At 50.3% G+C, this 121,884-nt stretch overlaps 7 protein-coding genes across 9 annotated transcripts; 4 read left to right on the top strand and 3 right to left on the bottom strand.

The window, feature by feature from the left end:
* Positions 1 to 6,569: 6,569 nt before the first annotated feature.
* On the bottom strand, positions 6,570 to 27,400 carry TRA2B (transformer 2 beta homolog). Of its 2 annotated transcripts, XM_082487147.1 has the most exons (9): positions 27,288 to 27,395; positions 20,224 to 20,357; positions 16,004 to 16,166; positions 15,249 to 15,437; positions 13,752 to 13,867; positions 12,590 to 12,673; positions 8,718 to 8,780; positions 7,863 to 7,936; positions 6,570 to 6,992 (listed from the first exon to the last, which is right to left on the bottom strand). In XM_082487147.1, the coding sequence occupies exons 1-9, from the start codon at positions 27,321 to 27,323 to the stop codon at positions 6,982 to 6,984; spliced, it is 870 nt and encodes a 289-aa protein (XP_082343273.1). In that variant the 5' UTR covers positions 27,324 to 27,395; the 3' UTR covers positions 6,570 to 6,981. The 2 variants fall into 2 exon arrangements, with proteins under 2 accessions (XP_082343273.1, XP_082343274.1); XM_082487148.1 differs by lacking the exon at positions 20,224 to 20,357 and having other exon boundaries at positions 27,288 to 27,400.
* Positions 27,401 to 36,768: 9,368 nt separating this feature from the next.
* Positions 36,769 to 43,007, top strand: CFAP410 (cilia and flagella associated protein 410). The gene is made up of 7 exons (XM_082487188.1): positions 36,769 to 36,858; positions 37,013 to 37,031; positions 37,734 to 37,780; positions 38,586 to 38,815; positions 39,442 to 39,613; positions 40,284 to 40,377; positions 41,984 to 43,007. Exons 1-7 carry the CDS (start codon positions 36,782 to 36,784, stop codon positions 42,107 to 42,109), a joined length of 765 nt encoding a protein of 254 aa, XP_082343314.1. The 5' UTR covers positions 36,769 to 36,781; the 3' UTR covers positions 42,110 to 43,007.
* Positions 43,008 to 45,896: 2,889 nt separating this feature from the next.
* PFKL (phosphofructokinase, liver type) lies at positions 45,897 to 52,474 on the bottom strand (the record flags this gene model as incomplete). Its single annotated transcript, XM_082486867.1, has 22 exons — positions 45,897 to 46,752; positions 46,841 to 46,946; positions 47,060 to 47,159; positions 47,240 to 47,351; positions 47,722 to 47,783; positions 47,968 to 48,132; positions 48,285 to 48,437; positions 48,575 to 48,662; positions 48,777 to 48,847; positions 48,962 to 49,108; positions 49,196 to 49,259; positions 49,407 to 49,471; positions 49,590 to 49,715; positions 49,997 to 50,089; positions 50,165 to 50,260; positions 50,600 to 50,708; positions 50,806 to 50,850; positions 50,933 to 51,098; positions 51,313 to 51,502; positions 51,608 to 51,685; positions 51,786 to 51,859; positions 52,384 to 52,474. 22 exons carry the CDS (start codon positions 52,472 to 52,474, stop codon positions 46,605 to 46,607), a joined length of 2,349 nt encoding a protein of 782 aa, XP_082342993.1. The 3' UTR covers positions 45,897 to 46,604.
* A 907-nt stretch (positions 52,475 to 53,381) lies between these two features.
* Positions 53,382 to 55,833, top strand: PROCR (protein C receptor). Its single transcript, XM_082487071.1, has 4 exons — positions 53,382 to 53,503; positions 53,624 to 53,860; positions 54,573 to 54,839; positions 54,933 to 55,833. Exons 1-4 carry the CDS (start codon positions 53,449 to 53,451, stop codon positions 55,043 to 55,045), a joined length of 672 nt encoding a protein of 223 aa, XP_082343197.1. The 5' UTR covers positions 53,382 to 53,448; the 3' UTR covers positions 55,046 to 55,833.
* A 6,322-nt stretch (positions 55,834 to 62,155) lies between these two features.
* Positions 62,156 to 76,263, bottom strand: DNAJB11 (DnaJ heat shock protein family (Hsp40) member B11). Its single transcript, XM_082487348.1, has 10 exons — positions 76,086 to 76,263; positions 75,791 to 75,947; positions 71,909 to 72,006; positions 70,714 to 70,846; positions 69,582 to 69,724; positions 68,959 to 69,041; positions 68,056 to 68,113; positions 67,382 to 67,493; positions 66,830 to 66,989; positions 62,156 to 62,564 (listed from the first exon to the last, which is right to left on the bottom strand). Exons 1-10 carry the CDS (start codon positions 76,151 to 76,153, stop codon positions 62,500 to 62,502), a joined length of 1,077 nt encoding a protein of 358 aa, XP_082343474.1. The 5' UTR covers positions 76,154 to 76,263; the 3' UTR covers positions 62,156 to 62,499.
* A 423-nt stretch (positions 76,264 to 76,686) lies between these two features.
* Positions 76,687 to 86,381, top strand: LOC309674793 (TBCC domain-containing protein 1-like; the record flags this gene model as incomplete). The annotated part of the gene is made up of 7 exons (XM_082486942.1): positions 76,687 to 77,034; positions 77,115 to 77,264; positions 79,706 to 80,072; positions 81,077 to 81,263; positions 81,404 to 81,901; positions 85,018 to 85,182; positions 85,774 to 86,381. 6 exons carry the CDS (start codon positions 76,687 to 76,689, stop codon positions 85,145 to 85,147), a joined length of 1,680 nt encoding a protein of 559 aa, XP_082343068.1. The 3' UTR covers positions 85,148 to 85,182; positions 85,774 to 86,381.
* Positions 86,095 to 95,501, top strand: CRYGS (crystallin gamma S). Of its 2 annotated transcripts, XM_082486941.1 has the most exons (3): positions 86,095 to 86,127; positions 92,963 to 93,205; positions 95,226 to 95,501. In XM_082486941.1, the coding sequence occupies exons 1-3, from the start codon at positions 86,125 to 86,127 to the stop codon at positions 95,496 to 95,498; spliced, it is 519 nt and encodes a 172-aa protein (XP_082343067.1). In that variant the 5' UTR covers positions 86,095 to 86,124; the 3' UTR covers positions 95,499 to 95,501. The 2 variants fall into 2 exon arrangements, with proteins under 2 accessions (XP_082343067.1, XP_082343066.1); XM_082486940.1 differs by lacking the exon at positions 86,095 to 86,127 and having other exon boundaries at positions 92,479 to 93,205.
* The last annotated feature ends 26,383 nt before the right edge of the window (positions 95,502 to 121,884 follow it).

Below are 121,884 nucleotides of genomic sequence, written 5' to 3'. Positions count from 1 at the left end.
CCCCCACACACCACCCCACCCGACCCCCCCCCGCCGGGGACGGGGGTGGCATGTCCTCACCTCGAGGGGGTGACACACAGTCTTCCCTCCCCGCTGGGAGAAGCCGAGACTGCCCCTCGGGGGCTCACAGCTCCTTCGGGGGTGGTTTGGGGGGGGTGTGTGTCCCCCCCTGTCTGTGCACCCCCCCAACACCCTCCTGCCCTTCAGCCCAGTACCCACCCACCCCCACCCGAGGGTTGTCCCCTTTCAGTGGGACACACTGGGCCCATCCCACTCCCTCCTCCACCAAAACTCTGGGAGAGAGAGTGCCACTTCCATAGGGTTGGGGAAACATCTGAAGAAGGTTGTTGAGCTCCTTCTGCAGAGCCAAAAATCAGGAGCGGGAGGGAGAAACCACCTCAGCAAACAAGATTTTTTAAAAAAATATTAATAATCGCTAAATAAATAAAAACCTGTATTAAATGTGTTTTTTTGGGGGGGGAAAAGCGCGGTCACGCAAACCTGCCCCAACCGAGGTCCGATTTTGCCATCGTCACACGCAAGCACATCATCTGAAAGGCTTCGAGAAACAGGGAACGGGTGCTGTGACATCCCGGCACCGAGTTTTGCACGTTCTCAGCCTGGCGGTAGACCACGGTGGTGGTGGCTTTTGGGGCATGCGGCCCTCGGGGGGTGGTGGCAGCTCTGCTGAAGGATGTCCTCAAGCCACCAAGAGTTTAGAGTCACCACCACCCGGGGCTGGATGCTGCAGGTGAACTGAGGTGGGTTTTTTCCTTCTTTTTTTCTGGAGAATACAACCCCAAATCTTTATGGAAGCGCGTGGGGGCCGTCACCAGCGACTAAAATAAGGTGCAGAAGTAATACAGGCTGACGGGAGGGGACAAGTGTCCTTGGAGCAGAGCGTTGTGCCCTAGGGCCAGTCATCCTTTCCTGGGGAAGATGGGGGGGGGGAGGATGCAGGGCGGTGATCGAATTCCCCAAATTTTAAGCTGCGCTGGCAGTAGGGGGGACACAACGAAAAGCCCCGCTCCCTTCTGCCGCCCTCCGTCCTGCTGCCACTCTTCCCACCCCTCCCTGCTCCGGCCGACAGAGGTGCTGGATGGAGTAGGAATAGCGGTGACAGGCGCTTGATGCCACGCGCGGAGCAAAAAATAGACGCGGCTGGACTGCGATGATGCAAAGGGCGAAGAATCTTTTCTCCTCCGATTTCTTCACCCTTTGCTTTGGGCGCAGCTCCTGCCGAGGCTGCCGTCAGGCAGCGGGGCTGGGTGCTCTTCCCTCACCAGCACCTTTTTTTTGGTTTTGGGTGCTTTTTAGGCTGAAATGTGTGGATAATGGCTTTTTCTGAAAAAAGCTTACCCTCCTTCAAGGTGTTAATTCCTCCTCAGCGAGGAGCTATCGCCTGTAACGGGGCAGGGAGGTGCCAGTCCATCCCATGAGGTCGCTGCCACTGGGATGTGGCAAGAGAAGCTCAAGGTTTCTGGAGTAATTAGCGCCCACAGGTTGCAATGTTCATTTATGAGTCATCGCTTGGTCTTCAGCAGGAGCTGGAGGTACCGTAGGAAGTCTCCTGCCTGATCTCATCCCTCCCGCTCCTGATTTTTGGCTCTGCAGAAGGAGCTCAACAACCTTCTTCAGATGTTTCCCCAACCCTATGGAAGTGGCACGCTCTTTCCCAGAGTTTTGGTGGACCGCTCTCAGTCCAGATGAGATGGTCGTGGGAAGTACGTGCTTCGAGAAGGAAGATTTAAGAGCGCTGGTACAAAATAGCTGGCGAGGCTGCAACCATCCAGGGAAAGCTCAGGGAAAACAATCCCAAAGGTGGATCCAGAAGGAAAGTCAGGTCCTCTTCTGCGGGCAGCCCTGCAGGTGGGATGTGCAGCGAGGTCATTCCTCTCTGGATAGAGATGTTGATACGGAATGAGTCCGGGAGGCGGCGAGACTGATAAAAAGAGCAAAAGGACGTGAGAGCGAGGGAAGTTTGAGGGAGGGTTTGTTTAGTCTGGAGGAGGAGAAGATAAGGGCTCTGTATGTATGAAGGGCTGCTTGGAAAAAACAGGAGAAATTAGGAAAGAAACACCTCAGTGCCTGGTGGATCAGAACACAGGAGGTGGTGCCATTCCTTGGCCAGAGGTTGGACAGACAACTGGGACCACCACATCCACCCTGAGGCATTCCTGAGTTCCTTCCAAGCTTGGGATGAACCGTTGGGTAGGCCCACAACTCCCTTTTCTCCCCAGCCTTCGGTGAGCCTGGCCCCCAGCAGGCAGGTTCACATCCATTGGGTTTCAAAACCTTCTTCTCATGGACTGGTCTTACTGGGACCTGCACTCAGGGTTGGGGTCCCGTTAACAGAATCCCTCCTTGGATCATCCATCTCCAGAAGGTGTTGGGAACAGGGAGGTGGGTCCTGCCTCGAGCCAGTGGGAAGGAGACAGTGAAGCCATCGCATTTCCATCAGTAGAGGGGCTCCAGGACAGACTGGTGGAGGGGCTCTTGCCGTGGGCCAGGGACGAGATGCCACGAGACTGGAGATCTGGAATTTAAGTCTAATAAAATGTTGATGAACTTTCCGGAAAGCGGCTTTCAGCTTTCTGGAGAGGAGGGAAGAGCATTGCAGAACCGGCTGCAGTCGGCAGCACCGAGGGAGCTCACCTCGGGAGGGCGAGATTACCCACCACGAACAGCACAGCTGCGAAAAAGAAGTCAGGATTTGGTGGAAAAAAAACACCAAATTCAGGATTTGGTGGTTCTTCTGTACTTTGCAAGCCACAGGGGAACAGTTTTGGTCACCGTTTGCTTGGAGACAAGTGGAAATCTAAATACGAACAGAATTTCAGAAGCTTACAGGTCATCAGCCCTTAAAACCTGGGAAGGTAACTAGCATGGTCGGGTAGCTGAATTAATAACTGTCTCTCCGTTAATTACACCTGTACAGGGGCTGAGCATGACTGAAAAAATAACTCGTAAAGTTTTTAACAATGGGAACGATGGACGGAGACCATCAGTAGCGATCTGTCAACATCTCCTTCCCAACAGGCTCAACGTTTTGCTTGCTCAGGTAGGGACGTGCTGAAGGTAGGGACATCTCGGAGGACCAAGGTGATCAAGCACAGGCCAGGTGCCAGAGATGGACATCCAAGTGAGCCCTATGGAGCCATATCCATCAGGAAAAATGAAAAATAAATTAAAAAAATCAGCTCCTCTTGGCTCTGAAAGTGGCTCTGTTGGGGCAGGAGCACCTGCCTTTCATGTGATTGATTTGCCAGCACTGGAATGGGAACCACAAAATAAATTGCTCAACCCCAAACTCAGGAGCTGCTCAGAAAAAACTCAATTTTTTAGGAACTCGGGAGGCTCAGCAGAGAGGTTGGGAAGCAGCTGCACCACTTGTGCTGGGGTGCCAGGACAGTCTCAGCCCTGCGCTCTGTTCCCTTCAGTGCCGCACTGGTCCCAGATGCTCTTAAATCCCAGTTTCAAGTTAATTTGTACTTGTAAGCCATCATTAATTAAGTTTTTTTCTGAATATACCAAAACCAGGACTACCCCTGATGATATCAACCCTCCCTCCAGCTATGTCACCCCCCTTGGGGACCCCCTCGGGGGAGGTGCTGGGGGGCCGTGCAGGGACTGGAGCATCTCTCACGCCGGGAGAGGCACAAACCCACCGGGAGGAAACTCCACCTGCACACGGTGGGGAAGACCAGCAGCACAACAGCACAAACATCTACCAGGTTCCTTTTCCCCCCCCGCCACATGCTTTTAAAGCATTTGTTTTGTTTTGTTTTTTTTTAATATTTGTCTTTCTCCTGACAGGAAAGCGGGTCAGCAAAGGGCAGGGCCTTCCACATCCACCCCAGCAGATGTTGCTTTCGCAGCCGCGGCAGCAGAGGATGCTCCCCTGCTGCATAGGGGGGTGGATCTCACGGTACCGAACCCTTCCCCTGCGATGGATTTCTGCGTTAACACGCTGGCAGAGCATCCAGCAGTGATTCAGATCATCGCATACCACAGCAATCCGTCACTCCTGCGGTAACAGGGCAACATGACACATGCCGGGGTGGCGGTGGTGGGGGGGGAGCATCCGACCAGGGGCTCTTGCTGGAGCACAGAGCGGTTGGGAGTGATTCAGCAGCAGGAAACACCCAGACAAAAAGACTCTCCCCCACTGTAAGGCAGCGCCGACGCTTACCTAAACCCTGGAGACAGCTTTAAGGTGGATTTTAGGGTGCAGCTGGGCACGCTGCCTCCTACCAACACAACACCCCTGTCTCCTTTTGTACCCTTTGCAGAGGAAAAGCGTGCTCTCACCCACGGGTCTCAGCCTTACCACAAGTACCGGGTGTACCAGCGTGCAGGGAAGGGGGTGGGAGGATGCTCTTCTGGCAGCAAGAGCGCCGTCAGATGAACTCAGCTGCCAGCAACCGCACCAGGAGTTGCGAAATCCCGATTTTGCTAAAACATAAAGACACTTACGGAAGGAACATGCATTCTCAACTCTGTGTTTGTCAACCCCTGCCAAGTGATTCAAAGGAAGACCAAGACCATGACTAAGAAAATGCGGTCAAATGAATGATGAGACCACCCGCTCTGTGAAGGAGAAAGGTCAGCTCTGCCATCCCCGGGAACGGCAGCCCTGGAACGCTCACACCGGGCACAGGGCTTGGGGATGCTCAGTCTTTCCTCAGTCTCTCGCTTCGTGCAATCGCATGTTAATTTGCCAAACCTGCTCCCACGAGCAAAAAGGGAATGCATTTTCTTCCGTACATCAGTAGAGAACATAGTTTTTTTGAGTCCAGAAATGAGTGTACCAGTATTTCTACATTAAAAAAAAATATATATATTCTCACTGTAAACCAATGTGGAAAAGCTCAATGCATCTCTCCTCCAACCTAATTTAAAAAATAATTAGATCGCAGATCTAACTGCATACATTTGCTAGGCGGTATGACACACACTATGCAGCGTTTACCCCAGAACTTTTAAATCAGATAAACAACTTGATAGCTGAAAACCAAAACAAATGATTCTGTGCCGATTTTAAAAGTGAGGAATAGACTTCAGCAGCACTTAATGAAGAGCGTTAAGCACAGTTCAATCTTCATGGGACAGCAAATAACTGGTTGTTCCTGAAAGAAATGGGATGTAGCTCAAGAGTTTGCCAGCACTTGCCCTGAGATTACCTCTGTTTTCTTGTTAGGCTGACAGGACTATTTCTGTAGTTCCCACTAAATAAAAATTTGGGGTAAAACAGGCTTACCACTTAAATCCCAAGCTACAGTGGCTCTGGTGGCACATCTCTTTATAGCCAAGTGCCAGCACAGCAGCTCATAAAGTCTCTAACGAAAGGGATGGCTCCTGATCATTCATCCTCTGCTGCAAGCTCTTGGAAGTGGCTGTAGGAAAACCTTCAGCTCAGTAGGACCTCAGAGAACCAAACAGGACAAGTGTGAGACGATGCTCAGAAAGAAAAACCTGCATTATGGTACCACATAAACCCACAGCTCCCCAACCTGTGAAACACCGTGTCATCCTGCTTCTTCCTTCCACCCCCCCTCCAAAAGAACATAACAGCAGAATCAGAAATTATTCAAGTTAAGAGTAAAGATTACTGAGAACCTCCGTACAAACACATAACTAGATCTTAAAAACCACAGTAAGATGAGAGATGATGGAGTAGAAGTGGCACAGAAATGCACGGAGAGCACCTGTCTGTCCTGTTCCCACCCAGGAACAGGGGGGAAAAAAAAAAAAATCATCACATAAAGGTCAACAAGGTCTTGTAACTGCTCTTAGTCCATGAAAAAGACATGGAAATTGCTGTACAGGGAAAAAAAAAAATAGAGGAAGTTGTGTTCAAAAGCTGAGAGAACAGCAGCTGGTGCCTAGCATCTCACCGCTCTTGTTTTCTAGGGCCTCCATGCTCGGTCGCCATTGGAGCTGGAGCACAAGGCAAGGGAGGTTCTAGGCTGACAAAAGCATTGTCGAATCGGGCAGAGAATTTTCCTCTAAGTGTATGAAGTTCACAAATCCAAGCAGGCAAAATGGTACTGTACTGGCAGGAAAGCAGCGTTTGAGAGTTATATTGTGTTTTAGCTGCGTATGCAGATAAAGATGTACTCTTTAAAAGAAAGGACAATCATCAGCGAAGAAATAAGAAAAATCAAGGCAATCTAAAAGTTATTTCACCGACTTCTCTAAGCGTACGGTTACCTACGTCCACACAAGCCCTCTCCTTATTTAAAGGTCGACACATTACAGGCGATAATCTGCCAACAGCTCACCCACCTCAAAGCTCATCAGCATTACCGAGAGTTTACTGCCCATCTCGCTCCACACGTAAGGTGCTGCTCAATGAGGTTTCTTCCTCCTGCCACTGTACTATTTGCACACCGACTTCTCTACGCACGAGGTTTACACACCTGAAGTTGTTACATTTAGAGAACAACTACCCAGCAACACAGAATTAGGATTAATTTTACTCCTGGGCTTTAAACATTACGCCAGAATACATCGCACGAGTGTTGTAGACTCTTTTCAACCCGTAACTTATACTCTGCAAAAGTAAGTAGGAAGAGAAAAAACAAACTTGTTTTTATTTATTTTTTTTTTTTTTACTTTTTGAAAGCATTTTACACAGGTTTTGATCTTCAGAATACCTCAGAATCAGTAGAAAAAACTAACTGAACAGTTTGTCTTTACAATAGAAACCTTTCAGGAGTCAAAATTGGAGACTAAAAAAATACATGCAAAACATACTCCTTTCCAAACACAACTTGAAACAAAGCACCAAACTACACAAATATGCAGAATGAAACAGCATTTAACATCACAGAAGTAGTCTTCGTAAAAGGTGTAAAAGTCACCTATTCACTAGGCACTGTTCACTTGTTTAAACAGAAGAGACAATAAAAATATTGTCCACAAACTTGCAATTTCAACTCAAAGGCTGTAGCTAGGAATTCCTCTACGTGTCATGCTTTAATAGCGACCTGAAAGAAAAAAAAAAGAAAACACAATACACATGCTATTAGACTTCCAAGGACTGCCAGATTTGGACGAGTTCTGTCCAAATTCACTGCCACCCCTCAATTCTATCAAATTCAAGAGCCTCATGCCTCGTCTCTGACAAAGTTTAGCAGTCAGTACAACTCTGCCAGTGTGCTCCTTTGTGTAGAAAACCCCCAATTCCCATCACGTGCCCGGCACTGCTGTTTCGGCCCATAAGGAGAATTCGCAGTGTGACTGTTCCCTGCCTCTCAGTAAAAGCGGTTACACTTGTTTTCGTTTGGACACAAAGGGTAAACAGGAGAGCACAACCTATTCATTCACTCCCTTACAAAGGGAATACGCCAGGAATGCTATTGTGGTTTACTAACTGGCTGCCATCAAACTGCAGCTTTATCTTCCATGCAAGTAAGTACGGGGAAAAAAAGCGCACTATTTGGACCTCAGATGAAATTAACTTCCTCTTTAGCAAGTTATGTTGGGAAATACAATTTCAGCGTTAGAAGGTGTTAGGCTTGGGAATTCGGCCTCACTGTCCTAGAGGTACACAAACTGTCAGCATACTACAAACTCCTGTTATCAAAGAGTTTCAGAGAAAGAAATGGTACCTCTGATTTTTTTTTTTTTTTTTAAACAAGTGGTATTACCTAGTTTACTTTTTTTGCAAATTAAGTATTTACTCTGTCCTCAAGGTTACCAGTTGCTCAATGAAACATTAAAGGGAACAGTGGTTAAAAACCAAAAAAAATAACCACAGTGAAGTCGAATAGTATGTATGGATGCAAAACCTCAAAGGAAGATGTTCAGGCAAAGCGGAAATTTGCTTTTGATATAAAAGCTCTATGGCTACTTACGAGGTGAATAGGATCGAGATCTGGATCGAGATCTGTAACCCCCTCGGCTGTAATATGGGGATGGCGATCTCCTCCTGTGAAAGAGGGCAACAGAACAATCCCTTTGTTAAAGCCTGTGGCAGATGAGTGGCAGCAGCTTTACGTGGATACCTCTAACCCGATCAAGCAGCACACAGAGGAGCGTACTCGGGACAGCTAACGAGCACATAAATAGCTGATCACCATTTCTACCAGCTAACAAAGCAAAGATTTGAATTGTCTTAATACTCTTTTTATTACAGGGTCAGAGTAGTATTATTTTGGACTAATAAAAGAAGTATAAGCTCTCTTGCATTCACAATTTGACTACCTGCAGCTTCGGTGTTTCAAGCCAAGAGCATCCCAAACAAGCAGTGTAAGCCAAATCACACACCTTCACTTTGAATCCAAATTATTTGTTCCGAGGTGAAGCGTTGCTTTGAGTAGCAGTCACTGCTACAACCATCCCCACCCCCCAACCCCCTCCAATCCAAGCACTCACAAGTTTTACATTTCCTTGCCTAATTCCACTAATCTCCCACTAAGAAAAAATCCCCTAACATTCAGGACATTGACTTCCCGGCATAACTCACTAGTTTTTCCTGTGCAAAGCTGGACTATCCTGTCCCTATACTGACCTCACCCCTTTCCATCGCGATGAGGGAACCTTAGAAGTGAACTGCACTGCTCGCTAAAGAGCTGCAAGTGTTCAGCATCCACCCAGCTTCTGTTAATGAGTTTAAAGATATCCTAGACACGATTCAGAGAATATTAAAAAAAATATCTCCTGTAAGATTATTTTCACTGTTGATCAGACACAGAGCTTTCCCATCATACCTGTAAAACTGATCCCTGTCTTGAACAGCTCTCCATCCTCCTCCACCGCCGCCGCCACCTCCTCTGTGAATACAAAAGCAGAATGATGTTTGAAAATTTAAAAAATAAACAAGAAGTTCATTGTACAAGCAAAAAGCATCATCAAGCTGGGATGTGAAGACAAAGACATAGTGGTTCCTATGCTGGATAATGTTCAATTACTTCATTACCTTAATTTTTATTCCTGGAATGAGCTGGCTAAACTTGGTGTCAAGGAGCAGTTAAAGAGGACTCATGTTCCAGCTGACCAGTATTGGATTTTACAATATCATATGCTCCAATAAGGAGCATTTTAAGATCAGTACACAGCCTTTGCTTCTAAGACTATTCCTATTCTCAGATGCTTACCTACTTGAGGCAATCAACTTGATATTTTTTCTTTTTTAAGTAGCAAGATCAATTCCCTGTCCTGAGGAAAAAGTGGATTCCAAGGTGGAGGCACAGAGAAAACCCCACTCTCTTACATTTTAACACTCCACAATCATGTTTAAACAAGGGCATTTAAGAAGTGAGGTACAACTTCTCCTTATATAGAAGCTGCCTAGAACTGAAACAATACCTTATAACAATATTATAACAATACCTATTAATAATATTAAGTGGTTGGGGCGGTACCTCCCCAGATTTAGATACAGTAAAGCATTACCAGGAGAGGACTCAATCAAAGTTTGGATTATGGAACAGTTGCTGCCACAGATGTCTCACAGCAGCTCAAAAAGGCCGTAACTCATATGAAGAAAGAACATATGAACAAAGAACCCCCAAACACCACACCACGCTTTCAATCAGCAGGGCTCCTTTTCTTTTTTATTTTTTAAAAGTCTTCTCCATTTGGTAGATAGCCACTGTGCAAGTTGGGGTGGTTTTGTTGTTTGGTTGGGTTTTTTTTTGTTGGTTTTTTTTTTTTTTTTTTTTTTTTTTTAGGTCATTCTTCAGTTTACAGATACTTTCCCAGCCAAGATTAAGCATCCCACAGCAATGAGGAGAAATCAAAGTTTTAACGTGACAATTCCCATTTGAAATTGCACTTCCCTTAAGGCTTCACCGCGCAGAGGGCAAGGACGGTAAAGTAATTGTTAGCAATTGATTTTCTAGGATGGAGTACTAGTATGCAATGCTCTACTGCTTTTTTAACAGTTTTAACTTTCCCTTCCCCAAGGAAGCACTCACAACATCCACACATTCTTCTCTCCCCCTCAACCAACCAATAACTGCAGGATGCGAAAGTAGGTATCTAACCTGGGCAGACCAGGGTATTTTTAAAGTAGCCACACATAAACCATTTGTGCCTTACTTTCACTCTGTCAATAATCTGCTATGAAAAGACATTATAAAGGTTCTGCAGTGAGCTTTAAAACGTTGGGGTATGGGGGTTTTGTGGGGTGTCCCCCCCCCCATTTTTTTTTTTTTTGAAGATGGGAATTGGAAATCGCCCTTGCTGAATTAGAATTGTCAATATTCTGAGTATTTTCCACCCTGAAAGCCTTAGTTCACAACAGACACAGGATGGGAGATTAGGCAGAACATCTCCCAGCACATGGCTGTCTCAAAGAGCTGGACCGAAGCATGGTCATGAATTCCAACACGCTACACTAACTGAAGCTGTCCATCTTTTCACACCACTTCTTACTAGTGGCTATCACAATGTGCAACTATTCTCACTAGCACACACTCAGAACTGATATAACTACAACTTCTGATAGCATTTTTACAAACATCTGAGCCACTGTTCACTATCAGGAATGAAAAAGGTTAATGCTTCAAGCACTAAAGACTTAAGGTGATACTGTGATCTAAACAAGCAGTAAGTTGCATTTTAAGAACATGCAAGCAACAAACAGATTTCAAGGACAACCAGTGCACCCTGACTGACTCTTGATGAAAGAATAAGGAAATCCGTACTCTGAGGGACTGCAAGACAGACCAATGGTGGAAAACTTACCAAACACTGCATTAGCCCCACATCTTTTGCTGCTCTTAGGTGCCTTTGCAATTTTGTTTACATCAGAACCCCAATAGAAAGTGAGAGAAGCAAGCTAGAAGCACCACTTAACAGACTGCTTAGCAGGCTATGCTGCGAGTCTTTTCTGTTCCCCAACGCTTTGGCAAGCTGCTTCAGTTAATTTACCCACTAGATTTCAGTTAATTACCTTTAGAACATCAAGTGAGATGAGGCTACGTTAACTATCCCAAGCAAGTTTTTGTATCTTGTGCTCCGAAACAAACTGGAAGTTTGGTCAAAGAGCCATCTACCACACATGAAAGCCTACGTACAAGTGCTGGCAAAGTGAAGGCCAATGCATCTTTGCTCTTGTATGCCCAGTATCAACTTCAGATTTTAGCTGCTACAGTTCTCCAAAAATATTCAAAGCCCCTGATGTTTCAAGAAAATGGGACTGCCAAGAGGCAGAAGTACCCTAATGACTACTTCGCAGAAACATGAGCAGAACACTTCTGAAAATGTGTTCACTGCGATGATGTTGAGCACCTTGATCCCCTCCCTTGTCCACAGCAGCATTTAAGCGCTGTAGAAGCAAGGCACCTGATTTAAGTGATAACAGCAAGGCAGAGAGGGGAGAAACAGATTGGAAGCAATGCCAACGGCCCAGGAAGGAAAAAAAAAAGTGGCTGAAAGCAGTAGGAGAGGAAGGAGGAGACAGCTGCCCTCGGTCAATGACAGTGACCATACAGCTATCAGTGTAAGTATCAAGATGGCATTTTCTTCTACACCTAGAAAGCAACAGAGGAGCACACTGAAAGCTAAGATCTCAGAGTTTATAATTTCCTTTGTCTTTAAGCCGTAATGTGATAATACAATTTGAATTCACCTATTTCCATGAATACACGGTTGGCATCAGGGAACAATCACAGATCCACCCATTGCTGATGCATTTAAGCTTTGCAAACCACTTCGGAAATACTACTAGAGAATCCCGCAACTACAGGAACTTTTGTTAGTTGCAGAGAGAAAAAAAAAAAAAGAACTATCTTTGTGTCCAAGTTAATAGCATCCCAGAAATTGTGAGGATTTCACAGGGGTTAAGCCTTGTCAGCAGTCTTAATGGAAAATACAGAAGACAAACTTGCTCTATCACCAAAACCAACTACATACCATGTTTTCTACAGATTTTGTATCACCTTTACCAGCCCTCTGACAATGTATCTTGCCACCTGAGTATTCACCTCTTTCAGCTAACTACTAGGCTGTCAAACACAGAAGTTTAGACTGAAGACAGACAGAAACAGGTGTGAGTCCTAAGTAGAACACACACATCCAACCCAACAGAGTAAGTTAAAATAGCTTTTTTTTATGCAAATGTCCAATACAGAACATGTAGTATACCAATCCCCAATTCCTTATTTTTGGCAACATTTGAGGTACCATAATTATTAGTAGGGGATACTGGTGACCACTGAAATGTCTCACTTTTTGTCTACTACACTACGCTGAAAATATAAGTTGGCACTGTAATACCAACTCAAATGTTAGATTTGCACCTCTATTCCCACCATTTCAATGCTAACAGATGAATCAACAAAAGATTCTTTTAAAATAAGAGCATAAAGAACAGGCTTTATTTTACAAAACTTGATGAAGATTAGAAAAAAAACCAAACTCATGCCACAGGTTAAACATCTCAAAGTATTTCTCAATCTGACAAATATGATTTGTACTGAGCAGTCATTTTGGTAAAGATTTCATAGTAAGATTCCAGAATGAACTATTTTGGCATACATATGTAGGATGAACTGCGTAACACTTATATAGGTAGAAACGTAGATGAGAAAGCACGGTTTAAAAAAATACTTGGATATTACAAATATTGCCTCACCTGTATGATCTGCTGTAATAGTCACGATCATCATAACCTCTATCATACCCTCTGTCGTAGTAATCTCGTCGTCGTGAGCTGCCACTACAAGCAGTGAAAAAGAATTACATTTAATAAAATATAAAACATTAGTATTGTTTGCAGTGCTTTTCAGTAGGTGTACAGTCAGTCAAGTATACACCATTTCAACTGTGTTGCATTATTACCTCACGTCCTCACAGTTGAAATGATTGTGAGCACTCCTACTTTCCCATCAGTGCAGGTGGGAACAGAGCTACTTAAATAACTGCTTTTTAAAATGCTTGAACTTTTAAGACAACTACTTTCCTCCTTGGTCTGAAACCTCTTAACCTTTTGGTATTACAGGCACATGAGAAATTCCATTCTGTGACAACTCTTCATTCACTTTTAACTCTCAGAAGAACTCTCCCATTAAAAAAAAACCCAAAACCAAAAACCAACCTGCAGTCTCAACACACCACCAACTACATAACCAGTATCTTAGCTGAAAGTCTTGGGAAAACAATTGGGAAACCAATTGGGAAATTACTTGGGAAAATAATTTATATTCTTGGCAATTTTAAATCAAAAGTGTACTCTGTGAATCGGGCAAACCGCGCCACACAGCTGCTCAATTGGTATTTGTTAATTCACTCTTGAAAACTTAAGCTTGCAAGAGACATTAATGTTTGGAGGTACACAGGACAACTTAAAATAATTAAGACGTCAAAAAAATCTTACTGTAGGTTTATTTAAATGTTTAGATAGCTCAGGTCTGGGCTGCATAACTAAGGAACCCACATTTCTGCTCACTGGAATCCAGGCCGACCCTAGAGCAGTCACTGGCATGTGCTATATAAATTAACTCCTCCTATCCAAAGAGCTGCAAAGATAGGCAGATATTGATGGCTGTCCGCATGTAGTCTTTTTTTTTTTTTTTTTAAATTCTGAAGAGCCTCCTTTATCAGTTGAGTTTTTGTAGTTTTCAGAATCTTTGCCAGATAACCACATCAGCCTTAGCACAGCTCTTGTTAAGAAGAAGGAAAGCCACACAGGATCAGGTCTCTTATAGGGGATACAGAATAGTTTTTAACAAAACACAATACGATTAATCCTATCCCATACTGGTTTGGAAAAAAAAAACAACACGGAGGTAACTTACTAAGTGGGTCTTCCCATATAGATTCCAGGGGTAGGTGTGTGAGGTCTTTTTGTTATGGAGAAGTCTACCCGGATCCTTCTTCCATCCAGTTCCATTCCATTGGCACGTTCCTTTGCCTAAATAGAGCGATAAAATACAATTAGATGTAGGTATGAACTTTATCAACAACACAAGTTTCTAAGCACTGCTTCACATATTAAGAGAAGTCCTAAAATGGCTCAGTTAGGATGTACGTCTAAGTTTCACTTAAGCCTTATATGTAACATCGAACATAAACTGTAAGACATTCCAGGCCAGCTGGATATAAGCTTCAGTAACCACTTAAAGTGTGACTCATTATGGTCCTTTCAGGCTTTTTGTGCAATGTTTCAGTACCGCTGTTTCTAGCACGATCAAGAGGAACCTCTGAACACGCGTAGGGTGTTACGTAGGGACACGTAACTACTCCAACACAAGGTGAAGCAAAGCATTTAGAAGTTAACAAAAGAGCACTGTTAAGGTCTTTTTGCCTCCAATATATCCGCAAAATGCACAGTCACTTTGAATATAGTAATATCTGAGTCATAATTAAGTAAAAAAAAAAAAAAAAACACAAAACCAAAACATTATGTTTTTTCTGCCAAGTAGCAGGACCTACATTCAAAGCTCCAACCTAACATGAAAGCCTTCATGCCAAATTTGGAAAAGATGACATGAGAGACTTTAAGAGCGGAACAGATGCAGAATATAAGCCTAATTACAGCCCATAAGCACAGTGCTCTCCAAGGGTTGGTCTGAGTGTAGGATTCTATACCTGGCAAGTAGAGAATTCTCTGTTCATTCTGTAGCACTTGTAAGCAAAAAATCTCGTAACTTGTTACACGGTATTGACACAGCTTCATTTACTGAATCCCTCAGGGTTTCTCATGGAGATTTGCAGGAACCAGGAAGCCATGTACAGCCTGGCCTTTTATTTTCAGAAAAGATCCCCCCTCCCCCCCCTTTCAGACCGAAGCACTAGAAGTCAACAGAATGCATGTTAGCACTCTTCGAGAGAGCTCTGAACATGCCTGTTATTACATACAAGATCACGTGCAGAATTAGGAAGGAACGCTCATCTCGTAATTAAAATGGAGAGCCTGTGTTTCCATTTTCTTTTCCCTGCTGGTGTAGTTTGCGCTACGACTAGCCCAAAGTTTGCTTCTGTGAATTACACAACAGCTCAGCCTGCACAGGGACCAGTATTCATGGACCTCTCACACACAGTAGGTATCTTTTGGATTAAGACACTGACATTTATTATAAGGCACTAAATATTTTTTAGCCCCTGAGAAGGCAGGGAAGATACCGTCGATTAGCTTGCATTATGATTATTTCATATAGTCACAAGGAATTAACGTTAAAGGTTCCTACACCATTTTAAAGGTGAGCTTCCTCAGGCTATATCCCGTTACAGAATATACACCCCAGCAACCGAGAACACAGAAAACATGCCATACGTTCTGTACCCCAACCTACTTCCTTAGCATCCTCAACGTTTTCAAAGTACACAAACGCAAATCCTCTTGAACGCCGAGACTGCTGATCATATACAATGGAAACATCGGCAATTGGACCATACTTGGAGAAAACTTCTCTCAGATCTCTTTCTGTGGTGTACAGACTCAATCCAAACACGCCAAGACAACAATTTGGGTCAGGATTTGCCTACAGGAAGGGACAGATAAATAAGATATTAGAATAAAATTGCTTGTATTTGCAGTACAAGGTTATTTCCCAAGTTGTGACTGTCCAGAGCTTCAAGACAAAACAACAAGACAATTCTGCTAAGATTCAGGCTGGGTTAACTTGCTAGTAGACACTATTACAATCAAACCTACAGACACACAAGCCTCCTTTCACAAAAATACTTTGCCTTTCTCGGGGTACTGTACAAACTACAGTTACAGCACATAATTGTACCCTCATCCTTCACTGCATACATTGGCTCATTAATTATAGCAGGTATACTGACATCAGCCTGCACGGGCAGCACTTCTAAAGGCATCTGTTAAAAGACAAATAAACAAGACACCCCCACCCCCCAATCCGAAGCAAATTTATGGAGATCCACAGCTTCACAAAAGCCAAATGACAATTAACTTCAACTATATCTTTTAAATAGACCGGAGTGGGAAGCCGAATGTTTTTCTGGAAAACCCCAATGAATTAATTCAGTGATGTCAGGATGTATTCAGAACTACATGAGTCATTTGCTTTTCTAACAGACATACCCTGTTTCCAATATGGCGTCTGCGAGTAGACATGGGTGAATGGCTGTGACTGTGTCGTCGCCGATAATCCCGACTGTAAGACCTACTTCTGGATCTCCTATGAGAGCGGGAACGAGAGCGTGATCTTGTGTAGTGTCTACGGGAACTCCTCCTCGATCTAGATCTGAGGAAAAAAAAAAAAAAAGAAAAAGGTACAGTGTTGGATTTGTTTGGGTTTTTTAACCCGTCAAAAATAGGTCAGATGTTCACAAACAAAAAGCCCAAATAACCATTTTCTAAAACCCTGCAGTACCACATGATTCAGCTATAATCAATTTAGTCACTATTCTCAAGGCCTGTGTGCTAAATCTTTACAATTAGATTACTGCAGATGCTCTCAGAACATTTCTACTGCAGAACAGAAACCTCAACTTCCACTTCAGTTAGCTTTTAACTTTCCCTAACAAAGCTATCGATTTGACACAGTATATGCTTAGAATATTCACAGCATTTAAGTAAAAATAGCTGGGGTAGCTTTCTTATAAAGACTAAACAGAAAAAGGGAACAGGAGTAAATATGACAACACAAAGCATGCACAATTGCTAAGGTGTACACTTCTTATTCTAGCACTCAGAACAGCACTGCTTCCAGTGACACTGAAAAGCAAATACACTTTTTTTACACAGTGCATAACTACAAGCACAGAAGTCTGGCAAATGCCTCTGAAACAGAGCTTAACACAACTGAAGAAATTAAGCCATAGTATTTATTTACCTTCTGGTATTTCAACAGTTATTTAATATTAGCTGTTGGTGAATGTTTACAAGTTCACACTTAAAGCGTATTTAGGTAAAGGTGTAACTGCTCGCTAATTTCAGCCCAGGCCTCCTCAGAACAGTTCCAGAAATGTTTTCTGACAGCACTAGGTCCCTGGAGGTGAGGTCCTGAAACACTTCAATTCCTTCTACTAAACCCTCAGCCCTCCCAACAGACAGCCTTAGTTGAAAAGCTGGGCAGGCACCTAAACTGGAGTATTACACCTGAGCTTCACCTGCTGATGGCAGTCACTGAATAACCTGCATTCCACATGCATCTACAAAGAAAATCACTGCGAGGCTAAGAACCACAATGAACAGTTTTAATATTCAAATGCCCTTAGTCATAAAGTGTTAATCTTCAGACTCTTGTGTTTTAAATGTCCTTCCTCTATTTTGTGGAAGCCAAAGTAGTAAGTACTGACTGAGACCAAAAGCTACCATCATTGCACAACCGTGTTTCGTGTTTACCACCACCACTACGCTGGCATGAATGAAGCTCTTAAACAGAACCTGTTCTTACTCCTGAGCATTTAACAGCTTTCCACAGTCAGGATTTCTCACTAAGTGTCACCAGACAGCCAAACTGCATGATATATACTCTGTACATTACAGGCCTCCTTAAAAAAAAAAAAAATAAAAAAAAATGCCTTCAACCTCATCAGAAGTGAGCGAGCTAAGTTCTGCCTTCCTCAACTTGAAGCACATATACATGTCCAGGAGAAATTACTTCAGCATGACCCATTACAACACTTCTAACTACGTATTTAGAAAGAATAACTTATTTTTGGCAACAGAAATTAAATAAATAATAATAAAAACTTCCCTGAGGTGGGAAAGATAGCAAAGAAATAAATAATAATAATGATAAAAAAGTAGTTTCAACACATGCATACAGCCACTTTTCAACCACTGACATAGGTAAAAAAAAAAAAAAGGCAAACACAGATGTTTCAGGTTACAGACTGTATCCATTACAATGAACAAAAGCTGGACACTTCTAAACCAGGCAATCTATTACGTGAGAGAACAAGGCTTATTTTAAACAGGCACTGCTTATATTGCTGCCTTAAATGTCATACTGCCATTATTCTCCTTCGCTGCAAAGCCACCACAGCTGAAAATCCTGTTCCTTCCTTAAGGATAATTTAGATTTCACAGAGTGAGCTGGAGATAACAAGCTTGCTATGCTGCTGACGGAAAACTTCAATAAAAGCAGACTTTTAAATCAAGTATATCCACAACCCAACGGATAAATACGCCAGGACACAGATTCGTTCCCAAATCAAAGTTTAATTTATAAAGCTGGTAACTCAAAAATACATTTGCAACAGAAACTGTCAGGAAATATTGAAGTTCTGACAAGGTTATTTCTCTGGTGAGAGCCAGAATTGAAGACCTGCTTGTGATCACACCTCAACATGTGACGGCACTGAAAACAGATAGAAGTATGTCGGTTCTAAATATGTGCCTCGACACAATTCTGCCCAAAATCCACTAATGAACACTAACTCTGCTATATCCTTCCAGTATTTCCAGCCATAGGCATTTTCAAGATAGCTGTTAAATGCTCAGGAAGCCATGGGTAGTCATAAGCTTCTACTTTTGTTCATCAAAAAGTAAGAAGTTGGTTGCCAAAGTATTAGTTAAAGGGCGATTTCTTGTAAGAGTAAATGATTTGCCAGGTTTCTTGTAAATTCTAGATCTTGAATTTGCTTCTTCCAGCATTTTATACAATTTTTGATTGCATTCTTATGATGGTTATTCTGCGAGAAACACGGTGCCCATAGTATGGAATCCCTAGGGGTTATGGATAAAGTGCAGCAGGATACACTGGGCTGGGTCCTGACTTGCTTGCTATTTTAAAATTAAAAAGTTCCCTCAAAGCGTTGCGCAGTCTCCATCCTCTGAGATTTTCAAAACGCAACTGGATAAAGCCCTGAGAACACGGTCTGAGCCCAGAGCTGACTGCCTTGCGCAGGCTTTTGGGCCTTCCTGAGCTGTCCGATGCACTTCTCACTACCAGCAATTCCAGAGGTCACTCCAGTTTCATACACTTTAAGGTGGTATTACTCTATGAAGTACTTATCCATTTAATTTGACATATTGTTCTTGCACTACAGGGGTTGCCAAGTGCATGATTTAACATTTGTGCCTGTAGTCCACAGAAAAACCAAGCCCATTCCTCTGCTGTCAAAATTTCCCGAGGATTTTTCTTCTCACAAAAGCCTTTCAAACTGATCACTTCGATCTGGCAAGGAGACCTAAACACAGTATTTGAGTGGTTTCCATCACGGGTGATTGCTCATAGCACAATGTCTTCTAGACTTGTCATCCCTCCTCCAGCCTGACCTTTGGCAAGCCTAATTCATTGCTTATACACTTAAAAAGCATACTGTTAACAGCTCAACTGGAAGCTCCACTGCTGAAAGCCACGTTTTTTTTTTAACCTGAATGCTTAAAAATGAGTAAAGGAACTATCAACACACTCATTTCCATAGTCAGCACTCAGTTATCTAGACTCTTAACAAAATAACATCATTCACCCATTTACAGGTTTTGTTCCCTCTCCATTCTTTATTAAATATGTACCTCTTACATGACACACCTGGTAATGCCAATGTAAAGTGCCTAGCAGTGACGTTTGCAGTCTTATTTTTAGACTACCAGCATATTTTATGCCTCTATTATGTCTCTTAACAATTTCAAGAGGAATTCTGTCACTGCACACAGTTTGTTTAGCAGATGAGTATAGGGCTACAGTGGAAAAGGCATTTTCATAGTGTACATACACTGTACTTGTTACGTGGCAACACAAATGTACAGTAAGCAAGCTGCTTTCTCAATTTTTTTTTTCTTTTGAGAGCTTGGAAAGCTGTCTAAACTTTAAAGCTTTCCACCCTGTTAATTTTCAAATGAAATATACTTTTCAAAGGTCAGACAGATGTCTTGAAATTCATATTTATCTCTACTGTTCCCTTTTTCATGGAATATACAGTTAACAGAAACATCCTTGTTTCCAGTGAGGAAATGCAATACATTAATGGGACCTAAAATGGAAAATCTGCTGATAAGTGTATTTCTTTTAATGCACAGAAAACCTATGATCTAGAGCTCCTAATGTTTCATGCTCAGAAATTAGCCATTATTCTAAGACTTAAAAGGCAAGACACTTCCAAACCGTGTCAGCGGTGATACAAGCCTACATAGCCAACCACCTCTTCGAAAAAACTGCAAAAAGATCTAACTCAATAGTTCAGCTTTTCAAATCCCGAAACCACATGTGCCCCTTTGGATTCACTGTCCACAGATCACCCAGTTATGTCTGGAAACAGAACTGGGCTAAACCGGACTTCAGTTCACCTCTGACATCATCATCATCTGACTTGCGAAGAGGAGGAAGAGGTAAAAGAAGTAAAACTCACCTGGATTCAGACCTGGATCTAGATTTTGACCTGGAACGCCTGGAATCCTCCTTAGATCGAGATCTTGCAGGGGTGTGCCTCCCCGACTTGCCAGACCCATGAGCACTTCCGCTTCTGGAAGCAGAACGGGATTCCTGCACGCAGATATCGAAAGCCTAATTTGTACACAATTTCTCGTTTACCTAAGGTCTGTAAACAAGCTCCAGTGAAATAAATGGTAAAAATTCATATCTATGTGTCCGGGCAGTTGGCATTAGAACTGCCTAGATTTTTAAGAAGTTTTTTTTTTTTTTTCCCTGGTAGACACTTCTTTACCCTGCATATACTTTTGCTATTAAACAGATAATGCATGCATGTTTAGCAAAATATACAGGGACACATAAACAGACTAGTAATTACTTAGCGTAGTGCTTTCAGATTCCAGATTACTTCTTATCTTAACTTCATTTTTATTCCTTTTCTTCATTCTTCCGTTTCAAATTCTGACTTCTTTCATCTTCCCCACTTCACACAAATTGCTCAATATTCTACAAGTGGGACTTCTGGTCTGATAATTAGCATGCATTCACTTTCTTTTTTTTCAAATTTCAGCTTCACTTATTCCTGAGCTTCAAATAATTCTCATTTATAAAACTTGTCAAATGGCGACTTCCGCATTTTCCTTCTTCAACATTAACCTTAATAGAAAAAGAACAGGATGAAGAATATTTAAAAACTCCAGGATAAAATCTAGTGCCAAAACTGAAACTAGAAAAAAAAAATCTTTTGTGGACTTTTACTATATATGCAGTTCAAGAATTGAATCTACCAAATGCCCTATCTTATAAACAGATTCAGTCAATTCAGTTTAACTTAGTACTAAGTAACTGAATTCACTATTTATGCCTGTATTTAATATATTGCAAACGCACAGTGGATCAACTGAATATCTACCAACGAATTCTAGCATTAGGAAACTCAAAATACTTTGCACTGTCAGCCACACACTTAAGACAAAATCAACAAGAAGTGACTTAAGCAAGGTCCCTACTTCGCCAGAGCTGACTAACTGATGTGCTTTTTGAATGCAGAAAGCATAGGGCGGTTGGTCTTTCATTCACTTACGGTTATGTTATTTTAGGACATTTCTTACAGTTTAGATGGTCTAGCCTGAAGGTTTATGAGCACACTCACACCTAGTCTGCCTGCACAAGTGCAATTACATACTCAGGTTTTGTGATTCCAAGAAAACCATAATTTTCCACCGACTGAAAATGCAATTCTGTGCAACACACTCAAACACCGCTCTGGAATAATACCCCCAATCTACTCGGTTATTTACTTATAATCACCTTTAGTAATGACAACCTAATTAGCATTTTCAACTTTCCCCCCCCCCCCCCCCCATCAGTATAATGCTTAACACCAGTCACACGGCTTAAACACTTGGTTTGGACACACTAGAAGCTATTCTTTATTTCAAGATATTAAAGAAAATTTCAAATTCAACACGAAATTCTAAGTTTCTGTCAATTCTGATCAAGAACGCTTGCTAACAACATCGGAGTATCAGTTTTGTCTCAAAAAAATAACTTCTTTTATCTTTGTAACGTCTCTTAAACCTGAACACTCAACTTCACAGGTACTTGGTACTAAGTATTCAGAAATAAATTTGCTAACCCAAATTTATTTGTGCTTTAATCACTACCATACAACTTAAAACAAAGTTTAACTACGTACAATTGCCTACCATACAATACTGGGGGGCCGGAGTGGGATACAACTTGCAGGATAAAGATTTTCAATTAATACTAAGAGCAACAGAATTGAGGCCTTATTCTTCTCCGTCAAAATGTTTAAGAACGTGTTCTGAACTACCACCACCTCATATATCAATCCCGCAAAGGGCAGTGCAAATATTGAGAACTAATTTAAGTGAGAAATAACAAATTTAACCTAAACGCATTACTACCTGCAAATGAAAACAATCCACTGAGATGAGTTCTAAGTGAACATGTTAATTTAGCCAGAAGTCTTCAACTCTTTTTAAAAAAAAAAAAAGTCAGACATAGCAAGATTGAAGGGCTAAAAACCAAAACTGCTCGCAAAACATAACCCTCTTGACAGATTTAGGCTAGACTGAAGGAGCCATGTCTAGCTAAGGGTGGTCTAATACAGAGAAGGACACAAGAGGGGAGGGATGCAGCAGGGAGGACCTTGCCCATAAGCACACCCTATAGCCCTTTTTAGAGTTTTTAGAAGTCAGTAAGCTTTGAAGAAATCAGTAGAGAAATTATATTAGCATTAAGCATAATGACTGAAGTGTTTATCTATTTGATACATTTTTTTAGAATTATCTTTGCTATATTAAGATTGACGTGGAAACTGGACACCTAGGAGCTGAGAAGGAACTTAGGAAGAAAAAACCCAAACCTTCAGACAACTATAGATCTACCTAAATCAGGAAATTCAACAGCTGGCTTATATTCATCCAGTTCCTTTGGGCTTTACATTTCCCATTTTTTAAACATCAACATTTTGTTTCCAGCTCATCCTTCTTCAAAACCTCTCTCTTCAATCTACCACATTTTACAGGATTATGCCACTTCTCTATTACCTCCAGCCTCAAAGGAATTCATTGTACCTCACCTGCTCCGGATATTACTAAGACTGATAATAACCCCTAAAATTTCAGAGCTGTTACCCTCCCCGCCTGAACTGCCAGGAAATCCTCCCTACCCAAAATTTTAACTACCAGGAACCTGTAGCCCTCCAAACACCATTTACGCCCCATTATACTGACATGCATCGAAGGGTCATGCAAGCCACTCCCACAGCTCACTGAAATCTGAGAGTTTCTACTATCTTGTTTTGTTATTCTTAAGACATTTTCTTTTTCTACTTTTTGTTCTTTCCCTTTGTGAATTTTAGGGTTTTTTCTAAAAACACCAAAGGCGGCTCCTGTCATGACACATGGAAGAAGAGAGAAGAAAAACGAAACTTCTTTACCCTACCTATATTCAAACACTGCTGCTAAGCAGATCAAGACTGGTGTTCACTACCAAAGAACCATTTCCCCACCACCACCCCCCCACACCTTGGATTTGTGAAGTGTAGGTTTTAAAAACCACTAGACCCCTTGATCATTACCAACAGTTCTTCCCCTTCATCAGGCATTACCAGAATTCAGGTGGAAGCCCTGAAGTCCAAGGCTTGTGGTTTCCAAATTATTCTTTCCACACTTTAAGCGTATTATAAACAATGCGCAATACTGTAGGGATGACATTTTTAACACCTCTAAGCACATTCATAAAGATGCATTACAGTCATCTACTCTATAAGCAGGGAACATCACAACAGCAGGATTATTTTGGGGGCAGTAGATAGAAGAGGTTTCCATGGACAGCACTGGCAGTAAGGTACGTAAGGGAGGACCACGTGTTCTTTGCGCTTCTCAGATCCGTTTTTTCCTCATGAGAATACAGGTTACAGATTTCAGTTACTTAATGTAAGACAGAGGCAAATAAAATTATTAGTATTTTTTAAATCCTGAATTCCTATAAAATGTATTTCCACTTGTTCTCCTAAAAAAAGGTGCAGCCTCACATTACACATTATCAAATCTACAGTCAGATTTATTCAAGGTGTAATTGTGCTCACTTGACATCCCTTCAACCTCTCTACTACTGAATTTAGCAATTGATCCGACAGAGAAGTCACAGCTTTTGTCTCTCTCCCCCTGAAGCACACAATCACCAGACCAGATCACTGCTGGGGGGGTGCTGGGAATCCACTCAGAGGGAAAGCAAAACAACCCCTTTCCACAACCGTTTTCAAACTCCACAAAGTAAAAAAAAAAAAAAAAAAAAAAAAAAAAGAGACAAGAATATGTTCTGAAACAAAAATCAATCTAACAGACCATAAGCACGGAAGCCCAGCTTCCTCCTGCTTCCTCGGCCACTCCCCCTAATCCTGTGGCCTCATTCAGTCTACCAAACTGGCAGGAGACTAATCCATCAGCAAAAAGCAAATTATTTTCTTACAGCTCAGGGTAGGAGTCAGATCAAGCGCCAGCTGATGAAGGAGGAACACAAAGAATGACCTATCCTTTTGGTGGCATCAAGCTATCAGATTGTTTCTAACCTTTTAAAACTGCTTCCTTCTTCCACAACTTAGTAATAAAATCAGCATTTTATAAAATGTGTTAAGTACATTGTAGAGTACTATAAATCTATAGATTAGATCTGTAGATCTACAAACTGAGCATTTATACTATTCAAGCTACTCTGATAAAAGACCCAAACAAAAAACCTGACTACCGTATTAAACAGTTTCTGATGACATACCAAGTAATCGCTATCAGTATTAACTAATTCACCAAATGAGACTCACTGTTTTTTCCTGTAGCTGGGCTTCTTTCCAACCCTTCCAGGCCAGAATCACATGCACTTCAATGAGCACAATTTCAATGAATGAAAACAAAATAAACACGACTTGGAAAAACACGGCAATTATTACAGCATCCCAACAATATCTGAAGTATTGGTAGCATTTAATAACTTATAGTCTCTTTGGTTAAAAAAGTTTCCAGAGTTTAATCCCACTATGGAGTATAAACTGTGAAAGAGAATTTGACTGGGGATTTTTTTTTCCTTCTTTGCTTTTTCATTCTTTTGAAACAGTGACATAAGCCAGTTTAAGTTTGCGTTGCTGCTGAAATAGCAAGTCCCATCACTTGCGAAAGCACCCAGTATTTCTTCTTCATCCCCAATGCTGACATTAGGTCTTGCGGCTACACAATCAAGTCAAGCCTGCAAACCAATGCTGCTGGAAACGGAATCAGAAAAAAAAAAAAAAAATGCAGCTGATTTAATGCCCAGATCTGACCGACTATACAAACACTAGTACAGGGAGAAAGCAGGAACACATTTTCAGGAGCACAATTCTTGTTGGCAGCGTGGACTTGGAACAGCTTAACAGACAGTTGTAAAGTCATATCCCAGATTATTTATCCAAACGCTGTTTCTACTCTGCAGAGACCTTAGCGCTTCCAGCTTGAAAAAGTACAAAGCCATTGAGTCAGTAAAATATAAGCCTTAAGTAAGCAAAAAACATCATAACACCAGCAATAGCATTAGAAAAGCCACTCCCTGAATCTAGTCTGAAATAGCTGGCTTGTAGCTCTATGGTTTTATCTTTTAGTTTTACAAACATGTACATTGCATACAATTTACCTATTTATGATTCACTAAAGTTCAGACATAACTCATTTTATGCCTTGGTGAAGACTGCCTGCACATGATTTGTATTTTTTTTTTTAATAAAAGAACATAAAAGATAAAATAGAACGGAGGGTGGGATAGAAATTGCTGTCCTATCATACCCTGCCCAATTACGTTTCAAAAAGACTTTGCTACCAATGTTTTAACATTTCCACTCATTCCGATTGGAAATACAATACAGGTTATCCTGGCAAACTTTTACTAAAGTTAGGCTACCACCTTCAACTGATTTGCAGTCTAATTGCACAACAGCAATTAAACCAACTTTTTATAAGAAAACTAACACACAGAAATCCACCTTGAGCAAGTCAGAACGCTCCCTCACTAAAACCATAACAGTTGTAAGAGTGACATGAAGACATCAATGAAAAGAACACTGGGGGCGGTACGAGCCTATTATTTAATCCCTATCTTTCAGCGTTCATTTCCATGGAGCATTTTTAGCTTCCCGGAGACCATTTTTTTCTAATCTAACCTACCCTGAAGTAGAAACACTCATAGTATTAAGGCTTATTATAGCGAATCTGAATATAAAAAGGTCACATTCAAAGAAAGAAACTGCAATTTTGCGCTCAGAATTATTACATTCCCTTTAATTTTTTTTTTTTTTTGCCACCTCCAATGAAGGTTTAAAATTTAAACTACTTCTCACCCCCACAACTCCGTCTGGTGCCGGAATAAGTTAAAAAAAATTACAGACTGTTTCTGAAAAAAAGCCAAAACCCCACCCCACACTATTGGCCCCTGCACTGCTTTTGTCTGCTGCAGTAAAAATTAAAAGCCCTCACAGGAAAACAAGACTGATTCACCAAAGAAAAACCAACTACGGGTAATCTGTATTGCAGATGCACGTTACAAACGTGAAGCTTAGCCAGTTATCTACTGCGGTATTAGTACAATTCCACCCAGACAGTAACACCTTGCGGTAACTATGCAGTTGAAGAGAACACCTACCGCGGGCTGCACAAAGCAAGGATTTCGCCCCAGCACTGCGAGCGTGGCGTTTGAGGTTTAACCCTTCGACTACTGCAATCGCATTTAAATTAAATTAAATTAAGAGACCAAGCCACCCGGGTGGCAAGGCTGCGCCTACATCCAGAAGCAGAGTTAACCTTTTCCAAGCAAGCGCGAGGAGCTGCATATCGGGCGCTCGATTTAGGACCTAATTCACCAAAAACGAGTTGCGGTGCAGCTTTGGAAAGAGTATAACAAAGGCTCAGAACTACTACCGGCTCGGGATTTTTCCTTCCCGCCTCAGGCGATGCCTAACAAGGGCAGGAGGACGGAAGACGAGGCACCACAGCACCGGCCCAGCCCGGAGGGAGGCACGGGGGAACGGAGCCGACCGCCCCCGCCGTGCCCCCGCACCCCTTGGGGAAGCCCCGCCGGCGGGGTGAGCAGCGGTAGGGTCCGGGCCGGGCAGCCCCGCCGCCCTCGGCCATTTTGTCCCTCTCCGGCGCACCCGGTCACCAGCCCAAGATGGCGCCGGGCAGACTCACCATGGAGCGCGCCGGCGGGCGGGCGGCTAGAGCGGCCCCGGCGCGCGCCCCCACCGCCTTCCCGCCCGGCCCGGCCCGGCCAGCCGCCATCTTCGCACCCGAACCCCGCCGATTCTCCCCCGCGCCCGCCGGGGCCTCCTCACCCGCCGCGCCGCGGCGGCCCCGCCGCCCAGGCCGCGGGACGGGGACGGCGGCGCCGCCCGGAGAGGGGCGGAGGATGGAGGAGGGGAAGGGGTGTGTTGGGGGGGGAGGGGTGGTGGTGGTGTGTCCCGGCCGGGCAGCGAACTCAGGCTCCGTGTATTACCCGCTCGCCGTAGTTCTGCTCCCCGCTGTCGCTCATCGTCCCGCCGCGCCGCTGCTCCCCGCCACCGCCGCGCCGACCCGACCCGACCCGACCGTCCCCGGCGCCAGCGCTCTCCGCAGAGGAAGTGACGCCGCCCGGAGAGCGCGCGCGCGCGCGTCGCAGGCCCCGCCCTCCCTCCTGCGCGGCCGGCCGTGAGGCGCCAGGCTCCGCCCAGGGAGCCGAAGGCACCGCCCCTGAGGGGAGGCCTCGCCCCCCGATGTGAGTCCCCGTCCCCTCCGCCGGCTGCCTGAGGCGAAGCCCCGCCCCCTCGGCCCTGGAGCTGAGGTGAAGCCCCGCCCCCTCGGCGCTGGCCCTGAATGGCGTCCGTGGCGCGTGGCGGCGGTCCCCCATGGTCGCCCCTCTCCCGGGCCCGGCAGCTGCTCGGCCCTGGTGGGTCACAGCCTGACGAGTGGCCCTTTCAGAGCCAGCTCCAGTGCCCGGTGGATATGGTCCCGGCTGGGGCAAGCTGCCGCCGAGGCCGGGATCCTCTTTCTTCCCGGCCTCACCTTCCGCAGCCCGCGCGGGCTGTGGGGAAGGGTTTAAAAAAATCACCGTGATTGCAAGGGTCTTTCTTGGAGGAGGTGCCCCAAGAGTTTTGAAGCATTAGTTTAGTGCAGGTTGGGATTGCAAACGGGGATATTTCTAAAATACCCGCGTGAGGGCAGCGTGGCACCACCGAAGAGTCGGTTTTGCTCGGTCCTTGAATTGTTTCTTCGTAAAACACGTACCACTGCGTCTGCGGGGAGCGACACAAACACCTTTTGCTTCATCACAGGCACTGCCACCGACTGTTGTCTGGTTTGTTTAATTTCAGCCTGGCAAGAGCAGCAGCACGAGTAGAGCACGGTGCTCCCCGAAGGGTCAGCGCGACTCCACCTGTGCAGATATTAAAACAAGGACAACCCAAACGGAGTGGACCGCCATGACTTCAAATACACCCCTTCAGTTTAAGCAAAATACCGACTTATTCAGTGCTCTTGAAACCACGGCACTGCGCGAGGGTTGAAGTCTGGAGGCAGAAGGCATCATCACACCCGGTCGGCGCATCCCGGTGCGCCGGTTACCCCCCACGCTGCTGCTGAAGGATGCGATCCCACTCCACGTCTGCTCCTATAACCATCTGACACACCGGCCGCAATTATTTTTCTTCACTTAAGTGCATTTTCATGGGGTAATGCTCTGCACGCCCCCATTTGTGCTGTTAAACGAGCAGCGAGGCAGAGAGCTGAGCAGCTCAGTACCTCTTTTTAACTGTGGATTTTTTTTCCTGCCGAGGTTATTCCCAGCGCCATTTGCCACACACATTTTAAGAGGTGGCAGTGACGTGCTCGAGCAGTCCAACTGAAAAAGCCAGACAGCAGGCTGGCGGCAAACTGCAAAGCGAAGACAGCAATTATTTGACTGACGGCTTTAAACCTCGGTGAGCCACCTGTGTGGCGAGCAGCTCCGGCGCTGCAGATTGCCAGGCGATGACTCCTGAAACACCCAGGGGGGACTCCAGCTCCGTTTCTATTAGCTTTGACGCTCATGAGGAGAGACAAGCTGGAGGCTCCTTGGCTGCCTTCCTTCTCCCTCCCAGCCCCAGAGCACAAAGATGAATTCATCAACCAAAGAGGAAGGTGAACAGTATTTTCGCAGCTTTAATGATACTACCGCTTTTTTTTTTTAAAGCCACATTTCAGTGGTTTCATCTCAGTGCTTTGCTGGCATCGTAGCACAGTTAGTGATACACTGCGCCATACAGAGTCACAAGCAAGGGTGGAAGGATGTAGTCACGGAAAGTACCACCATGTTTACTGAATCACTGAGAACTCAAGCTCAGAAAAATCAGTTTTCCCCCTTTGCTGCTTGTAACAGAAGGGGCAGAAAGAGACAGAGGACATGAACTGTCAAAGCTGGCTAATATTCAGGAGCATGACATCAAATCAAAGTTCTGGATTGTCTTTAAGAACCATAACATTCACCCAAAAAGTGTGCAGAGAGTTTTGACTGAAAGCACCTGAACTCTACAGGCAGTCTCTTTTTGTTGCAGAAATTTTCCTGGCTATTTGTTTTCCAGCCTTTAGTCTATATTTAGGAAGTTAGGCACTCCTCGACCCTCAGAGGGGGTCCCTGTGACTTGTAAAAGCCAAATCTCTACCCACAACACCCGCTGCAGAACCAGGCATCGGCCCACAGGGTCTGCTCACTGTCCTCGAGCTCTTCCCCTTCACCAGCGGGACCGAGGAGACACCACCGGGGATAAATCGGCTGGAGTTTGCTAGGGGTGAGGGCATCTCGCAGCTCCCCGCTCCCAGTGGCGGCCGGCACCCTGACGGTCCCCAAAATGCTCTGAGCAGGAGAGTGGGGCGCAAAGGGAAAGGGACAGCCGACCAGAGAGCACTCTGATCCTTTCTATTCGCATTTAAACTTGGTCAGCCAAGAGCTACCAGAGCAAACCTACCTTTCGGCGAACACCTGAGCCCACTGTTCTTGGCCTCTGCAACGGTGACGCAGATGCGTGAGATGATCCCAAGGAGATTATCTCGCTGCTCCCAGAGGCACCCAGAGACGCAGCCCTTCGTTTCCCTTTGCGCGGGGAGCAATTGGATTTAAGAGATGTTTTCTGGTTTGTTTGGGCCATTTCCCGCTTACATTTCTACGACAGGAATATGCATTGACGGGACTCCTGACCATGTTCCCCACAGCCATATGCCTGTCAGATTTTCTAAAAACCGTTTCTGCAGTTAAAGCAGCCATCTCGCACATGCTACATCATCTTTGGGTGCACCTCATTCCTCAGAAGAGATCCCTCAAAACCTACAAGCAGCTCAGGTCGTGCCCTCTGGTTTCAGAGCGCGCTTTGGCATGACGCTGGTTCAAGCAGTGACTGCCCTCTCTGTGCTCATTTCCATCTGCTGTTTCAGCCGGAAGGTGAGATGGTGCTCAGGGAAAAATATTATTTTTCCCTGGAGGGGAAGGGATGGGTTGTCCGATCCCTTTCCAGCGAAGAGTTGCACAAGTACTTGGTCTGGCACAGTTCTGGGTAGAACACAGCCAGGAAGAAGGGGTGCAGCGTGATGGTGGTGGGAGCTCACACCCGCCCTGCCCCTGAAAAGCTCGAGAAACTGGACCGTCACCCTTGGCAGCAGAGCTGTCTAACGCCAGTTCCCTGATTATTTTCGAGCTGGCTCGCTCCCTAACGTGGTTTCTGTGTGCTCTAGTGAGCGTGTTGGTGTGCCGTGCAGGGCGGTGCGGGGGCAAAGAGGAGGCGGAGGGGAAGGGGGGAGCTGTCAGGTTGGCTCTGCAGCTGCAGACATGTTGGAATCGGAGTGCACTGCTGAAAAAAACATCTTTTCATAACTTTCAGAAGTGCAGATTTTTTCACAGGCTGCAATTCAGTAAGCAACTGCCAAAGAATTAGCAACCCCCGAGTGAGCATCGCTATTTGCCTTTTACATCCTAAAGATCTATTTGTCAAAATAATCATTTTTCCTCATCTTGCATTACTCACGGGAGTGAATTTTTCCTTCAGTTGCATGTGATATCTGTTAGTCATTTGAGGCTGATCATAAGCGGTTCACTGTTCTTGCTCAGCAGCCTTAAACAGCACAAGATAAAAACCTTTCATTTTTTGACAGGTTTTACAAGAGTTATTGCATTTTGTACTGCGCTCAGCACGTACAAATTCCACTAGCATGTAATTCGCTAATTTGGTACCACAGCTGATCAGGAACAGAAAAATACTGATAAAAACATATCAAATATATCAAGTGAATTTCATTCCATCAATCCCAAAAAGAAACTATGCTGGTGGATTTATTAAAAAATATTCAGATACACTTGAAATCAAGAATTTAAGGAACTTCCACCTTTGAGGTTTTTTTTTCATTTTTTCCTTTGATCTATTATCTGTGGGAAAAAAAAAAAAAACAAACCAAAACCCTGAAAAATTAACACCAAAAGGTCAATCTCTATTAGCATGGGGACGTTTTATGCAAACAGCGGCGGTCCAAACACCGCTGAGTCCACCTTACTGCAGCAGCAGCGGGACCTATGGATGGACTTTAGTACCCTGCCCAGCTGGGGAACAGCAGGAAGGTTAACCCCAGGAGATGATTTTGGAGCAGAAAGAGCAGTCTAGTCTGCTCCAGAGACCTGAGCAGTGTAGGCATGAGCTACTCTGCTCTGCTCGAGATCACTTTGGGGGATTATCTGTAACTCCTGCTGCTGGACAGGGTGAAAGTGCTGTGCTGGGAGCTATTACAGCAGCTTCTTGCCACGAAGGGGTGTGTTCTACTCATGACTTTTCACTTACTCCTTGTTCTTAATCTGTAATCTTCACTAAAATGTTCTTCATTTAATCTTTGTTATTCCATGACACTGACCTCCTAACGGGGGATGTGAGGAAGGAGCGGGATGGAGAGGTAAAACAAGTGGGCTGCAAGGGATGTTTTCCCTTGGCAGATCCAGGTGGAGAGGACAGTGCTGGTTAAACTCCCTTTACCTCCTCGTACCTCCTTGTGCTCTTCTCCAGATCCTTTTTAAAACATAATTTAAAAACCTACCAGATTTGCTACTTGGTTGTGACTTCAAAGTCTAGAGTATTATGTGCGGCTCTAGTGCTGCTGCTGTAATCCACCTGCATCTGCGATGATCAATAACCCCTTTTGAAGGATTTCTCTGCTTTTTTTCCTTTTCCCTCTTCCCCAGTACCTGTTATTTTATTCACCCACCTTGCAGCAAGTTGATTGCAGTCAGTTCCATACAGCTCCTGCTGTGTTTTGTCTCCCTTTGCTCTGTTTCGCTAATTCTGTGGGTTTTTTTCTTCAGAAAGGAGGAAGGCAAGAGGGAGATTTCTGACCCATCTGGAGTCTAATGTTCTGCCCTTTTTGCATGTTTTTTTTGTCTCTTTATAAGGGAGGGACATATCACTCCGATCCCTTCAGGCTCCTTCCTGTCAATCTCATGCTCTGCATAAAGAAGTGCAATATTTTACTTTGATTATATGCAAATCAGCAGGATCCCAATTCCCATGTAAATGTATTCATACGATGTGTGTTATTGACAAAAGGAACGGAGAATAACGCTCTGTTCTTTTGGCTGTAACCAGTTACTACCTCTGCCAACACGGCACAGCACTAAAATCCGGACTGCAACAGCACAGCGATGCTCCTGTGCCATTTCTGTCTTGCTATAATGACAGCGTATAAAACAAAGAAATGCCAACCGAGTGCCTGCACAGGAGGGAAGAGGAGTCTGAAAAAAAGAAGTCTTCCACATATCTAGTGGCCTTTGCCTCTTTGCTCTTAATTTTGTAGTCCACACAATAAATTGAATACTTGTTCTGTCCAATTGGCTACGAGGACAGCAAGCTGCTCCGATGAGATTAGCTTTTAATAATATAGCAATTTGCTATATAAATAAATTGGAAGTTCTTGATTTAATGCTTTCTATGTTTTAGCTTAACATGACAGGGAAGTAATTTTAAGCTACTGTTTATTGAAGTGGCCCAGTTTGATTTCCTTTTACTGTGGACGGCTGTCTTAAGAATTCGTATTTGTCAGGTTAGATGGGTCTTGGCTGTGGTGAAACCCTTCATCCTGGTCAGATCACTGGAGCTATGCGACGTCCCCAGGTGGCTTCAGGAGCGCTTGCTGTGCTGTCCATACAGCTCTACGGTGAAACAGTGCTAGTGCTGGGGTGATCATAGGGGAAAATCTCTGCTGCTCCTCCCACTCGTAGATAGCAGGAGCTTTCCTGAAAGTTCAAAGCTCTTTTCCAGAATTTCTGCAGAAGCTGCTCTGTCAACTTGGCACAAACAGCACCCTGGGAGCACTCATCTCCTCCACCGGCTCTGGCAGTGTCTTGTAAACACTGGTGTTCCTCTTGGCTGGCTCTTCAGAGGGGTTGAACGGAATGCTTCCCAAAAAGAGCAACCTCTGACGGAGCCTGCGTAAGTCTATGGTGACATGCCTGTGTCCACGGTGACAAGCTTTTTTTTATTAGCTCTTAATCAAACCCAGCATTTCCTGCCAACATCTAAACAGTGATCCCATCCAGTGCTGCTGAGCCTGGAGTAGTGACGCTTGCACAGAGGGAATGTCTTGTGAGTAGAATAGCTGCTGGACTGCCATGAGCAGAGCATCCTCTGAACCACAATGTGGTCAAGCTTGCCATGACGCTAAGTTATGTTGGAGCAGTTACAGGAACAACTTGCTGCCCAGAGACGACTGCTGAGACATTCTCAAACAAGTGGGACTTTCCCCAAAACACCCCAGTGGCTGCCCTGAAGTTGTGCTCGCCCTTCCCTGTCACACACCTCACAGGAAGGGAGGAGACCCCATCGCCAGGAGTGCTGACCACCTCTCTGATGACACCAGGATATAAAAGGTTCTCCGCATGCCGCCCCCAAATCTGCCCTGCTCCTTCTACCCCATTTAACAGCACTTCCTAACCAGGATGCTGCTCGGTCGCGATCAGCTTCTGGACTACATTAAACTGCTGTCAGCAGATACCACCGTTGCAAGTGGGGTAGCACCAAGAGAGGTGGCTCTGGTCACCCTCCCAGCTTGCCAGCAGTGAGGCTGGCTACAACCAAGACTCAAGAGGAGGGTGTCCGTCCAGGCCCTGCCATCTGCAAGGGGATGTCAGTGAGTACCGCTGTGGCCAACGGAGGAAGTAACCACTGATAACCATGATGCCAGACACCCCATAGGTGATGGTGGTGACAAGCATGATCCTGGCAGCAACGATGATGCTTGGGATTACTACCAGCAGCACCTCTTGTCATCATCATCAGTGGCAGCCCCCAGCTCCTTCCAATCCCCTTTGCCATTACTCACACACCAACAGTGATCCCATAGCACGTCCAGGGAAGGTTCAGTTTAGTAGCCAGGATGCTCAGGGCTTCAAACACTTCTTTCTGAAGCTGGTGTAGGCATCACAGGTAAGCCATGAGATGCTGCATGGATGAATCACCGGTCACAGCAAAAGCTATTGATCAGAAGTGAGAGCTTTTCTGAAATGAGAAAATACATGTAAGGATTATGTGAAAGAAATGGCTTTCCTGGACCCTCCACAAAGCAATTAAACAAGTGATAATAGGTTCATTGTATAAAACACTGATACAGAGCTAGAAAGAGAACGTGTGGCTACCACGTAGTGCAGACCGAACTGACGATACTCTAGATATGAGCCCAAGTGTACAAAGAGCTTTTTGCGCTCTTGCTGACGTGGAGCTGAGAAGCGAGCACAACCCGCCATCAGGAGTTAATAGGCGAGTTGGACCTTGTCAGGGCTGAGCATGAGACAAGCTGAGAGCCCGGGGAGTTCGTGGTGGGGAGATTCAATCTCTGCGCCGGAGCCTTGGAAGATCTGGTCGGTGACACTGCAGGGCTGCGAGCGGGAGGCGGACATGCCAGGGATTGTAGGTGATCCTACGCAGCCTTATGAGGCCATGTGGTCCCAGACCTCAGTGGTTCTTTTGTTCTTCTCTCCAGGCTGCTACTTTAATGCACTTTACAACTCTGTATGCATTATTGAAGCTCTCTCCTTTCTAAAAGACCGGGGAGGAGGTTTGCCTGAGATTACTGTTGATACTGCTTGCAATACTAAACTGGGGATTAAAATCTATTTTATTGAAATAACCCAAATGAAACAATCTTTTGTGCATGTTTCAGTTGTGGGAGAGTGGTGTCAGAGGAGACAGAGGAGGATGTGTATGTTTAAACTGACTGAACTGTATTTTTGTCAGCGAGATGAGCACAAAAACCTCTCTGTGGCACCTAGAGAAGATTCCGTAATCTACTTAGCCTGTTTCAGGGACAGGCTTTGCTGCTGACAGTGAAGGGGGCCAGACTATTTTCAGTGGTGCCCAGCGACAGGACAAGGGGCAATGGGCACAAACTGGAACATGGGAAATTCCATGTCAACATGAGGAAAAACTTCTTTCCTTTGAGGATGGCAGAACACTGGCACAGGCTGCCCAGAGAGGCTGTGGAGTCTCCTTCTGTGGAGATCTTCAAAACCCGCCTGGACACGTTCCTGTCCAACCTGCTGTAAGTGACCCTGCTTTGGCATGGGGGGTCGGACTAGATGATCTCCGAAGGTCCCTTCCAATCCTGATCATTCTGTGATGAGCGGGGCTGGGATTGTGCAGCCGGGCAGTCGAAAGTGTGCTCGGGTGTTTCTATATTCCACTAGAAGTAAAAGCAGCCTGGGATTTGGAGAACGAAAGCACAGCACAGCCGTGTACGTTGCTGTTCCTCCCGCGATGCCGAGAATTCGGATCCTGCAGATGCCTTCGCCGACACATGGCCCAAGCGCCCAAATCCTGTGTCTCAGCAGCCACCTCACGCCAGCTGGCCTGCGAACAGCTGCACGCAGAAAAGTCAAGAACTCCAAAAATCGCTTCAGCTGCCTCCAAGTGATTGTATATCCAACTCTGAAAACCTCAGCCCAACACCTGCGCGCTGGCCTCCCAGCCCGAGTTCCCGGCAACCAGTCCATGGCTGTGACGGGCAGCCCAGTGCCGACAGGAAAGAAGAAAATGCAGAGGGATGATCCACCTAACCCGCTTATCCCACATTTTTCCTGAAAAGCACATGGCCTTCGATCCAAATAAATGCATCTCTTGGCCCTTTGCTTACCAAAAAAACACCAGCATAAACAACTAAATAACTGCCAGCCCCCATCCAGCAGTTGTTTCTGTTGCTGAATAAGGCAGCAACATGCAGAAAAACATCAGGAAACTCCGCATTAACCCCTTATTTTGGACTGTAAGCCTTTGCTAACCACACCGCTTCTCCAAGCCATTTCATTCCAGTTCAACGACCGATGCTGCGTGTCGAGCCCCTGAAGACACCAATTGAGGCACCATCACTGCTATTTTACCCCAAAACGAGATGGAGGAGGGCTGCCCTTGGGGTTCCCAGTGCTACCTATATACTGGAAGGGGCTCTAAGGTCTCCCCGGAGCCTTCTCTTCTCCGGGCTGAACACCCCCAACTCTCTCAGCCTGTCCTCCCAGCAGAGGTGCTCCAGCCCTTTCAGCATCTCCGGGGCTTCCTCTGAACCCACTTCAACAAGTCCATGTCCTCCTGCTATTGGGACCCCCCGAGCTGGAGGCAGCACTGCAGGGGGGTGTCCCCAGAGCACAGCAGAGGGGCAGAATCCCCTCCCTCGCCCTGCTGGCCACGCTGCTGGGGATGCAGCCCGGGATATGGGCCGCTTTCCGGGCTACCAGAGCCGAGGACCGGCAGCAGCCACCCGGCCTCCCCCCCCCGGGTCTCCCTCTGCCCTCCCCCGGCGGGAGGGCGGCGGGGGGGAAGGCCGGCTCCGCTTTCCCGGTTGCCCGAGCCCGGCCCGCCCCGGCCGGGAGGAGCCTACACGGGCGGCCGGGCCCGCCCCTGGCGACGGCGGCGGCGGCGGCGGCGGCGGCGCCGCGGCCCGGCTCGGCCTTGGCCCGGCCCGGCCATGAGACTGACTCGGGCCGCCGTGCTGGCTCGGGCCAAGGCCGCCGCGCTCGATGGCGTCCGCCGCCTCAACTGCTGGTGGGGGAAAGACCCGGGGCCGGGCGGGAGGCGGGAAGGGGGCGCTGGGCCTGAGGGGACGGGTAGGCCCGGGCTGAGGGGACGGGTAGGCCGGGGCTAAGGAGACCGGCCCGGTCCCGCTCCCCGGTGACACCCCCCCGCTCTTCTCCCGCAGGGGCAGCCACCTGACGGATGTAAGTACGGGCACAGCCCGCTGCCGACCCGCCAGGACGACGGCGAGGAGGGGTCCCGCCGTCGCCATCGTCGAGTCCTCCCCCCCCCTTCTCCTCTCCCAGCCCTCCGGAGGGGAAGCCTCAAGCCAGGGGCCAGCAGGCAGAGCCATTGAGGAGGGATGGTGGCGAGGTGCTGAGGGAGGAGATGGCCTGGTGCCAGTCAGCTTTTCAGGATTGATTAGCATCTCGTATTAAAAAGGAAAAAAAAAAAAAGGGTGGGGTGGGGTGGGGGGGTGGTTTGGTGTTATTTCCAGAGGGCACCTGGAAAAGGCCCTCCCTGGAGAGTGGGACCCTACATCCCACCCTGTCTCTCTGGGATTTGGATTGAGGTGCTGTCATTTGGAGAGGTGAGAGGGATCCTTTCTCTTGTGTGGTGGCTGGAAGCTGGAAGCTGGAAGCCAGCGCAGAGACGGTGCAGCTGCTGGAGCAGAAGAGCGACGTGATGCTGGCTGGTGTCTCCAGGGCGGAGAGGGCGGAGGAGCTGCTGACTCCGCACTGGCTGTAGCAGCGCATCTCCCCAGTGGTGTTAAGCTTGGGTTAAACTGAAGCAAACCTCAGTTGTGGTTCTTGCTTTATCTTGCTTGTTTGTGATTTAAATTGCCTTTTTTTCTTTTTTTTTTTTCTGGGAGTGCCAACTTGCTGTTTCTGTCTCTTCCTGCCTAGATATCGATATGCCGGGATTTGCCCAACATCGAGGTGATCACGTTCAGGTGACTGTCAGGCTGGCGGCCGTGGAGAGGGCAAGGGAAATCGCCTTTCTTGTGGGGGTTGTGGCTTTGCCCTTGCTTTCTTACCATCTTTCTGTGGTTGTGTGTCTGAGCTGCCTGGCTGCTCTTGCCTGATTTCTCAAGAGGCAGAGTTGCAGAAATGATTATTCTTCTGCTAGCTCCTCTGCACCATTGCTACTCGAGAAAATAATCCCTGTTTCGAGAAGTGTTAAAACCTCTAGGGATTGTTGCTCCCTAAGTCCTATTCTGTAGTTTACATGGGATCTCCTGGGCCTCTGCGTGGGACCAGTTTGCAGAATGCTTGTTGAAATGCTTCTTGGATCCTGCAGAGCTTTTCATTTCCGTAAGCCTCCCCCAAACACACCCATCCTTCACCTGTCCTGGGGACCCCATGGAGCCAATGCTGTCTGCAAATTTGAGCTTTTTAGCTTGGAAATCTTATATGGGTTCTCTCTCAGTGAGTCTGAAGAACTGCTACAGAGAAGGGTGCAAGTGTGATGGGTGTTTGGGGGAAGCAAAGGCTGTTTGTCATCTTCAGCAGAGAGGAGAGCCTGCTTTTTAATTGTTTTCTTCTGTTCCGAAAGATGAAATGCTATATTTTTACTCTGTGCAAACCATAGGCCCCTGAATGCCCCTTGCTGTGCCGGGGTGAGGCTCCTCAGGGAAGCTGTTGCAGGAAAGGGGGCTGGAAAGCCTCTGTGCTGCAGGGGCTGCTCTGCTCTCCCCGGAACAGTACAGCGAGGGAGGGATGGGCTCGCTGGTCTCTGATCCTACCATCTCTCTGCAGCGTGAACGGCATCTCAGACCTTGAGCCTCTGAATCAGTGCCAGAATCTGAGTGAACTCTATCTGAGGAAGAATAACATTGCAAGCCTAAATGAGCTCTTCTACCTCAAAAACCTACCCCGGCTGAGGGTCCTGTGGCTATCTGAAAATCCCTGTTGTGGGTCGGACCCCCACCGCTACCGAATGACGGTGCTGCGTAACCTACCCAGCCTGCAGAAGCTTGATAACCAAGGTAGGTGTTTGCCGGTAAACGAACAGCCCCGAGCTGTGGGCAGGCTGAACTGGAAACCAGTGACGTGTTGGTTCCTCTTGTTAAGGCGTCCTTTGACTTTTCCTTGAGTCAGGATCTGTTAGAGGTTGAGCGTCCCTTCTGCAAGATCCACTTCTAAGCTGTTTCCTCCCTTCCCTGCAGTGCCAGAGTTAACACTAGCTGAGAGCGCCTCATTACAGCAGAGACAGTACCACTAATTAGTGTTTTTTTAGAGCTCTCTCCTTTGCTGTGGCAAAAGAAAGATTCTGTAATTTGACCTGTTGTTGTTAAAAAAAAAAAAAAAAGAAGCTTTTCCGCCTGGTAGCAGTAATTTGGTGGCTTTTGGAGCCTTCTCTAGAGACAAGAAATGGCAAGGCATGTTTGCATCCCTCCCTGTTATGTTTCCCACGTTGAGAGACTGGTGACAGCTGCTGGTGTTCTGCGTGGCTTTTGCTGCAGGAGGAGGAGGGAAGCAAAAGGCCAGTACGAAGGACAATTTTTGGACCAAACCCCTGGGGTATAGATCTGCAAGCAGGTGCCCCGTTACAGATGCTGTCTTTCTGGGCTGCTGGAGTTCATGCAGCAGGGTTTTGTTTTGGCTTTTGCAGCTGTGACAGAGGAAGAACTGTCCCAGGCCCTGGTTGATGGTGAGGAGATCACGGCCCCACCAGCCAGGAGGAGCGTGGAGAACGGCTGCCCTGAGTCCACTGAATCCAGCGCTGCTGAATCCACGACGGAGACCGAGAGTGAACTACTGAACTTCAGTCTGGAGGAGACAAAGTGAGGGCTTGCTTGTGAGCTGTTAGGGCTTCTGGGCTGAACTCACATGTAGCATGAGAGGACCCTGCCAACCAACCCCGATATTCCCTGGGCCAGACTGCAGTTGGTTCAAATTCCCGTTATTCCAGTTAACTATGGTGGAGCTGTGCTGGTTTAATAGCACTTGTGGGTCTGGTTCTGTATCTGCAAAACAGGCTCTTCTGTAGGTGGGTACTTACTCTCAAGCGTGTCGGCTGCATGTGCGGACAGAGATGTATCCTCTCTGAAGCCTGAGCTCCAGTCTGTTCCTGCTTAGCTCTGCTTCTGTGACGCACTTTGGTACTTGTCAGCGCTGTGGCATGTGTTGGTCAAGTGCAGTGTTACAGGGTCACTCTGCAGGCCCAGCTAGGATCAGGCATGGGAATCCGTCCTCCCAGGTGGGGCTGCGAGCGGACACCTTGTAGCAGCGTGCTCATTTACATTTTATAGCTGTGTGGCCCTTGCTAACATGTGGGAGTTTTACTTGGGGTGTTGTGGTCGGTATGCACTGATGGTGTGTGAAGAGATGTGCCTTGAGTCCTTCAGCTAGATACTTCTTGTGTGGTTGGCCACGATTAGAAAGGATTGGCTTGGCAGAGGAAGGTTCTGCCAGCTGGTCATAATAACGTTTGCTCTTCCTCCCCTTCTTTAGCAAAATTCGAGAGGAGCTTGGTATGAAGCCTGTTCCCAGGGATAAATTTTCCTCCTTTTCACCTCGAGAGACAGACTGCAACCGAAAGAAGAGAGTGAGTATTTTTTAAAGACCAAATTGTTTTTCATCGTGTGCAGCTCAGGGCCCCACCATTCAAGAAGGATGTGAAGGTCCTCGAATGTGTCCAGAGGAGGGCAACAAAGCTGGTGAAGGGCTGGAAGGCATGTCCTGTGAGGAGCGGCTGAGGACTTTGGGTTTGTCTAGCTTGGAGAAAAGGAGGCTGAGGGGCCACCTCATTGCTCTCTATAGCTTCCTGAGGAGGGGACGCAGAGAGGGAGGTGCTGAGCTCTTCTCCCTGGGGTCCAGTGATAGGACATGTGGGAATGGTTCAAAGCTGTGCCAGGGCAGGTTTAGACAAGACATGAGGAAGCATTTTTTTACCAAGAGGGTGGTCAGACACTGGAACAAACTTCCCAGAGAGGTGGTCGATGCCTAAAGCTTGTCAGTGCCTTAAAAAGAGGCATTTGGACAATGCTGTTAACACCATGCTTTAACTTCTGGTCAATGCTGAAGTGGTCAGGCAGTTAGACCAGATGATCAGTATAGGTCTCTTCCAACAGAAATTACTATTCTATCCCATTCTATTCCATCTTTAAGACATTGTGCAACATAAAGAAAGCCTGATGGAGTTTGTCCTCTTGATCTGTCTGCACGTGAGCTCATGTGGGGTTGTCCCTTCGCTGGGATTGTGCTAAGAACACGTGGCAGTTGGGCAGCGGCTGAAAGGCAGCTGGCAGACTGTTGGTCTGGCGAACAGGAGTAAGCTGGATTGAAAGCTTAGGTGGTTCCTCAGACCCCTTCATGGTGTTGCCTCGGGTGAACCTCATTGGCTGTTCAGCTGGGAATTGGTGTCTCCTGGGCTCAGGGTCACCACTTCAATCCACAGGGTGAGATCTACACCATGTTCTGCCTGATTCTGATTTTAGTTGCTTGCGATCTCTTGTTCATGTTTTAAACATACTTGAGTGTATCACTTTGCAGCACCACAAGTAGTACTGCAGGCTCTGGCCTTTGGGAAAAGACAATATTAATCAAGGGGAAGTTCAGGTTGGACAGTAGGAAAAAGATTTTCCCTAGAAGGACAGTTATTTAGAGAGGCTGTGGAATCTCTCCCTGGAGTTTTTCAAGACATGGTTTGGCAGAGCCATGGTCTGGTGTTGGCAGTAGTAGTCCTGTGTCAGTGGGAGGTTGGGCTGGGGACCTTCAGGGGTTCCTTTCAGCTTGTGCTTTTGCAACTCCACCAGCTCTTCGTATTCCTCAGATGAGAGAGTTCCTGTCCTTTCCCATCCTACACACAGTGGTCACGCTGGAGAGAGAGGGCGGCTGCTCTTTATTCTGCCAAGGATTTCCTTACAGGAGCTGGAGGCATGTGGGCAGTCTGTGCGGGACTGGGTGGACGGGTTTGTCCTGCATTCCAGTTAGCCTTGTCACACACAGTCTCTGCCCATGTTTGCCCCGAGGGCTTGGTTGGTCTGTCCCTGGAGCTGTAGGTGGCTGTTGTAAACTGCTGGCAGCGATGGTGGTGGTGGTGGTGGTGGTGGTGGAGTTCCTAGAAAGAGCAGCTCTTTGAAAATCAAGTGTCCTTTTCCGGGCTAGCGTTAACACACTTGTATAAAGCAGCGTCTGTCTCCTCTCGACAGAACAATGTCCTGAATGCCATCCTGCTTCTCATGAAGGAACTGGACGCGGAGGGTCTGGAGATCGTCCAGCAGACGGTGGGGAGGAGGCTGCAGGCCTTTCAGAAGAAGGAGGTGCAGGAGGAGTGACCTCCCTGCAGCACCAGCCGGCCCCAGACCCGCAGCGCCATTCTTCCCACACGTGCCTGGCTGCAGCCAAAGCCTCGGCGTTTCTCGCTGCGCTTCCCTTGCGGAGGGGCTGGGATGGGGTGCTTCTGACGTCGCCCCCGGCTGTGCACATCGCGCTGGGGCTGGCAGCACCCCAAGCCGGCTCTTGGGAGCTTTCCTGCTTGCGTAGCAGGCTCCGTTAACACTCATATCTCATGTCGCTGGGGCTGTTTGCTGGGAGCAAAGCCGGGCTGCGGCGAGAGCTGCTGCTGTGCTGTACGATCGAAGGGGGATGGCAAAGCCTGCTGACAGCGAGAAAGGTCACTGCTTGTCGGCGGCTCCCTGTCAGGCTCACCCTCGGCCAGCCTCTCTTTGTGTGTAGCAGGCATAGTTTCTACCACAAAGATTTGTTTTTGTGGAGTCTGTCGGGGAGACACTGCCTGAAACGATCGCCAAGAACTGTCTGGTGCAGATTGGGAAGGTCAATGTCAAATTCTTAATTTATCTTCAACTCCTGACTTCTTCTGGTCCTCGTTAGTGCACGCAGCATCTGACTTGGCAGTCAGGCGGCCCAAAGGAAAGCTTGGTGCAGCCTAGGTGAAACAGAAATGACTCTCGCCCAGCTCCTGAATGCTTGGCTGTACTCTCACCCCCACATGTCCCTGCAGGCATTAGAGCAGCTTAAGGAAACAACGTCAGAGTGAAAAGCCCCTGTGCATTTTGCCGTTAGGAGAAAACAAGTTAAGCGTTAACTGTCCGGTTTGCAGAGGCATCAGGGGTGGCGTTTCTCTTTAACTGAAAAAGCTGCATTTACTAAGATTTTGTAGAGCTGTTAAATACAAACTAAACCGTTGTGACATACCAAATAAAACCAATTATCCCTCTAGGATGTGTAAGTAGTGGCTGGGGTTCAGCAAACATAGTGAGAACAACTGACTCTGGGCATTGCTCCATTACGTCTGGTTCACGGCTTGCATTGTCAGCCCCGTGGAGCAGGAGGAGGGCTGGGGGGCCCCCGCGCCCTCCCGCTTCACTGGACTGGTGACATGGCTCACCCGCCTCTGGTGCTGGTTGATACTGCTCCAAGCCGCTGCAGGGGTTGCTTTTCAAAGGCACTGTGCTCATTGGGAACCTTCTCGCAGCCACAAGTCCGCACCGAGCGCGGAAAGCAAAAGAAACAGTGAGCAAAGCTTGCTTGCTTGTGCGGAAGTGCAAAGCCTGCCTAGGCAGGACGGTGTCCCCCAAGACATAGGACACAAGCTGCTCAGGTGCGGACGCCAGCGTGGCTTTTCTGTGTCCCCACTCTCCCTGTTCATACAGGTGTCTGAGCCCCTGCGTGCCAGGTCGTGCTGCCGGGAAGGCACGCTCCTCGGGGATGGTAACAGCCCAGCGGCCACAAGCCTGTTTGTTTGACCCTCCTCACTTGGGTGAAGTTTGCTGGTGCCTTTAACTCCTCAAATGACCTCATTCTTGCTTTCTTCGTTAACCCCAGCTGCATTTAAATAGCCAGTGTGATTTATAAGATAATATACCAGACTTCCCTTGACAGCCAGAGCCCGAGAGACTTACCCGTCATCTTGTGTGCGTCTTGCCCTTGTGCTGAGGTCAAGTCCTCTCCCATGCTGCCTTGACAGTCTGCCTGGTGGCAGAAGTCACGCCTGTCCGTGTCGGGGAACAGGGGAGCTGCAGTTTGGGTGTGCCAGCCCCCACCCAGCTTTGCTAGGAGGAGAGTGATCAAAGCAAGCGTCATCGTTGGTCATTGGGGCTTCTTTTTTTGTGATGAGGTTTGTGGTGAGGGCAACTAATGGAGCAATCGCTGCGGCCCAAGGCTGCTCTGGCACAGTTCCTCCTTTTGCTGGAGAAATTGGGCTGTTAATCCTCGATGGCAGGACCGTCCCTGAGCAGAGCTCACTGCCTACGTGCCGCGCTTGTCATACTTGGCCGGTGCTCCCGCTGCCAGGCCAGCTGCCCTGGATGCTCCTGACCACTCCTTGCAGGGTGACCCCACAGCATCTGGGGTGGGGGGGGAAGGCTGGTCCCTTTGGCTCATGCCTCTTCATGCCGCCGGGGACCTGGACAGCCTGCCTTTCGCTGCAAGATGCTCATGGTTTTGTGCTCTGCCCTCTCTTCGAGGACGCAAGGGGGACTGGGCTGGATATGCACAGTCACCACTTCCCCTCCTGCTTGTCCTGGCAGGGCACGGGGCTGTTGCCCCTGGTGGTGGCTGTGTCTGTCTGCGTCCCCTGCAGGAATTTGGCACTCCAAGCTTTTTTTTTGGGGGCTGGAAACGAGGTGTTAGGGCCGCAGTGACCCCTGGCCCCAAGCGCCTCCGAATGTGCAGCTGATGTGAGTAGGAGGACACTTCTGCCCAGGGAAGTGGTGGAGTCGCCATCCCTGGAGGTATTTAAAAGATGTGTAGAGGTGGTGCTGAGGGACACGGTTTTGCGGTAACTTGGCAGTGCTGGGTTAATGGCTGGACTTGATGATCTTAAAGGTCTCTTCCAACCATAGCGATTCTATGACACCCCTTCCCCATTCACACCCTAAACCTGGCTGCCGGAGCACTGTGGTGCCATGCCAGTCCCTCTGGTGCCCTGCCAGCCCCCCCGGTGCCCTGCCTGCTGCTGAGAGCACCAGGCTGGAGAAAACACGTGCTGGAGAGGAGCCGAACGCCCGGGGTCTGCCAGCTGCGCCCAGGCATGAGGCTCCACCTGGGCTACGGTACAACTGCGGAGCTTTTCCGCATTACCCACTTTTGCCCTGACCTGCCTCAGCGGGGGATACCGAGAGGCGAGGACAGATGTTTCCCGGTCACGGAAAATGCCAGCGGCAGTCTGCCCATGGGCGCGGATCCAGCGCAACTCTCATTCAAAGCATCCTTGGGGACTCTTAGAGGCTGATGGTAAGGCAGGGGGGTAGAAGCACGGTGGCACCGGGCTCCGTGGCTGATAAGGGGTTCCAGCTTGGGAGCTGGTTGGGGATCCTTGAAAGCGACACACGGGACAGTGGAAGAGCCCATTTCCCACCCACCACCTTCCCAGCATTGGGATGGGCAGCCAGATCTCTGCCTGGGGTCCCCAAGAGCAGATACTCGCTCGGGAAGAGCAGCGATGATGCCTCCATCAGCCAGGTCTGCAATTTCTCTGCATGTTTAGCTCCAGCAGGGAAGATACAATAATTATTGTCTTCCAGTAATGCAGCCAGCTAGGGGAAAAGCACTTGGGGACAACTCCATGGGGAGGAAAAAAAAACCGCCTGTTGGACCCAAAAGACCGTGATGCGTCCTGGCCATGTCCCAGCAGCTGAAAGCCCCAGGAGGAATGCGGCCTGGGAAAGGGGCTACGCGCGGCCCTCTGGCATCGGCCGAGCGCGGCGGAGCTCAGCCAAGCCCGAGTGCTGCACGTGGGAGCCGGCAGGCTTGGCAGCCGCCCTGAGAAACTGCCTTAACACACACACTCATCGCCTTGATAAATCACTTCTGCACTTGCCTTGAAGGTGGGAACCAAAACAAGGGAGAAGCAATGTTTCTCCGGGATTGCGAAGTCTGCCCGCAGAGGGATGCTGACCTTGCACCCGCCGCGGCCCAGCCAGGCCCGCGGTCCCACTCTCCCAGGCTTTGAGGACGTACGAAGCAGGGAAACATCCTGCCCTGGTGTTAATCTGGCTCCAGCTTTGCCCATCCCCATCCTAACCCTGGGTCTGCCCCTGCATTCCTCCCCACGGGGACTCGGCGCGCAATGACCACTCTCCGGCGAGGCAGGTTTGACTCCAGCAGGTTTTATCTCTAGAGGAGGAGAGCAGCACCGCGAACGGTACAAGATATAGGGGGGGGGGTGTCACAGAGCAGTGGTGAGATGACGGGCACGGCCCCGTCGGCGGCACCCGGGGCCGCATGGTTATGGTGACGGTCACAGCCAAGCGTCATGCAAGGTGGCCGGGGAAGAGGGGCTTGCCGGGACCCGTGCTCTGTGCTGAGCCCTCCAAACACCCCACTGGGCAAATGCCACGGGAGGATGGAGCTTTACTGGGGCTCCCGGAGCAGCCAAAAGCCCCCAGGACCAGCCCCTACCTGCTCCGGGACTGCACCGCATCCTCCTCGGCTCCCCTCCCGCACGCAGGGCAGGCGACTAAAAGCAGCAGTTGGCTCAGGCGGTCAAGCCGCTAAATAAGGAATCGGGATACCCCATCATTAAATAATAGGAATAAACCATTAAGGGAAGATGAAGCGTCTGGGCTGTGCAGCTGGGCTCTAGCAACACCTCCTTTCTGCATCTGCACGGGGACCAGACTGCTGGACCAGCGATTTGGGGCAGGACTGTGCTGTTTTGGGAGCCGGGACCAGGCTCTGCCTGCTTTAAGGGATTGGTGGCAAAGCTACAGGGCTACTGAGAACAGGGGGTGACCTAGTGGTCCCCGAGCAGCACGTGGGGATGGAGAGGACACGGGGTGGGGGGGGCTACGGCTCAGGCTGGTGGGACTAGAAGCCCTTCTCGATGCTGAGCGTGCGGCGGGTGACGTGCTCCATCTTCCCCGAGATGTACTCGGTCAGGCTGATCTGGTAGTTGGCCAGCATCTTCAGCATCAGCCGCAGGTTCAGCCACCACTGCTCCTGGGGCAGCCTGTGCCTGCGCAGGGCAGGGGACGGCTCTCAGGTGACCCTGGGGATGACCCAGGGACCTGGTGAACCACTGGGGCATGGGGACAAGGACTTACTCGAAATCAGTGACTTTCTTGAGCTCCGTCACGGGGCTGAAGGCCACCACCTTCTTCCTGAGCCCGATCACGCAGGCAGAGTCACCCGAGTTGGCAAACACGCGCCCTGGGAGGGGGACACAGCTGACCATGGCCACCTCGCGGGGGCCAAGTGGAGCAGCAAGGGCTGCCCAGTGCCACCAGCTTACCCCCACAGGACCCTCAGCCCTCTCAGCTCACCCTTGCGGTAGACCTCCTGCAGCTTCTCCGACATCCACAGCACCGCCTTCACTCCCAGCTTGGTCCCGTAGTTGCGGTCAAAGGGGGTCGGGGCTCCCCCCTGGGGACAAAGAAATGGTGATGTCAAGCCCACCCGGCTCTTGGGGACAGTGGTGGCCTGTGTTGTGCTGTCCCCCGTACCTGCTGGAGGTGGCCCAGGACGTTAATCCTGCAGTCGAAGATGCCTTTGCCCTCGGAGGAGTAGAGGTTGTAGAGGAACTCAGTGGTGTAGTGTTCGTGGCACTTCTCATTGCTGGAGGAGCAGAGGGAAGGGGTTGGGGGGCTACCCCATAATCTGGCATCTCCAGGGGGTCCCTCCCTGCTCCCCTAAACACCTGTTTGGTTTTTTTTTACTGTTTCGTTCTCCCTGAGGCCCAGAGCCCCAACCCATCTCCCCAGCAGGACCCTGGGGCCAGGATGGGGACAGCAGCGGAGGCATCCAGCACAGGGCTGTCTTCCTGGCCGAGCGTGGCATCCTCGGGCAGGATGCCATGCACCCATCGTGCCGAGCCTCACTGCGCCCAAGGGACCCTCTCCGGCCACAGGAAGGGCTCAGCTCCAGCCTCACTCCATGTCACGGGGCTGTGTTTTCCAGCGAGCGTCCCCAGGCGTCCCCAACTCACCGCAGCACCAGACCTCTCTGGATATCCGTCTTCATTTTGTCGGTCAAGTGCTCCACGTTGGCCTGCAAGATGATTACCAGGATGCCAGTGGTGTCCCGTGTCCTCTGCAGCCATCCCAGGTCCTCTCATTTGGACTCAAGAGCCACTAACGTCACCCGGCGGCTTCACGGAGCCCTCTCTTTCCTGGTTTTCCATCTTATTTTACCCAAACGATGCTGCCAGAAGGCAGCCCCTTGCCCCACTCACCTTCAAGTCATGGATGGTGAAGGGATCTTCGTAGACGTAGGCAGCATCGGCGCCCACTGCGATGCCAGTGACGGTCGACAGGTACCCACAGTAGCCCCCCATCGTCTCCACAATGAAGACGCGGCGCTTGGTGCCTGAGGCCGACTGCTTGATGCGGTCACAGCTCTGTGTCGGGAGAAGATGGGTGTCACACCAGGAAAATCCATCTTTGCTCCCCGGGATGGGATCCCGGTTCATTCCCGCATGTCATCCCAAAACACGGTGGGACCTGGCGGAGCAGGGCAGCCCCGTGAGCTGCCCCCTGCCCCGTCCCTCACCTCCATGGCCGCGTTGACGGCCGTGTCTGAGCCCAGGCTGAAGTCGGTCCCTGGCACGTTGTTGCTGATGGTGGCGGGGATGACACACATGATGATGCAGAGCTCCTCGTACTGCCCACGGGCCTCCACCAGCTGCAGCACCCCCTCGTACGCCTGCAGGCAGCCAAAGGCTGAGGAGATGCCAGTCCCGGGGCCAGATCCACATCCCAAAAGGGATGGCCCGGGGTGCCTGGGATGCCGACAGCCCACCCCGGCCCCCACCGAACCAGGGCCAAAGGTTCCCCCTGTACCTCGAACCCCCCGATGACCAGCAGCCCCTGGATGTTGAATTTCCGCACGTTCTCCACGATCTTTTCCATGCAGGTCTTGGGCAGCGTCCTGCAGTGGGGAAGGGGAGGAGAGACCGTGGGGTGAGGACAGGGGGTCCCCCGCAATCCCTGGGGACAGCTGTGTCCCCTCCCCTACGCCCCCCACCCCGGGGGCTGCGCTTACCGCTTGGTACCCAGCATGGACCCGCCGCGTCCCAGCCAGCCCGCCACGTCGTGCCAGCCCACCTCGCGGATCTGCAAGCAGCGGCGGTTAGTTTCGGGGTGGGGGAGCACCCCAGCACCCCCCGCCAAACCCAAACCCCTCCCCCTGGGAAACCTGCCGGCACCCAACCTCGCCGGTCCCCTTACCTGCCCCTTGGACAAGCCCTCGAAGCCGTCGCTCACCACGTAGACCGTGTGTCCCTGGCAGATGCCGATCCGCACGGCCGACCTGACGGCGGCGTTCATGCCGGCGGCGGGAGCACCCACGTTCAGGATGGCCATGCTGAAGGGGCTCTGCGGGGACGGGGACAGGGGTGGCACGTCAGTCCCTTGACCCCAAGGCAGGGACAGGATGTCCTGCTGCTCCCCGTCCCTCCTCACCTTCTCCTGCGCCGGTTTCTGGTGCGCCAACAGCTTGTAGATGTTCCAGTTGTTCTCAAAGCTCCTGCAAGGAGAAGGTGGCGTGGCCCCGAGGCAGTGGGGGACCCTCCCCGGCTGCAGGAGCCGCTGGTTCCTCCTGGGGGAGAAGCCCCCACCCCAGCATGGCCACCCCATAGGGACATCTCCCCGTATACCCATCCCCGCTCCTCACCTCCCACGGAGCTGGATGGCCTCCTCAAACCTCTTCTCATCCATGGCCTTCTGCACGTCCTTCGTCTTGGGGGAGACGCAGCACCGTGACACCCATGCTTGCGGGGAGGGGAGTGGGGACGCCCACCCAGCGGGCTGGTGTGCCCGATATCTCCCCCCCCCCCCCCTTTTCCCTGGTACTCACCACCTGGACGCACTCCATGAGCGGCAGCCGCACCGACTGGTTCCCCGAGAGGCTCACCACGCAGGCAGGGGTGTCCGGCGTGGCCTCCAGCAGCGCCATCACCGCCTCCATCCCCATCTTGCTGCTCTGCGAAGGGAAAGGGACACCCGCCGCTACCGGGTGGGATGCTCCCACCGGCTTGGGAACCACGCAGCTGCTTCCACACCTGATTTATGGCCAGAGCGCCACTGGTTTTATTTAAAAACCCGCAAAATTTGCAGCAAATGAAGGGAAACGGGGGCACCGTCTGCGTTTCATCCCCACTGGGAAGTCCTTTGCAACGGGCAGAGGGAAGGCAGGTTCCCCAGCTCCCTTCTGCAGGGTGACACCCCTGTGTCTCCTGTCCCCCTCACCCACCCCAGACCTACCAGCACGCGGTCAAAGGCTGAGGGGGTCCCTCCGCGCTGCACGTGGCCGAGGACGGTGACCCGTGTGTCGAAGCCCAAGCGTTGCACCACCAGCTGTAGAGAAGAGAGGACGTCACGCTGGGGACCCACCGGTCACCAGGGGCGGCAGAGCGAGGAGCGGGCGCTTACGTCCTTCACGTAGTTGGAGGAGATGGGTTTGCCGTTGCGGTCGATGGCGCCCTCGGCGATGATGATGATGTTGAGCCGTGACCCTCTGCTGCGCGTCTGGCACGGGAGGAGGAAAACAGCCGCCGCGGCTTAGCCGAAACTCACCGGCGGCTGAGCCTGAGCATCCTTTGCCCCCACTGGCCATTACCCTGGGGGCGGTGTGGGGGTTGGTGGCTCAGGTCCTGGGTGGCCGAGCCCCCGAGCCAGCGCTGCCCCTGGCACATGAGGGCTGGATTTGCTCTCGGCTGAGTGCCCCGTTTCACACGGACAATGGCAGAAACTCCCGAAGCTTCGCAGGGGCCGGGCGCTGGCCACGGGGCTCAGCCCACGTCCCTGAGGGGACTTGCTGGGGACAAAAAGGGGACGGGACTGTAGGACACCCCCCCCCCCCCTCACCTCCCCGAGCCTCTCGCACATGAGGTCCTCCCAGCCATCCTCTGGAGGGGATTCGGGGATGAAGAGCCAGTCGGCGCCCGAGGCCAAGCCGGACACCAGCGCCAGGTACCTGGGGGGACATGGCGGTGGCAGTACTGGCCCCAGAACCAGCCCCAAAATGTGGCATCCCGTCCCACTGATGGGCTTCCCCACCCACAGGGGCTTACCCGCAGTGGCGGCCCATCACTTCCAGCACGAACGTCCGCTGGTGGCTGCAAGGACATGAGTGGGAAGAGAAGGAGGGTGGGTGCCATGCCCAGGGGTGGTCCAGCACCCAGCCCCCAGCCCGCTCACCTCTGTGCTGTGGTGGTGATGGCATCGATCACCTCCATGATGCGGTGCAGTGCCGAGTCAGTACCGATGGTCATGTCGGTGCCGCAGAAGTCATTGTCGATGGAGCCCACCAGCCCCACGATGTTCAGGCGACAGTTCTCCCGGGCCACCTCCTCGCTGATCTGACCTGCAGGTGCAGGGGGGAAGGATGGCAGCGCCACCAGTTATTTTGGGGTTCTCCTGTCCAGCCCCTCGGCATCAAGCCAGGTCCTGCAGTGCAGCAGAGGAGCCCAGCCCTCCTTGGGGGTCACAGCGATAGGGTGGACCTCAACATCTCTTGAACACTTTTGCTCTACCCACCCAAGGGTTTTGGGAGGCGGGGGGGGGGGGGGTTCACCCACCATCACGGACCAGCTCCTCCAGCAGCCCACCCCACTCGGAGCGGAAGATGTCGGCACCGGTCAGGCTGCCATCCCCGCCGATGACACAGAGGTTGGTGATGCCATGTTCCACCAGGTTACGGGCAGCCCGCAGCCGGCCCGCTCGGGTGGTGAAGGCTTTGCAGCGGGCGCTGCCGATCACCGTCCCGCCCTGGGGAGAGAAAAGTGTGTGTGGGGGGGACACAGCTTGTGGCACGGATACAGGGAGGTGGGATACAGCTGGGAGGGTCCCCATGGCCCCACCGGTGACCCTCACCAGCTGGATGATGTTGGAGACGCTGAGCCAGTTGGCTTGCTTGATGTTGTCTCCCCCCTCCACCAGCCCCTCGTAGCCCTGCGGAGAAACAGGGGGTGGAGATGAGGGGTGCTCCAGCACGGGGAGGGGGGTGGTTCCCCCCCCTACCCATGTCGGGGAGCAGTGGGGGAACCCCAACCTCGTAGATGAGGAAGACCTTGGCTCCCACATATATCCCCATGCGGGTGACAGCGCGGACGGCGGCGTTCATCCCTGGAAAGGCAAGACGTGAGTCGGGGCAGCCCCGCGGGGACCGGATCCTATGGGTGACCTCGAAGTGTCCCCTCGAGTGGGGGTGGGGGGCTGGGAGCCACGCAGGCAGAGACCGGGGAAACTCAGTGCACGGGTGGGAGCTGCGGATGAGCAACCACCCGAGTGCGAGACTTATTAGAAATAGCTGCTTATCCCCCGAGGGGGGAGGCGGGGGGAGCCCACCGGGGGGGGTTCCCCCGTGGGCTCTCCGTGGGGATGGGGTGGGACGCACCGACCCTTCCCCGCTTGGAGGGAGGGAAACACGGGAGATGTGGGGGTGTGGGGATGTGTGTCCCCCGCTCCGTCCCCTCTCCGCCGCCCCGGCAGCAGCGTGGGCCGCCTCCCCCGAGGCCCCGCGGACTCTGGCCCCGCCGCACCCGCGGGGCCGGGCGGCCACGGAGCCCCCACGGGGCGGGACCGGGGACGAGCTGTGTGTGTGTGTGTCCGTCCCCTCATCCTGCTCCTCCTCCTCCCCCCGGTCCCACCTTGCGCGTCCCCGCCGCTGGTGAGGACGGCGATGGCCATCCCGGCCCCCGCCATCCGCAGCCGCTCCAGCTCCGCCGCCGCCGCCGCCATCGCTGCGCTCCCGGCACCGGCGCCCGCCGGCCACGCCCCCCGCCACCTCCAGGTCACGCCCCTCGTCGCCCGAGGCCACGCCCCCTCCCTTCCCCTGGCGCCGAGGCCACGCCCCCTCACTGTCCCCGGCGGGGAGGCCACGCCCCTCGCCGCAACCCGCGGCGCGCCATATCGCGACAGTGCCGCGCCGTACCGCCCCGTGGCCGGCGGTGCGGGGCCGGTACGTGCCGCGCCGCGCTGTGCCAGCGGGACGGGCTGCGGATTTTAATATAAATTTTATAATTTTTTTTTAATTAATTAATCTCTTATTTATTTTAAGTATAATTAAAATACAAAACACACGGAGCCAGCCCAGCCTGGGGTTTCTCCCTCCCCTCCCACCCGCCATCCTGCACCCCGAGGGTCGCACCCCTCCGGGGATGGGGGGTCCCGTGGCTGCGGCGCTTGCCGGGACCACCGGCGCTGGATGCCCACGGGTGCAGCGCAGTGCTGCCAGGCTGCTCCCCGCCATCTCTCCCTTCTCCTCCCGGAGCGGTGCCCCACTGCTGTGTCCCCCTCTGGCCTCCCGCATCACCGGGAGGGGAGTGGGGATGGGGTCCCTGCCCAGCCATGGGATGGGGAAACTGAGGCAGGCGCTGGCTGCTCTCTCCCCCGCCAGCTGGAGTGGTGCCGTAGCATCCCGCAGGCCCTGGGGGTGAGCTGGTGGCCTCATCCCACATCACCAATCCATGGGTCCTGCAAGGCCGGCGTGTCCGGCAGGGAAGGGGTGCGGGTGGCTTGGGCTAAGGAAATGGGAGAGACCTGGCCGGACTCCCACTCTCCTCCTCCCGCAGCCCCACCTCCCCGCTCCCGCTTAACTCCCTGCCAGACCGGCCGTGGGGCCACCATTCCCATCCCCATCCCTGTCCCCACGCGTATCTCCCCACCAGACTGGCCACGAGGCCACCATTCTCGTCCCCATCCCTGTCCCCACGATGCTCCGGCTGCTGCTACTCTGTGGGGCCCTGGGCTGCGGGGCAGACCGGGCGGGTAAGGCAAGGACACGGTGGCGGTGGGGTTGGAGAGAGTTGGGGTCGGCGTGGGGGGGACACCCCACGGGCTTACGGGAAGGGGACGGGGCGGTGGGTGACGGTCCGGCATCTCTCGCAGCCCCGCTCGCCTTCACCATGCTGCAACGCACCCGCGTCTCCAAAGGCAGCTCCATCTTCTGGGGGAACGCCAGCCTGGACGGGCGGCTCAGCCATCTCCTGGAGGGGCATAATGTCACCCAGGTGCTGCCGCTGGAGCCCCCAGACGTGTGGGCCAGGCGGCAGCAGGACGTGACCACCTACCTGCTCTACTTTGGCCAGCTGGTGAAGCTCTTCAACAAGGAGAGACCCATCAACTGTGAGTGGTACCCTGAGGAGGGGGGGGGGGCACAGGTCCCACTGGGGAAAGGAACCCTCCCCCCCCCAGCACTGCTTGGGGACAGGGATGGCTCGTTGGGGACAGCTGGGCAAAGGGACGGGGACACACGGCCATGTGCGAAACCTCCCTCTGGACAAAAGGAGCCCTTCTGCGGAGTTGGGAATTTCTGACCCCGGAGCGCACCCCGGGAACAGGGTGATGCTCAACCTCCCGCTGCCCCTTGGGAAAAGGACCGGGGACTACAGCCTGGGGGGGACAGTGAGGTGTAGGAACCCTGCCTGCACCCTGCCTGCATCCCCCACCTGTATCGCCGCCTGCACCCTGCCTTCACCCTGCCTGTACCCTGACTGCGCCCTGCCTGCATCCGACCTGCATCCCACTTGCACCCTGCCTGCACCCCACAGCCTGCGCGGGAGGCATGGGATGCAGGTGGCACTCTGTGCCAAAAAAAAATCCCGTCTCCGTAAACCCGAAGCTGTGCTGTACGCAGATAAGGAAGGGGAAAAAACAAGCCCGGTCCCCCGACCGTTGGGAAAGTGGATGCTGCTGCTAAACCCAGCGAAAGCGAAGCTGTGGGTGGGTCGGGTGGCGCGAGGCTGAGGCCTCGCAAACTCGGTGCATGGCTTGGTGCCGGTGATGGCAACAGACTGCTGAGGGCGGGAGCGTGCTGACCCTCCCTCTGTCCCCACAGACACCCAGAGCCTGAGCTGCCGCCTGGGCTGCCAGCTCTTCCCCAACGGCACGGCCCATAGCTTCTACGAGGTGACCCTCAACGGGACGGCTTTCCTCAGCTTCCACGTCCCCAACGCCACCTGGGAGCGGCGCTGGCCCGGCAGGGACGCAGTGGCCACCTTTGCCGAGAGGGAGCTCATGAAGTACCCCATGACCACCCGGGACCTCCAGCATTTCCTCAACACCACCTGCGTCGGCATCCTACGGGCTCAGAGCGCCGCGATGGGTCTGTGGTGGGACTGGGGTGGGGAGGACGACACGTGGTGGCACGGTGAGGGTGACCCCGGTCGTCACCTCCATCCCCTCTCGCCTCTTGCAGGAAAACAGAGCAGCCGGTCACACGCCCCGCTGGTGCTGGGCCTGATCCTGGGGACCTTCGCCTTGCTGGGCATGGCCGTGGGCATCTTCTTGTGCACGGGAGGGAGCTGCTAGTGGAGCCAGTAGCCGTCCCCGCGTCACCCCGTGGAGGTAGGGGACGGACCCATCATCACCCCGTAGAGGCGAGGACCGAGTCCATACCCTGCAGGGGATGTTATCTCCCCAGCGCCGCAGGCTTTGCTCCCAAAGGACACCGGTGGCTTTCCCTGCCTTGTCCCAGCTGGGGTGACTGCCCCCCCCAAAAGTGGCACCCTGCCCCGGGGACGGTCCCCACGCCGGGCTGGCACGGTGCACTGAGACTTAACGCTTGGCACAGCCGGAAAAATTGAGGAAAAGGAGTGGTGTGTGCGTGGGGTGGGGGGTGTAAAGCGGCAGGAGAAACAGGCAAGAAAGGGTGAATATGATGGCACCAAAACGCTCTGTTATCCCAGTTCCAGTGGGGAGAAATGCCCGGGATGGAGGATGTCACACCTTTGTAGGCGCTGCTGAGATGTCACCCAATAAACCCACCCGTCAGCTCTCCCACCCGGGTTGTCGGTTGCGCTCATTCCCCACCGGCGGTGCCGACGGCGGGGCTGCAGGTCCATCACGGGGGTGGGCACACCGGGACCGCCGGTGCCGGTGCTGGGTGGGCTCATCGGCATCGCCACGGCTCACGTCGGCCCCCGGCTCACACACAGAGTTTGAAAGGCCTCTGCAGAGAGGTCGGTGGGGTTGGTGCCTCCTGAGCTCATTTCAACCCACTCGCAGCTTTGGTTTGACTCAACCGAGCGGTTTTCCCAATGACCAAGCGGTGCCGCCGCTTTTATTTGTCAAATCCTCATCTTCGCACGAGGCACCGGAGCTGAGCATGGACTGCTGTGACGGGACAGTCCTTCCGAGCAGACCAACACGTTCGCCCCTCTCCCGTCAGGATGAGCATCCCAGAGGGATGCTGGAGCTCGGGGAACGCCGAGCAAGGGGCAGGAGTGCGCCGGGGACCCCAAGGCGAGAAACCCCTCCGTGAGGACCAGCTAAGGGAAGGCAGAGCTGCGTTACTAGCGCTCTACACCAGCTTTCGCCGCTTTATTTTCCTTTTCCGCAACCTCGAGCTGAGCTAAAACCTGCCCTTTGACCATTTAGACTTTGGTTATATTAATAATAAATTCTTGGCCGCGTTTCCCTTTCGCCCGTAGCAAGATTTTGAGCACAACTTGTCCTCGTCTCCACTGCCCCGAGGGCAGAAAGGCCAGGGGATGAGCCAGGAGCTGGCGTTGGCCACCAAAAAAGGGGACAGCGCAGGAGGCAGGAGCTTTCCTGGATTAACTTCCACCTCATTCCTTCCTAAACACCCTTCCCTGCGGCTCAGAGGAGGGGAAGACGGGAAAAGAGACGCAGGACAGAAAGGGGATGGAAAGATGACATAGTGGTTGTCCGTAAGGAGGGAATGGAGGAGGAGGTCTCCAAACACCACATCTCGTCACCCTGGCCACCCGCCACCACCCCTCCCCACCTCCAGCAGGCTCCCGGGGCCGGGGCGCTCCCCACCCTTCAGCGGGTTCCTTTGCGAAAGGGAAATGGCAGCCAAGAGCCCAGAGAATCCAAAACTCCGCGGCTGCGGCACGTGAAGGTCATTGCTCGGCCTCTAAAGAAGCGCCCTCGGTGGGAAGCTCTGGCTGAGCACTGCCTGTCCCCGCCGCGGGCATCAGGGGGACACGAGGCTGATGTTGAAGGTCGAACGCGGTAGGTTTGGGATAAAAACGCTTGGAAGCAAGTTCCAGCAAGGAGAAACCGCTGCGTTCACAGCTCTGCTTTGGTTTTTGGACTTGGGGTGTCTCTACTGCCCGCACGTGGAGGCAGATGTTGCACTGTGGTCCCAAGACCCCAAGTGATTCTCGTCCCCAAATCCTCCTTCCCCATCCCGGGGCTGCAGCTCCCATTTCTGGTTCTCACAGGAGAGCATGGATCCCGTAGGAGAGTGATGCCGGGGTTGGGGATGGCACCCGGGAGAGACGCCGGTGGGAGAAACCGGGGAGGTCTGGGACAACAGGGCTTGTTTTGCTTTTCTTTTCTGAAATGCGTCATCTTTTTTGGACAGATGAGGAAGTCTCCACTTTAAACAGCTCTGGAAAAGCCTTTTTCCTGCCCTCGGGCCCCCCACGTCCATCAGTCGCAGCAGGAGAGCGCTCCAGAAAGGAGCCGAATTTGCTGCTGACCTCTGGAGTCTCCACCAACACCCACACAGGGGATAGGGCAGCACCCAGCCCCAGGGATCCCCCCCAAAACTGCAGGATTCCCCCAAAACTGAAGGATCCCGAGAAACAGCCTCATCCCAGACCATCCCCATGGGTAACGCACCCAAAGTTGCCCCCCCTCCGTCCCAGGGCCACCTCCCTGGTGGTGACCAGCACCTGTGCCCCATGTGGGCACGGCGGCCAAGAGCTGAGGGGTTACAGCAACACCATCCACATCCCACTCCAGCACAGCCCCAAAATTTCTCTTCCTTATCCCCAACACACCTCATGGTGGGGCCACCAGCACTTGTCCTGGAGCAGTACATTGGGGACACGTGGCCATCTGCAAGCCAGGGTCCCTCCCCACCGCTGCTCCACCACATACTCTCTCTCCCATGCCTGGTAGCCACATCCATAGCCCATCCTCTCCCAAATTTGGCTGCTCTTCCACCCTCAACCACAGCTTGGGACAGGCACCAACCCTTCCCCCTGTACACTGTCAACTGAGGGGTGGTTTTGATTTGTTCCTCAGGGTTTTTTTTTTTTTTTTTTGTCTTTTTTGGCTTTCTGCAAGAGGGTGAACAGACCCGCACACAGACCTCGGGAGGCTTTAACCCACCCCCCTTACGCAGCGTCTCCCCAGATCATTGATTTAAGTTTCTGGGGACAGGAGGAAGGCATCATCCTTACAAATGCCCCTGACATCTGCGCTGGTGTCATCACAGCTTTAAAGACTAAACAAGCCCCGTTCTCCCGAATTCCCCGGCAGTCACATCGTCACAGCCCCAGCTGTTTTTGTTTCTGCCATCGCTGGGTTTCAAACATCCTTTTTAACCCGGGGGCGTGATGGGATTTGCAACACGCACAGCCTCCAGCCAGCCCAGATGCTTTATTTTGAGGGAGGGGGGCAACATAATTTTGGGGGTGGAGGCTGTTGGGTATCCGCTTTCGAGCAGCTCCCACCCAAGAAGGGGCAGGTCCCCGGAAATATTTGAGGACTGTGCTGGCGAGTCCCTCCTCGTAGGGGTTGCCCAGGCCCCATGGCTGCCCTCTTCCCTTTCCTCTCACCTCCCAGGTCAGGGGAAGCGGGAGGAGAAAGCTGGCTGCTGGCCATGGTCAACAGGGATACGTGGCCGTCGGGATTGAAGGGTGGCTTCTGGGCAGCGGGATGGCACCAGTCCCACCACACCTCCCACCCTACACCCAACCGGGCTGTCCCCTCCCATCCCCTGGGGACAACTTGGGTCTGAGTGAGCCCGCCCAGGAGAGATGCTCCACCGCTGCTCAACAGCCCCGAGCAGCTGTTAATCCCCGAAATCACTCCAGCGATGAACCATTGCTTCACCTTCCTTTCCCAGCCATAGCCCCACCATGATCTTCAGCCACTTGAACAGATGTAGTCAGGAACATCGCAAACTTACGTGTCTCCAAAGCCATTTTCTCCTGGCACCGGTGACTTCTCCCCTCCTATCTCCACGGGAAAGTTTAGATATAGAGAAGTACTTTAAAATAACAAACCCTTTGGAAAAAAAAAACCAAAAAAAAAACCAACACCCAAGCGCGCCCGTATTGCACTTACAAAGAAGTTTCCACGGAGAAAAAAAATGCTGTTTGGGAACACTTTCAGCCCCTGCCCAGACTCGGGGAGGAGGGGGTGCTCTGTGCAAGCAGTGCCACTTGCCGCAGCAAGAAATAAGACAGCAGTGACCCTCTGCGTGGCCGAAGCCACCAGGAACGCGCCACCCCCTCGGGCCAAACCGCTCCCCGCATACCTAATACCGAAGGCTCCTGTGCACAGCCCCAAAACTTCAATATCTGGTTTGGGATGGGCAAGGTGGCTCTAGGTGCAGCAAGCCCAGGCTGCGGAAGGACAGGAAGAGGGGACAAGGCTGCCAGGACACTATGCTTTCTGGAAAAGCAGATCTGAAGCCAATTTTCACCCCCGTCATCTACCCGCTACAGCGTCTTCACGCCATCTGCTCCTTCACCTCTCCCGAGGTGGGAGAGATCCAGCCAAAGGATGCGCTGGAGGAACCCACACAGCTTCTGGAGGTGATCAAAGCCACTCATTTCAGAAATAAATCAGGCAGGAACCGTGTGCTTGTCTAAACATCCCCCTGCTCAAAACAGCAAGGACTTCTTTGGAATATATTCAAGGACAAGTGTTTTGCTAGAAGAATTGAACAACACGCCTGTACCTAAACCCTCAACAATCCTTGACTTGGGCAAGGATTTAGGGTAAAATGGGACCAAGTAATTATTATTATTATTTGATCCAATTTGGGCACAACAGTATTGCGTAGAAGGGGCTGGAAATTAAGCCTGTGTGTTACAGGACTCCCAGCTCAGAGGTGGGCATCTTCAGGATGCTCGCTTGGTCCTAAACCAAGAAGAAGGGGTGATGTGAAGCCTCCTAAGAAGCATTTATACAAGATAAAGGGGGTCCATGCACGCTATGGCTCACTCACACCAGCTAAACGTTACTAAAATAGGGGACAACAGAATGTCACAGCCACCAAAGAGCTTCCACATCCCCAGGCCCTTGGAGGACAAATACCTCCCCATGACCCTAAAAGCAGCACAACTTCCCTCAGGCGAGCATACCAAACCCCCAAACCAAGTGGAAATGGTTGACCCGGACCCCGGCAGGCGCTACTCCATGCTCCTGGCTGGGGAAGACAGCATGGAAACCCTGGAAGCTTTGTCCAAAGGTGGGAACACACCCACAGCAAGAGGGGGAAGGAAATGGAAGAGGGAAGGAAAGGGGGCTGGAAGGTTTTCAGTTTTTCTTCTCACCCTGGTAAAAGCTGGGGCTTTGGAGCTATTGTAGCTGTGCTGCTGGCCTCTCAGAGGAGGACAGACCCACAATGAAAAGGGAAAAAAAAAAAAAACAAAAAACAAAAAACCAAACGCAACAAAACCACAAACACCCCAAACCAACAAAACAACCCACAAACTACAGGAAGGAAAAGAATTAGCAAGGAAAGGCAAGGCAGCAGAATGAACAAGTACTCATGCCTGAAATAACCACACTGCCTGCAGCTAGGGACACAGGTAAAAGGCTACAGCCCTTTCTCCTGCCAAGAAGTTGAGATTTTGGAGTGAAATTCTGGCTTTTTTTTTTTTTTTTTTTCGGTTTTATTGCTACAGGTGAGCACCGGCGGTGTAGCAGTGGACTAGGAAGGTAGAAAAGGCAACCAGCAAACCAACGCTTGAGGGGCCGCGATAACAAGAACCAGCCCCACGCACAGGGATAGCGGAAGGAGTCTCTTGGAAATCCAAGGTTTCTTCGAGATCTAAGCTAAGGGTTGGGAGGAAGCAAGGGCAGAGCTTCCTACAGACACCTGGAGAGAGCTGGTCACCAAACAGGCAGACACCGAAGGTAGCAGCATCCCCTGGGATTCACGGCTTATGGATTTTTGCAGAAGATGAGCATTGAGACCGAAGGTTCAGCATCCCAGGTTTGCCTCGCCCCCCCCTCTCTCAGCTTTTCCCGAAGCCCCCGCTTCGCTCTGCCAAGGCAAACGTACAAAGGATCCAACAGGAAACCTTCCCGGTGCTGCTGCTTCCGCTGCGTCAGCTCCTGCTGGAGCTTAAGGGTTGGGTGGGACTTTGCCAGACCAAGGGCAGCACACACAGGCTGGGCCAGAGACGCTCTCCACCTCTCCAAGCTACTTCAAGTTCACAATGAAGAGAAACAAACAAGTAACAAACCCCCCAAAAAAACCGACCTTGACTCTCCTGCTGCTGCTCCCCAGCAGACATTTCCATGTTGAAAAAAACCAACCAAACAAAAAAACCAGATCCCACCCATTTCCCAGGCAGGGGAGGAGGTATAAGGCAGCAGCAGTAAGGATCCCACTTTATGGCCCCCAAAAGCCCCGAGGGAAGGAGCGGAACACCGTCCTACGCGAACCACTGCCTTCATTTCTCTTGCTGCCTACATCCCATCCTACATGTCAGGGTGAAGGACAAGCCTGACCGGCAAAAGCACCTTTGAGAAACTGTTTAGCTACCACTCCCTGAAGAACACGTGGAGTTGAAAGTCCCTGATGGGGATGCTTAAAGCAGCAGGGTCTTCACCACCGAGACCAGAGCAGCACGGGTAGACCCCTGCCAGGTTACCAGCCCCTCGGTTCAAATAAAACAGCTACAGAGCTTTTCCTGGTAGCAGCAGCTGTGCTTTCACCCTCTACAGCAGCTCACAGCTCAGATCACTGAAGGGACCCTTCCTCGTTAGTCCAACAACTCACAGCTGGCCCAGGGCAAGGGCTGCTCAAACACATCACCAGGTAGTTTTCGGCCATTCCAACTCCAACATCTTTATTTCTGTGCCGTTAGCTTCACCCGTCCTCACAGAGGACAGAGTGCGGGAAGTAAGCGAACTTTTCTGGACAAGCTGTTCGTTACATTTGGGAGGGGACAATGAGGAAAAACAAAGGCCACGAGGAGCCGTTCCCATTATTTTTCCCCCAAAATCCCACCGTGGAAGTCTGAGGAGTCTTTGCTAAGCTGTTGTGGCTTCAAATTTAAAATAATTAAAAAAAAAACAAACACAAACCATTAATTTTGGGGATATGAGGACTACTTGGTAGTTAAGAGAGTCCACAGGAGCCTTAAGAGACTCTTTTCCTCTGCTTTCCCAACCATCTGTGGGGCTTAACACAGCCCGTGAAGGGTCTCCTGCCAGTCTGCTCCCAACAGCACCTGAACTCCTGCCCCAGAAATACAGGCTCTGAAGCAAAACCACACTCTGGACTCAGAGGGAAAGGGCAGGAAGGACTGGGATAAAGAAAAAAAAAAAAAAAACAAACAAAAAAACCCCAAAAGACACACACACGAAAGCCACACACCCCCCAGAAAAACCCCCACCCCAAAACAACAGAATCTCAGAGGAGACTGACACAAAGGACATAAAAAGCAGGAGAAGCTATGAAAATACATTGAGATGGTCAAGAAAAGTCACATCAAAATATATTTAAAAACCAGAAATTCCGATCTGTGTGGAATTTGAAACTCCTTTCCCCATTTGTTGTTGTTTTTTCCTGCTCAAGGAGTCTTTTTGTTGTTCCAGGACGCGGAACGTGATAGGCAGCACCAGTTATGTCCTGAAAAGGGCAGTATTTCCCCCAACTCATCTGAGCACTTCCACAAATTACGAAGGAAAAAAAAAATAATTATATATACCTCAACAATTGCCCCACCCTCCCTCTTTTCCATTCTACAGCGGGCAGGAGAAAAGACTGCAAACAAATCTGACTTTTCATTTTCAGTTAAGTCCAGTTGTTCCACACATCAATATCCCTGCAAGCCGTTGTACACCTTCTGCACCGATCCTTGTTTCAACAACTGTTTGAGACCTGCAAGAGAGAGGAAAAGCGTTACCGCACGGCACAAACAGGGAGAGGACTCTGCATTTACACATCTGGCTTGGGAGAATGACTCTAGACTTACACATCTGGCTTGCGGGCCCCGTGGCACCAACCTTTCAAGGCTGAGCCCACGTATCTGAATAACGCATATGCTAATACTCTAAGAGCATCATTACAAACAAACAGGAAAAATCCCCCCAAACCCAGCTTTACTCCTTCTCCTTCAGCTTCCCTACAAGGAGAAACAGGACCAAGGTTAGTGGTGCCACCCCAGTGCTTTCATGAACTCTCGGGACCACACAAGGTCAGCGCATCCAAGAATAGTCTCTGCTACAAACTCAAGAGCCCAGAGCACCACCTCGAGATCCTCAAAGGGATAAAGGTGGCTCCCAGAGCTGCTTTGCTATTGAAGCCAACGATAATTTTATCATTTTAAGTAAAACCACAACAAACAGCTTTCTGAGTATTTCCAGAGTCAAATTCATCCAGCTCACCTCCCCAGGCTCCCTCTACAGCCCCAGAGAAATCCGCTAGCAGAAGACAGGGAGGGCTACGTTTGAGTCTGGACTCGCCAGCTCCAGAAACTCACACGAGTAATTAGAAAGCAGAGGTTTTCACACCGGTATGACATGCCTGGGGACACTACTATCCACTAGAAGTGGCCCCCGAAGGCAAATAAGAGAAGCAAACTCCTTATCTATCTGTGGTCTCCTGCAGGTCTGAAAGTCTTAAGTTTTTTTTGAAACCCACGGCTTCACAAAGGAGACCAGATGGCATCTGTGAAGTTATCTTCCCCACCCCTGAAAGCCCATTCATAAAACATTTCAAAGAACCATCCTGTCAGTATCAAATTCTTACCAGAGCAGAATAAGAAAAGAGTGAGTCAGCCCTTAAACCCATAATAGCTCATCTACTGGGGTCAGCACATCCACGGAAAGACCGACAGGTCTTCCCTGCGACTTAAAGGGCAAGTCCGGGCAAACAGGAGGAAGCGGACTGGCAAGAATGGATGTGTCACACTGTTTTCCCAGAGATAAAGAGGGAGTCCCCTCCAATTTAAAGTCAGCCCGGTGACACACTGCCAGAACTGCCACTGCCCCGGCCACAGGGTCCCCCTCAGGGCACAGCAGAATCTCTGCTCTGACCACCACCAGAAACCACTGAGCCTGAGCAGGGGCTCTCAGGACCCAAAACGGAGAGGAAGACTCCCCAAGCTGTAGGTAACTTTCAAATAATAATAATAATAAAAAAAACAAGCTAAACTGCTATAATTCTGCTGTTGGGTGTCCCCAAAACAGCATCAGTCTTGCAACAAAAGCACAAAGGCAGCTGGCTTGCACCTCAACGTGCCAGAGGGCAGGATGGCAGTCCTGCCTCAGATCAGCTTGCTCTGCTGCTCCACTGAAGCCAGAATTGGGATGGAGTGGGGGCTGGATGCTTTACGTGTTTGTACAACAGGTCAGATTAGGCTGCCTAGAAAATACCGCTTATGTATAAAATGCTGTTAACTTCGAGTGAGGTACATAGGCAGGGAGAGGGAGGATTGGTAATTAAATCAACCGATTTATTTGTATTAAAAACCCCAAGCTTTCAGGCATGCTTTCAGGAAACCCAGCTAGAAGAGAGTATGTCTCCCTGCAAACCTTGTCCTGCTTGTCTATCCTTAAATCACTCTGGCTACAAATCCTACTGTCCTTTAAGACGGGCGATTTGACGCACTAGAGTCACAGTAGCTCTGTTAAAATGCCGGAAAACTGTCCTGGAAGTAACAACTGGAACAGAAACGAGACTCTGCCAGGTAAGAACGATTCATGCCTCTTGCTTGCTGCTCAGAGAATCCCAAATTATTTTCTGCATTCAGAAACATCCTCAACAGCAGGGCAAAGCGAGCCCCTCTACAGGAGCTGCTAATTATTAAGGACAGGTCATTCTCCAGCAGAGTGCAAGGCAAGTTCACTTCCCCTCCACAGCCAAAGGAGGTTCAAAGCTGCTTCCTGGCTGATGGGTAAGAGGATGTGTCTCCTGGATGTGTAGTTCTTTGAAAGGAAGGACACATCTGGGGAAAGGTGTGCTCCAGTAACCCTGAAAAAAAAGTGGGATTAGCACCATTCCCATACCTCGTTTCCTGCTAGTGAGCTCTAGGCAGCTGCCCGCTGGCCTGAAGGATACCCTCATTAGTGCACAGGATATTTCAACACATAACTGATGTTCAATCAGGAATTCCAGCCAGGAATCCTGACATTTGGTGCTACTGCACCTCAGGCTTTTTTTTTTTTTTTAAAATAGAGCCAACTTTGAGATTTTTCTGACACCACCAACACGTGGCAGGTTACAACACAACCTGGGCACTTTCCTGCCTGCCGTTGCTCTCTGAGCACTCCAGAGTTAAAACATGGGACCCAAAGCTCCAAAAAAACCCCATAAACAAGTGTCAGTAGAGATGAACGAGAGATACGTCAAAGAGAAAGTCACCTCTTATCAACAGGCAATAAATTCCCTGATGTCACACTGGCAGGAAAGAAAGCATATTATTTCTCTGACTCCAAAGCTTACGCTGACCAGAGCGGTGCTCTCGGAGTCGGCGTATCTTCTGACTGCCCCAGGAGCCATACATATGGTTATGAGATAAGAAGTTAGGACCACCGCCAACAATAAGAAAAAAGGGATGTTTTGAATTCTGAAGCCTCCAGTCTTCCTTTGAATGTGTACACTGAACTGCTGCCACACAACATGAATAGACCTATTCCCTCACAAAAACTTAAATCACTGGATGTTTGGAGATATTTTATCACACAGAAATGAATCTGACCACCTAACTCAGTCACCTTCCCCTGGGAAGCGTGGAATTGCTTTAGGAGGGAGCGAAACACCCAAAGGCCGCATGCCTGAACACACTCACGCCAGTACCACCACCTCACTGTTCCCAGGATATCCATAAAGGCGTGCAAGCAATTTTGACAAACACGCAGGCTTCTCTCGCTGCTCTTTGCCCAGTCTCTTCACAAACTGCCACGAGCAACAGCTGGAAAAACCTCACGTCTCTTCAAGAGGAGCTGTCGCCTTACAAAGCTTCGAGGGCAGCAGAGCCTGGAATGAAACTTCCCCCTGATGCGTTCACTGGGCACAACGTGCTTGCGACAAACAGGAAAGCAGAGGGGTCAAAATACCAAACAGGTTCACTCAAAGCACAGCCCAGAGGCACAGACCTCACAGCCCAAACAGCTGCAGGAAGAGGCACGGAACATCAGTCAGCCCTGCAGCTACCAGTGTCACCAACGCAGCAGTAAGTGCCACAGGGCTGAGAAAAGCCCACCCAGGGCTTGGAATCCCTCAACAGGCTTGAGTGGTCCAGAAAAGCTGCGCGTTTGCCTTGTTCTACCAGGACAGTTGCCAGAATCCACTAAAAGGGCACCTTCAGCAGAAGAAAATACAATAGCTCTGATCAGCAGGAAGAAGTTCTGGGGATGGGAGTTTTCTGAGGAGCTGCACTGGTATGTGCCAGGAACTGCCTTGCCCCATAGCAGAGGACATGGCCCTCGATGCCTACTCTGATGCCTTGTGCAGAGCAGCAGAAGCTACCACAGAGTGCTGCTGAACCAAAGAGGAATTTTCCAGCCAGGATTATAGTATTTGCCCTCCTGTCATTTTTAGGCTTTCTACAGGTTTCATCAAGTTTCCATTTGAGCACTGAAACAGAAAAGCAGATCTCTCCTACCAGACATCTGCATGGCACCCTTCTTCCCTACACAGCCACAAAGCATTGGGGTAGGAGACATGGAGAGGAACAATCCTTCTCCTGATGCTGTATGACATTCTTTACCCTTGACACTAGAGGGATTTTCACAAATCTTGCCTCCAAGAAAGTGGAAACAGGGGCTGGAAAGCAGCTTGTGATCCCATTCCAGCGAAGGCAAAGCAGACAGAGGCTAAGCCCAGTGAGTCTTTCAGCTCAGACAGATGGCCAGCTACAAAACAAAGCACCCGCAAACTTGCCAAGTGCTACATCCCCACAGCGGCACATCCCAACCTAATCTGGTTCCCTACAACTGCAGCAGCCAACCTCGCTTGCTTCAAAAGGAAATGAAGTTAATCGCGGGGCATCGGCCAACTGTGTCATGTTGTACAAGGGGCACAGGGAAAGGAGAGCCCCTCCTGACCACTACAGGCCACGGGTTCAGCCGTGCCAAGTTCTTATCAGCTTTGGCGAGAGCTTTGTGCAGCCCGCTGCCACAACAGAGCTTTAAAACACGCACCTTCCCGCTGTTCGTTTGTCAGTTGCTCTTTGGGGAACTCCACATCAAATGTTATTATTAGTGAGCCTTTGATATTATTGTTATCAAAATTCGGAAGCCCTTCTCCTTTCTTCCACAGTTTGGCCCCGGGTTTTGTAATTTTATCCCGAGCAATGTGAACCTAGAGGCAAGAGAAGTTTCAGAACGTTACTAGTGTTCTGCGTGTGTACCCCAATACCCTTTCCAACCCACTGAAAAGCTTCAACTGGTATCGATTCCTTGCCAAAGTCAGTGATATTGGAGGGGTCCAAGCAGTATTACTGCCACAACACGTGCCAGAACTAACACCAGACGTAGTAACTGCTGTAACAGCCCAAAACCGAGACCCACACTGTGCACCCCTTGTGCAGAGCCTGTTTTGACTCCACAGGAACTGGTCTGGAAATCTCTAGCAGAGGGGACACTGTATACAACCCAGCGGCTGTACAGACCCCGAGCAAGCTAACCCTCAGCACGGGAGACCTGCAGTTAAATTGTGTTTACACGCAGCAAGAAAGCAAACCCCTGCCTCACCTTGTGCCCATCCAAGTGGGCGATATCCATTTCAAAGCCCGTAAGTGCCTCGACCAGCGAGATTGTCACATTTGTATACAAGTCATCTCCTCTTCTTTCAAAGACTGGGTGCCTGCGGAAATAAAAGACGTTGGAACTTTATTCCTTCCCCATAGGGGGAAATAGGTCCTTTACCTTCCTCCCCTCTATTGTGAATTGGAGAATTCACAAAGCGCAGGGGAAGTGAAGAATGAATGAAATTTAGCTTCGATTTCCTGTGTAAGATAGGTACTAATACCCTTTCTATTTCTAGGGCAATGAGTGGCGAGGCGTGTCAAGAAGTTGTGACTCATGCAACGATTTTTCTTAGTGGTGCATTTCCTTACAATAGGGAGATAGTATGTTTATGGAAAAAGGAGATATTGCATGTGATTCACACAGGAGCAGCTAACACATGCCAGAACTCGAGCCAAATGAAATAAAAGTGCAATAACCGCAGCATCTTAACAGTGGTGAAGCCAGCTACTCTAGCACCATTGTGGTTGAACATCCTACGCAGCCAGATCCCTGGCTGCACCAACACTGCCGAAGGGTAAGCTCCGCACCAGCCAAGCGGGCAACACTGGCCAGGAAATGGCTTGCAAGCTTTCTTTATATTAACCAGACGGAGTGGTCTAACTAGACCAGTTACTTACTTAAGAACTTTTATTCGGAAGCGCAAATCACCCGGCTCCCCATCCACGTGGGGTTCACCTGTGAAAAAGAAAAGCTCTGTTTAAAGGTGCTAGTTAGTAACAACTGAGGAAACAAGCAGCCTGTTAAACAACGGAGATTTGCAGCTCACATGGGAAAGGAAAAAAACCCAACTAGTTGATCTTCACATGACTAGTAACAGGTATGTGTAAGCAGGGTTTTAAAGAGCCCAGGACTTTCTGATTATTGCCTCAATGCGCACCTACCTCTCTGCCGTTACACCTGCATGCTAATCACAGGATGGTCAGGGTTGGAAGGACCTTCTGGAGATCATCTAGTCTAACCCTCCTGCCAGAGCAAAAGCACCTACAGCAAGTTGCACAGGACGGGGTCCAGGTGGGTTTGGAATGTCTCCAGAGTGGGAGACTCCCCCACCACTCTGAGCAGCCTGTGCCAGTGCTCTGCCACCCTCACAGGAAAGAAGTCCCTCCTCATGTTTAGATGGAACTTCCTATGCTCAAGTTTGTACCCGTTACCTCTTGTCTTTCACTTGCTGAAGGACTTCATCTCCTTGGGCAGAGGGGATTCCCTCACTTACTCAAGCCTGGAACACATGTTCCTACTCAAAAGTTATCTGAAACTTCAGATTTAGAGCTTTTTTTTTTTTGGTGCATGCCCCCAGTACCACCAGTATCTCTGAGTGGAAGTCAGAGGGTTATCCAGACTTAGCAAAGAGTATGCTCCTGGATTTCAGGAGCGTGCAGAGGACACAGTGCTTAAAACCACATGTGCTGATCAGTTACCAAGGCAGGGCTTGGACACTTCCACTGTCAGGAAGATCAGCCTTGTATCACGGAAAAGGAGCGAGCAGAAGCTGAGCAGCAGGACAGTGCACGTGTACATACCTTCCCCAATGAAGGGATACTCCATACCATCCCTCACGCCAGGCTCTATCTCCACTTCTAGTGTTCGCTCTTCATTCACAAGCCTGCGACGGGAAAGAGCAAGCAAGCACTATGTTTTTAAGAGTAGGTGGTAGCAACTGCTTATGTCAATGGGGTAACGCGAAGACGCCCACAAGTTAACAAATACTCTCTCCTTGCTCACATCTAAAACTGGAGGGAGAGCGCTTTCTCATGTGCTGATATTCATCTAGTAGAGAAGGCAAAGTTAAGCTCCTAAACGCACAGCCACCATGTGTGGCTACACCACAGTATTCCACATCCAACTGCTCCCAGCTGGAAACTGTGGGCTTCCCTGACTTAGTTTATTCAGATTTAGTTGTGGAATTTCCACAATGACCGATTATTCAAGGAATAAGAGGCTGAAAGAGCAAATCGGGGAGCTCTACATCTAACAGAGCTTGCCATCTCTACTGTAAGAATAAACCCTGGCTCCTTGGACTTGAGAAACCTGTGTTAACATTTTCCAAATTCCTCAGGTCTTACTGGTACTACAGACACTTTCCTCCACCTAGTGGCAGGTTTTGAATAAACATCCATATAGCGGTAAAGAGCTTAAGACTCACTTGACATTGGGACATTCATCACAAACAACCTCTTGAGTCATCTGGAACCGCCCAGGACCCAACTGGGTGGTCCTCATCTCCTGCCGGCAGTTGCATTTCCGTTTGCCAGGTGCCTGTCTTGCCACTGGCTTGTTCCTGACAACCTGCACGAGAGAGGAAGAGGTTGACACCAGCACACAGTCCAGCACTCCTGGGTCTCCACAAGGGTCTGGAGTTCTCAAACAGCCTGAACATAGGTTTTTAATTTTTTAATTATAAATGCACTCTCTGCTGCCTCCACAGTAGCTCCACATGGTCTTGGCAAAAGATGCCTGATAAATTTTCACCTTACACCTCTTGCTGGCCACACATTAAACACCAAAATATCAGAAAAAAAAAGCCTGTTTGACATCACTACTACAATTTTCTTTCTTTTTCTGGCACACCTTTCTAAATAGGAAAGGTAACACTAGGATGAAACATCCGACACCTTTGGTTACAATGGCTTCCTCATTCCACACGATGGACAAAATTATTTGGAGTTCCCCATTTACCCAGACACTCGCAACACAGACTCAATCAACACAAATTCTAACGTGCAGAATAGCAGGGATTGTCAGCACCAGAAGTGTAGCTTGTTTAAAAGAAAAATAAATTAAGAGGCCACCATACATTTGCCAAGTATGTAATCAGACACTTGCAGCGACATGTTTGGCCATATAAAGAGGTTATGAAAAATCCTCAACAAGGTTTTGTAAGAACTGCAAAATGAATTTGAGGCTTACGAAAGGGTCCTCAAATATCACCAAATTCTGGAGAGAGACTGCTTACACCTTTTCCAAATGGGCTACCACAATAAAAAAGCCACAGCTAGTCACCGACAGACAATAAATCAGCTATTATCACAATAAGCACCCCTTTATAGAGGAATCTCCAGATGACAAAGATGAATAAATGTATTGTTTCTTCAGTTAACTACGAGCAAAGAGCATCACAACATCCTCCACTCCCACTGCCAGATACTGAGCAAGCAAGCATCTATTTTAGTTCTACTCTTTGGGAGAAGATATCATTCTGAGCAGCGACCAGGCCAGGCTTCTCAAACCTGAGAACAACACACTTGAGAGGCCGACAGGCAAGCAGTCCAACTTACTTCTACAAAGTTTCCTGAATACACCTCTTCCAGTGTAACCTCCAGGTCCACGATAATGTCACTTCCTCGGGGAATGTTCCTGTCTTGTTGGCGAGGGTTACCTCCAAACATGAATCCGAAGTCCCCAAAGAAGCTGGAGTAAAGCGCATCAATTAGTTCAGGAAGGAATTCTGATCAGACGAGGGTTTGCTGAAGAGAGCCGCACAAGGCAGCACCAACGTGCTGCTTGGCAAATGCTTCTAGCCTGCTAGGGAACAGCCTCCTCGCAGTACAAAAGCGCCATAGATACCTATTTCTGCTCCTCCAGGACACTTTGGAGGAGCTTTCTGTACTAAAGAAAAGTTTTGGAGCAGGAACTGAGCGTCAACATGTCAAAACCTGACCACTGCCTAAGGGAAGTCATCTCCGTACTGCGCTGCTGCTCAGCCACCATCACCACAAGGTGCAGACTCTGCGTACTGCTCCATCTCTGGCACTGCAAGTCGGTGCTAGCAGGTTGGTTTTCAGTAGTTGGAGAACAAGACGGATGAGGAAAAAAACCTTCCTAGGAAGTCTGCATATTTTTCCTCAAAACAGGCCAGCAGCCAGTGCGAGTTCTCACCCAGAAGGATTACACGAGATAAGCAACGTCAGGAATTGTTTTAGTAAGTTTGTGCCTAGCAGAATCAAAGGGGGCTTAAACAAACAGAAAATCAGGTTCTGCCTGAACAACATGCAAGTGCCTTCAGATTTTAATGATCCAAATTCTACAGTTGCGCTGAAATGTAGCGTAAGTCACTACAGCATTACTTTGCAAAAGAAAAGACCCCCCCAAAACGCACACATGATCTGTGACAACAGGTTAAACATCAACCACATACCAGATAACACAAGAAACATGTTTACTGCAGCACCTTACAAACCACCCACGCTGGTGACGCAGCTTGCCAAGCGAGCAAGGGCTGCCCATGTGGGAAGACACTGCTGGTTTGACTCACTGCTCTTGAAGCAAGGACTGATGCAAGACAGACAGCTGAACGCTGCACCTGGGATATCCACCGTAAATGTATTTCTTCAAATTCTTAACTGTTTCTTCGGATCAGTGCCTCCTGACTGGGTAAAAGACCTTAACATCGGATTTGCTTATGTCAAACACATGCACGACCATCACAAAATTAGAGCTCCAACTATAGAATAGTGGCAAAAGTCTCCTTACTGTGAGAAGATGTCTCCATGGGAGCTCTGGTGCCCATCCTTCAATCCCTCCTCACCGTATGCATCGTACTGCTTCCTCTTCTCCTCATCCGACAGCACCTGGCAAAGGGATGCAAGCCAACAAGGCATTCACCCACAGCTCAACTGGGTTATTTAACCACAGCTCCGAAAGGAAGCTCACCAGCACTCTTCACTGGGGGAGAAGCAGCAATGCTTTACATTACAGAAGCACGGGCTAGAACTTGCCTATTGGACTAGAAAAGTTAAATGTTTATCACTTAACCCCATAAAAATTACGGTTAGTTTATTAAAACAGGAGAAGCAACACAGAAAATATAATACTGAGTTTGTCTTAAGGATTAAAAAAGATTCAGATGGAACAATTCAAATCAGTTCCTACAGACCAGAACACACTGAAAAAAAAAAAGTCACAGAATATCACCCCTGTTTCTCAGTTTTCTCTTCCAGAACACAATGTTTATTTCTCCAGGTACTATTTCGTAACAATTAGCAATGAGGGCAACTTTGCCAAACAAGCTGAACCTGCCAAATATGGTAACTCCGCACCAGTTTGAATGCTGGCCCTCATTCCTACGGGCAGCAAAAGTTACTTCTAACTTTGACACTGAGGCAGAATAACACATCCCAACTCGCATGACTGTCGAGACCGTAAAGCTTCAATTTTAATTCCTAAGTATTGATCTTTGCTCTTTTGTCCCCCAGAGATGCAGAAGTTTCCAGTCACATTTACTCTTCCCTCCCCTGTTGATCATATTTGGGAAGGTTAAAATGCCCAGGTTAGCTTTCAGAAGGCTAGAAAGGAGTGGAACCAGGTGGAGAAGGAACTAAACAGGCAGAGAAGCTGGCTAAATGATGAAAACCAGCCTGAAATCGTAACCAATGACAAATGATAGCAGCAGGGGAAAAAAAGAAAACACAGTAATTTTTACTATACTAGCTCCATCTAGTAGGCAAGAGTTCAATTCTCCCTTTGTCACTTCAGATTTTGCATTAAAACACACACTTCCTAAAATCGGGATAAGCTTTCCATTTTGTGATCTGTTGGTGTCAGAGCAAAATTCTTCTAGTAAGAGTATCACACAGCACTGCCAATACCATGAGTGATAAAGGAGGAATTAAGAACACAAAATATTTGCCTTTCCATTTGTTTTCCTTCTTTCTGCAGGCAGTTGGAGAACACAGCTCCAAAAACATAATTTCAAGTACTGTGAAGAGAGTTCTTGTTTGTTATGTTAGGTTGCCCTGAAAGCAGAGCAACTGCCCTGGGTAAGCTTCGAAAAAAGCCTGTGGAAACTCCAACCCCAAACCATCCTGAGACTAATGGCTATACTTAGAGGAGTCTCGGCTCCCTCACATGGGACCACTCTCCTTTCTAATTGAAACAACCGTGTTCAGAGCACACAGCTGCAGGGTGGAAATCACTTAGGCTGTTAAAATGAAGGAGACCAAGCAGTTTAATTAACCTACTTTCCCCACTTTTTTTTTTTTTTTTTTTTAAGACTTTGTTATAGATAGTCAGCTAGCCAAACCCTGAGCAGCAGTCCTACTAACAGAGGCTGTTGCTTTGGGGGAAAAAGCATCCTGGGTTAGGTTATAAGGGAAACGTGACTCTAGCTTCCTTTTGCCCCAAACAATCAAATCGACACGCTGCATCTCGTAGCTAGTTTAGCAGAGGGATTTGCAAGCTGTACTGGCTGAACAGGGAGACAAAGACCTTGCAGGACATCAAAACGTTACTTCTTCCAAAAGTATTTTAAAAGCCATGTCCGTCTATACTGGATTTCAATAATCTGATGGATCTCTCTTCAACAAGCAGCACTCAAATGAAGACTTTGAAGGGAGGTTTGCAAGTTCGGTTTTCACCAGCAGCCACCAAAAGCTCGGTGCATTCAGACTGTCTGCGTTAGCACTAGAACTCCACACTTTACGTTGAACAAGGACACCGTCGTGCTTTATTAACACCTTGGTTAGGGGCAGGCAGGCTCAGTCACTGCTCATAAAAGTTAATGTTCAGCTACTCCTGCCACCACATCCCCTGCTGATTTGACTTTACAACCATTTTCTCTCCAATGTTTTTAATAGAAAAAACTGTTACTACAGCAAAGTCTTAAACAAACTGGGGCTCAGGAAAAAAGTAGAGAAATGCTTCCCATGCATAAAGTACTGTCAAATATGACAAGAACCCAACTCACAGAAACAACAAACTCACAGCTTCAAAGTAAACTGCACACATCAATCTTCAGATGCTGCAAATGACAGGCAACAAACACTTTTTTCCATAAAAAATTCTATACTTTCAGTGTTTTCCCTGTGATAGTTCAGCCAATTTAAGAATAGCTAAGTCTGAACGAAAAAGAGGTCCCACTTCTGACACAAAAATAAAGTCAACGTGTGTTTTTTTCTGACCAAAGAGGAATGCATTCAAGCTGTTTCTCTCACTTCCACTCTCATTTTATATTTGCATATCTGAAGAGCAGAGGAGCATCAGGGATGGAAGCAGGAGCCACGCTACAGCTGTGGGCTAAGCAGCATCACCAGACTGCAGCAGGAACGCACACCCTTTCCTTCTGAAGCTCAACTCCTCATAGAAGACATAAATCTCCCACTCAAACAGCCCGCTGGTGTAGACAAGGTCCTGTTGGAAGGGCTGCTATGAATTCTGGCTGGTCAACACCACCTTCCTTGGGGACTTAAAACATTTGGCTAGTAAATTAATCTATATGCAATTCACTCTGCTCTTAGTGTCAGGTATCATTTGTATGCTACTATATTATCATGGAAACAACAGGAATTCTCATGCACGTGACCTACAATTATTTTTGCCACCATAATGTCTTCTAAAAGGCAAGCCAATCACCTTTTACATCCTATCAGCTCAGACTTACTCGCAGTCAGGCCCTACACATTCACACACTTGCTCCTGTGCCAATACTTATAGCTGATGCAATCCTATTTCTTCTTCAAAGAACTATTAATAAATACCAAATAACTTTAACCTTCTGCCTTCACTTTCTCCTGGCTAAGCGAGCTAAGATCTTTTATTGTCCTCCAACAGAAGGAGCTCTCTAATCAAGCCAGCAGCTTCTCTATTTTGGTTTTTTATTTGGTAGAATGTCTGAAATTTGATTCAGTAATAGGGGGAGGATGGATTGCACCTGCATGTTATAAAAGGGCCTCTACATTTCCTAGAAGCCCTCTTTTCTCCTTCTCCTGAATATCATGGGATGAAGCCTATAGACCCGGAGCAGAGAAGGCTCTAGAGAGACCTTAGAGCCCCTTCCAGGCCCAAAAGGGGCTACAGGAAAGATGGGGAGAGGCTTTTTACAAGGGCATGGAGTGATAGGACGAGGGAGAACGGTATTAAATGGAAAGAGGGGAGATTTAGATGAGATACCAGGAAGAAATTTTTCACTGTGGGGGTGGTGAGTCCCAGGCCCAGGTTGCCCAGAGAAGCTGTGGCTGCCCCATCCCTGGAGATGTTTAAGGCCAGGTTGGACGGGGCTTGGAGCAACCTGGGCTGGGGGGAGGTGTCCCTGCCCATGGTGGAGGGTGGAACTAGATGGTCTTTAAGGTCCCTTCCAACTCTAACCATTCTGTAGTTCATGAAACTCATGAAACCACCTGTTGGCCAAGCTCACCTTCATGCTCCCAGCATGCTTTACCATGAACCCTCCCCCCTTTCACAGTATGGGAAGGGCTGGGAGGACTGGACGTTCCCAGAGTTCCTTAAATAAGGGCACACAACTTCACCCCTCTCCATCCCCAGCAGCTACACCAACCCACGCTACACCCTGCCCTACAACACAGCTAGTGATCAGCCGTGCTCAGGGACAGGCACGGGGCAGAGAACACCCAGCCTCACCTCATAGGCAGCCCCCAGGTCTTGAAACTTCTCCTGCGCCCGGGGGTCGTCGGGGTTCCTGTCGGGATGGAGCTGCAGCGCCAGTTTCCGGTAGGCCTTCTTGATGTCCTTGATGGAGGCGCCGCGGGACACCCCCAAGATCTTGTAAAAGTCTCTCCTGTCATGAAGGAGGGGAAGAGAGAGAGGGGGGGGTGGGGAAACCCCGTCAGCGCCGAGCCCGGAGAGGGTGGCGGGGGATAGGCCCAGCGCTGAGGCGGCGCGGGGTGGGGGGAAGCAGGCCCGACGGCGCACTCACCCGGCGGCAGCCTCCCCGCAGAGGCAGAGCAGCAGGAGGCAGAGGCGGCCGAGCCAGCCGGGGGCCATGGCGCAGCGGCCGGGCCTGCCCGGGGCGGGGGTGACGGGCAGAGGGAGCTGCGCTCTCCGGGAGGGTCCGCAGCGCCGCAGCCGCCCGCCCCGGCACGGCCACCATTAGACGTGAAGCGGAACCCGGCGACGGGGGCCGCTGGCCAATAGGAGCGCGGCGCAGCCCTGCGCGCGGCGCGCCGCCGGCCTATCGGCGGCGCACACTTCACCACCGGCTCGACGCTGCCGGCCAATCGCCTGGCAGGGCGTCGGCTCTCAGCCCGCCGGTCCAATGGCGTCTCAGCGCGTCATGCCGCGCCCTGCCCTATCGCCGCGCGGAAGGACGCTTTCGCTCGCCGACAGCCAATCAGAGAGCGCGTCGTTTATTCCCGCCTCCGGGCTGGCTCGAACAACCAATCGAAATCTGCTCCTCGGCCAGGGGGCGGGCCTGCCCGGAGTCCTCCACGGTGTGAGGGAAGGGCTGTCTCGTTGCTTTGTACGGCCGCCACTCTGCGCGGGGCCTCGGCGGGTACCGGAAGCGGGCGGCGGTAGCCATGGAGGCGGCGGCGGCCCCGGCCCCGGTGCGGCTGTGGGTGAAGACGGAGCCGTTCCTGGTGGGGGCCCTGCCCGTCCCGCCGCCCGCCCGCCTCGGGCCCCACTACCTACGGAAGATGGCGGCCTACGCCCGGGCGCGGGCGGCCGAAGGCTGCTTCCCGCGGCTGTCGTGGCCCCGCTGGCGGCACATCGCCTGCGGGAAGCTGCAGCTGGGCCGTGGCCTGGCCTGGCTCTACTTCGAGCTCTTCCACAGCCTCCTCCGGCCGGACCCGCCAGGCCGCCTCGAGTGGGCCGAGGCGGAGGCAGCCTGCGCCAATGCCGACGAGCTGGAGCTGGAGCGAAGCAAGGCAGGAGCCCCATCCCGGGCCGGGCGGGGTGGGGAGAGCCCAGCCCATCCTAACGCCTCTTTTTCTCCCCTTTTGGTTAGCTGTCGGTAGACACTCTGCAGTTCCTGCTCTTCCTGTACGTCCAGCAGGTGAACAAAGTCTCTCTGCGAAGGTCTCTGATCGGAGAGGAATGGCCCAGCCCCAGGACCAAGTCTCCAAGCCTGACTGGAAAATCTGCCAGCGAGAATAAGGTATTTGTGGCTGTAGGATTCTCCTTATGCGGGCGTGTGGGAAACTGCAAAGTCCTACCTTCAGGTGGGTTGAAGAGTGGCTGGTTTGTTCCTGGGAGGGTGTAACCCTGCGTGTGGTAAAGCCTAAACTAGAGTCAAATTTGAGATACTTTGCTAAACAGTAACTGAAATGAAGTTGGTGCATTCTCTGCAGCAAAAGTTGTCCGTGGGAATTTCCCAAAATCAGACTGTGGAAGTTCTCTCAGAGCGTTGGCAATTGTCTTTTTAAGGAGTAGCTGCCTTTTTGCTTTTTCCCGTTAGCCAAACAGGAAGCTTTTCTTACGTTACAGGTTGCTTTCCCCCAGTTTGCTGTAGACTGTTAGGATCGCAGGGTCTTTCCTAGCAAAATTGCATTAAGCTGTATTTCAGAAAGGGGAGTTAGTTCGTCAGCTGTAGACCAACCATGTGAAAATGTTAATGTCTCCTCTAAAGTATTTTGAAGGAAGAGAGGTCAGCTGGGTGTATCAGGTGCAACTTGTGGGCAGCTCTGTATTTGAGGGTGAATTACAGATTGACAGCATCATTATGAAGATGGGCTGTAAACTGTAGCAGATTTCTGTCACGAAGATGATGTTATGAGTTAGTGAAATGTAATTTGGGACATGCTGAAATGATTAAAATAGTTAAAAATAGGGACTGGGCAACTTTATACTGAATGGTTGAACAAATGGGAAAATAAATCATAGAATCACAGAATGGTTTGGGTTGAAAGAGACCTTGAAGACCATCTAGTTCCATCCGCCTGCCGTGGGCAGGGACACCTCCCACCAGCCCAGGTTGCTCCAAGCCCTGTCCAACCTGGCCTTGAACATCTCCAGGGATGGGGCAGCCACAGCTTCTCTGGGCAACCTGCGCCAGGGGCTCACCACCCTCACAGTCAAGAATTTTTTCCTAATATCTCATCTAAATCTCCCCTCTTCTAGTTTAAAACTGTTCCCCCTTGTCCTGTTGCTTCCCTCCCTGATCAAGAGTCCCTCCCCATCTTTCCTGTACCCCTTTAGGGACTGGAAGGGCCTCTAAGGTCTCCCCGGAGCCTTCCCTTCTTCAGGCTGAACACCCCCAATTCTCTCAGCCTGTCATCCCAGGAGAGGGCCTCCAGCCCTCGCAGCATCTCCGGGGCCTCCTCTGGCCCCTCTCCAACAGGTCTGTGACCTTCTGCTGTTGGGACCCCCCGAGCTGGAGGCAGCACTGCAGGGGGGTCTCTGCAGAGCAGAGCAGAGGGGCAGAATCCCCTCCCTCGCCCTGCTGGCCATGCTGCTGGAGATGCAGCCCAGGATGTGGGTAGCTTTCTGGGCTGCCAGCGCACATTGCTGGCTCATGTGGAGCTTCTCATCCACCAACACCCTGAAGTCCTCCTGAGAGGAACTGATACAGGGCTGTGAGTTGGGTGATTGTGGAGCATCCAGTGTTATTTAAAAGTTAATGTTTTCTTTTAACAGTAATGTAGCCATTACGGAAAACTCTGGACAGGAAGGAGGTGCGTCTTGACTGCCATTGTATCCCTCCTAGAGGTTTTGGTCCCAACGAGGTTGGGGCTGTCTTTATTGGTGTTACTTTTCTCTGTGCAATCGGGTGAGATTCCCCCAGTTTCAGCAGTACCTGGTGTGAATGGTGCCCCCTTTTGAAATGGTGTGGTGAGGCTTTTCTGGTGTGAGAGGGTCTCTGTCACAGTGCAGGGATCTCCAGCAGCTGGACAAGATGTTCACAGCCGCTTGTTACACCCTTTTGGCTACCGCCCTCGTGGATGGTAGGGACAATGTGTAATCCAAGCCATGCATTCCTTGTTCTGCAGCTTGCTGTCCAGCAAATGTTGTCTTTGTTAATGTCTGCTGTAACTTTAGTCTCCTGCCTTTTTTCTTTTTTTTTGGTCTGGAGCCCTTTAGAATTTGGACTAATGATTCTTTCAGAGGTCGTTTGGTTTATCGGTCTGCTCGCCTGCGAAGAAATGACCCTCTGCTTTTTTCCCCACAGCGCCTCAGAAGGCAACACTGAATCATATCTGAAGGTCTGGAACAGATGCAGTGTTTTTCTAATAGAGCAGTTGCAAGACCTTGGCTGTCAGTTATTGATTTGTTTCCTGCCTTAAATTGCCAGCAGCAGCTGGTTGAATTTGTGTGGGAAGGATTGTAGACAGTCTGTTTCTGCTTTCTAGAATGAAATATTTGGTACTTGGAGTTAGAATAAAATGTGGTTTTTTTTTTTTTTTTTTTTTTTGAGGGGAGATTGCTTTCTGTGTTTTGGAAGAGCAGAGCAGCAGAAACAGTGAGCGGGAGAGAGCACCACATTTGACACTTTCCCTCTTTTAGGACAAGTGTAAGCGAGGATGCATTTTATAAAGTTGACGGAGTTTGTCAGCTCTTTGAGAACTCACTTCCTTCTTGTGTGTTTTTCTGCCCACTAAGAACTGGAATGATCAGGACCACCGTGCCTTCGTGCAGAGCCACCTCTCGGATATGCTGGAACTGCTGCTGGAGCCAGAGCAGCTCACTGCCTCCTCCCACTCCACCCACAGTAGCTTGGTATCCTACGAAGCCGTCTGTGCCCTTAGCTTCCTTATAGAAGGGACCGTGAACAAATCCAGGACAGTCCATCCTCTGCATGAGCTTGCCCTCTGGCAGCCCTGTCACGGGCAGAATGGCTACTCAAAGGTCTCCAGAGCCTTCTCTTTCCCCAAGCTAGAGAGCTGGCTGCGGTCTTGCCTGACGACAAACCCTTTTGGAATGACTGCCTGCCTCAAGTCTGGGAAGAAACTCGCCTGGGCACAGCAAGGTAGCTACAGGCCTTGCCTTTATTTTTACAAATAATTTCCCAGTCTTGGCTTCTCTTGCTGACCGGGGATTTGGCAGCGGTGTGGGGGGCTTGCCTCCTTTTCCTTCTACTGTCAGTGGAGATGGGGATAATGACTGTTAGGAGGCGAATCTGAGGGCTAGAAGGTGCTGTGTGATATCTGTGTGCATTTTTCTGGTCCTTGGAGCACTTTTTGTGAGCAAACATTAATGACTTTCTTTTCAAAGGCCTCTCTGAGTGAGGTCAGCATCACTGTCCTCGTTATCCAAGTACAGCTGGACACAGAGAATAGATAATGCGATGTGTTTGTGGCAAAGCTGGGCACTGGTCTGGGTTTCCTTGCCTTGAATTGCATTCCTTCACCTGCAAGGACGTGGCAGTGTCCCATCGAACAAGGAGAAAAACCTTAGGAGAAAAAAAATGCAGGTTAATGTTTTGTTTCCTCTGCCTGCGCAATCGTAAGAGTGGGTTAGGGAGAACAGTGAGGTTGCTCAAGGGTTGTACTGTAGAGGGAGCATTTCACTGTCTTAAACATACAGTTCCTGCTTTCGGCATAAAACTTACCCTATGGATCTTCCTGCTAAGCTAAGTCTTGTGTTCAGGAACAGAATTCTGGAAACTGAGATTCCATTTCCATAGGTCGGGGCTGCCTGTAGCTTATGGGAGGCTTTAGCTACCCCTGAATAATCTTGAAGTGGTTTTGATCTTTCAATGTGCCCCAACTTCTGGAGCTTCTGCTTCTGCTACGTACTGCTGACCTGCCCAGTAGGCATTGGTGGCTGGTATGACCGGTGTGTGAAGTGACGCAGTTTGATGATACTGTCCTTGAAGTTTTGTGCTGATTATTTTCCTGAGGGATTGCTGAGTGATGTGGATGGTGAACCATTGCGTCTGTGTCTCTGTAGGAATAGAGTATAGCCTTTTTGTGCTTTTTTTTTTTTTTTTTCTTCTTCATTTTAAATGTGTTGGTTAACTTTATTTTGCAGTTGAAGGAACAACCAGGAGAGCAAAGATTGCCTGCACTACTTGTGTGGTGCCTGAGGTGTACCCCGTGGTGATAATGAGCCAGGTGTACAAGCAGACGCTGGCCAAGAGCTCGGACACCCTGGTGGGGGCTCATGTAAGAATTCATCGTTGCAACGAGTCCTTCATTTATCTTCTCTCTCCTCTCCGGTGAGTTTTTGTTCACTTGAGGCATGGTTAGATGTCTTTTCAGCAAGCACTAAGTTCTTTTTAGATGGACTAAGCAGTGAAAAAGTCCTGGTTTCGGTCTTTCCTGCTCACTGTCTCCTAACCCTCTTGTTCTATCACAGATCTGTGACCATTGAGAAGTGCCGGAACAGCACTTTTGTCCTTGGCCCCGTTCAGGCGTCTGTTCACGTCCACAGCTGTGACAACATCAAGGTCATTGTGGTTTGCCATCGTTTGTGCCTTTCTTCCACCGCTGGCTGTACCTTTTACATTCTCACGCCTACCCAGCCTCTCATCCTCTTGGGCAACCAAGCGGTGAGCTTTGCCCCTTTCCATACCCATTATCCCATGCTTGAAGACCACATGGCGCAGGTGGGCTTGGCCACCCTACCAAACTACTGGGACAGCCCCATGCTGGTGTGCAAGGAGAGCGGTGACACGAGTGTCTTCCGCCTCCTGCCGCCCTCGGACTTCTACACCTTCGTGATTCCTTTTGAGATGGAAGGAGACACCACAGAGACGCCGGGTGGGCTTCCCCACGCGTATCAGAAGGCGCTGAGTCAGCGAGAGCAGAAGGTGCAGATCTGGCAGAAAACCGTGAAGGAGGCAGGCCTGACCAAGTGAGTGCTGCATCCGAACAGGAACGCGTGAGCTGCCTCACAGCTCAGCTCAGACATACAAATAGAAGATTCTTTTGATGTGGTTCAAAAAAAAGGCTTTAATAATGGGTTGGTTTGCGTGAGCCTTGTCTTGCATGCCATTTCTAGAGTATTAGTAATTAGCAATCTTGGGATCCTGGTCTTTGCTATTAATATAGCGAGAATAATAATGTTCACGATTGTAACTCTGAAGGAGGTGTTTTGTCACGGTTGTGTTTTCCTGGCTTGCGCAACACAAGGAAAAGCATGCCTGGGTTCTGCCGAGGGCTGAGGTGAGGGGTCCACCCCGGCAGGAAGAGTTTACAACTTACTTCACGCTGGACGCTGTCTCTCTGCTATCTCTGTTCTGCTTTCAGTGTCGCGTGCCACCGTGGGCGAGATCTGGGGGCATACCCTGAACAACAGCTCGACTAATTATTGGCCTGCAGCTGATTGGTGGTTGCTCTTAGCCCAACCTTGACACCGAGATTGAAGCTTTAAAATACTGTCCCATCTGGTGTTGAGGTGAGCTAAGAACGTGCATGTGAACCATTCCAACAGATCACCTCATGGACAGTAGCTTTTAAAGTCCTCTTTATCATATCGCATCGAATCCTCTGCCCAACTTTTACTGTGCTACCGAGGCCTATCCTAGCCCATCTCATGTGCTGCTGTGCCTCTTGTTTCTTTCCCAGCACCTATGGCCGTGTTCTGAAAAAGTTTGCTTTGCTTCCTTTGTCAGCGTGCTTTCTGCTGCCGCCAGCCAGGGTACAAATCTCTGCTGCCTTCAGTTTAGCTGCCTTTATCTTTTTAGGAATCTTTTTGGTGCAGCAACCTGAAGGACCTGGCGTCCTTTGCAAATCCAGAATGGGGATAGAAACCCAGATATTCAGTTGTAAAGGCTTGAAGAGATGAGAACAAGCGGTGTTCCCTGAGCTGTGCTTGAGCTGTATAAATTTTCTTTCTGTTCTGTGCTCAGTCGATGACTTGTAATGGGTGTGTAACTGGTCCTGATAAGCAGTGATCTCGGAGGGGTTTGTCCTCTGGGGAACACAGAATATGAAAACCTCCTCTTGGGTCAAACTGTCAACATTTCCCATCATACCAGGCTGAGGAGTTCTGGTCTATTTGATCGTTCATTGTTTTGGAGGGGCTCCCTCTGCTTCTCTTGTTCCTTTCTGAGATCCAGGCGCCTCTGTGCCGAGCGCAGAGGAGCCTGTGGTTTGAAAGAGCTCTAGACTGGGAGAGAGAAAGGATTCTGGGGCAGGGTTTTGTTATAGGTGCGAGTGTGGCTGAGCAGTAGTGACCCAGTAGTGGTGATAGAAGTGTAAAAACCTTCAAAACTCTCAAGTCCTCGAGTCTTGAAGGGCAGCAGAGGGGAAAGTGGTAACTTCAGCCCTTGTGCTGGAGTCATCCGTTAATGTCTATCAACCTCATCTAGGTGCTTCTTCCCCCTCCAGCAATTGTCCTCCCAGGGCTGTTCCTTTCCACCCCAGGGTTTTGTGAAGGTGTTTACCCTGTCAAAATCTTACTGTTAAAGAAATGTGAGGTAATACGGATGATGTGCTTAGATTTAACATCCTCTACAGCAGTCAGAGGAGGCAAGAGCTCGGTACTGGAGCGACTTGTTTCATAAAAGGGGGAAAACTGGCAGGTTTAGAAGCTTGCTGAAAAGAAACTGGGCAGCTGACAGTGTAAAATGTGCCTGTCTCCTGCAGGCAGAGAAACAACGAGGGAGACGACTAGGAAGCTTAGAGCAAACAGGATATCAGACATGTAGAAAGAAAAAAGCTGCTGTGCTTGAACTGGGAGGTGAAAGAGACTGTTAGAAATAAGACGACGTCTTTCAAGAAGTTGAAGTTGTCTGAATGAGGAAAGTGGGGCAAAAAAAGAATGTAAATCCTGCCAGGCTGAAAGTAAAAACCCCGTAAGACAGGACCAGTAAGACAGCTTGAGGAACAACTTGCAAAAGCATAAAATCCTGTTTATTCATTTTCCGAGCATATCAGACACAAAGTCTTTCAGGGTCAGTAGCAGATCAAGGTATATAAAAAGCACTTGGAGAAGATAAAACCATAAGGGAAGAAAGAAGTGGCTGCCTTTGTGTTCACTGTGGAGGAATTTAGGTTAGTTTCTGTCCTAGAACCCTGCTTTCTGGGGAACGTCTCAAATGGAAGCGATAGAACAAAAGAAGAGCCTTTAACTTGAAAAAAGGGTCTGGGTACACTGAGCCCCTCTGAAACTGAGTGGCACAAAAATGAACAGAGCTGGTTTGCTGCTTTCCCCAGTACAGGATGGGATCAGCACTTCAAATTAGGAATGGGTTCAAAGCAAAACCACATAAACTCTCCACAGGATGGTGGAAATGTTCATGTTTTACGTGGGTTCTGAAAGGAATTGCATAAGCTCATAGAAAAAAAAAAAAAGGGCAGCAGGAGTTACTCAATACTCATGCCACCTTTGGCTTAAGAAATCATGGAGCTGAGCTGATCCCAGATGGCTGGGGTGCTCTTCTGGAGAAATACTGCTGTGAACCTGCACTGCTCTTGGACGTCCACCAGTGGCAGAGACAGCCCGAGTTAAGTGACATACCCTGTTATTGCTGGTCTTACAAAAAACATCCCAAAAGTTATTTACCAGTAAAGGTAATTATTTGAGGAGTGTTGTTTCTATGCACACTTTTTTTTTCCTGATCTCCATCCTCTCTCTTTCAGATGCTGTCAGAACAGAATTTTGTGTCTTCAATGCTTAAATGGTGGTTACTAATCTTCCTTTTCTCCCTTTTCAGACAGGTTTAATGTCTGCTCTGAAACGTAAAGCAGAGGAAGCCCTGGCGAGCAGGGTCGCTGTGCCAGTGGGCTGGGGAAGTTTGCGTAACTTCTCTAACTCTACCAATTTCTGCCTTTAGGGTTCATTATAGCAATATTTACTTGGTAAAAGCCTTCTCTTCCTGTTACGGGCAGTTCATGAACCAAGCCCAGCTCTTAGCTGATATGTATGGAAGCTTGTTTTGGTAGTGAAAGTGAGGTTTAGAAGTATAATATTGTAAATAAATGTGACCTTTGCATACTTCCCTGCTGATCTCCTTTTGGTTTCAGGGATCAGAGGAAAAAGTTCCAGATGTTGGTAGAAAACAAATTCTACGAATGGCTGGTTCAGACAGGGAACCGGCAGCAGCTGGATAGCCTTGTCCCTCCTGCAGTAGGCTCCAAGCAGGCAGCAGGATAGCGTCGTGTTCCTGTGCAGCATAAAGGAAAGGAAGGGTGAGTAGAGGGCACATTTCTCTTGATTCTTCTCTATCTAGAAGAATCGTCCCGTGTTTGTATGCACAGCCAAGGCAGAGGTGGAAGATGTAGGAGGCTGTTCAGTGGTCATTCTCCCAAGAGCCTTGCATTTCCTTTTCATTCTTATTTTGCAGTCAAAACTGCTTTTCAATTTCAACCTGTTCCCTGTATACTCAGCACCTCCCTTGTTCTCTGCAGGTGTTCTGTTTGATTTGTTAGGGAATCTGTGTGTGTCTGTAAAAGCAGATAGGCATATTGTACATAATCTGATGTGAAAACTTACTTGAACAGCTGCTCTTTCAAAGAGGCTGTGTGCATTAATTTCTGTACTTATCTGTCTCGCTTTTTGCGTAAGAGAATCGAGACTTTAAATAATTCTTACTTTGTAGTGTTTTTCCCTTCCCAACTAGAAGTAGGTTAGGAGCTGGAGGCAAACCCTTATTGTGTTTTTCTGCCATTGCATGTTTCAAACCATTAGAAAGTTGTCGTTTTTTTTCCTTTTCTTTGGTCTTTGAGTTGCTTTTTAAAGAACTGTTGGGAGTAAAGTTTCCTCCTCTTATGTTGTTACAGAATTCTGGGAATGGGCAGCGATACACTGAAAACAGTTCTCGTTAAGACTTTGCAGCCGTCCTGCCCGAACACACTTGATGTGGACCTGACGCCCATCCTCGGCGTGGATTGGACTGTCTGTCTGCTTCAGGATTTCTAATCACTGCCGCTTTCCCAGGAATGTACTGTAGCTATTCTGTTGATAACCGAGAAGGTGCATGTCAGTAGAGGACGATGAAGTATGCCTTGTTGCAGATCCTTTAGTGGGGAGGCTGTCATTGTGATTAGCCTCTGTGGTGTGCCAGTATCCAGCAAAGCAGCCCTTTCTGGTGCGGAGGTGGACGCAGGGCCCTGGGCATCGCGTGCATCTTTATGGTACGAGCCGGCTGCGCTGTTTTTATAAATGTGAAAAAGCAATGTTTGGTTTTTAAATTTTTTTTTTATTTTTTAATGAATGAAATTCAGTGGATTTTTTTATATGGAGATGGCACTTAAGCAGTGTGATTTATGGAATTAACTTTCTTACACGTTTGCATTGTTTTGACAAATGTCAATAAAACAGAGTTCTCAGATAAGCCTGGCATATGTCCTGGGGAAGGAGTTTCACCTGTACAGTGGGTGTTAGCGGGACGCATCTTTGCTGCTTAATGAAATGCGAACCTGTCAGCTGAGAGAAGAGCACTAATTTATTAACAGCCATGGGACTGAAGGTTTTGAAGGCTGCCCTAGCACAGCATTTTAATATGCTTTTTCCTACCTTTAATATTTCTTGTAAAAATTATCAACTTGGATGAGTACAGTTCTTATGTGCTAGTGGAACCTGTCTTGGGGAGATGTGCTCGTAGCTGAGCACCTAAATTAGTTGGGCAAAATAGGCAAAGGCATGGCAGAGATGACCGAACGCAGCAGCTGTATGTGCTTTCTGAAGAGCTATCCAACCTGAGAGCAAGAGGAAGGCAGGGGCGTTTAGTGCTGTGGTGTACACGGCAGTTGTGATGCTAGAATTTTTCTGAAGGTCTCTCTTGGCTGCGGGGGAGGCAAGCGATGCAATAGACGGCGAGTTTATTATATTGAACTAACTTTTAAAGGAGGGGTGTTAAAAGCGACTGCGGTGGAGCTTTGAGATGTCCTAGTGAACATACTGAGGTGCCTCTCGATAGGACTTGGGTTGTGGTTGGACTCTGATCTTCATAAGACAGCATTTGGATAAAAAATACCTGTAAGGCCTCACAGCTTTCTAGCAGGAAGAGCTGTAAGCAGCAGCGCTAAGCGATTCAAGACGCCTGAAATGGGAAGAGGACGAGATGCCGCTGAGCATGTCTGTCTCAGACTGTCATATCTGACTGCGGTTTAGCGGAGCTGTGGCAGCGTACGTGGGGTGGCACGCAGAGCTGCTGTTGCGAGACTGCTTGTCCTGACAGATTTGAAATAGGGGCTGTGTGTTTCAGGCGCTGCTGTGCCAAATTCGTGGCCCTTTGTTTCACTAAGCCTTTGGGCTGGTGCAGTGAATAGCTGCAGAGGTGGTTTTTCATAATGCAGTGGCGCGGGGGGGTGGTGGTGTGGGTGTACATAAGCCAGCAATCCTCGCCCTCCCTGCTCGGTGGGCCAGAGCGTGGCTAAAAGAAATACTTTTGCTCCAACCGCAGACAGAGGTGTAAAGAGTTTTGAGTTGAATTTGTGACGCTGGCAGATTTTGTCAGAAATCTGGGCACCGTTCTGTACTATTTTGATGTGTGGAATCGCTCACTTTGGGGGGGGTGCGGCCAGCCATACTTCTTTTCCTCTGTCTGGCACCACTTGGAGCGATATAGCTGGAGCTGAGGGCAGGCTATAAAAATAACGCAGCCTCTTTGCTGTTGCTGTTGCCATTGGGAGCTTCTGGAGCAGAGCCTCTACGCAGAGGCTGTTCTTTGCAGGCCCACGGTGTCTGCCCTGGGCATGTGTTCACCGTTTCCTAGCTGCGTCCTTCGCCGCATGGAAACATTCTCCGATAAATATCGGGTCTCTTCCTTAGAAATGGGGATGGGCCTTTTAGAGCTGACGAGGATGTCTTCTTGTTGAACATGCTTGAAAGGGAGAGAGCATCCAAATTGCCCCCCGTCCTCCAGGACTTGGCAGGGGGCTGTGTGTTTGGAGTGCATTTGGCAGAGTTTTGGTGTTCTGACTCAGCAAATGGTAACAAAGGGAGGATGGCGAAGCCGTCCTTTATTCCATAATCCTGTTTGCTTTTCTGGAAACCGTCTATAGCCTCAGAATCACTGACTCAATTTTTGGATCCTATTCTCATGACAAAGCGGCTGTCTGGTTTAAAACGAGCCCATTATAAAAAGGGCTCCTCGGATCCTGGCTGTTTGTAACAGCTTCTGACGTTCCTCCAGCACCGGGGAGCTTGGCTGGAACGGAAAATGTCCAGAGCTGGAACCAAGGTAAGTTTATTTGCAGCCTATACGTGATTGTGGCTAGGAGTACAGAATTTATCCGGGGTAAATTATGGAGAAACTTTGGTTTCTCTGTTCTGCTGACAGCTTCCCCCTCTGTCAGTCTGTCGACAAGAGGAGGTGCTTGAAATCCCTCCCCAAATTGAGGGAAGCTTGAGCTGAGCCCCCCCTAGTCTTTTCCCAGATCTTGGCTGTTTCCTCTAGGTGTGGCTCTACCAGAGGATAGAGTCGAACACAGTGACCGGTGAAGGGATGTTCTAAAATGCAGGAGGATGTGATGCCTTGTAAATTGATGGTGGAGGCTGCTGTGCGAGCAGTGAGCGTGACGAGCAGCATTTGCAGAGCAGAGTCTTGTGGAAGGCTTCCTTGGGAGGAGATGAGTCCCGATGCCAGAGGTAGCCGCCACATCCCCCTTCCATAGTGGAGCAAAGGGTTTGCCCTGGATGATGACCGTAGCACCGAAGGCAATAGTGAGATGCGAACCGGCCTTGTGATTTGGTGGAATAGGCAGAGATGGATTTAAACTGGAGAAGGAGGTAGATCAGGAAGCTGGACTTTAGCTAGAGTAACGCGCATCAGATGAGGATCCAGCTCTAACGCTGTGGTCCTCAGTCATGAAGTTAGCAGAGCTGAGCTGGTTGGTCATGCAGACCGTGTTGCAGGGTTGGGACTGGGCAGGGATAAGCAGCTGGGAAAGGAAGGCGAGAACTTTGGGCTAGTGGCCAGTTTCTCCTGTGGAGTGCCAAGCAACTGTTAAGAGGCTGTGGACAGACGTGCACCTTTTCATTTTATTAGTTTTGCTTTTGGGTTACATTCCTTTTAACCTGTGGAGACCGTAAGACCCAAGGGGGCAGAGAGCTCAGAAGCAGAGTGGTTTTGTAGGTGCTGGTTGGTGCTGTGGAAGATCTGGATTCAGTCTCGGCTTCTCCGCGCCTTTCGCCTGTGATCTTGGCTCAAAGTGATTTGGCTATATCTGAGCAGTCTTTAGGAACCGAGGGTGGTGTGCTGCTTCCCTCTAACCTGGTGGCTGTCAGATTGCAGTGGTGTAACTGTGCCTAAAGAAGGTGCTGGGGAAACGTGACTGATTCGTGCTCAAGTCTCCTATCTGCTTGAAGAGACTTAAACACATCCTGCCTTTACCCCTGCTGAAAGCCGTGTCCCCTGTGAACCCGCTGCAGGGAATTTGTTGATTATGTGCTGCTGTGGTGCAGCAAAACGGCCAAGAGGAGTTAAGTCAGTGGCGGAGTGCAAATCTCATCTTTCCTCTGTGCTGTGCTCTTGCCTAGCACGTTCCAGGGAGAAGAAAAGGGCAAAAGAGAGAATTAAATGCTATTTCTCACAACCTAAGCAAGCGGTCTGCCCTAGAAAGGAATCGTTGCCCCTGTGCTTAGAAAGCAGTGGGCAGTACTGATGATTGCTTACAGTTATTGTTTATGAGTTTCCTTCTAACAGAGCTGCCGTTGGGAAGAAATATGATAAGTGCTATGAGGTGGCCAGGGGAGTAAGAGTTTTACAGTTCTTGCCATAGCAGATCTTCCATCTGCCAGGTAAGCCCCAAATAAGCAAAGTTTGGGCAGTGAGCGGTTAATGGGTTAGTGCTGTAAGCAGAGCAACTTGATGGCTTTACTGAAGGAAGGCGATTTGTGTCGGAGTAAGATGCGTCTGAAACGAACCGACGAATCTGGAATTGAAATCTGTAATTCACCTGTCATTATCCTGTGGGTGAGAACCGTCAGTCTGGTCTGTTTGTGCCTGAATCGTTGGAGGAAAGCTGAGAAGCGCTGAGTGTGAAGGTCTGAACTGCATTGAGGGTGTGTGCAAAGAGCTGTGGTGGAGAATGGGTGGGCAGGAGCCCTCTCCTTAAGTCTTCCTATAAATGGTCTCAGAATAAAACAGCGAACGACACTTGGTTGGTCACTGTTCTGTGGGAATGGCCATACCCTTAACATGCTCTTGGATTTCTTTGGCTATGCGGCTTTATAAGTACAGGGAAAATACCCTCCTAGGAATGCCAGGTAGCTTTGCCAAATTGAAGTTCAGATGTGTTAGACTGAGTGGGGTAGGAACATCGAATGAGCTTTTCTGTTAGAAAATTCAAGGCCAACGTAACCGACTTCGCGCACAGTTCCTGTGATAGGGCATCGCAAGAGGAGCTGGTTCTGCTGGATGCTGTCCACAGAGACAAGACAGCTCGTGCAGAGCCAGGACCAGAGGTCCTGTTCCTTTCCTGCTGCCAACTGCCCTGCTGCGAAGCAGGAGGAGGTGTCCCTCTGCCCGGGTGAGGTGCTCCCTGCACGGAGACCAGACCTGTGGTCTTACAGCCGTTGGGCAGAGTTCATTACGGAGCGCGCTGGACGCTCCCTGTGTGGACAGGAGCGGGACTGCAGATCAGAAGGGGCTGCAGAGCTCTTGGGAGTGAGGTTGAAGGCGGGGAGAGCTCATCAGCTGTCCAAGCGAAGGGACGAGCTGCGAAGAGATGCATCCCTGTGGAGGGTATGACTGTGATGCTGTGGCTTCCTCAACCACTGGCTTCAAGGAGAGGACTACTGGTGGTGAGTGATTGCCAGACCTCTGAACAGGGCTTTCAGTGTTGCCTCTGGGCTTGTGCTGGCAGGTTTTTCAGGTGTGCCCTGGTTTGAGGGACAAGGTGCTGCCTCTAGGGTCAAAGATCCAGAAGCAGGAGCTGTAAAACAGCAGCAGGGTTGTGGCTGGCAAGGGCAGACCAGCGTGGTGAACTGCCCAATGGTGGCAGTGTGGGAAAACAGGAATCGAACTTTTTAGCGCACACTTTGTACAAGTTTTATTCGCTTGCTGGAAAGATGGTGGTGATCTCCCAACTCTCCATTGCACTAAAGATGGGAAGAGCTTGCTCAGGAGGTGGGGCCAGGTTGTTTTGTATGTGCCGACTGCTTTGTAATGGGAGATCAGTCTCTTGAAAGTAAGAGGCAAATGAGAGGGAAGTAACATTGTCCTGATAAATGTCTACTGACAGGCCACAAGACCAAGGCCATAAATCCTCTGGCATGATTAGTCCGACTCCCCGTATGCCTGGTCAGGCTGGTGGGACACACTGACCAACCAGCATTAGGAAAACTGTGGCTAACATTTTTTTAACACAAAGTGAATGGGGGGGAAAAAAAAAAAAAGTAAGTTGTCCTAGACTTGTATCTATCTCCTGTGGGACAATGAACAGTATTTTTAACAGTGGTGATGTTAGATCAATGCTGGTAGCCAAAGCACTTAGGTGAAGTACAAGCAGCCAGGAGAAGAAGGGTGACTGTGTGTCTTAACACCCAAGCGATGGAAAAACGATAAGGAAAATGGATTACGGAGCTCTGCATGTTAGATGTTTTAATCGCTGTGGCCAGAAAAATTCTCTCCAGAACATCTGGAGGAATTGGCTGAGGCAATCTCAGATGCTACCAAATAACCCAGCAGCAGGTATGGGGCTGATGCCGGACTGGAAGGCTGGAGAAGGTGAAATGTTGTCTTGAGCCTGCACTGCATTGGATCAACCAGCTTGCACATCAGTTGGTTCACTGCAAGGCTCTAGAAGACACTGGAGTAAGTCATCAAACTCCTATTAAGGTGGAAGATGGGCTGGTGACTGGGTGCAGCTGAAAGGGATCTGCTGAGACCGATTCATGTCAAACTTATGTAATTTTTGGCATGGTCTGACTTCACGAGGGATATAGTCAAACATTGTGATTCAGGAACCTTTATTTCAAAGAGCATCTCTTGATGAATAATTGTCATCTGGGAGGATCTGAAAATGGGGCTATACAAAGGACTGGTGTGAGTCTAGGGCTTGGCAATGTTTCCATGAAGGGGTTTTTGGAGAAAGCATGCATTGCCTCTCCAGGCCTGGCTGGGTTGGTGATACCTTGGGCAAGAGGAATGGGATTTGCTCACCAGCTCTTGAGATCATTATGAAACGGGTTGTGATCAAGTAGGGGAAAAAGGGACCCTAAGCAAAGTGCTTTGCAGTCAGCTACGTGGCTGTAGAGCAGCTCTTGGGAAAGAAGTGTGGTGACGGATCAGAAATCTGTCAGCCGTATTGCAAACCTGCAGCAACCAAAGCAGAAGAAGCCAACTGCAAACTCAGTCCTGGGATGTCGGTAGAAATGTGCTATCTACCACGGATGTGGAGTGCTCCTTTAGTTTTTCTCGGCACTGATAAAGCTCACATGATGCCCAGCTTTTGGTGTTGACTTTTGAGAAAGCAAACTGTGGACCTGATGAAGTTGGTGGATCCAAGGAGAACGATCACAGGGCTGGAAGACATGACTGAGGAGGAGGTAGACCTCACCCCACCGCCTTATCAGTAAAGGTCTAATTGCAAACTCTCTGTGAGCCAATATAAATGGAACTCTTCGTGGTACAGTCTGTTGACTACTTAGGGCTCCCTTGGCTTTAATTTAGTAACTACTAATCTAGAGAAGGTGGGAGGGAAATGTATTAATAGTGTTTTGTTGTGGAGAGGACAGGGACTTCACCAAGGGACCTTTGGGTTGGATTGGGACACAACTAGGTGCTGGGAAGGGCAAGACACTGGTGGCAGCTGGAGGTGTTGGGGCCAGACTGGTGAATCGGCTGCCAGGGTTAGTTGGGATGCGGTTGATCTTGCTCAATGGTTGGGTTTGATGACTTTTTGACATCTCAAGGGCTCTGTTTTCAGCTATTTCACACTGTGATGCGGCTAGAATATGGCTGCAGGCATGTGCTGGGGGACGAGGAACCTCCCTGCTTTCCTTCTTCTGCTCGTGTTTCAGGTCACCTTCTATGAAGACAAGAATTTCCTAGGCCGTAGCTATGAGTGCAACAGCGACTGCCCCGATTTTCACACCTACCTGAGCCGCTGCAACTCCATTCGTGTGGATGGAGGCACCTGGGTGGCCTACGAGAGGCCCAACTTTACCGGGAACATGTACGTTCTGACGCATGGGGAGTATCCTGACTACCACCACTGGATGGGCCTCAACGACCGCCTCGGCTCCTGCAAAACCGTCCAGATAGTAAGTGCGACCTCTTCCCAAGGGACATTTTAATTTATGCGCCTATCATTAAAGGGTTTTAGCGTGCTTGTGGGTGGCCACCACCTTCCAGGGAACCCACGGGAGCTCCCTTGGAGAGGACGGCTAAAGGGGGTTTGCTCTTGCAGTCATGCTCCGGGAACGGCGAGGTGTTTGGTGAGTGGAGAAGGTAAATCTCTTCCACCCTTGATTGCAATGGGAAAAAGCAGATCCCTCCGAGTCCTTTGTAGGTGAGTTTCTGGAGGAACAGCGGCACAGTTTTATCTACCTGTTCCTCCAAGGACTTCAGTGTCCAGGGAGGTTGCTCCGAGGTTTGCCTCTCGCTTTCCCCCCAATCGTGTGCTGCCAACTGATCCAAATCTGAGAGTGGCCACGTGGCTTGTAGCAGTGGGATGGAGATGTTGCAGGAGCACCTAGAGCCTCTCTAGCAAGCCAGGGCTCCCTTCTCATACAGGGAACCCAATTTCGGTATCACCAAGTCCCTCTGGGCATGGGGACAACTGCCCCAGGAGCAGACCTGGAGTGACCAGGTGTGGGAGGGATGCCTGAAGCCCTCCTGGGGCATGTTTGGAGCAGCCCGGTGTCTCCTGGTGTTAGGAGAGCACAGGGTGATGTGTGTCTCCCCACTGCCGCACAGGAACCGCGCTCATCCCCTCCTGACTGATGACGGGGAGATGCTTCTGCAGCCTCCAGCATCACCTGTCCTTCCACCAGCAGGAGATGGGATAAATGCGGGTTGCCAGCGAGCAGCGTTGACACCCTGTGGAAGTGCTGGGTGAGGGGGGAGGAGAAAGGAATAGAGGGAACGATCCCTTTGGGAAGCCGATGGGGAGAAGCGCCCTTTAAAACTGGCAAAGGTGGAGTGTGGATGGGGGTTGAGATGCTGAGTGCTGCTGTGTCTTTGCCAGCAGCGGGGTGGACGTTGGTGGGGATGTGTGGATCGCTGACTTGAGTAGCACGGCCGTGGTCTCCTGTCGCGTGGTGCGGGTCTCACAGCTGAGAAGGCCTTTTGCTTTAATGTCCAGAGTTCTAACGTCGCTTTGTGCCTGTTCTGGGTTTGAGCGAGGTCTAAATCCCTTTGCACAGGGCAGGGAGAGTTTCCAGCTGGTTCAGAGCACTGCTCTGGCATAAGGGATGGAGCCAAAACACGCAGGAGATGAAACAGCAACGCTGCTTCCTCCAGCAGGATGAAATGTGGAGGCTTGATCCTGCATGTCCACCTGGTGCCTGGTTTCCCCTCCTGTGCGTGGGGAGGTTGCACAGGGACCTGCCGCTCGGAGGCATCGGGTCTGAGTGCCCCGGAGAAGCCGCAGCGGCAGCGCACGGAGCCGAGAGACCCCGCGGAGCTTGGCTGGGACCGGCAAGGAGAGCGGACTCGGGGAGGCGGGGGAAGAGGGTGTCCGGGCAGCTGCAGATTAAAACTGCCGCAGTGCCTTCAGGCGACGCAGCGCTTCAAATCGCAGTGGAAAATACCCGCGCTGTGTTTGCCTGTAATACAACCCAGCTGGGGTCACCAGCTCATTAAACTCCTCGTCGCCCGGAGGAGCGGGGAGTTGGAGGGGGGTCCATCTCTCCTTCTGATGCTCGCGTGGAGTGGCTGAAGGGTTCAAACCAGCAGCGGGACGGGCGGGCTGCCTGGCGGAGAGAGCCCAGCGCTTGCTGACATGGTCTCATCTCTTCCCTGCAGCCTTCCTCCCTGTGAAACTGGGGCTGCGGTGGGGGGTTCGAGCTGCTCTGCTCTGGCTCGGTGCTTTGATGCCCTCTTTGCACATGATGTTGGGCCGAGAGTTACCTGGGCTGTGCTTTTGGGGGGCTGACGTGAGCCGTTCGGCCCTGTCCTGGTGTGCTGGGGAGGGTGGTTTGTACCTGGTCTGAGTCTGACCCTGCCTCGGAGCTGCTCCCACCCGCTGGAGTGTCAGAGCCAGGGACGTGTTGGTCCCTCCTTCCATCCCTCCCCCGTTTTCTCTCCCCCTGCCTTTTTTTTTTTTTTTTTTTTTTCTAGCCAAGTGGAGGCCGGGGCCACATCCAGATATTTGAGAAGGGAGATTTTGGCGGGCAGATGTTCGAAGCCACCGAAGACTGCCCTTCCGTCATGGAGGAGTGGCACATGCGCGAGGTCCATGCCTGCAGAGTGCTGGAGGGCACCTGGATTTTCTACGAGCATCCCAACTACCGGGGCAGGCAGTACCTGCTGCCCAAGGGCGAGTACCGCAAACCCGTGGAGTGGGGAGCCGCCAGCCCCGCCGTCCAGTCCTTCCGCAGCATCGCCGAGTGAGGCAGCCCCTTGACCGGGCTGCCGGAGGCCGTCAATAAAGCAACTGAGTCGCTCAGCTCCGCCTGTCCTGCTTCTTCCTGGCGTCTGCGTGCCAGTTATCCTCCCCCGGTGTGGAGCTGAGCCTCCTCCTCCTCTTCCAAGCAAAACACCCTCCACCAGCCCCGATTGCCTCCGTCTCTGCTGTCGTCTCCTTACTCCCCTCCATCCCACTGCTGCTCTCTGGGTAAAAGCCATCCCGAAGCTGGCGCTTGTGCCCCGGCGTTTGGCTGCTCCGGTGGAGCAGTGGGACCACCCGTCCCCAGGATTCCAGTTTTTGGTGCTGGTTGGAGGTGGCTCAGTCCGTCATGAGACTGGGGCGTCCCTGCTCGCTGTGCGGCTGCCCTGTGGCAGCTCCGGGAGAAGGGGCTGCTGGTGGCTGGGGAGAAGGGGTGAGGTTTTGCATCCATGCCATTTGCATTGAGACCCCCCCCCCATGGGGAGCTTGAGCAGACAGCAGATGTCCTTTTTGCTGGAGGAGCATGTCCCTCTCGTGATGCATGGGGCAATGGGATGGGGGGGGGGGGAAGTGGAGATGAGAAGCAGGGATCCCACAATCTCCATGGGGGATGCTGGGGACGCTGGCAACACAGCGTGGCACGTTCAGGGTGGCCCTTGTAGGTTCAAGGATGCTTAAAATGGGGCTAAGCACCGCGTCGAGCTGGGCAGCTGGAAGGGGAAGAAGAGGCTGGACGTGGACAGAGACGTCGAGTGCCTCTGAAAGCCGCCCTGGGATGCTGAACGATCTCAAAGGGCAGGAGAAGGTGCGGGGAGCAGAGAGGGACCCTCAGGCTCCCGGTCAGCCCAGTTCGCTGCCAGCTGGGGCGCCCCGTTTTGCCCGGTGCCGCTAGATGTCAGGCTGGACCCGCGCCGTGGCCGCGTGCCCAGGCGCAGGAATAACTGATGTCCGCTGCGCGGGGGACACTCTCCTCCCGGGCACCCCGGGGACCCCCAGCCTGTTTGCATACCGAGCCGAGGGGCTTTGGCGTAATGACGCTGGATGTAGAAGCAGAGCCCTTCTAGCCATGCTCCCCGGTCTCTCCCCGCTTGATGTATGAGGTTATTACGGAGCAGGGAGGCAGGTTAAGTGATGCTTGTCAAGCCGTGCCGCTGCGACCCCCCCTCGGGACCCCAGCCGCCGGCGGGGAGTGGGAAGGGGCTGCCGAGAGGGGCAGCTCTGGCCCCACGGGCTTCCCCCGGCACAAAGGTGGGCTGAAGATGGTCGCCCTCCTCCTTCTCCTCCTCTTCTTGCCGTGACCCTGCAGTTCACCCCCCTCCCCAAAAAACTTAGACCCCTGCCCTGTTTCAGCCCTGTGACGCAAAGGGTGGTGCATCCCCTTCGCCGACTTCGGTCCTTTCTCCTCCATCACGGGTCAGCAGGATGCGGGCAATTCGGCATTACGGTTGGGTCTCGGTGCATTTTTTCCCTAAAATATTTCTCCAGGACCAACCATTACCCGGCTCCAGCTCCCCTTCTCCCCCCCAGCTCCTGGCAAAGCTCTCCGAGGGCTCCCGGCTCCTGCCTGCGTGAGGCACCGGCTCCAGCGTGGCCTGCACACCCGTTTTTGCAAGGGAGCCTCTCGCTGACCCCGTTTTTTGGAAGGAAAATCTCCTGCAGGTAGGCGTACTCCAGACAGTGTGTTTGCAAACCATCTCCCACCCTGATTTTTGGGGAATTTCTGCCCGGGCAGTGTGTTTTTCCCCCTCTTGCATCCCCTGCTGTGGGGTCTGTCCCACTCTGCAGCGGGTGTAGGAGCCGCAGTGGGCAGATTTTGGGATGCTACAGCCCCATGGCTGCTGGCGTACGTCCACCCCGCAGCATCGCAGGGACCAGACCCGGTTCTGGTTTGCCCTTACGCTTCACCCCATGTCCTTCCCTCCCCTTACACTGCTTGATCCCACCAGGAAAACGCAATTATCCCAAATCTTCCCCCTCCCCTCCTCCTCTGGCCGGCTCTTACCCGCTGCTGAATTTTGCATTGTGCCCTGAACGTTGGCAACGGACGCGAATAACAATAAAATACGCTCGTTGGTCGTGTTTTTTTTTTTTTTCTTAAATTTTTTTTTTATTATTATTATTTTATTATTAGTCTAGATTACTTTTTCCATCGGGGGCTCCCTTGCCACGGCTGCGGGCAGAGGGGAGCGCATATGGAGATGAGTGGTGGTGGTGGTGGGAGGGGGGGAGCGCGGGCAATCCGAACTCAGGCTGCTGCCGCCGCCGGTTTCTTGCTTGACAGCTAATTTCCATTTTTCAGTATCAGGGGGTCTGCTCCGGTAATTGGCATGCAGATTGTGTCTGATGGGCCTGTTAGACACGAGAAAAGACTCGGCTAGTTAGAATAAGCCAACCCCGGGCTGATGGATGGGGCGTAAGGAGGTCATTGCGAGAGAGAATATACAGATGCCCGCGTGCAGGCACCTACAAAATTTCACATTTCGTGCCCTCCTCCCCCCCCCCGCCCCCCCTCCGCTCCTACTTTCTTTATCCGGCGAACTCTAATCTATCATATTTCATTGAGACAAATCCGGCTCCATTTCTCTCTCTTCCCTTTTTCCCTTTAAGGGAAATGTGATGGAACCTGCTCCTGGATTTAATAAGAAGATGGTGCGGCGTAGCAGGAATTAAAGCGGTGCCATGCTTCATTAGCAGCTGGGGATCACATGGAGCTGGCCCAGATGTTAATTACACTTTGGGAATTAATTGGTATAAGGCGTTCCTCTCCTCCATCATCTCTAATCCGGCAGGGGTGCGAGGACTTCTGGAGGCGGAGACCACTGGGTGGGTGCCTGAGTCCCCTCCGTCCGGTGCCGGCGGTGACCGAGGGGCATAGGTTGGCTTTGAAATCTTGAAGCCACCTCCATTTCTGTCCCCTTGGTGCCCCAAAGACCTGCTGCTGGTTCCACCCCCCCCCCCTTCCCCCTCTTTTCCTCCCTGCGCCACTGTCCTCCAAACTTTTTCTCCAGCTGCTGGGGAGAAGCGGGTCCAGGTGGGACTGGGGGATGGTGGGGGGTGGCACTGCTTTGAAGGAGGAAAAAACGTCCCTCTTGAAGCTGGCTGTCCCCAGGGGGCACCCCAGGACACCCTCTATGAGGGCCGGTGGGATGGTGGCTTCCCTTTCTCCATCCTTGGTGGCCCGTCCCTTCTTCTCCATCTCTGGGTGCAGACCCCCCCACTTCCCCATGCTGCACGGGAGAGCCTCAACCTGTTCCTGCCGCCGAAATCCCCCCCCAGTTCTCCAAGGAAACTGGTCTCCAGTCTCTTCCCTCCCTTTTTCCACCTTGGACGCAACCCGATGAAATGCAAAAGCTGCTAAAAAGCTGGGCGGGGGGTGGGGTGGGCTTTTTTTTTTTTTTTTTTTTTTTGCCAGAGGACAGAAATGATACGCTTGGAAATGAAGAATATTCCTCTGAATGCTGCCAATTTGTTCCTTTTCTGAGCCGGCTGGTGGCGGCCCAGCGTGGGGCACGGTTATCTCTGCGACGGAGCATCGGTATCTTCGGGTTTCCTCCTGGGCTGGGAGAGATTGCCGCCCGGCCTCAGTGGGACACTCGCGCTCAACTTTACCTCCTCCCCCCCTGCCCCAAAATTGCTTCCAGGCCCTGACGGCGCGAGCTCGCTGCCACGGCAGCCTCAGCCAGGGCTTGGCCGGAGCTCTCACCGTGGCGGGAGTGACACGGGTGGCCCCGGGTGGCAGCAGAAACCCTCCTTGCTGCGGGCAGGGCCTCAGCTTTCGTCCAGCCCGCAAGTGGTCCTCAGGGTTTTGTGGGTCTTCTATTGGCGTTGTCGGTGCTCTTCAGTTTTGAGGCAGCAGCCAACTCGATGCAGGCCCCTTCCCCCCCTCCCCCCGAAGGTCTTTAATGTCACTTCAGTGAGACACTTCATCGCTGTTTGGTTCCCTTGGAGCCCTTCTCGCTGAAACCAAAGACCCTGTAGATTCAGCAGCTTCCTTGGCCCACACCTGGGCAGTCTCTGAAGGTCCTCACAGGTTGAGAGGGTTGGGGGTGTTCAGCCCGGAAAAGAGAAGGCTCCGGGGAGACCTTATAGTGGCCTTCCAGTCCCTAAAGGGGTACAGGAGAGCTGGGGAGGGACTTTTTACAAGGGCATGGGGTGACAGGACGAGGCGGAGTGGCTTCAAAGTGGAAGAGGGGAGATTTAGATGAGATATCAGGAAGAAATTTTTCACTGTGAGGGTGGTGAATCACTGGCCCAGGTTGCCCCGAGAAGCTGTGGCTGCCCCATCCCTGGAGGTGTTCAAGGCCAGGTTGGACAGGGCTTGGAGCAACCTGGGCTGGTGGGAGGTGTCCCTGCCCATGGCAGGGGGGTGGAACTGGGTGGTCTTCAAGGTCCCTTCCAACCCAAACCGTTCTATGATTTTATGGCACATGCTTTGGTTTTGCCTGTGCAGCCCTTCCAGACATCCTCCTTTCTTCTGTTTTATCTGTGAAGCACCTTGTGCATCCCCTGTAGACACAGCTTGAAGTGCAAAGGTTGCACGGAGCAAAGCGTTTCAGGAGGAGATGGTGGAGACGGGCTCTATCCATCCTGGTTTGAGTGTGTGGATAAAGTCCGTCCCACTTCGGGGTGAGCAGAGCTTTCGAGCCATGCACAAGACCCGAGCTGCATCGTTTCTCACACGAATCTGTGTACCCACGCGTACACCCTGGAGACCCCTCCGCTGCCTGCTGAGGGTCACACGTGATGTGCTGGCCACGTGCTGGGTTGGCCGTGCCCACCAGTGGGGTGTGCAATGTGACGGGTGAGAGCTGCCTCTCTGGGACAGGCGAGTGGTGATGGGGGGAACCGCTGCCATGGGGAGATGTTGGCACCCCAACTTGGGGCTCTGCAGCTCCCCTGAAATCACCAGAGGGAGAAGAGGAGGAAGGTGCTGCCCAGGGGATCAGCCTTGCCTTTGGCTGTCCCCAGCAGAGGGCAATAGAAGCAAGTGGAAGAGATGAGACCTTGGAAGCGATGTGCAAGAGGAGCAGTTTCCAAGCCAGAGTGACCCACCAGCGCGGCGATGTGCTAAGGGGAGCGATGGCAGGAGTGGTGCTTGAGGGGGGGCTTGAGGAAGAGGTCAAAGCAAAACAGAGTGATTTAAGGATATTCTGGTGGGAATTAAAGCAAAACGATGCTTTCATCAGTCCAAAATTAATTGCTTTGGGTTTGGATGGAGAAGGAAGAGGGGGATATTTAACCCTTTTGTTTAAACTTTCTTGATTTTAGGCCAGTTTTTAAGTGATGGGCAGGTTTGAACACCTCCAGCGGAGGCTGCTGGAAGGAAAGGCTCCAAGAGGCCTCACCACCGATTACCTTCCACCTGGTCAATTTGTGTGACTGAGCCGAGCTCGGTTTCTGGGTCTCTTTCTGCGTGCTCTGGAAATGGAATTCCACCAGAGCCACACGTGCCTGGAGGCGCTTGGCTGCCGACCTCCTCCCCGGCCAGAGGGATGCGCTGGGCTGGAGCTGCTGCTGCCCACAGGCTCCTTTCTGCCCTTGCGAAGGGGAAGCCGCAGCGGGGTTCAGGGGGGAACAGGAGGGAAGAGGTGGGCAGAGCATCCCTTCCACCTCCCCGCTGCTGGACCAAGAGCTTCTGCCCCGCGGCGTTACTGCTCCCCGCACGTTCCTGCCCGGCTCGGCAGGTATTCCCATCCCGCTTGCAGGATTCTTATAGGTGGTTTTCGGCCTTTTATTTGTTTTTATTTTTTTTTTGTATTGTGGTCTCTGTTTGGAATTATACAGGGATAAAGAAGCGATACAGGGCTAGAGGAAAGCTTTCCCTGACAGGAGCGTGATCCTACAGGTGCCCTCCCAGCCAGGGCAAGACACCGACACAGAGACTGCAGGGAAGTCTCTCCTTGGCTGTATTCTCACCCGGATGCAGAGCCGAGACCTGGTTGTTTTTTGAGGGGGCAAAACCCCCTGCAATTATTTGATAAATAAGGGCAAACCCCATGCGGCAGGCAGCTGCGAGTGTTGGGAGGTGCTGTGATGGCTGCCCACCACAGCGGAGCAGCTGGGGAGATCATTTGGGCAGAGATCCACACCGTGGTGCGGCCGTCGTGGTGCAGGGCCAGGGGCCAAAACCTTGGGGAAAAGGACATTTTTTGGAGAGGCTGGGACAGGCCTTTTGTGATGCTGCTGCTTGGAGAGGACGCCACCGGTCTCCAGCGCTAAAGGAGAAGAACGAAGGGGTTCCACCACCTTTGCTCAGCGGAGTCCATGACCTGCTCCATTAACACCTCCCCCCCCCCCAACCTTCCTGAGACGAGCAAGGCATAATCTCCCCATCTCGGCTTTATCTCCCCATCTGCCTCCTCTCCTGCCACGCTTCCAGATGTTCCTTATCTCCTCTCACCTTCCCCAGGAACCCATCGTGTTTCTCCCGCTTCTCCCCCTCCCCTCAACTCCCCGGCTGGAGGCAGAGGCGGCCGCCCGCGCCGAGACTCCCTACCTGCGATCTCTCCCCGGCTCTTATCTGCCCGCCGGGAGTTTTCATTCAGCCCCCGTCTCAAAGTCAAACGGATTTCTGGCCGGGCGAGCGCGGCGAAGGTCGGTGGCAGGAGACAGGCAGGGACCACGCTCTTCCCCCCCCTCTCCGCCCCGCTCCAGCCAATTCTCCAGGTAGCGCCTATCCCCCCCTTTATTCGCCGACATTATCAATTACATTTGGATTATTATTACTCATTCAAGCCGAAGCGAGTGGCAGGCAGCTATTTCCTAATGGGGAAGTGTTACAGGCAACTTATTAACGAACAATGCATCATTAAGGGGGGAGAGCTTCAAAGGCTCATGAACGCATTTCAAAGGACACAATGCCAGCGGAGCCGGCAATCGCATATCTGGGGGACACGGGCAAAATTCGTAACAAGGAATATACGGGGGCCCAACGTAATTAACTAATTCTCGATCAAAGGGGTTTTAGAACTGAATGGTCAGGGAATTCAATTATGGGTTTCCTAATGAACCACTGTGTGCCAAGGCAGGGGGGATGCTTTCTCCGGGAAAGGCAGGGCTGAGGATCAGGACTGGGATTTCCAGGGAGGTTTGGGGAGACAAGCACCAGAAAAGCTCAACCTGGGCAGATTTGGCACGGGGAGGGGGGGGGACGGGACATGACGGAGCCACGCACCGCGGAAGGAGGCACCACCTGGGTCCGCCGTGACAACTGTCTGTCCCGGAGATGGCCCATGTGGTGGGACATGTTCACGCCTGCATCTGATTTTTGGCAGATTGGCGCCTCTTTCAAAGCTCAGGCTGGTGGAAGGGGCTGGGGGACGGAGGTCCGTGGTCCCCAGGAGGGCAGAACGTCTTCCCCGGGGCTGCCACCGCCTGATCCACCCCCCTGGAAAACCTGGGCAAGGGAAAATTCCTCCTCTACCATCCGAATCCAGCCTCTGGTAAAAATAACGCCGTTCTCCGTTTATGAAAGGAGCATCTTCTAGTCCTCCGCTAGTTTCTCTTATTACCGAAAGTTGGTTTGCTCACTTTACAAAGGGAAACGTATTATGAATTTTCCCTTCATTCCCCTCCTTTTTTTTTTTTCTCTTTTTTTCCCCCACGTTTAACAACCGATTTGTGTGTTGCATGAAAGTTACACAGTCCTTTAGATGCATTTGCTATTTTATTTTCTTTCATTCAAAAATATGTCAGTAATCTTTTTTGTTAACATGAAAGATAAAGGATTAGTAATGCAAGATGCAGTTTTCTTGTAACCTTCTTGAAAGCAGACTATAGTTTCTTATCTGTCTCTAACATTCATTTTCCTGAAAAAAAAAAAAAAAAAGCCGACTCCTTAAAATGAAATAAACTATATTCGATTCAGACGAGCGGCGCTAGCAAAAGAAATGTGTTGCGGCTGGCAGAATGGAGCAGCTGCAGAGAAGTCCCCCTGTCGCAGCAGCGAGCGGCTTTCCAAGAAAACAGCAATCCACGCGTGCGGAGTCTGCGTGGAAAATGCCGCCGCGGTGAGAAAGCACCTGCACCGAATCTTGCGGTGGTGTCAAAAAAATGTCCCAAGATGTGCCTGTTTGGTTGGCTCCAGCAGCTGCCACGCTTGGCTCGGGGACGTCCAAGAGCAGGACCTTGCTGGCATGCAAGATTTGGCCCAGAAGTCCTTGTCAACTGGGGTGTCTTTGAGGGCTACGACGGCGCTGGGTGTCCTGCGAACCCTGGAGACTGCAGAGGCCAAGAAGGAGGAAATTGGTGGGTACATCTAGAAAGGTTTCTAAAGGAAGCGATGGTTTCTTATTTGAGCGATGTTGGGTCTCCAGGAGGTCCCACCTGTCTTGGCTGAGAGTTTCCTCTCCTCCCCACCGACCAGGGACAGGAGCGCCCGCTTTGGGCTCTGCACGCTGGTTATGGCAGGCAGGGAGGAAAGGATGCAGAAAAACACCAGGGAAGGGTAAAGAGAGATATGGACAGGAGGAGGAGGTGTGGGAGCAGCAGGGTACAGTGCGAGGAGCTACCAAGGACCAGCAGGTCTTCACGCATCACCTGCTAAAGCAAAGAACTCAAATTGGTTGGTTTCTTTGTAGATGCAGAGAATGAAAGCAAGCACAGGGTGGGCAGTTGGGCAGAGAGAAACCTCATGAAGTTCACCAAGGGCAAGTGTAGGGTACTGCACCTGGGGAGGAATAACCCCATGTACCAGTACGGGTCAGGGGTGATCTCCTGGAGAGCGGCTCTGTGGAAAGGGACCTGGGAGTCCTGGTGGACAACAGGATGCCCATGAACCAGCAACGTGCCCCGGTGTCCAAGAAGGCCAATGGCACCCTGGGGGGCATAAAGCAGAGTGTGGCCAGCAGGTGGAGGGAGGTCATCCTCCCCCTCTGCTCTGCCCTGGTGAGGCCACATCTGGATCACTGTGTCCAGTTCTGGGCTCCCCGGGTCAAGAAGGACAGGGAACTGCTGGAGAGGGTCCAGCACAGGGCTACAGAGATGATGAGGGCACTGGAGCATCTCTCTTATGAGGAAAGGCTGAGGGACGTGGGGCTTTTCAGTCTGGAGAAGAGAAGACTGAAGGGGGATCTTATCAATGCTTATAAATCCTCAAAGAGAGGGTGCCAGGGGGTGGGAACAGTCTTTTTTCAGTGGTGCCCAGTGACAGGACAAGAGGGAACGGGCCCAAACTTGAGCACAGGAGGTTCCATCTAAACCTGAGGAGGGACTTCTCTCCTGTGGGGGCGGCAGAGCACTGGCACAGCTGCCCAGAGAGGGGGGGAGTCTCCCACTCTGGAGCCATTCCAAACCCTCCTGGACGTGTCCTGTGCCACTGCTGGAGGTGCCCCTGCTCTGGCGGGGGGGTGGGACTGGGGGAGCTCCAGAGGACCCTTCCAACCCTCACCACTCTGGGATTCTGGGATTCACAGCACTGAAATCATCCGGTCAAAAAACCCCCACCCCATTGCCTTCTTCCACCAGCCTGACAGCTCTGCAAGGGTTAAATCATTATATAAAATGCCAGATTTCTATGGCAATTAGCTAATGGGTCCTCGGCAGGTAAAACAAAGTACTTTTCCCCCATCAGGTGGATTTGGTTAATATTGAGTTAGCATAATAAAGAGCCGATGTTTACAACTTTGTTTATAACCTCATTTGCAGGGAATACTTTGTTTTGCTCCGGAGAAACTCGATATTTTTCTATTGCTGACGGAAGTAGCGATTTCGGTCGCGCACAACACGGATTGCATTCTGCTCCCTTTGCGGGGCTTAACAATTAAAAAAAAAAAAAGAAAGAAAGAAAAAAAAGAACGTCCTCTTTTGGGCTGAAATCTTCGCCTTTAGAGTTTAATGGGTCTCTTGTCCGGTGCTAACAGCTCTTGTGGTTTCATTTGAGGAAAAAGCGTGTTTTCATATCAAAGGAGCGCACCCCCCCCCCCTCCTCCTCCCCGACCCAGCCTTCCCTTCCCCCCTCCCTGCCCCAGCACACACGTTATTTTAATATTTCATATATTTCATAAGCTTTTATGCCTCTAAAAGAGAAGTGAATTTGTGGAGAGTTGAGCTCTCCAGAGCTGTACTTCAGAGCTGGGAAGTAATTCAGGGTGAAGCCTGTATTAATCTCAGGTGAGGGAGATATTTAAATTCAGGCTACCAGTGTGAATATAAAATGGGGATCTCTTTACAAAAATTTCAAATTGTAATATGCAAAGCTTAAAGAAAAGAAACCCCAAGGGAACAGCTTTCTTCTAGAACATTTTGTTCCAACCGTCGTCTCTTTACCTTTATTTTTTTTTTTTATTTAAAAACCCTCCCTTTGCCATTTTGTATTTTTTAAATTAAATCTTTCAGTTTTTAAAATGAAATTCTTTATTGCTGGGAGATGGTGGTGGTGGAGCGGGGGGGGGGGGGGGAGAGGGATGACATAGGGGATGGGGAACGTAAGTGCCTGGCTGTAAAAAAATGGCGCGTGGTCCCAAATTTTAGCCGGGGCAGAAGGAATAGTGAACAGCGGGGAAATAAAGCCCTGTGTGGTTGGATGGTCTCGTGTCCTCAGGAATGTGGGAGGACCACCCGCCACCTCCCCAGCTGGGGGGGTGCTGCCTTTACCCCGCTTTTGGGGCAGCTTCTGGGGAGGGAAGGAGCTGAAATTTCTGCTTGGAGAGAGGTTGTCCTCTGTCCATGCTGTCCTCCTCCAGCAGCTCCGGGCTGAGCTGGTCCATCACCATCAGCGCCCCGGCGCCCGTTGCACCTTCTCCTTCTCGGCGTGTAAAATTTGAACGTCGTTTTGGGATCCTAGGCAGCGGAGAATTTATTTGTGGGCGTTTTGGGTAGGGGTGGGGATCAGCTCAGGGGTGGCCATGCCCGATGTACTGAGCAGCGCAACCCAAACCCCGCGGTACCACTCCTGGGAGAGCCCCAAATTTGCATCCGTGGTGAAATCCTCCGGCTGCATCCAGCTCCCAGGTCAGGAGAAATGGTGACAGATGACACGCTATTATCAGCTCTGTCAATTAATTAAATTATACATTATGCTTATGAGGGTGATATACTGAGCCACTCTAGATTAAGTGTCTCAATTAAGTCTTTAATTTAGATTTAATAAGTAAGTTATTATATGTTAATAAAAGATCAATTAGTTGTTAAAAGAGCATCGATCCAGGTACAATAAGAGTGTCAGGGAGACATCGAGCTGACACGGAAGAGACTGGGAGATGGCGCGCACAACACGTGTACAATTAGGTTTCTAATAGAGTCAAAGTGGGGTGGACGCGGAGGCACCCAGCTGCCGCTCAGCCGCGGGTTTGGGATATCGCACGGTGCTGCGGAACCTGGCTCTGCCGGGGCTCTACGGGCTGGGACGGCCGGCTCAGACCCGATTCTCCCATCTCGGTGGGAGCAAGCGTTCCTCCTCCGCAGGATGACCCCAAGGAAGGACCTTCCATCAACATCACGGAACCATGGAATCATCTAGGTGAGGAGGGATCTTGAAGATCATTGAGTCCAACCATCAACCTAATGCTGCCCAAACCACCACTAAACCCAGAAAACAGATGTCTCCGAAAAAAGCTGGTTTTACTGCTTACTCCTATATAAACCGCGTATCGCGGCACCTTTCCTGAGCCCGACGCGCCTCCTGCCAGGACCCCCGTCCTCCCTCATCCCCCTGGTTCCCACGGGGAAATTTGGGGTGAGCGCGGACGGGTCGGGAGCCCGGGGCTGAGCTTCCAGGGGGAGGGGAGGGAAGCGCTGGGCTCCGGCGGAGCCGAGATTTCAGCTGAATATGGATGACATCATTATACGGGTGATCCTTTCAGCAACAGCGAGCCGGGTTTTAAAGTAGCGACCTACAGCATACAAATGATGGGTTTAAAGGAAATAAAAAAAGAGATGATTTGAATAGCATACATTTATAGAAGAAAAGCCTCCCCCCCCCCCCCCGCCCCCCTCCCCCCCTTTCCCATTTCTAATATCTTTCTACGGGGCAGGCGCTGTGCCTTCGAAAAGAAATTAAAACACTCCTCCTAAATACACTCCAGGCAGTAACAATGGCAAAGTTAAGAAGGTTACGAGACTTAGTTGTCCCAGCAACATGTCATCAAGTTGAAATGAGCAGGAAACATAGATAACGTAAGAAAGAGGAGGGGGGAGGAGAAGAATAAAACCGCAGGAGGAAAAATGCCAAGAGATTGAGAAAGAAAAGGGAAAACCCTTTTTATTTGCTGTTTCATTAGGATGAATCTGATTTTATAGTCTCTAAAAGAGGCTAAAATATAATCTCCTTTTGTGTAATGCGCATGTTAAGAAAATGTGTCATCAGCAATTCTTCTGTACACTACAGCAATACTCAAAAAATTAGCAGGGATATTCAAGTCGAGTTACAAAGAAAAACAAACAGAAGACTCACATTTCAAGCCCGAGCTGTCATTTAAGAACGTTTTCAACTTTTTATTAACCTTTTCGATTGTCCCTCGTGGTTTCTCGCTGCCGCGTCAGGAGAGCTCCGAGTTTCCAACGGAAGACAAAGCACGTGAGAGAAAGAGGTTCGCGACGCAGCTCGCTCTGCCTGCCCAGCCCAGGGCTCTCCCGACTCTTCCAGCACGGCGGGTTTTTGTGCGTGGTGCTGTACGTGGGCGCGGGGGAGAAAGCACCCTCGCCGTGTGCCTCACAAGAAGACAGCGAAGCAGTGAACAAAGAGAACTGAGGGGCTCACCCAAGCCATAAACCCAAATCTGCCCAGTCAGAGATAGGCTCGTTACCCTTATTCATGGCACCAGCCCAGTGCTGAGGTGGTAGGGAACATCAAAACCGGTTTGCTTCCATTTTATGGGGGCAAACTTGGGTGTCGTGGGAGTCTACAGCTTTGGGTGGACGTCTCTCCAAAGCCTTGGGGGTTTGTATGGTGCTCATCAGCGCCCACCACTCCCGTGTCCTTCCTGTGTACGTTGGTTTTGGGCTGCCCCAGAAGGACACGTGTCCGCTCGTTGACTTCACGTTGGCATCCCCCCTTGACGTTGCGGTTTGAAGCCTGGCTGGAGTCACTAGGCAAAACTTTAATTAAAGCAGTAATTAATCAATCAGTCAAGCGCTCAGCCTCATCTGCGGTTGCTGCAGAAGACTTGGGGCTGCTGAGAAGCAGGCTGCCCACTTTGCTCCCCAAACAGGGGAGAGGTTGGCAGCCAGTTGGGTTACAAGGGCGTATTGATACAGGGAGAAACGAGGCTGAACTGGGAGAAACGTAAGCTGACTGTTGGAAACCAGTTTCCGACTGCAGAGCGAGGAGGCTGTGGAGGAGCCCCTCTACCAGCGCACCGAGCGTGGCATCCCCCATCCCAAACCCTCCCTGGAGAGGAGATAGTTTTGTGCTGAGATGGCTGAGCGATGAAGAGGATTAAACACCAGCGTTGTCCGTGCTTGGGGGGGGAATGGACTTCACGGTCCCGGAGAGCTTTTCTAGTTATATGTCCTGAAATGCGGAGGGAGGAACCCAATTTTATGCACTACTTTTAAAAAATCTTGATGCAGGCATTTTTTGTGTGCGTACTTCCAAACTCAGGACACCCCTGGAGCCCCGCAGCTGCGTTTTGAAACGTCAGCAGCGTGCTCCTTGCTGAGATGTTTCTGGTGCTTGTACGTTACGTGCAACCACCCGAAATTATTCCGCTCTCTGATAAAAATCTCCCCTCTCTCCTTCCCGCCCTTTTCTTCCACAAAAATATTTATTTGTTGCGCTTTTTGTCTAATTGTCTCTCGCTGCGGCTTCTTGTTGTGGATTATATTTTAAAGCAAGGATTGATGTAGTTAATTGATGGAGAGCTTTGCCTGTGAGAATTTCATAATCCTTGCTATTTTATCTTTGCAATAATTGCTATGTTTGTGATTATTTCAAAGGACTAAGAAAAAGCAGACAACAAGAAAACATGCTCACCCACTCCTATTATTTCGCAGCTTCTCCAGGCACCTGGGTGGGCTCCTCCTCCGCAAGATGTTCTTTGTGCGGCAGCTCAGGGAAGACAACCAGGCAACGCGTGGGGTGAGATGCTGGGGAAGGGTGGTGAGGACCTGAGGACCCGGGGCAGGCAAAGCTCTGTCCTGAAGATCACTTAGGGCCTCGGTGGCTTGGTGACACCGAGGAATGAAGGCCGTCCTTCTGGGGGAGAACGGGGAATAGCCACCAAGGAGACCCCAGGATCCTGCAGCCATAGGTACAGCCACGCTTGATCAAGGACGGTGCCATCGTGTAACTGCACCGGGGTGAAAGAGATGCAGCCCTCCACACCACCTTGCTGCTGGGATGACGTTGTCACAACGTCACATGTCCATGCAGCAAGGGCAAGGGGCTGCCCCACGCATCTGCACCGTTGCTGGACAGAAAGGCTTGTTCCCACCCATGCCAGGGCCAGCGCGATGCTGCTGTTGAAAAGCCGCTTTTTTTGGTAAAAAGAGTATCATTTATGTCCTTCTGGCCTTGGGCCAACTGTGAATCCCTGTAGGCTCAGATCTGATGGAAGGGATGATGGTGACATGCCCCATGAGGACACTGGATGCCAAGCCGTGCTTCTGTTTGTGGTGGGACACCGGCTGTCAGGCCACATTGGTGTTTGCCGTGGGGTGTCAGATGTGTGACCACACTGGTGTTCACCACGGGACGTTGGACATGAGGCCACACTGATGTTTGCCATGTGATGTTGGGTATGAGGCCAAACTAAAGATCACAGTGGGACACTGAACATGAAACCACACTGGTGTTTGCTGTGGGACATTGGACATGAGACCACACTGGTGTTCGCCATGGGATGTTGGGTGTGAGGCCAAACTGGAGATCACCGTGGGACATTGAATGTGAACCTATGCTGATGTTTGGTGTGGGATGTTGGACATGAGGCCACACTAGTGTTTGGTGTGGGACATTGGACATGGGACCACACTGGTGTTTGCTGTGGGACGTTGGACGTGAGGCCACGCCGCCGTGGGATGTCGGACGCACAACCATGCTGGTGTTGTTTGCCAGCTGGCCGCTGGAGGCTGCTGCTGTCTTTGCAGTCACCGGCAGCTGCCTGCAATCCCTGAGCACCCACCGGGAGCAATGCCCAGCCAGCACAGCAGGGACATGAGGTCCAAGTGGCCTCCTCCAGCAGCCCAGGGCTGGAGGATGCTGGGGAGCATCCTCCCTTGTCGTTCTCTCCTTCATAGGAAAGATGGCAACAGGCTGGGGAGGGGTCCGAGGATGGGAGAGGGGTCTCTATGCCACAGTTTGAAGAAGCAGGATGGTCTTCTAATTTATCGGTGGCCAGGTGTGTTTTTGTAAGAAATACAGACTTTTCGATGTTCTCTGTATGTTTTCTTAGCTTTAGAAGCTGCTAAAAAAGGGTCACAGCACTGACATTACAGACGTCCCTGACCTGACGCCAGGGCCCTGAGTGCACTAATAGGCCTTAATTGCCCTGAGCAGGCTCACCTGGGACCCTGGCCCATGCACCCTGCTGCCCAGAGGCTCAGCAGCTCCATTTAAGCCCAGACCTGGGCACTTGTTCCTGGCTTGAGCTGTGCTGTAGGTGTTCTTGTCTCCAGGCTTGTGCCTCCTCTTGGGTAGGTCTTTAACATTTATTATATTTGGCTCGTTTCTGCTCCATCTCCTGATGGGACCCCATGGATGGATCTTGGGTCTGGTCCATCCCCTCATTGTATCAGGGATGGTTGATGAACCCCATTGCCAGCACTTGGCTCTGGTGCTGAGGGGCTGTGCCTTGGTGGGTGAGGGCACTGCTCGTGGTGGGGTCACTCTTGGCTTTGGGCTCATCCCACCTTGTGCAACAGTACAGCTACCTGCTGTGTAGGACTAAACGCAACCTGATTGCCGCAGCTCTGCTGTATGCAGCTTGCTGCTGAGGAACCTGGTTTTCCTTCAACCTAAGAAGCTCCCACAACTTTGAAGTTCACGGGTGAGGAAGAAAATGGAGATAGGGCATGTTCTGGAAGCCACCAGACTTAAAGCTTGGGTGTGGAGCAAATTCCAAGTTGCACATCCAACATGGAGAGACCTGACTTCTTCTGTGGACATGGATTCACTTGTGCTTCTGTGTTCCAGCTGCTTCTGGGGACATCCTGCTAGCCTCCTGCCTTAAACCTGCCCAGTTTGTGATAGGACAAAGCAGGTTCTAAGGTGTTTCCCTAAAAATTTGACAGTGACCAAAGGTGTTCTGAGACTTGTTTAGTGCTGTGGCTAATAGTTGCTGTAATCAGAAAAATGTGGTGCCCATGAGAAACCAAAGACATCCGAGTTCCCTGCTGTTGTCTGGAGAAGCAAGAAGGGAATGGTGTGCTGGTTTTCAAGAGTTTCCACAGACATAGTGACTGCAGAGCAGGCTTTTTTTGCCTGTTCTAATTTCATCAAGCCATTAGAACACATGGGAGAACTCCTTAAATTAGACAGGTCTCGTGTCTCACACCAAAATGCCTTCAGAGTATGGGATCTGCGAAGCTTTCCACAACTGCAGGTGGTGTTTCTCACCTTCTCCAAAGTGTCCTGGCAGTCCTATTGATTTCAGCCTCTCTCCATCATCTTGGTCTGGTTTGTACCCAGCTCCTTCAGGTGGTGTCACCTTGTTTCCACCATCCGTGGTGGATATACGGGTGCTGGGTGTATGCTCAGCAGCAGGGAAGTGGGGGGGGGCAATGGGATTTGAGGTCTCTCCCAGCGCCTCTGTGAGGCAGAACCACGCAGACATTGAGAGCTCAGAACACGGGAGGGGGCCTTCATCTGTCTGAGTAGACTGGATTAGCTCCTAGCAATGCTTACTGGGTCAGCCCCCCTCCTGCTACTGCTTCATATACATGTTCCTGGTGCTAAATCCAGGGAAGCAAAGTCTGGTGATGTGATTGCAGGAACAGAGCTCAGCTTGATTGGCTCCTAAGCCCAGTTGCTGAAGTCCTACGTTTTTTCCTAAACCTGGAATTGCTCAAGATGCTCCTGAGTTTAAGACCTGCCTAACACTTGGCCAGCGGTGCTTGAAAATCAGCTGCTGTACCTGGAAGAATGTAATTATCAGGCTTATCTTTGGGCCCTCGTTACCGGGATCACCTACCTCAATGAAAGCCACGTGGGTGCAAGACGACGAGGTTGAGTCAACTGTTGGGCACGGACCCTACAGCTCTGCGTGAGATGGGACTGACACACATGGCTCCAGCAAGGAAAACTGGGCTTTGCTTAATGTGCTGGGATGCCTCAGCCCAGGGTTTTGTCAACGTGCTTCAGGAAACGGCCTCAGAAAAAAAAAAAAAAGCAGGCTTTTGGGTACCGAAGGGCGGAAATGGGTGCTGTGATGCTGTATCGCAGAAGCTAAATTTGGGAGAAAAGGAGGGGTTTATTCTAATTAAGAGGGCTGGTATTTGAAGGGAGAGGGATACCCTGGAGCGTAAATTCACAAGGCAAGTGGGAGAACAGCTAGTAAGAAACCTGAGGGTTTGGTGTCATGCTCTTGACACCCAACCATCCCTAGCTGTAACCTGTATTTCCTCTTTGCCTACTCAACTAGTAGGCTCCACTCCATTGTCTCCAAGGTCATTGATTCCAGTCCTTCCCACTCAATTGCAGATGGATCGCAGAGCCATTAAGTCCACCGTGGCCTCTCTCGTGTCTCCTGTGTTTCCAATACCCGTAGCAAATGGATGGTGTCCTCAGGTCTCTGTGCACTGATGGTGATCTGAGCTTCTGGCTCCGCTCCCAGAGCTGATCCTGACTTGCGGGTGGCCAAGGAGGGATTTTATGAATTAAAATAAAATAGGCTGCTGCAGTCTGCGCTGAGACCAACTGATCATGACAGAGAGGTAGTGGAGGCTCACGAGGTACCTCTGCCAACATCATGAGAGACTCGCTCCTTCCAGCATCTCTCTGGCAATATACCATAACAGAACCACTCCCAGTAAGAAAAACTTGGCATTTGATTTGAAGCAGCTTCTTTTCTGGCAGAGCAGAGTTTTGGTTGTGGGGTTTTTTCTGTTCCCCCCCCCCCCGTGAGAAATTTATATGCAAAATGATGGATACAATTGACTCCCTGCCTTTAGGCATCTAGGGTGATAGCTAAAAGAGATGGAGAGCTGTGGTCGGTGAAGGTGAGACACCGCCGCAGAAGCAGATTTACGACGACTTTGTGTTCCCGGGGCAGGGGGGTCTGGGGTCTATTCCAGTACAACGATGCTGGGAAGGAAACAGCCTCACAACGGAGAGAAGGACGTGTTTGTACAGTGTATATTTGAGCTGCTGGGTGGTCATCCCATGGGCATGCTGGGTCTTCTGGATGAACTCCCGGGCTACCTTTGTAAGCTGCTGTCCTGTTGGACCCGAAAGCTAAGCAGGCATGGCATGAGTGTACAGTCCCTACTTGGTCCCAGTGGTATTTTGAGTGTCCCAGAGCTGCAAATATCTTTTGTCTTTGAACATAAAGGGGGAAAAATGCCATGCGTTCCCTGGACATGCCTTGCTATGGTAAGGGTTGGTCTCTGACCCTACTCTTTGCGTGTAGAACTCGCTCCTGGGAGTCCTTAATGTTTGTGCTGCTTCATCTTCCCGGGGTTTGCCTCCGGCACGTACAGCGTGAGCCATTTCCCGATAGCCTCAAGCATTTGGGCAGCTGGTTACAGCATGTTTCCACCCGCCGCCTGCCGACGTGTTCCTCCTGCGCGGGTAAGAGGTAGGAGCACTCTACAAAAGACGGAGGCAGAAACGTTGGGGTTTGGAAGGGGCAGCGCTGGGGGAAGAAACTGTCCGTCCTTTCATCCTCAGGGGGCAGCCCCCGATCCCCTTCGGTTTTCCATATGCTGGGGAAGGAGGGGAGCAGGGAGGGAAATCTCATTAAAGACCTCACTATTGGGAATGGCGGGATGTCTCATTAGCGTGGGCAAAATGACTTGTTTCCTCTCTGTAGGTTTTTTCCCCTTTTTTTTTTTTTATTTTTTTTTTTTTTATTTTCCTTCCAGGAATTCCATGGAGGGAAGGAGTTGAGTTAAAGACAGATAGAAGTGCCTGCAGGACACACCGTTCCAGCGCCGGGCTTCTTATCCCAGCACCCAGGGAAGATCTGAGTGATGGTTTCTCAAAGGGTAGATGTCGTCGTAGGTATTTGGCTGTCGCTTCATTTGCCCTGTCTCGCATCACGTGAGCCCTGAACAGGGGACAGAGGGGTCTCCTCTGCTGGAAACCATGCGCTATGGGAAGAAAGAGCTGAAGAGTGGGGGGGGCGAGGGGGGAGATGCTGAAACTCTTTTTTTTTTTTTTTTTTTTTTTTTTCTTCCCCACCTGCGCAGCCGGCGCGCACAGTTGCACACGCAATCACTGCACACGCAATCACTGCAGTAGTACTGTGCTCCTGCCAAGAGAAACTTAGCGTGGGGGGGGGTGGGGGGAGACCGCGAGAGACAGCAAGCATACTTATCAAGTGGCTTGGACCGTAGCCGATTTGAAATATTACTAACCTTGCATTTTCAAATTTGATGCACAACAACCAAGATGCTAATACTTTCCTTAGTTTAGAAAAAAAAATCCTTTCACCCATCTCTTCTAGCCGAAGATTAGGAGAGAAGCTTTAAGAAGATTTAAAAAAAAAAAAAAAAATCAACTTCTGAGCAGCGGAAAAAATGGTTTGTGATTCAGGGGCTCCGGGCAATTCATCATGGAAATTGGGTTTCTTAGCCGACATCATGTGAATCCTTTCGGCCCTGTCAACTTTTTAATACATTACATTGAGAATGTAAATCGTGTTGGTGAGGGGGAAAGAAGGGGGGGGGGGGGGGGGGAGAAGGCAAAAAGAGATCTTCTTCATTTTGGGTTTAGAGGGGAGGCAGCTTGAGGCCTGTAATTCATATTAACTAAATAATAATACTAAAAAAAATAACCCCCTCTAAATATACAGATATGTATATACACCTAGGGAGGGAGGGGGGAGGGAAGTGAACGAGACAGACCAAAATTGAAACCATTTTATCCTTTTGAAGGGTGAGTATTTGAAAGGGGTTTGTTATGGATTTATTTTTATTTTCTTTTTTTTTATTATTATTTATTTATTTGGGTTTATTTTATCCCTTTCTCTGCTTGAGCTAGTTCTTCCATCAAAGAGAAGAGCAAAATGAATGTTTTGGAGGTGGAGGAAGATGGAGGAAGCAGAAAAAAGGGGAGGAAAAAAAAAAACCCTGGCAATAACAGCCTGGGATCTTTTCCGAGTTTGGCTGTTTTCTTGGCTCACATGCGTGATCCAGATGAACCCTTTAGTGGACAACGAAAGCTAAGGCTGATTCGTGTGTCGACCTGGCGCAGGGCGCGGAAGTCGAGCACGGGACGGAGGTCGTGCTGGGAGATTTCTGAGACCGGGCTGCGTGGACTTTGAAGCAGGAGCCTTGCAGCGCCTTGGCTCTCTGAAGGTGTCCTCCTGGAGCTTTGGGACGAGCTATACGCAGCACAAAGGCTCCGCATAAACCCCCTGGATAAGGCTTAGCCGCTGTGCGGGCTCACAGCTAGCTGGGCAGTGGGGAATCTTCAGCAAGCATGTCCTCGTTACAGCTGGTTGCTTCCCCTGTGCCTTGAAATCCTCCCGGCGTTAAGAAGGTGGGACTGATCACCCTCTAGAAGAGGCAGGGAAAACACAGAGCCTTACGGGGTGGCTGCCTTTATTTTTTTTTCCTTGTTGGATGATGCAACGGGGTGATATAGAGGTCGGAAGGGACTTCTGCAGGTCTCTATGCTGGTGTGCTGCTCAGATCTTGGTGGGCTTCCGCACCCAAAACCTCTCCGTGCAAGGGCAACGCTGGAAGAAGGCAGTGACACAAAGGAGTCATGGCAAGAAGGATAATAGCAAATAGGACAAAGAATCAATTGACTTCAATGCAAGTTAAGAGAATCTAGAAGGCTTCTTCAATACCCTCAGAGAGGGGAAAATGGCTGGAGGTGGGAACTGTAGCTGGGGCATCTCTAGAAAGATCAGGAAAATGAGCTTATTTGGTCTGCTGAAGGCTTTGTGGAAAGATTAAACCAGTCTTAGAAAAGCCACAGCGACGCTCCCATTATGGTACGCAGTTGTTGGTTTGGATGCCTGCCACAGGCAGAAGGTGGTGGGAAATAAAAAGTTCAGAGACAGCTCATAAAAACAATTGTAGAGGCTGGGGAAAACAATGCAGCAGGATGGAGTTGTCTGGGTTGGCTTTCCTTGAGGAGGAGGGAAAGGAGAAAGGTGTCCAAAAAAATCTGATGGTACAGATAAAGGAGACCTGGAGCACAAAGTATGGCTGGTGGAGCTCAGAGCAGCTTTGAGCTGATAACAGAACGTGTTTTTTGTCAGTGGTATCTGCTCTGCAAAGCACCACACAAGCGGAGTATTTGATGATACCTTCATGTACCGGTATGGCACACGCAGCACTGGGCTTGGCTATATGCTGGCACGTTGAGGGCTGGAGCACCTCTCCTATAAGGACAGGCGGAGAGAGTTGGGGGTGTTCAGCCTGGAGAAGAGAAGGCTCCGGGGAGACCTTAGAGCCCCTTCCAGTCCCTAAAGGGGTACAGGAGAGCTGGGGGGGAACTTTTTACAAGGGCATGGGGTGATAGGATGAGGGATGGCTTCAAAGTGGAAGAGGGAGATTTAGATTAAATATTAGGAAGAAATTTTTCACTGTGAGGGTGGTGAGCCCCTGGCGCAGGTTGCCCAGAGAAGCTGTATCTGCCCCATCCCTGAAGGTGGTCAAGACCAGGTTGGACGGGGCTTGGAGCAACCTGGGCTGGTGGGAGGTCTCCCTGCCCAGGAAAGGAACTGGGTGGTCTTCAAACCAACCCAACTCATTCTATGTTTTCAGGCAGATCTGAAGTCCGAGTAACGTATAACAAATTGCTGCCTGGGGAGGCAGCTCTTTTAAAAGGGGCCGTTAGTGACTAGTTAGGACAGGAGTGTGTTTTAACCAGGGAAGTTCAGCTCTTCCCAGCCAAACAACATCTTAACGTTGTCTCTCTGCCTTTGTGTTTCAGCTATAACGGGAAGAAGACACCACCGCTCCCATGTGAGCCCTGGTTCATCACCTCCCTTGCTCAGCGTCTGTGTAAGTCCTGAAATACTGATGTAAAGCTGAACATCCTCCCTTGACTGAGAAACGTGATTTATAAAACGCAATTTAACCCTGTTTAAATATAGTGCCCTAAAAACAAATATACGTTCTGAACGCTTCCATTAGGGTTCAGAATCCTCAGTTTTATTCCCTTTTCGCACTGCGAGAATCGGGCGCTACTCCTTGCTCAGCGCTCGTAGCTCAGATTTGCAGCATAATTGACAGCAAACAGTGATCCTTCCCTTTTTCCTAGAGACGTTTGCAGGTAAATTTGTGGATACACACATGTAGCCTATGCAGTTATGGAAATCCGGGGGGGTGCGTGTGATATTAATGATGCACAAGGAAGAGGTTGGTTGAAGGTGCTTCACGCCGTTGTTATTTTTATGCATAAGAATATTCCTGAGTACCGCAAGTGATTTTACTGAATACTGGACTATAGTCAGCTGATATCATCAAGGTATTATTTAGCTGGTGTCTGAAGTTGAGTACAGCATTTCCAGAGGGGTTTTCTGGCCCTGGTGTCCTTCAGAAATAATTCATTTTCTTTTTTTCTTTTTTTTTCTTTTTTTTTTTTTTTCCCCTCCTGCTCCCAGACCTGTATTTCTCCACAGCTGCAGTTCTGTTCTCGGAAAACAGCCCTTCTCCTGCCTCACTCCCTTTTGGGTACTGCACCCAGGCCTGGAACCTAATCCTGGATGTTTCTAACTCCTGCTGAGAACCTGGTCAGCCCCACCTTTAAAAGGTTCCAGAAGGGTGAAATCATCCCTCTGTAGGAGTAGACTCAAAAATTCTGGAGTAGATGGAGACTTTGTTGGTGGGATCACCTCTGAGAGTCTGGAGAAATGATTTGCAGCCTTTCTCTGTGTGGGTCAGAAGGGACAAATCTCAGCAACTGAGAAGCTCTTTGACAGATTCAGGTTTGAGCTGCAAGTGGTGAAGGTTGTGTGTAACATCTTGGAATCATAGAATTGTCTAGGTTGGAAGGGACCTTTAAGAAAGAGTCCAGCCATCAACCTAACACTGCCCAAACCACCACCAAACCATGTCCCTCAGCACCACATCTACCCGTCTTTTAAATACCTCCAGGGTTGGCGACTCCACCACTTCCCTGGACAGTCTGTTCCAATGCTTGACAACCCTTTCGGTGAAGAAATTTTCCTGATATCCATCCTAAACCTCCCCTGGTGAAACTTGAGGCTGTTTCCTCTTGTCCCATCGCCTCTTCCATGGGAGAAGAGGTCAACCCCCACCTCACTACACCCTCCTTTCAGGGAGCTGTAGAGAGCGAGAAGGTCTCCCCTCAGCCTCCTTTTCTCCAGGCTGAACACCCCCAGGTCCCTCAGCTGCTCCTTGTGTCTTGTGCTCCAGACCCCTCACCAGCTCCGTTGCCCTTCTCTGGACACACTCCAACACATCAACATCCCTCTTGTGGTGAGGGGCCCAAATCTGAACAGAGACTGAACAAAATTCACAGATGAAGGTGCTTGTTCCCAGGTCACTTCTAGGAAAGCTTTAAAAAGGTTGCATGGTTTTTTTCCCACCCAGTTCTTCAGTCCTTAATCACCACCTGCTCACATCTTGGAAATGAACCGCTGAGGCCGTCAGGACTGTACGGCACATCATAAAGTGCACACGTGGATGTATATACATGTATATGTGGGCTGTCTTATGTTGTGATGCTGTAGTACAGCTTAATTAGGACATCATTCAGACATCTGGGACTATGCCTAAGCTGGAGATTTTTCTTTTTCTTTTCTTTTTTTTTTTTAATTTTTTTTTGGTTTTCTCATTTAGGTTTGAGTCAGATTCCCAAGTGAAATAAACAAAAGGCTAATTGCTTTTGGATTTTAATTACTGCTGCAATACCTGGGTTTATTGTATGAATTGTGTTTTATGGGTGGCTAAAGGACGCCACTAGCAAATGACAGATTCTCGCCTGACAGCAGCAGTGTTTAAACCAAAGTAATTCTTTGCAGTGGGATCCAAAGGACAACACACACATTCGTTTGCTAAACTCCTTTTTTTTTTTCTTTTTTTTTTTTTTTCTTTTTGTTATAGAATGTAACTTCAAGACTTGGCTGACTTTTAAACATGATATAATTAAGCATGCCTGGAAATGTGTTTTTTTTTTTTAAAAAAAAAAAAAGACAAAAGTAGAAGTACTTTATAATCCAGAGTGTTAAGTCTCTTCAAAATTTCTTGAATAGTTACATTTCTGCTTTAGTTCAGGGGTGGCACAGCACAAGCGTAATGTGTAATCCCCAAGTGACTCTTCACACACAATGACTCACTCAACTACTACAGTTGTTTGGTTTGTATCTAGTTATCTATAATGCCTCATTCTATATATGCTTCTGTATGGCGGTTATTCCACTGATTTTTAAGACTATAAAATGCTAGGCAAATCCTCATTCTACATCCCCTTATTAATCCTAAAAATATTTGATGTCCTCTTTCTCTGCACCTGTGTTTTCTTGTTTGTCATGTCCTGATCGAACAATTGTAGGAGAAAAATTCCTTTCTTAGAATGTCCCTAAACTTTTCTTTTTGACAAGTTAGAAACACCATATTTCTGTTTCTGTCGGTGGTCAAAGGAAATCAGAGCAGACAGGTATTTTTGAGAAAGCCAGATAATATATTCCAAGTGTATGTACTACAAATATCTCAATTTGGGAATAATGTTGCGTCTTAAATAACCTTTCATATAGCAAGCCTTGGAAACCTGTAAAGTGAGGAAAACAAGGAACCTTAGCTGAAGGACTTTGAGGTTTGTACCTCAGATTGAGAAGAAACGTGAGGTGAAGAAGTGAACTCAGAGTTACGTGAGCCAACAAATCCTGACAGCCCTGGGGCAGAAGTAGAGTGTGGATTTGATAGGATTTCTGATGTTTTGGACGTATAGGTGGGAGGTTTGTGGAAGGAAAAAGCATCTTGAGACCTCCTTCTTGGAGTTTCCACCACAGGTAAGCTAGTTATGGTTTTTAAAGGGTTTAAGGTTCATCTGTAGGGAATTCAGGAAAAAAAGGCTCATAGGAATTTGAAGCATGGTGGCTGCTTTCAGCAAAACTCTAAAAGAAAGTCTTGCAGACCACTTTTTCGTAGCAATCATAGTATGTAGTACTCAAAACTAAACTATGTGTCTCTTTGGACATCCCACGCTGAGAGTGTGTGCCTGGGACAAGCTAAATGACTCATCACCAGGTTTTATTTCAAGACTGCCAATGACTGTATGCTTTGCCACCTTCAAATAAGTGCTTTTGGCTGCACCATCGTGCAGCTCCACGATTTGTGTCCAGCTAGTGCCGTGCTCCTCCCACCGATGACTTTGGCTCTTCGACGGAGTCCATAGAAATCTTCCTCCTCTTTGTGATAACCACAGAAAAGGGGACAACATTTTGTTGTCCCAGTCTTCTGGTTTTGGGCCAGAAGGACCATGCCTGACACGAGCCTCTCTGCTAACTCAAGAAATATATGCATTTAAGGACAGAAAACAAGACGGGTGGGATGGCTTCAGCCTTTCTCTTCTGCTGGAGCCAGGGTGGTTGCTCCCAGAGCCCTCTCCGTAGTAGCTAGGCAGCAATGGCCAACTCCAGGGCATCAGGTTGCACTGGGGCTTGCGGGTGCCATGGGCCTCCCCTCAGCTGTGTGCTGGCTGCCATCTTCTCTCACCTGTGGGGGAAAGATGTCTGCTGGCAACCTGTGACTGTCGTGGGCTCCTTGTGTCCCACCATGGGGAGAGGGTGCCATGAGCGAGTCCCACCACCATCTACCAGACATGGTGAGGAAACCTACTCTGCAAAGGTGGACAGTTGTGTCCTGTCGGTTTAATTTTTCTGCTGAAACTGACTGTATACCAGCCCCTGCAATGACAACGTTGGCTCTGAGGGAGGGGGAGGATTTGTATTTCGCTGGGATTATTGAGGTTGGGTGGGATTTATTGCTGCTGCTTCAATTTTTATACTGTGGACGTCACCCGAAGGCCACGGTTGGGCTTGGCTTTGACGGCGTGGGTTGCGTTGTCACGGGGCTACTCCTTTACCAAAATGTGGGCACTGGGTCACATTTTTCACCCAGGGGGTTTTAGTAGGAAAAAATTGTCTCTAAAATGTCTGTCTCCATCTCTTCTCCCCCTGTGGGTGTCCCTGAGAGCCTCCCTCATCTCTCCTAGTGCCTATCGGCAATGGCAATGTGACCCAGCACAAAGCCCGGCATGATGCACAAATTACTAGATGATGGCATAATTAACACGCAGTGGGGTTTATTCCTTTGGGAAAATGGCTCTTTTTATAACCTCAGTTTCTGGATTCTTTCAGACCACGGGAA

This window comes from Vanellus vanellus (genome assembly GCF_965231255.1).
Source record: "Vanellus vanellus genome assembly, chromosome: 8".
Classification (NCBI taxonomy): domain Eukaryota; kingdom Metazoa; phylum Chordata; class Aves; order Charadriiformes; family Charadriidae; genus Vanellus; species Vanellus vanellus.
Note: the sequence above shows the minus strand (reverse complement) of the source record. Positions and strands in the feature narration are given on the sequence as shown.

Coding starts and splice junctions, on each gene's coding strand:
- DNAJB11 (XM_082487348.1), bottom strand. CDS start 76,153: ATGGCCCCCGGCTGGCTCGGCCGCCTCTGCCTCCTGCTGCTCTGCCTC. Junction 72,007..75,790: donor ACCTGGGGGCTGCCTATGAG/GTGAGGCTGGGT, acceptor TCCCTTTGCCAG/GTGCTGTCGGATGAGGAGAA. Junction 62,565..66,829: donor GACAAACGAACAGCGGGAAG/GTGCGTGTTTTA, acceptor TCTCTCTTGCAG/GTCTCAAACAGTTGTTGAAA.
- CRYGS (XM_082486940.1), top strand. CDS start 92,897: ATGGCTGCAGGCATGTGCTGGGGGACGAGGAACCTCCCTGCTTTCCTT. Junction 93,206..95,225: donor CCTGCAAAACCGTCCAGATA/GTAAGTGCGACC, acceptor TTTTTTTTCTAG/CCAAGTGGAGGCCGGGGCCA.
- CFAP410 (XM_082487188.1), top strand. CDS start 36,782: ATGAGACTGACTCGGGCCGCCGTGCTGGCTCGGGCCAAGGCCGCCGCG. Junction 39,614..40,283: donor TTCAGTCTGGAGGAGACAAA/GTGAGGGCTTGC, acceptor CCCCTTCTTTAG/CAAAATTCGAGAGGAGCTTG. Junction 40,378..41,983: donor ACTGCAACCGAAAGAAGAGA/GTGAGTATTTTT, acceptor TCCTCTCGACAG/AACAATGTCCTGAATGCCAT.
- PROCR (XM_082487071.1), top strand. CDS start 53,449: ATGCTCCGGCTGCTGCTACTCTGTGGGGCCCTGGGCTGCGGGGCAGAC. Junction 53,861..54,572: donor CAAGGAGAGACCCATCAACT/GTGAGTGGTACC, acceptor CTGTCCCCACAG/ACACCCAGAGCCTGAGCTGC. Junction 54,840..54,932: donor GGCTCAGAGCGCCGCGATGG/GTCTGTGGTGGG, acceptor CGCCTCTTGCAG/GAAAACAGAGCAGCCGGTCA.
- TRA2B (XM_082487147.1), bottom strand. CDS start 27,323: ATGAGCGACAGCGGGGAGCAGAACTACGGCGAGCGG. Junction 15,438..16,003: donor GACGCCATATTGGAAACAGG/GTATGTCTGTTA, acceptor CCCTTCCTGTAG/GCAAATCCTGACCCAAATTG. Junction 7,937..8,717: donor GACAGGGATCAGTTTTACAG/GTATGATGGGAA, acceptor CCTCTTTCACAG/GAGGAGATCGCCATCCCCAT.